The 144,179-nt window shown below is 45.6% G+C and overlaps 2 protein-coding genes across 3 annotated transcripts; both read right to left on the bottom strand.

The window, feature by feature from the left end:
• Window positions 1–55,226: 55,226 nt before the first annotated feature.
• On the bottom strand, window positions 55,227–116,484 carry LOC134402003 (protein-glutamine gamma-glutamyltransferase E-like). The gene is made up of 14 exons (XM_063131368.1): window positions 116,448–116,484; window positions 112,649–112,897; window positions 99,717–99,878; window positions 99,230–99,466; window positions 95,779–95,897; window positions 92,935–93,063; window positions 91,600–91,777; window positions 84,850–84,985; window positions 79,925–80,028; window positions 69,383–69,628; window positions 62,705–62,980; window positions 59,238–59,395; window positions 57,256–57,389; window positions 55,227–55,380 (listed from the first exon to the last, which is right to left on the bottom strand). Exons 1-14 carry the CDS (start codon window positions 116,482–116,484, stop codon window positions 55,227–55,229), a joined length of 2,319 nt encoding a protein of 772 aa, XP_062987438.1.
• Window positions 116,485–117,127: 643 nt separating this feature from the next.
• LOC134401189 (protein-glutamine gamma-glutamyltransferase E-like) lies at window positions 117,128–127,726 on the bottom strand. Of its 2 annotated transcripts, none has more exons than XM_063129930.1 (5): window positions 127,571–127,726; window positions 122,812–123,085; window positions 120,017–120,174; window positions 119,322–119,455; window positions 117,128–117,658 (listed from the first exon to the last, which is right to left on the bottom strand). In XM_063129930.1, the coding sequence occupies exons 2-5, from the start codon at window positions 123,041–123,043 to the stop codon at window positions 117,511–117,513; spliced, it is 672 nt and encodes a 223-aa protein (XP_062986000.1). In that variant the 5' UTR covers window positions 123,044–123,085; window positions 127,571–127,726; the 3' UTR covers window positions 117,128–117,510. The 2 variants fall into 2 exon arrangements, with proteins under 2 accessions (XP_062986000.1, XP_062985999.1); XM_063129929.1 differs by having other exon boundaries at window positions 127,579–127,726.
• Between the last annotated feature and the right edge of the window lie 16,453 nt (window positions 127,727–144,179).

The raw sequence follows: 144,179 nt of genomic DNA, 5'->3' as shown, positions 1-144,179 counted from the left end.
AGAAAAGGTCCTCTGGGAAACTGATGTCAGCCTAGTTTTAGCTGACTGAAGTAAGTTCACCCCAGAGGACCTGAGTGTGCGGGGCGGACTATATGGGAGAAGGCGATCCCGCAGGTAACCTGGACCCAAACCATTTAGGGCTTTAAAGGTGATGACCAACACTTTGTACTTTGCCCGGAAACTAATTGGCAGCCAGTGGAGTGATTTTAATGTTGGGGTAATATGCTCACCCCTAGATGTACCGGTGACCAACCTGGCTGCCATATTTTGAACTAGTTGAAGTTTCCGAACTAGGTACAATTGTAGCCCTATGCAGAGCGCATTGCAGAAGTCAAGCCTTGAGGTTACCAGTGCGTGCACTACTGTCTTTAGGTCTTCTGACTCTAAGAAGGGGCGCAGCTGGCGTATCAGCCGAAGCTCATAGTAGGCACTCTTGGCCGTCGCATCTATCTGGGCTGTCATTTGGAGCGACGGATCCAGGAGCACCCCCAAACTGCGAACACAGTCTTTCAGGGGGAGTGTAGCCCCCTCCAGAACTGGCTGACACACCTCCAAACCTAGGTCAGAGCCCTTGACAACAAGCACCTCTGTTTTGTCTGGATTCAGCTTCAGTTTGTTTTTCCTCATCCAGCCCATTACCGCCTCCAAGCATTCATTCAGAGGAGACTCACTATCCTTAGCTGACGCTGTTATTGAAGGCATAGAGAAATATATTGGGGTGTCATCAGCATACTGATAGCACCCCGCCCCATGCCTCCGGATGATCTCTCCCAGCGGTTTCATGTAGATGTTAAACAGCATTGGGGATAGGATGGCACCTTGTGGTACGCCATACAACGAATAGAACAATAGACTACATTTATAGTCTTTAAACATGACCCTGTGTTTAAAAATATACAACATAATTACATCAGCCATATGACTGTTTTGAGAGCTTCGGTTATTGGGCGATATAAAAATGCAACAAATAAATAAATAAATAAATAAACTGTTTAACAAAACTAAAAAAAAAATCTGAAGAAAGAGAAGCTCAAAATAACAAACTGCGTAAAACCGTAACATACTATATATTCAGACAGGTCAGGAATAAACAAACTTACTCAGACTGGGTTCACACATAGGTTATGACCTATAAAGCCCTATATGGCTCGGGTCCAGGTTATTTGAAAGAATGTATTATGAGCCTGCCTGTGTTTTGAGATCTTCTGGAGAAGCCCTTCTTTCAGTCCCACCATCTTCACAGGCGCGCTTGGTGGGAACATGGGAGAGGGCCTTCTTGGTGGCTGCTCCGGTGCTCTGGAACTCTCTTCCCAGGGAAGCTAGGCTGGCTCCCTCCTTGATGGGCTTTCGGAAGCAGGCTAAAACTTTTTTCTTCCAGCAGGCCTTTGGAGAATAATCTGGCCCTCCATCTATGTTAATGTCTTATAATTTTGTTGTGTATTTTAAACGTTTTTGTGTTCCCCCCCCCCAATGTATGTTTTAAACTTTGTAAGGCCGCCTGGAGGCCCAGCATTGGGCAAAAGGCGGGATACTACTACTACTACTACTACTACTACTACTAATAATAATAATAATAATAATAATGTGGGTTAATGTGTTGTCTGATTGTCTAAACGGGTTCTTAGCCTGGCATGGCTGCCCCATAGATACTAAAATGTGCCAGGTGAGCAATCTGTCTCTCTGCTAAATAGGCGGAAAATGCATTTAGAAAGTGGAGAAATGAACTTGCATGTGGAGTTAGACAGAAGACCCAAATTGCCTCCAAGCTGCTAATTAGACTGGTGGCAAAGGCAAATCAGAAAGGGTTTCTTGTAAAGAAAAGAAATAAAAAGCTGCCAATGTCCTAACCAAGAAATTCAAAGAGTAATTTCCATCTGCCCAAACTTTGCAAGTTTGCATGAATTGCGCTCCTTCTGAACCGCGCGGCTGTCTGTTCCGGTCTTTATTCTCTTTGCAAAGCTTTTCCAAGACAGAATGCCAAAGAAGTTTAGGCTGTAGAGGAATCAGTTTTTAAAAAGTACCCTCAACTTCTGCCTAATCACTTTCAGACAGGAAATTTGCATAATTTCTCCAGATGTGAGGCACTTTCTTGATGAAGGAAGAAAGGAAGCAGAGAAAGCTCAGTTAAACAAACAAACAAGAACTAATAAAGTCTCTGTGGCAGATCATGCGATGTGGCTGGTGACAAGCTTTATGATATCGTCTTGTGCCCCAGGATATACCTGCCTGGTATATCCTGGGTATTAAGGTATTAAGATACCTGCCCGGACCTTAAGATCATCCACAGGGGCCCTTCTCCGTGAGCCCCTGCCAAAGGAAGTGAGGCAGGTGGCTACTAGGAGGAGGGCCTTCTCTGCTGTGGCACCCCGGCTGTGGAATGAGCTCCCCAGAGAGGTCCGCCTGGTGCCTACACAGTACTCCTTTCGTCGCCAGCTGAAGACCTTTTTATTCTCTCAGTATTTTAACACTTAATTTTAACTTAAATTTAAATTTTACTAACTCTAACTCTGTATTTTAATCTTATATCAATTTTGCTGCGTGGTTTTTAATCTTGGTTGTGCTTTTGATACTGTATTTTGAATTTGTGCTTTTAACCTGTTGGTTGTTTTATTATGGTTTTAATTTTTGTGAACCACCCAGAGAGCTTCAGCTATTGAGCGGTATAAATATGTAATAAGCAAATAAATAAATAAATAAATAAATAAATATACACCACAATATAAAAACACACACAATATAAGTACAATCAGTATAAAACAGAGCAGCAATACAGAGATTTAAAATACAGTTTTAAATACAATGTTAAAACAGCAAAGTTAAAAGACTAAGATGATAAACTGTTAAAATACTGAGAAAATAAAAAGGTCTTTGCCTTGCATCGAAAAGAGTATAACGTAGGTGCCAGGCGAACTTCTCTAGGAAGCTCATTCCACAGCCGGGGTGCCACAGCAGAGAAGGCCCTCCTCCTGGTAGCCACCAGCCTCACTTCCTTTGGCAGGGGCTCACGGAGAAGGGCCCCTGTGGATGATCTTAGGGTCTAGTAGGTATATATGGGAGGAGGCATCCCTGCAAGATAAAGCTATCAATGGCTATGGCCCGGATGGCTACATGCTACCTCCAGTATCAGAGGCAGTATGCTGGGGAACATGATCAAGAAGGTGTTTTTGTCGATCATGTCCTGCTTGTGGGATTTCCATTGGGGTCTTTGGTTGGCCACTGTGTGAACAGAATGCCGGACTAGAGAGACCTTTGGTCTGATCCAGTATAAGGCAGCTTCCTATGTTACCTATACACTACAAAGTATCCACACTCCTGATTGGCCAAGTACATTTCAACCAGGTCCTATAGTCTGAGCCTCAAAAGGCCTGAATCCATCAAGAATAGTGGCTGAACTGGAATTTGTGATCCTGTGATCCAGTTGAGTGGCAGAATATAGCTGGTGGCTGGTGGCTTTTATTTTGATGGAACCACGAATCCATTCTGGGTTTCAGTGAGAACCAGCCAGAACTCTAAAGGAGCTATCAGAGGTGCTGAACCACAAACCCAAATTAAGTTTAGCACTTTGGACAGCTCCTTTAGAATTCTGGCTGGTTGTGACCGAAACTCAGAATGGATTCACCGCCCCACCAAAATCAGAGCCATCAGCCTCCGCTGCTCTAGTACACTCGTCGACTACATAGCCTATGTCACATTGCAACTGCACCCCCTTTGCAGATGCTCTGTGAAGAAAGAAGGTGGTGTAGCTGCAAAAAAAGGCAAATGCAATTTTAGGTTGCTGCAATAGAAGCATAGTTTTGAAATCCGGGGAAGTAATAGTTTCACTCTAGTGTGAGCTGGTCAGGCTTCACCTCGAATACTGCGTCCAACCCTGCACACCACACTTGAAGAAGGATTCAGATAAATTGGAATAAGTTCGGAGAAGGGCAACAAAGATGCCCAGAGGCTAGAAACTAAGCCCTACAAGGAAAGATTGAAGGAACTGGGTATGTTTAGCCTTGAGAAGAGAAGGCTGAGGCAGTGTGTGTGTGTGTGTGTGAGTGAGTGAGTGAGTGAGTGAGTGAGTGTGATATGATAGCACTTTTAAAATCCCTGAAGGGTTGTCATACAAAATAACACCACAACCTGTTCTCTATCTTCCTAGATTGTAAGGCACAAAATAACAGTCTTATGCTACAGGAAGGCAGATTTTGGTTGAACATCAGGAAAGGCTTCCCAATGGTGAGAGCAGTCAGATGATGGAACCAATTGCCTAGATAGGTGGTGGGCTCTCTGTCACTGGAGGGATTCAGGCAAAGACTGGACAATCAGTTGTCAGGGTTGCTTTGAACTGGATTCCTGCACTGAGCAGGGAGTTGGACTTAATGGCCTTGATGGCCCCTCCCAACCCTAGGATTCTAGGATTCTAAGAACAATCGTTGGTGGGTGCGTGGGGGGGGGGTTCAGCTTCAAGAGGTAGTGTGTATCTCCAGCTGTTTGCATCTATTTCACTTGCATATGCATTTCTTCCACTTTGAACAACTTTGCACTGGGCTCCTGATCAAGCGGAAGGGAAGGCTTGCTGGAATAACAGAGGTCTTCAAAGCCTGCTTAAAGACACTCAAAGAAGTCAGCAGGTGCATTTCAACCAGCAAGTCCTTCACAGCTGAGGGGCTGTGAAGGAAAAGGTCCTCTGGTGTGTGACTGCCCATTTCACCTTCAGCAGTTGTAGCAGATGACCCTCTGAGGACCTTAAATGGTGGGCTGGGACACAGAGGAGGTGCTCATTAAGGTACCTTGGTTTTAGACCATGTAGGGCTTTAAATATAAGAACCAACGCTTGATATTTTGCCTGGAAAGGAATTGGCAGCCAGTGTAAAGATTTTAAACCTGGTGTTATCTGGTCTCCATGGGATGTCCTGGAGACCAACCTGCTGCCATAAACTAGCCTAGGTCAGGAGTGAAGCCTACTCCTGTGAAGGTGTTGTGTGCAAGGGTTAGTATCATAGAATCATGAAACTGTTGAGTTGGAAGGAACCATAAGGATCCATAAGGAAAGTAATGCATAGCATTTCTTTATCCAGTGTTAGATGTTATATTGTTATAGGTTATAAGCTTTGCTGTTGGTTACTTAAAGCAACTGTGAATAGAGGCTTGAATCAAATGTATGCCAGAAATTGCGGAAAGCACAAACATGAGCAGGGGGTTGGATTCGATGGCCTTGTAGGTTCCTTCCAACTCTGCTATTCTATGATTCTAAAAAACCAAGATTATGGCAACCAGCTTGATTGATAACTGGCAAATAGAGGGAGAAAACGTGGAGGCAGTGACAGACTTTGTATTTCTGGGCGCAAAGATTACTGCAGACGCTGACTACAGCCAGGAAATCAGAAGACGTTGACTTCTTGGGAGGAGAGCAATGACAAATCTTGATAAAATAGTTAAGAGCAGAGACACCACACTGACAACAAAGGTCCGCATAGTTAAAGCAATGGTATTCCTCGTAGTAACCTATGGCTGCAAGAGCTGGACCATAAGGAAGGCTGAGCGAAGGAAGATAGATGCTTTTGAACTGTGGTGTTGGAGGAAAATTCTGAGAGTGCCGTGGACTGCAAGAAGATCAAACCAGTCCATACTCCAGGAAATAAAGCCAGACTGCTCACTTGAGGGAATGGTATTAAAGGCAAAACTGAAGTACTTTGGCCACAGAATGAGAAGACAGGATACCCTGGAGAAGAGGCTGATGCTAGGGAAAGTGGAAGGCCAAAGGAAGAGGGGCCGACCAAGGGCAAGATGGATGGATGATATTCTGGAGGTGACAGACTTGACCTTGGGGGAGCTAGGGGTGGCGACAGACGACAGAAAGCTCTGGCGTGGGCTGGTCCATGAAGTCACGAAGAGTCGGAAGTGACTGAATGAATAAACAACAACAACATGTCCAAAGAGATGCCAACATGGTTAAGTAGCTGAATCAAGGCTCTAAGAAAAATCATAGAACCATAGAATTGTGGAGTTGGTAGGGGCTACAAGGATCATCTACTCTAACCCTCTACAATGTGCAAAAGAACTAATTAAACCATCCGCGAGAGGGGGGTGTCCAGTTGCTCAAAAGCCTCCAGAGATGGAGAACCCAGAGATGTGAACCACCCAGAGAGCTTCGGCTATTGGGCGGTATAAAAATGTAATAAAATAAATAAATAAATAAATAAACCCACAATCTCTGTAGGTAGGCTGTTCCACTGTTGTACAGATCTTACTGTCAGGAAGTTTCCCCTTACATTTAATCAAAATCTAGATAGCTCACTTATACCCATTATTTCAGCTCCTAATTTCTGTGGCCATGGAAAATTGTTCTTGACCATCTTCCGTGTGGCACCCTTTTAACTTGTGGGAATGGGGTGTGGCAAATCCCCCCACCTTACGAGGCAGAGTTCACTTGTCTGTGAGTGATGGTGGTGGCAGCTCCACGTTGCTCCCAGCTGAGGGAAAAGAGTGCTTCTTACAAAAGCCTTGACACCATCTGCTAAGTGCAAACTCTCCAGCTTTAGCTGCTAATCTATATCTTTACCATTCTGTCTAATATATATGAACAGACCTCCCCTCGTCCTCTTTCTTACCTCTCAGATTCCTCTCGAGGACTTCAGCTATTATAGTTTTCCTTTGTAACCCTCATTGCCCATTATATATTTTTGCTCCAAAGCTTCCCCCGCCTTTTATTATGTTCAAATGATGACTACACAGATGCCCAGAGAAGATAGTCTAGAATTTGCTACATTAACAGCGTCCATCCTCTCTGTGTGCAAAAATATGATCCACATCTAAAGGCTGAAAACTCGTTGGCTTTTTTATCTTTTATCTCTCCCCCCCTCGTCCGTCCCCCCTGGAAAAAAATGAGCTATTGACAAGCCTGGAAAATTGATTTGTAAGAAATGATGGAGTTGGATGGGGAGAGAAAATACGGAGCATTTATTCATTGCTAACTAATAGCCCGTAGGCAGTGAATAACACTTCAAAGCGTTGGAGGACACAAGGAGGGTCTTAATGCTCCCCTTTCAGGCTCAAAATGCTGAGCAGGAAAACAGAGAAACAGATGAACAGAAGGGTGTTCTTGCACATACTTTCCATTGAGATTGCTTCCCAGTGATACTTCTCTTACCCACATAATGTTTTTTTTTTTCTTTTTCTCTCTTTGTTACCTGGAGAATCTATTTCTGGTGTCTTTGCAAGCCCTGCGGTCAGGGTGAGGCGATTAAAAATAATAATAATGTTTCACAGATAGAGTTTTCAGATTAAGTCCCCGCCCCCGGGGGGAGTTCCAAATGGAGTCATAAGGGATGGCGGTTCATGGAAAAGTCATAAGCATTTTATTTCTTTTGATGGTAGACTTCTGATGCTGCAGAGAGATGATGGACATACTGACCCGTTGAATTGCATGTGCTGTTGGTGCTCTAAGCAGACACACTGTTTGGGTTGAGAGGTGTGTGTGGCCATCTCTCTTTGTGAACTGGCACACCGCGCAAATCAGAGTGCACGCTCTGGTCCCTGTCTCCCTCCCTGTCATGTCTAAGCCTACCGCCCCTGTTTTGGGAGAAGTTTGGGACTGGGGAAGGTCAAAAGGGGGAGAGTGCAAAGTGGTTTTGGGGTACTGGTAGGTGTAATTGACCCCTGGGTGCCGTGTTGCCAACCCTGTTCCAAAGCCACTACAACAGGCTGGCTTTCAAGAATTCAGATCCAGTGTAGGTCAGCTCTGGCCTCATGCACTGAAACCCACCATGGCTTAAATAAGTTACGGTGAGTGTGTGAACCCAGTGGTGTGTCCCCGGCCCTAACCATCCACCACCACTGCTCTTGGCATGTGGGCCAGGAAGGGGAATCGGTCAGCAGGCAGGCTGGCCGATTACAGGACCCACGCCCTATCCTGCAGCCAAGCCTATTCAAGTGAGCCAGTGTGGTGTAGTGGCTAAGGTGTTGGACTGGGAGTTGGGAGATCAGGGTTCTAGTCCCCACTCGGCCATGGAAACCCACTGGGTGACTTTGGGCCACTCACAGACTCTCAGCCCAGCCTACCTCACAGGGTTGTTGTTGTGAGGATAAAATGAAGAGGAGGATGAGGATTATGTACGCTGCCTTGGGTTCCTTGGAGGAAAAAAGGCGGGATATAAATGAAATAATTAAATAAGTCAATAATGTTGTGGCCAATTTATTACCCAGTTATGCCTGTGTGTCTAATTTGTTCTCGTCCCTTCGCCAACCAGACCCAAGAAGCGCTGCTCACACAATTCTGTAGACATTTGACAGTCTGTTGAATTCATTGTTGTTTGCCTTTTCTTTCCTCACTTTGAATTGAGCAGAAGTGAATTGTGGAGTAAATGTTCACAATTGTCTTGCCACACACAATGGCGGAGGGTTTGGATGAGATTCCAGGAAGCGTTTTGGCACAATTTCTTTTTAAAACATCAGAAACATTCAACATCTCACAAGAAGCCTTCCGGCTGTAATGCTTGAAGCACTTCCTGGAGGAACTCATAATAAGAGAGTTGAGAAAAAGCCACATGGATTTCAGGAAAGCTTGCTTGCAATTATCTTCTTTCACAGAAACTGTAAATTTGAATTTGCATCTCTGATTTTAATGAACCTGGGCAGCTAGCAAACCTCAATTTTATTTTCACGTCAGAGTTTTGTTTATTGATTTTATTTCGGAAGGCAGGTTGAGTCTCTTTACTCATCCCGGCTCCCTTACCGGAGAGAGTGAGGATGGAGGGCTGAATGGGTTAGAACAGCCTTCCTCAACCTGGGGCGCTCCAGATGTGTTGGACTACAACTCCCAGAATGCCCCAGCCATGCAGTCCAACACATCTGGAGCGCCCCAGGTTGAGGAAGGCTGGGTTAGAAGGAAAGAAGAGATAGGCTCAGAATTTCACCCAATAAAAGAAAGTAAATGCATCATAAGCTGCCTGCTCCCTCCATGTTCAAATTGAGACAAGATTTCTCCCTCTCTCCGCCCTCCTTAACCGCCCCCCCCAAGTTTTCTACCAGCTCTTTCCCAAGGCGATGGCAACATCATCTGAGCCCAGAAACCATCGTGTGCCAAATGTTTTCCGTGTACTTTAACAGAAAGGGGAAATGAGATTTAACCCGGGTGCCCCCATGCGGAGAAAAGCCCTGGGTTTGCACAGAGCGAGTTCTGCCCGCACTAGCAAAGACGCATCCAGCTACATGACCACGTCTGCAAAAAAGAAAAAGAAAAACGGTGAAGGAGGGAAATTGGTGCAGGAAACGGGCTGGGGGATTGGAGTTCCTTTCAGTGAGATAGCGGAGAACAAGAGAATGATTGTAAAGGAAAAGAAAAACCTTATCTCCTTTCTGCCTGTTCCCCCACTGCCACTGGGATTATGCAAATCAACCATTCAAGTACATTTCCCTGGTAATTAAAAACTCTGCTCTTTTTAATTAAACTTTCCCTCCAGACTGATTTCCCCCCCACCCCACTCTGCCCCCAGGGAGACTAATCCTTCCCATGCTTCTTAAAAGATCCCTTCTCTCTCCCCCCCCCTTTCCTGACACCACTGTTTCTTCTACATTGACAAGTCCGGAGAGTCACAGTCTAACTTTCAGAAGGAAGTGCAACTCAGGCCATCGCTAGACCTAAGGTTTATCCCTGGATCGTCCTGGGGTCAAACCTGTTCATTTAAGTGCCACACAGGGCATCCAGCGCTCAGGCAGGGGCGAACCCTGGATGATCCTGGGATAAACCTTAGGTCTAACTGTGGCCTCAGTCCTATCGTGGACATTAAGAGCTTCTCTGCTTGAGGGATTAGTTGCACGTTCATGTTCGGCCACTCACAGAGGTTTGTGGGTCATTTGCATGATGCTGTCAGCCTCCGGGATGTCTCCCATGCCTTCCCCCTCTAATCTCACTTAAAACACACATACACAGAAATAATGGAGAATTTAAAATAATTGCAGGATTAATTCCGCCACTAGATGGCACTCTTTAGAACATAAGAAGAGCCCTGCTGGATCAGACCAAGGGTCCATCAAGTCCAGCACTCTGTTTTCATATTGGCCTACCAGCTGTTGACCAGGGGCCCACAATCAGGACATGGTGCAGGAGTCCCCCAAGTATGCAAAAAACAAACAAACAAACAAACAAACAAACAAAAAAACCCAAGGGTCCATCTAGTCCAGCACTCTGTTCACACAGTGGCCAACCAGCCATCGGCCAGGGACCAACAAGCCAGGACATGGTACAACAGCACCCTCCCACCCATGTTCCCCAGCAACTGGTGCACACAGGCTTACTGCCTCGGATACTGGAGATAGCACACAACCATCAGGGCTAGTAGACATTGATAACCTTCTCCTCCAGGAATTTATCCAACCCCCATTGAAAGCCATCCAAATGGGTGGCCATCGCTACCCATTTGGTAGTGAGTTCCAAAATTTAACTACGCGCTGTGTGAAGAAGTCCATCCTTTTATGTGTCCTGGATCTCCCACCAATCGGCTTCATGGGATGTCCCCATTGGGTTCTATTATTATCAGAGAGGGAGAAAAATGTCTCCCTATCTGCAATCTCCACGCCAGCCATCATTTTGTACACCTCCATCATGTCTCCCCTCAGCCTCCTCTTCTCCAAACTAAACATTGGTTGGTTAGCATGCGGCTGACTAGTTTTGTTTTTTAATCAAAGGGAATAAGTTGGACTTGCAAGAAAATATTCCAGTGTATCCTCCTCATCCCCTAACAGGAGTGCTCAATGGTTCCAGTCAACCAGCCAGGTTCACCTCCAAGATACTTATAAGCACCAAGAAGCTCTAGTAGACCACCCACCAACTTTTCATTTTTCTTCTCTGATTGTCACTCAACATTCTGTTGCTACGAAGCACACTCTCTTCTCATTGGACTGTTTGTCTATGGGGAGAGGAGCTGTTTCTCTTTTTTTACCCCCCCCCCTCTTCTTTGGTCTCTGCAAATGTCAGTGTTCCTTTGAGCAAAAGGATACCTCCCTCCTGTTTCTCAGTAGCCTCATTTTAGCTCCATTTCTGTCGGAACTCTTCACCTGAGTTTATTATTAAAGGGAGTGAAGGCGGTGATGTTCTTGTACATGAAGCACTTCAGTGCATTCATACATTGTTTTGCAGACATTAACTTATAACAACCGGTGACACGAAGCTGCATCACACCTACCCATTTGTCCTGGTTTCCCCTCGAATTATCCCATAGCGTATGAAATAGGGCTGTGCAGGACCCCCGATCCGCTTCGGATCCCGATCTGCAACTTCTGGATCGGGTCTGCTCCACTCCGCGCCGATCTGCCAATGGTCCACTTTGCTTCGCTGCGGAGCTCCGGATCCGAATCAGAGCTTTGCAGCAACGCCGGCGCTGGTGCCAGGTAAGGCCCCCTCCCTCCTCCCCCCTTACCTGCTGCTGCGGCCTGGTCTTCCGGTTTGAGTTCTCGGGCTCAGTTGAAGCTGCTGCCAGACCGCGGATGGATGCAGGTAAGACCCTGCCCCCCTGCCCCCTCACCTAGCTCTGCCACCACCATTGCATGGGCGGTGGCGGCAGGGCCAGGCAACCCCTCCCCATGCACACCACTTACCTGGTCCATCATGGCCTGTCACCCGCTTTACTAGAGCCTGTGGCTCAACCCGGAACTGTAGGCCCCGCTTGGGGCCTACACTTCTGGGTTGAGCCGCGGGTTCTAGTGAAGCCGGCGACGGGCCACGATGGACCAGGTAAGACACCCCCTCCCCCCTGCCCCCTTATCTGGCACTGCCGGCATCGTTGCACGAGCGGCGGCAGCGCCAGGTAAGGCCCCCTTACCTTTTTTCCGGAGCTCCAGATCAAGGCGAAGGATCCGCCTTCATCTCAATCCGCGACGCTCCGCTGCCCCCCGGATCCTCTTCGCCTCTGCCTTAAGGGGATTCCTGCAATGAGCAGGGGGTTGGACTCGATGGCCTTGTAGGCCCCTTCCAACTCTGCTATTCTATGATTCTATGATTCTATGATCCACTTCTGCTTCTCCGATCTGAAGCAAAGCGGAGCATAGCCCTAGTATGAAAGCTGTTGTTGTTGTTGAGATCCATCACACCAGCCTCTGTGCCTCCATGCCTCCGCCCTGCTCTGGCGTGCACCCTGGGAGGGCTGGGTCGGGGTCTGCAGTGCTCGCTTGGGGGCTGCCGAGGGAGGCCCTGCTCGTCTTCCTGCTCCAGCGCACGCCCAAGGAGGGCCGGTCCTGCTCCGGTCTCCATGGTGCTCACTTGGTGGCTGCCGAGGGACGTGACTCTGTTCCTTGTCATCCTTCCACTCCCCCAGTGGGGCAAAATATGTCATGGGGAAGAACAGCAATCACAGCAGGACACAGTGGACTTGCACCAAATTTCCCAATGTATCCTCATCCCCTATCATCCGAGTCCTTCGCTGTGATAGCAGACTAAAAGGTGAGCACCATGGGAGTCTTTTGCATGAAATTCGCCGTGAAAGCACACCATCAGCCTGGTGTGACGGAGCTCATAGGCTGGTTTCACTTACAATTCTGAGTGTGCCAATTGGCGAGTTTATGACAGAGGTGAGATTTTTGAACCTGAGTTAACTGCTCAGTTTATTAGCTCTCATTTGCCTGTCTTAATTTTTATTGTAGAATTGGGGACACTCATCATCCTTGAATCCAGAGAGAGCCACAAATTCACACAGCATCGATAAGGCGTAAATGTGCAGTATGCCAGAGTTTCACCCAGTATACCTGGTTGAAAGCACTGAGCCCATGATTATGTATGCAAGTCACTCAGATGACTTTTCACACAACTTACCTCTTAGGGGTTATGGTGAGGATAAAATGGAGAGGAGGAAGATCATGTAAGCCACCTTGGACATGTTATTGTTGATTCATTCAGTTCCGGCTCTTCGTGACTTCATGGACCAGCCCACGCCAGAGCTTTCTGTCGGCCGTCGCCACCCCCAGCTCCCCCAAGGTCAAGTCCGTCACCTCCAGAATATCATCCATCCATCTTGCCCTTGGTCAGCCCCTCTTCCTTTTGCCTTCCACTTTCCCTAGCATCAGCCTCTTCTCCAGGGTGTCCTGTCTTCTCATTATGTGGCCAAAGTACTTCAGTTTTGCCTTTAATATCATTCCCTCAAGTGAGCAGTCTGGCTTTATTTCCTGGAGTCTGGACTGGTTTGATCTTCTTGCAGTCCAAGGCACTCTCAGAATTTTCCTCCAACACCACAGTTCAAAAGCATCTCTCTTCCTTCGCTCAGCCTTCCTTATGGTCCGGCTCTCTCAGCCATAGGTTACTACGGGGAATACCATTGCTTTAACTCTGCGGACCTTTGTTGTCAGTGTGGTGTCTCCGCTCTTAACTATTTTATCAAGATTTGTCATTGCTCTCCTCCCAAGAAGTAAACGTCTTCTGATTTCCTGGCTGCGTCTGCAGTAATCTTTGCACCCAGAAAGACTGTGGGCTCTCCCACACTAGAGGCCTTCAAGAGGCAGCTGGACAGCCATCTGTCAGGGATGCTTTAGGGTGGATTCCTGCATTGAGCAGGGGGTTGGACTCGTTGGCCTTGTAGGCTCCTTCCAACTCTGCTATTTGATGATTCTATGATTCTATGAAATACTTGAATGGTTGTCACACAGAGGAGGGCCAGGATCTCTTCTTGATCCTCCCAGAGGATTCCAGCTGGACATCAGGAAAAATTCCTGACTGTTAGAGCAGTACGACAATGGAACCAGTTACCTAGGGAGGTTGTGGGCTCTCCTACACTAGAGGTCTTCAAGAGGCAGCTGGACAACCATCTGTCAGGGATGCTTTAGGGTGGATTCCTGCATTGAGCAGGGGGTTGGACTTAATGGCCTTTTAGGCCCCTTCCAACTCTGCTATTCTATGATTCTATGAAATACAAAGTCTGTCACTACCTCCACGTTTTCTCCCTCTATTTGCCAGTTATCAATCACCTTGGACAAAGGTGGGATATAAAAGTGGGATATAATAATAATAATAATAATAATAATAATAATAAAAATAAGAATAAGAACAACAACAAAATATTGTGCTGTCAGAAGCAATGTTTTAGAAGAAAAGTGTTTTTCAAAGCATAATTTTAACATCATTGTTTCCAACTTCCAAGAAAGAAAGAAAAACCTGGAAAGGAAGCAGATTATGGAGGCGGGATGCAATTGGCCTAACAGCTGTTGTCCTAAGATTGCCCAGCAGAGCAAGGGAAGGCACACAAATCAAACTCTGTTATTCTGAATTAAGTCATCCAGAATGATTAACACCCCCGGTTTACTACTTAATATCATTAGTGCAGATTAAAGTCAACAATCCACATATCAATGCGCAATGAAATGGTGAACGGAAGAACAATCTTTTAATCCACCCCCACCCACCCACCCGGTAAGACGAACAAACTATTCTGAGCAGCTGTTCTTATCACCTAGGCATCTGTTGTATCCAATAATAGAAAGAATTAAGATACAGAAAATTACTTCATTTTTTAACAATAACAACAAGGGCAGAACTCAGTAGCTCTGCTTAGGCCTGAGAAATTCCCCATTGCTAGTTTCAACTTCATTTTATATGCTGCCTTCTCATCTATCTTAAAGCATGTTGCCTACAAAACCATAGTGGTGCAAGAACAACTGAAATATGGCCAGATTCTGTGCACACAATTACAGGCCACCTTGCTTAATGTCTGGTTTAGGCAAGTGGGTAGAAAGATAAAATTATCACGCATATAGAACTGCCCAGAGAGCCGCCCAGAGAGCTTTGGCTATTGGGTGGTATAAAAATGTAATAAATATATAAATCAATATAGGAGGACAGGTCTTGCTGAAGAAGAACTAACATGGGCCACAGCTAGACCTAAGGTTTATCCTGGGATCATCCAGGGTTCGCCCCTGCCTGAGCACTGGATCCCCTGTGTGTCACCTAGATGAACAGGTTTGACCCCTGGATGATCCAAGGATAAATCTTAGGTCTAGCTATGGCCATGGTTTCCACAAAGGCAGCCATGTTGAACCTCTTTCAGCTCAAGGGCCAAATTCAATTTCAGAGAAGCACTCAGGGTTATGGTGCCCGTGTGAAAAGGAGGACAGGGCTCCTGTATCTTTAACAGTCACATAGAAAAGGGAATTTCAGCAAGTGTGATTTTTATATATGCAAAACATGGTGAAATTCCCTCTTCATCACTACAAAGCTGCAGGAGCTCTGCCCCCTTGACCAGATACAAAACAGGGCCAGGCTCCTGCAACTAACTGTTGTGATGAAGAGGGAATTTCACCAGGTTCTCCATATATACAAATGACACCTGCTGAAATTCCCTTTTCTATACAACTGTTAAAGGTACAAGAGCCCTGTCCTCCTTTTCATATGGTCACCCTACTAAGGGTCCACACTCCACTGGTGGGTGTGGCTAAAGCCCTATATGGCTTGGGTCCAGGTTATCTAAAAAACCGTATTCTCCCTTATGAGCCTGCTCATGCTTTGAGATCTTATTTATTTTTATTATTTATTTAGAATATTTATATACCGCTCCCCATTGAAAAATATCGGAGCGGTGTATAAGGTCAAATGAAAATAAAAACAGAATAAAACAGTTAAAATAAAATTTTAAAAGAAGCAAAAACAGAAATCCAAGGCTGCATGTTAAAGAAAGGCTTCTTGGAATAAAGATGTTTTCAGGAGGCGCCGAAAGGAGTACAAGGTTGGCGCCTGCCTGACCTCCAGAGGCAGGGAATTCCAGAGGAGTGGGGCCACCACGCTGAAGGCTCTTCCCCTGGTGGATTCCAATCGGAGGATGGATCTATGTGGAACCACCAGGAGCAGGCCCTCGGATGAACTCAGTGACCAGGCAGGTTGGTAAGGGAGAAGGCGCTCTCTCAGGTATCTTGGAGAAGATCTTCTGGAGAAGCCCTTCTTTTGGTCCCACCATCTTCACAGGCACGCTTGGTGGGAACATGGGAGAAGGCCTTCTCGGTGGCTGCTCCAGTGCTCTGCAACTCTCTTCCCGGGGAAGCTAGACTGGCTCCCTCATTGATGGACTTATGGAAGCAGGCTAAACCTTGTTTGTTCCAGAAGGCCTTTGGAGATTAATCTGGTCCTCCATGTTTTTTTCCCCGTACATTTCTTCTCCTAGGTTTTAAATGTATATGTTTTAAATTTTGTAAGGCCATCTTGAGGCCCCAGTATTGAGCAAAAGGCGGGATACAAATGAATATAATACTAATACTAATACTAATGGCAAAAGAGGGTGAGGCTCAAATACTATATATATATATATATATATATATATATATATATATATACACACACACACATACTGTACACACACTGTACACACACACACACACACACACACACACACACACACACACACATATTTTAGCTTAAATATCTTGGATTTGGCCCATAGGACTGACATTAGACAACCCTGTGCAAAGTTTTATCCTGGATCACTAAACTTTTGGAGTTCTTTGAGATTGTCAACAAGCATGAAGATAGGCCAGAGTGGTACCCAGGAGTAATCTACTACACGACAGATCTAGAAGAGGAAATGATAGAACACCACTGGTCATCAAAGCTCCCTGCTAAACCTACTCCAATGTATCAGCAATGTTCTACAGCCCATTCACTACCACAAGATGTAGTGATGACCACCAAAAAGGTCATCACCAAAGGGGGTTGGATAAATTCCTGGAGGAGAAGGTTATCAATGGCTACAAGCCTTGATGGCAGTGCTATCTCCAGTATTCGAGGCAGTAAGCCTGGGTGCACCAGTTGCTGGGGAACATGGGTTGGAGGGTGCTGTTGTACCATGTTCTGCTTTGTTGGTCCCCAGTCAACAGCTGGTTGGCCACTGTGTGAACAGAGTGCTGGACTAGATGGACCCTTGTTCTGATCCAGCATCAGGGCTCTTCTTATGTTCTCAGTATTCCTTTCCTGGCTTACCGACAGCTTCCCCGCCACAAACAACAGGCCATATTAAAGAGAAACACTGGCCAGGGCCACGGCCAGGGCCAACCCACAATGTATTCAGGAAACACTATTACAGGACACAATAGTATCATCAACACCATCAAAGTTCCATTCACCTGTTCATCTTCTAATGTGATACACATGCCATCTTCAGTCAGCAATGTCCTTCTGTGTTCTATATAGGCCAACTGGACCAGTTTCTCTAGGCAAATGAATAAATAGACACAAATCTGACATCAGGAATGGCAACATCCAGAAATCAGTAGGCGAACATTTCAGGTAGCCAGGACACTTTGCCCATAGCTAGACCTATGGTTTATCTAACCTGTCAAACCTGTTCATCTAGGTGACACACAGGGGATCCAGTGCTCAGGCAGAGGCAAACCCTGGATGATCCCAGGATAAACCTTCGGTCTAGCTGTGGCCTTTGTAATTGATTTTCATGTGGTCATCCCAAGGAAAGGAATTTCAGTGGGTGAATCTAGCCTGAAATGTTCAAATTAACACTTATTAAGAAGCTCAGTTTTAGCACCTGTGGCTTCAATAAAGGTTAGGAATCTCATCACACTACAGGTGTAAATTATGATGTTCATCAACGTTGTTTTGTGAATGGCCACTGTCATTATTTCATGTACATCTTAGCTTTAACATAATTATCACCGTCTGTATTACTTGCATTTCATTTCTTCGGAACTCATTGCCAACGTTTTTTTTTTTTCTTTTCCTTATACTCGTGTGTATATGCCCACCTACCAATTCAGGGTTGCATTCCATGCGTCTGATAAAGTGGACTCAGCTCCACAAAAGCTTAAGCCATTAAAGTGCCTAAAGGCTGTCTGTTGGTGTTGCTGCAACAGAGCTTTCTCACAGCAGCGTTATACTGTGCAATCACTGCGAATTGCATGCAAAGGACTCAGAAGTTTTCCACCTTATAATCTGCTTTGATTGTGAAGTACTCCCAGGCATCCTGCCTTAATTGTGCTATAAAGCCAAAAGATTCGCTGTATTTAGCCCCTACATTTTGAGCGTATCTTCCGAGTCGCCCCTGGGGGCGCAGGAGCAGGATTTTAAAGAAATGCTTATATCTGTGTAAGCTTTAAAGATAAAGACACCAAAATTGGCACAGTAATAGATATTAGGGAGAGCTTTAAGCATACCAAATTTGAATTGAATTGGGTCATCCGTTAAACTCCGTTCCCCCCTTAAACTCACTTTCCAGTATGCAAAGGATTGCTGTCGCCTGGTAGCAAAAACAACAACCACGAAAGCTTAGCGCCACGGGGATAATCCGAGGGAAGCAGGTACGTGGGATGAAGTTTACAGACTAATCCCTTTGAAAAAGCTGACAATATTGACTGTTTGGCGGGTAGGTGTTGGGAAAATCTTTGTGCATAGCCACTTAGATTAAGACACACAGATGAATAATCCTAAACAACATCACAGAAGTAGAATCTCTAGGTGGTTGTTCATTTACTTACATTTTTTTTTTAATATCTTGGGTGATTAGGGCAGAGATGTTGGTAGAGGTGTGTGTGTGTGTGCATGTGTGTGTGTGTGTTATTTCTGCCATGCCACTTTTCTGATCTGAATTGCCATATTTATGTCCCATGGAGGGAAATGTGAAGCCAACATATGGGTACCCATATACTTCCCTGTACAGGGCAAATGTTAGGGGCCAGTTCAGATTAGCAAAACAATGTGGGGGACAATGTGAAATCCCTCTCTGCAGTGCCGTGGCCCAAACCAAATTCTAGCCCACCCCACCCCGGGCATACTCACACAATACACAGCTGCTATTAAGACTTTTAAAAACACACACAGACATCATTTCTCATTTGTCTCGAAGAAATCTGCTTTACGATGATGAACATTTACCGTCTACTTCCATAAACATCCAATTCATTTTCCAAAAAGCATGGTACTGGTAAGTGATCCCTTTGCTGCGATTTTCACTATCCTCGCAGACGGAGAGGTCATAACTTCTGGTTATTTTCTGCACTGCTCTTCGTATGACAGTAACCACTGCCTCTCGGCTTCTTTTTATTTTGCAATTTTGTCAGCATTAAATAAAACAAATATAAAAATGTCTAGAGCATCTCCAAAAAAAGAGAACCAGCCGCTGCAGCTAAATGTAAGCAAGAACCATTAAAAGACAAAATCATATCAGCCAACCAGTGAGAAAAGCTTCTGAGATGGAAAGGTCTTTGCAGCTTTCTGAAAAGCTGATGAAATATGGGTTCAAATGCTTGATTATTAATTAGCTTGTGAGACACTCCTCTGCTTCTTAGAAAAGGCTCAGAGGCTCACAGAAACCCATTGGATCTTCTAAAATCTCAATAAGAAGACATGCGAACGACCGGAAACCCAGAAGTGGGCTTCTGAGGTTGAGATTACCCTCTTCTCTCTCTCTTCCCCGTCCTTTCTCTTCAGCTCCAAAATTCAGTCCAGCTGATGCTGGAAAGTGTAAATTAAGGGAGAAAGTTGCATCTTGGAGACACTGGGAGGGTTCAGACGAGACTTTAAGCGATGTTGGGGGAAATAGGCAATTCATTGTGCGTTATTTTGCCAGTATTCCTCACACAACATGCTTCCCCACCACCCACCGTGTGGCTGAAACTCCCGTCATCCTTCCAGCTGGCTGATCTGCCCTCCCTCCTCCCAGGGCTATCCCATCAGCCATTGCAAGTTCTGCCAGCTGTAGAGGTGCTTTCTGGGGTGCTTTCGGCTGCTCCTGCAGGAGAACTCTATGTTCTTCTGAAATAACGCACACAACGTGGGAAAATCAGCAATGGAGCCCACCACATGGCATAATAACCAACAGAGCTGGACAGCTGGACAACCATCTGTCAGGGATGCTTTAGGGTGGATTCCTGCATTGAGCAGGGGGTTGGACTCCATGGCCTTGTAGGCCCCTTCCAACTCTGCTATTCTATGATTCTATGACAATGGAGCCAGTTACCTAGGGAAGTGGTGGGCTCTCCCACACTGGAGGCCTTCAAGAGGCAGCTGGACAACCCTCTGTCAGGGATGCTTTAGGGTGGATTCCTGCATTGAGCAGGGGGTTGGACTCCATGGCCTTGTAGGCCCCTTCCATCTCTGCTATTCTATGATTCTATGACAATGGAGCCAGTTACCTAGGGAAGTGGTGGGCTCTCCCACACTGGAGGCCTTCAAGAGGCAGCTGGACAACCATCTGTCAGGGATGCTTTAGGGTGGATTCCTGCATTGAGCAGGGGGTTGGACTCGATGGCCTTGTAGGCCCCTTCCAACTCTGCTATTCTATGATTCTATTATTCTATGATGCACAGCATGTCCACTAGCACTCAGCTCATAGCTGCCCCCTTATGTCTACCTCTAGACATTTCCATAATGACTGAACAAGCTCAGAGGCCCACTGAGCTGAATCTTTTTGCTGCTCCTTCCAAAGAAGCGTTAACAACCCCAGTCTAAAAATACTGCACAGCGGGTTTGCATCTAAATGCTCAGCATCGTTAATGCACCAGAACCATGACTTAATCTCTGTATCTATCCGAGGGACCCTGATTTCCATAATATGAGCAAATGAGATAAGTGGAGGACAACTGAATATTCTTTCTGTCCCGGCTTTTTAAAACAACAACAACAACAACAACAACACACACACAAACTCACAGACACACACACACACAGACACACACACACACACACACACACATGCATAGAATAAGCTGGCAACGCGAGATTGCAGCACATTGCAACATAAGAATTGCCCTGCTGGACCAGACCATCCACCTTCAACTAGGGCTAAGCTGAAATTTGTGACGATGGTTTTTCCTGGAATATTTCTTGAGATTTTTCTTTTTCTTAACTGCCCCCTCCTGGGGGGGGGGGAATAGAAGAAAGCCACACTGGAGAATTTTCTAAGACTACTTTTTTTTTTTTAATTTTTCATTTACCAGAAATTAAAACATCATCCAAAAAAGAAACAACAACACAACATACTACATACATTTTAAATAAATGTTGAATGGAACCAGTTACCTAGGGAGGTTGTGGGCTCTCCCACACTAGAGGCATTGAAGAGAGGCAGCTGGACAACCATCTGTCAGGGATGCTTTAGGGTGGATTCCTGCACTGAGCAGGGGGTTGGACTCGATAACCTTGTAGGCCCCTTCCAACTCTGCTATTCTATGATTCTATGATTCTATTTCCCAACATTTTTTGTGGTGGCTTCCATTCACCTCCTCTCTCCTAATATAGTGCATTTTAAAATAATGTTATTTTCACTAATATACCTTTTTGTGTGTTCTCTCTCCTAATGTATGCACACTCCATCACAAATCTGGAGAAAAGTGAATTTTGAAAGATAACTGAGTTTCATTTTGCATTGGTTCAAAAGTGTGAAATCAGATAAGTTTACATTACAATATGAACTGAATTAATTTCTCCCCCATTTGTATGGAGAACTCATATTATCTGCTACAGTTGAAATTATGGTCAGTTTAACTGAATACTAATGTTCTGTATGGGAATTATAGAATCATAGAATAGTAGAGTTGGAAGGGGCCTCTAAGGCCATCGAGTCCAACCCCCTGCTCAATGCAGGAATCCACTTTAAAGCATTCCTGACAGATGGTTGTCCAGCTGCCTCTTGAAGGCCTCTAGTGTGGGAGAGCTCACAGCCTCCCTTGGTCATTGGTTGCATTGTCGTACTGCTCTAACAGTCAGGAAGTTTTCCTGATGTTCACCCGGAATCTTGCTTCCTGTAACTTGTGCCCATTATTCGATGTCCTGCACTCTGTGATGATTGAGAAGAGATCCTGGCCCTCCTCTGTGTGACAACCTTCCAAATTTTTGAAGAGTGACACTCCTTTCTAAAACCTGTACCATCTCTCTGAATCATCACATGCCTGTTTGGAAAACTACAAACCCCATGATCCCTGCCAGGGAAGGATGTTCTAAGGCATATGTTTTTGAGTAAGGGGGTGGGCAAGCATTTGCATTTTGAGAACCTCCCATTTGAAGCTTAATACCATCTGTACTTACAGTGAAATCTTGCTGTTTAGGGATAAAGCAATTATAATATTTGATTGGGTTTCAAACAGCAGCCAGCGTAATGATCCATTCAGTCCTGGATCTTAACAGAAAAAGAAGCCAGAAAGAGATGCCTGGATGGCCATGGGCCTGATAAGAGGGGTTTTGCAAGGTGGAACTCTTTGCCACAATGCAAAAAACATATTCCGGTCTGCTGTTTTCTTGCCTGAGCTGCCACTATGAATCACTCCTGCTTGTGAATGTTCAATTCACTCTCAAGACTCCTTTCTTCCATTTATTTATAAAGAGCTCAAGCTTAGAAACCAATATTTTACAAGGGGCTGATTGATCACCATGCATTTACCAGGTGTCACTTAAAATAACTCATAGAAAATAGGTGTTGTGTGTTTTCATAAAGCCGTAGGAATGACTTAGAGATGATTGCCTGGGTATAAGATACAAATGACAGACATTTAATGGAACAACGGCTTAAAATCTGTTAACCTTTTGTTTTATTTTATTACCTAGTGCTTTCAAGATTTTTTTTTTTAAAATATGGAGTGTTCAAACGGGGTGTTTTGTTTCGTTCTCAAAAGAAATTACCATGTTGCAAGAGAGCAAAGGTCCTTTAAAAGCAAAGACAATTTTGCCATTCTTACATGGCTTCCGATGTTGCCTCTTCACGGAAGAGTCTAGAACAGCAGTTCACTGTCGGTAGGGTACCTACCGGGACCTTAAGATGTACCTACCCGGACCTTAAGATCATCTACAGGGGGCCTTCTCCATGAGCCCCTGCCAAAGGAAGTGAGGCAGGTGGCTACTAGGAGGAGGGCTTTCTCCGCTGTGGCACCCGGTTGTGGAACGAGCTCCCCAGAGAGGTCCGCTTGGCGCCTACACTGTACTGCTTTCGTCGCCAGCTGAAGACCTTTTTATTCACTCAGTATTTTAACACTTAATTTTAACTTAAATTTAAATTTTACTGTTTTAACTCTGTATTTTAATCCTATATCAACTTTGCTGTGTGGTTTTATCCTGGTTGCGCTTTTTATACTGTATTTCGTAATTGTGTTTTAAACTGTTGGGTGTTTTACTGTGGTTTTAATTTTTGTGAACCGCCCAGAGAGCTTCGGCTATTGGGCGGTATAGAAATGTAATAAATAAATAAATAAATAAATAAATAAATAGGGTGACCGTATGAAAAGGAGGACAGGGCTCCTGTATATTTTACAGTTGCATAGAAAAGGGAATTTCAGCAGGTGTCATTTGTATATATGGAGAACCTGGTGAAATTCCCTCTTCATCACAACAGTTAAAGTGCAGGAGCTATACTAGAATGACCAGATTTAAAAGAGGGCAGGGCACCTGCAGCTTTAACTGTTGTGATGAAGAGGGAATTTCACCAGGTTCTCCATATATAAAAATGACACCTGCTGAAATTCCCTTTTCAATACAACTGTTAAAGATACAGGAGCCTTGTCCTCCTTTTCATATGGTCACCCTAACTATCGGGGTATTTCAGGCAAGGAGGGGGTAATTCTCAAACTATATGATGTTAAAGTATCATGTCTTTTTTTTTTAAAGGTGCCACATTAAAAAGAAAGTAGGAAGAGATCACACAAAATGGAGTCAAGGTAGGTCCTCACCAGATACAAAGCACATTTAACTTCTTTTATGGGTTGGATCCAGACATAGTCAAACTTAGAGTAGACCCAGTACAATCCATGGGGTTTAAGTTATTCTTGACTAAATTAGGTCTGGTTGATTTCAGTAGGTCTGCTCGAAGATGATGATAAAGCATCTGGATTATGATTAGGGTGACCCTATGAAAAGGAGGACAGGGCTCCTGTATCTTTAACTGTTGCATTGAAAGGGGAATTTCAGCAGGTGCCATTTGTATGCATGCAGCAGCTGGTGAAATACCCTCTTCATCACAACAGTTAAAGGTGCAGGAGCTATTCTAGGGTGACCATATGAAAAGAAGGACTGGGCTTCTCCAGCTTTAACTGTTCTGAGAAAGAGGGAATTTCAGCAGGTGCTGCATGCATTCAAAGGACACCTGCTGAAATTCCCTTTTCTATACAACTGTTAAAGATACAGGTCCTCCTTTTCATAGGGTCACCCTAACAGCCAGCCACTCTTGGAGTCTTGAAGGGAAGTGGCTGCTGATGATAGAAATACTACCCACTCCTTGCTAAGATGTTCGCTCTGTGACCATCCCAGGCATACACGCCTCACTATCATTCTCCAATACCTGTGCTGTTCTTCCTGGAACTGCTGTTTTTATCACTGCTGAGGCAGCACGATTTTGGGGTGACCATATGAAAAGGAGGACGGGGCTCCTGTATCTTTATTGAAAAGGGAATTTCAGCAGGTGTCATTTGTATATATGGAGAACCTGGTGAAATTCCCTCTTCATCACAACAGCTAAAGCTGCAGGTGCCCTGCCCTCTTTTAAATCTGGTCCCTCTAGTATAGCTCCTGCACTTTAACTGTTGTGATGAAGAGGGAATTTCACCAGGTTCTCCATATATACAAATGACACCTGCTAGAATTCCTGTTAAAGATACAGGAGCCCAGTCCTCCTTTTCCATATGGTCACCCTACAAAATTGCCTTGGCAGCAAGGAGAATATGTGCCAAAGCCCAAGCTGCTTGATTCTAATCCTGTTGGATATATGTATTTATGTATATATAAACCTGTGAGTGTATTGTACTGTTTGTCTTTTTATGTATATTGTGATGGCCTGTGGCTCTAAACAATAAAGTTACTATTACCAATAGAAACACAGCAAAGAAGTTATCTGAATGGGCGAAGGGCATAGAATGCAACTGACCCAAGGTGTCCTGAATAATACTGATAGTTATTCCTCAGATAACATTTATTTCAAGAGTCTCCTTTCCCTTATAGGGTCACTGAGAAGAGCCATCTTTTTGCTGATGACAGTGGAACACTCTTTCTTCTATATCCGCAGATCCTCCTTTGTCCCAAACAAGAGTCATTTGGAATGTCAGGAAAGCCTCCACCCCCTACTTCTCTCAGATCTCAACTTAGTTAGCAGGAATATTGCTAGTATTAGTATGGGCCCTCCAACAAAATGTTGCAGTATGGAGTGGCCCTGTGTAGAGTGCCAGCCAGCTATGGCATTCTTTCCAGGATATTCCATTCTATGCCCCTTTCTCGGTTTTCTGCTTCTTCCTCTCCAACAGCCACCCATCATTCTGTGACCACTGAGCACACTCAGTCCTCATTGAACTGTTTTTTGTTTTGTTTTTTGAGGGAGGGAGGATAGATTATTTTTTTCCTGAAGGTTTTTTTTAACAAACAATTGCAAACTTTGGGGCTCAACCAAGCCTACCATACAGTCCGCCCCGCACACTCAGGTCCTCTGGGGAGAACTTACTTCACTCAGCCAAGACTAGGCTGACATCATTTTCCCAGAGGACCTTTTCCTCTGTCACCCCTAGATTGTGGAACGGCCTGCCGGAGGAGGTTCATAAAATTAACTCTCTGTGTGATTTTAAGGCAGCTTTGAAGACTAGCCTTTTCCAGCAGGCCTACCCAGATTATTATTATTATTATTATTATTATTATTATTATTATTTATTTATTTATATTATTTATTTATATAGCACCATCAATGTACATGGTGCTGTACAGAGTAAAACAGTAAATAGCAAGACCCTGCCGCATAGGCTTACAATCTAATAAAATCATAGTAAAACAATAAGGAGGGGAAGAGAATGCAAACAGGTACAGGGTAGGGTAAGCAGGCACAGGGTAGGGAAAAACTAACAGTAGAAAGTAACAGTAGAAGTCTGCACAACATCAATGTAAAAGATCAATGTAAAATCATGAATTTTTAAGATGTGTTGATTCCTGTACTAATGTTGTTCCCTGCCTCGATCCAAAGGGAGAGGCGGGTAAGAAATAAATAAATATATTATTATTATTATTATTATTATTATTATTATTATTATTATTATTACCAATATCTCTTTCTTACTTGTGAGTTTTGGCTACAGAAGGACCCATATTCAGAGAATGAGTTTGCTATGAGTGCAAGATTATGGTAGTATAATGCATTGCTTCGGTAGAAACCATTGTATCGCACTGTTGTCCGGCTGCTACGGTTTCTGTTGACCCTCCTTCTTTGGAGACCTTCTCTCTGCTCCCCTCATCCATCTCCCCCCATGACCACTGCTGCTATTCAAGTTGGCTAAATGGCTTCTTGTCTGTAAGCTAGGGGGAGAAACGAAAGGTTATCTGCTGCCTTTGTAATCCAACACAGGCATTCTATATCTAAAATTTAGATATTCTTTAGATACAGGTTTCCAATAATTTCCCCCTAAATATAAGGGGAAATGTATTGTTTTCCCAAAATATAAGGAAAAACTTCCTTATGGTAAGATCAACATAACAGTGGAACAGTCCACCTATGGAGGTTGTGGGTTCTCCATCTCTGGAGGTTTTTAAGAAGAGGTTGGACAGTCACCACTCATGGATGGTTTAAGGTTTTCCTGAACATTGCAGAGGGTTGGACTAGATGCTCCTTGTGGTCCCTTCCAACTCCACAGTTCTATGAAGCTATGATTCTATGATATCCAAAATTTAGGTATGTGTGTACGAGACAGGGAGGGAGGAGTGTGTGTGCGTATGTATGTATGTGTGTGGGAGAGAGACAGTTGTATGTCATATGAATTGTATGTTGTATGAGTTCGATGTGAATCTACATGTGTGTGTGTGCATACACACGTGGGCCCCCTGCCCCCCCCCCCCAGCAGATACCCATTGTGGCCTTGGTGCCGAAAAGGTTGCACACTCTTGATCTAAATGTAGATAATCTGCTATTGGATTTCAATAGCAGTTTGGTCTTAGGCTTTTTTAAATTCTCCTCACCGCCACCAATTAGCTTCAGTTCTACTCATCAGCAAAAAAAACAAAACCACAGCTATTTTATTTCAACGGTGCCGGCAGCGTCTTCAGGAGCTGACGTTATTCTCTGAAACACAAGAGCTTGAGCAGAAGAGGCCGCTTGAAGGACAACTGTGGCCGACTGAATTCCACCTCAGCTAAGCATGAGGCTTTCTTCCGGGGCCTTTGGGGGGGAAGGATTAGCTTTCCTTTTGAGACTGCTCCTGGGGCGACGTCAAGGTTAGCTAATCTCCAGTTATGTCTTAATTCTTATTACTGATTTTGAAGGACAAAACATGTCCTGAGAAGAAATACATGCGAGCGAGAGAGAGAGAGAAGGTGTGTGCTTCAGCCACTAGGGGGCACTGCTTCTCCATCTGCGTAAAACGCTGCAGCCATTGACAAGCCAGGGGCTAAAGAAAATAAATAAGAAAATAGTGGGGTGGAGGCGTGGGGGGAATGAAGCACCAAACAGAAAATAACAAGCAAGAAAAGTCCGTGTGAGGCACAGGGAGTTTTGCTCCCGCCGAGTGTAGGAACAAAGCTGAACATGTATTTAAAATCTCGCCGTTTTGCTAAATCGGCAACTATCTGGCTTCCTATCTAGTCTGCTTTGCACTGCAAGCTCCTTTGTGCTTGCATGTACAATCCTCTGTGGTTTTGGTTTCCCTTGCCCCCGTCTATACGACAAAAGGATTGCTCCTCATTAAAGATAAACCTGAATTTTCGTTGATTCAAATCTAGGTAAAGAGTGCCACACTGCAGCAGCAACAGCAAAGTATTTCCTGATTTTTTTTAATAGTGCAGTTATAAATGCGCACGTGCGCATATACGCATTTACGATGCTACGGAATAGAGACGATGGAAGCTACACATTTTGTATGCAGAGCTCTGCAGATTCATATAACAGACAAACTGAGAGCGGGCGGGGGGAAGCAACGAGGCAGCAGAATCAGAGAATTCAAATTAAAAACGGCGCGAAGGAACGAGGCAGCCGATAGGTGGGAAATCAGGAAATCAGCCAATCACGTTGTCCCACCCTCAAAGCTCCGCCCACATGTCAAAATGCGATTTAACTCCCCCAAAGACACATAACCATAACGCGGTGCAAACACAGACGTGATAGAAAAGTCGAGGTAAATCACAAATGCGAAGATGCACATTATCGCGTTAAAAACCCAGCACTACGGCGAGTGGACGGCTGCGTCATGTGTCCTGAAATGTGAATATGCACATTTAGGTCGGGGTAAACAAACTGTATAGACAAGTCCCTTATCTCTGCCCCTCCTGTCCCTGTCTGATCTCCACCGCTACTGGCTTTAGCGTCTGCAAGCCTTCTCAGGGGAGGGGATGTGCCCTCCGGCTTCCGTTACATTACGAAGGGCCACGTAGATAAAGGGTGTGATATAAACAAATACATAACCCTCAGGACTAATTTTGCCGAGTCTCCTAATTATGGGTTTGGGATTCCAATTCCAAATATTACAGGGGGTGGTTGGGGGGTAATGAACACCTATATTCTGAGCTAGGCTCACGTTTCCTCCAGTCCAGTTCAGGTTATGATCCCAACCTGGAAAACAGCAAAGGAATGGGGTTCTGTTCTCTCGTGGGTCTCCCTCACTTCACCGGGTGTGGATGCCATTGCATTGTGGAGTTGGAAGGGTCCACAACGATCATCTAGTTCAACCCTCTGCAATGTGCAGGAAAACCAGTTAAACCATCCGTGAGAAGTGGCCGTCCAGCCTCTTGTTAAAATCGTTCATTGATGGAGAAACCACAACCTCATAGAAACATAGAATTGTGGAGTTGGAAGGGATCACAAGGATCAGCTAGTCCAACCCTTTGCAATTTGCAGGAAAAACCTTAAACCATCCATGAGAGGTGAACTCCTCCGTGGCGCCTTTCTGACCTTGGAGGGCCGGTTGGCTCTCCAAAAAGAAAATTGACTACTGCAAGGGAACAATGTGAATTTTAGGATGGGCTCGTCCCACACAGAACTTTGCTTTTTATTTAATTTCCAAACACATGCCCTCCTCCCTCCTTCCCTGCCCGGATCTCTGGAGAGCTTATATAGGGCTCCAAGCAATATGCAAGATGAGCCCTGCTAAGCATTAGCAGTAAAGCTTTGTCATGTGCTTTCAAATCATTATCCCTATCCCCCCCTCCCTTAGAAAGACCACATCCATTATTTGGGGGAGGGGGTATTGTGGGTCTAGAGCTGGTCAGGAGCTATTGTGGGAATAGCTCTAATAATAAATCAGTCTTCTTGGTTAATCTGGAAAAGGCCTTACCTATTCTGATGGAGGTTGGCTGTGTGATAAATAACTTGTGCGATGATTTACCCTGAGCTGGGACGATGTCTTATTTACTTTTGTTATTCTGCTTCACAGAATACAGCAGGCAAAACCTATCGGGGCTTGCCTCGAGAAGAATCGTTGGTTGTGGGTAAGGTGGAGCTTATAGGGCTAGTGGTGAGCACTGGGAACAGGGCTGGGGCTACCATAGAGGCCACTCAGGTGGCCGCTTAGAGCGCCAAGGAAAGGGTGGCATTGAACACTGCACCCGGAAGCCGCTCTCCCACAGCGGCTCTGAGAGGGCAGCTTCCGGGCGTGCCATTCCGAAGCCGCCCGCCTGCCCCAGCATCCTGGCTTCGTTTCAGCTGGGCGCCCACCCAGCTGAAGCGAAGCGAAGCCGCGCCCACCCCCACTCCAGCATCCTGGTTTTGCTTAGGCTGGGTGGGCGCCCAGCCGAAGTGGAGCCAGGACGCTGCGGCGGGCGGGTGGCTTTGGAATGGCGCGCCTGGAAGTCGCTCTCCCAGAGCGGCTTCCGTCCGGGCACTCTGTTCCGAAGCCGCCCGCCTGCCTGCCCCACCCACCCCAGCGTCCTGGCTTCACTTCGGCTGGGCAGGCAAGATGGCGCCCCACACTCAGGTACGCTGGGGTGGGTGGGTGGGTGAAAGCAGCTCACCTGCTTAGGGTGCAAAATAGTCTGGCACCGGCCCTGACTGGGAAGCAATACGCTCACCATGCCACGGCTCAGTCCTCTTTGAAGAGGTACGTGCATGTACGTTATGCTGTCACTTTAGCGTATGTTGAACAACTGTGCAATATGGGTTCCCTGGTGATCCTCCAAACCCTGAGCCTCAACAGGGACCCGCCTTACCAGCATTGCTTGGGCAGCTGCTTCCCCATTGCCTCTTTCGATGCCACTTCAAAATCAGAAGACCCACACGGATAGGGGCATTGCAGTATCTCCTTTTCACCTGCCTGTGTTGACGGGTCAGACTGGGTGGCAAGAAGCCAAGTCACTGGTTGTTAACTGCTCAAACTGGTCACATTGGGTGGCATGGAACCAAATCCCTGCCCCTGTGCTTCCTGCATCTCGGGCCTAATCTACACCAAGCAAGACATTGCACTATGAAAGTGGTTTATAAAAGGCAGGAGCCACACTACTGCTTTATAGCAGTATTGAAGTGCACTGACAACTGTTGGGGCTCATTGGCACAGACCATATACTGCTTTCATACTGCTATATCCTACTTGGTGTGGCTCCTGCCTTTTATATACCACTTTCATACCGCTTTCATAGTGCTATATCCTGCTTGGTGTAGATTAGGCCTCAGTCAGCCTCCCTCATCTGGGTGCCCTACAACTCTCATAATCCCCAGCCATCATGGGCATCTCTTCTCGATCCTCCCAGAGTGCAGGACACAGAATAACAGGCTCAAGTTAAAGGAAGCCAGATTCCAGCTGGACATCAGGAAAAACGTCTTGACAGTTAGAGCAGTACGACAATGGAACCAATGACCTAGGGAGGTGGTGGGCTCTCCCACCCTAAGATGTAGCTGGACAGCCATCTGTCAGATATGCGGTGGATTCCTGCACTGAGCAGGGGATTGGACTTTATGGCCTTATAAGTCCCTTCCAACTCTATTAGTCTATGATTCTAGGGTACCCAGTTGGGTTGCTTTAAATAATAGAGGGAGACCCAGCAAGTAAAGTGTATTCCCATCATGCCCTGCTTGTGAACTTCCTGGAAGCATCTGATTGGCTACTGTGAGAAACCAGAGGCTAGACAAAGTAGATATTTGGTCTGATCCAGCCACAAGACTCTACTTATGTTCTTATACTAATGTTGTAATATTGGTTTTTTTTAGCTGTCAGAAGGGTGCAAAAAATCTATTTGTGCTGCTGACCATGTGTTAATTTCCAGGAAGCAGGGAGATAATTTCAAAGAGCCTCTACAGTAAATATTAAGGAGTGTTCCAATACAAAATTTATCTATATAATGACCTCCTCCTCCCCAAAAGGAGCAACTACTGGGCATTGCCAAAACATATGCTTAAAAGAACCATTATCGGTGTTACACCTTACATCATTGGAAGGATAAACAGTCACATATAATGTAATGTATTTAATACCTTACAACAGTGGTCCCCAACCTTTTTGGCACCAGGAACCGGTTTCATGGAAGACAATTTTTCCACGGACTGGGGGGGGGGGTTTGAGGGGATGGTTTTGGGAAGCCCCCCCCCCCACTCCAGCATCCTGGCTTCCAGGCGAAGCGAAGCCAGGATGCTGGGGTGGGCGGCTTCAGAACGGCGTGCCCAGAAGTCGCTCTCCCAGAGCGGCTTCCAGCTGGCCGCGCCGTTCTGAAGCTGCCCACCCCCACCCCAGTGACCTGGCTTCACTTTGGCTGGGCAGGCGAGATGGCGCCCTGCGCCCAGGTACGCTGAGGTGGGTGGGTGGGTGAAAGTAGCTCACCTGTGTGGCCCAGTTCCTAACAGGCCATGGACCAGGGGCCTGGGGGTTGGGGACCCCTGCCTTACAATGCTTTCAATTAGAACTGGTGGTGTATAGACCCCACCTGCAAATAAATAGGGATTTGGTCTGCTTTTGTTGATGTTAATGTGTAGATCTTAGAAACCTGTATTTACATACACACACACTTCATATGTGGCATTGGAACTGATATGTTCAAGTCCACGTGGCCACAATTTCTTCTTTTTTCCCCTTTGTTAATTTTTTACAATAAAAAATAAATTTGAAAATAATAATCTTAAAATAATAATAATCTTATACTGGGGCACTGGAAAAAAGAAGTCATGGGTTGAAATGGAACTTTGGGAGAAAAAAAATAATCCATGGTTTCCTATACAGGAAGAATTCTCTCTCTCTCTCTCTCTCTCTCTCTCTCTCTCTCTCTCTCTCTCTCTCTCTCTCTCTCTCTCCCTCTCCCTCTCCCTCTCTCTCCCCTTCCCCAGTTACATTTCAATGAGGTTTACTTCCAGGTAAGTGGGTATAGGACTACAGCCTTATTTTCTAAATATTAACTGAGCCAGAATTTAGATACTGATCAACATGAGAATTTTAATTTAGGTGTTATTTGAAACCACACTAGCTGTGAGCATCTCAGTCTGTACGTGAGTCAACAATTATAAAATCAACGCCGAGGGGGAAATGAATAGGAACAGGCAAGACAGATGAGGAATTCTCTCCTCCTGTTGACAGGTGAGTATATCATGGGGGCTTGGATATAAGTGACATTCTTCATCCAGGGCTCTTCCAGGGTGCCTGGCTATCACTCCTAGATCTTGCTGTGATTATGTCCCGTTGGTGCATAAATCTGCTATGAACAAATAAAGGCACTGCTATTTCGAGAGCACATGAGGCCTGGCTGGTGGCATGTATGCTGGTTGTGAGGCGCCTTTAGCGTTGCAGGAGGGGCACTTGTTTACTTATTAAAAGGAGAGATAAATGGCTCTTCTGCCTCTCTGAAAGCCAATGGTTAGTGATAATAGGTAGGGGTGTGCACGGACCCCCCCGCTCCACTTCTCTTCCAGATCCACGATTTGTGGATCGGGCCACTTCGCTCCGCCCCCGCTCCGCCTATGTCCACTCCGCTCCGCTGCGGAGCTCCGGATCCGGATCGGAGTTCCGTTTCCCCCCCATAGGCTTGCATTAAGCTAAAAAAGTATACAACTTTTTTTCTGCTAAAGTTAGAAACCTCAAGTTTGGCACCATGATACCTGATGGAGGTATACACATGCACGCCCAGACTCAAGGCAATCCCATCATCCCCTGATTTTTGGGGAATTTATGAAAATCGGGCACCCCATTCACACCCCTTTCGATAGCTCTGTCATTGTGCACGTTAGAAACCTCAAACTCGCCACCATGATAGCTTATCCAGGGATACACATGCATGCCCAGACTCAAGGCAGTCCCATCATCCCCTGATTTTGGGGGAATTTATGAAAATCGGGCACCCCATTCACACCCCTTTCGATAGCTCCGTCAATGTGCACGTTAAAAACCTCAAACTCGCCACCATGATAGCTTATCCAGGCATACACATGCATGCCCAGACTCAAGGCAGTCCCATCATCCCCTGATTTTGGGGGAATTTATGAAAATCGGGCACCCCATTCACACCCCTTTTGATAGCTCTGTCAATGTGCATGTTAGAAACCTTAAACTCGTCACCATGACAGCTTATCCAGGGATATACATGCACGCCCAGACTCAAGGCAGTCCCATCATCCCCTGATTTTTGGGGAATTTATGAAAATCGGGCACCCCATTTGCAGACGTGGACTGTTCTCTGACATTTGGACAGATAAAAAAAGGGAAGTGGGCACACTCACAGATGCCATCTAGACCCACAATCATGTCAAGGTACAAGGCAATCCCATCATCCCCTGATTTTTGGCAGGGCTTAAACCTGCAGACAGCTCAGTGGGGCCATTTCAAAGGAAATCCCAACATGCCATGAATTGGGGAGTAGAGATCATTAACCTAATATGAATCTTCTTCCACACTTGAAAAATGGATTTGGAACTTCCAAAACTCTAAGTGAGCGCAGGAAGGACTTCTCCCCTGAGTCAAAGCCAGACACAAACCATCCCTGCGAGGCGGGCAGGGGAGGAGGGAGGGAAGGCAGGCAGGCAGCGGACATTTCTGGGGGCATAAGGAAGTGAGCCAAGGATAAGCCAGTAATGGATATAAAATGGAATAAATAAATAAATAAATAAATAAACAAACAAAGGAGGGGTGGAATTAAAAGCAGCAGTTGCTGAATAAACAACAAGAAGAACTTTTTTTAAAAAGGCTATATCTGTCTTTTACCAGTAATAAGGGGTGGACGTGCGCAGATGGGGAATCATCGGCCAATTTAACTGGTCCTGTCTAAGAACCAGTCTTTTAAGAAGCAAAGCTCTCACTTCAACTCATGATAGGCATTGCTCCACTGGGTTACTCTCTTTGGAGGGCTCTGATGGCCCTCCAAGTACAGGAGAGAGTGAGGGCATGTCCACATGCTCTAGGGGAGCTCATCCCCTTGCACCACATCTTTTCAGTTGTTCCCCAAAGTTAGGGTGGGTAGCACTGCTGTGTGCTTCCTATCTGTTATGATTTCAGGTTGTGTTTGTGCATTTGGTGGAGCTACTGTTTTAAAAAAACACTGGGAAAAGTCCGTTCAGACTAAGAAAGAGAAGTTCCCAGAATCCCAAGTTACCCGTTTTGCCTATCCCCTTCTCCAACTTTGGGATCATGTGATCATGACCGGGAGTTGACTCTGCCCCTCAGCAATCGAAAAGGTAATCTTTTCCCCCGCCTTTACCCTACTTTTTTAAAAATTCTAGCGTGCGACCCGCACCACGCAGAGTAGGCTCAAAATGACCCCCAGCCATGACTCTCTAAGCACAAGAAGTTTCAGAAAGATGGCTTCAAAAACAACAGAGTTATCCCCTTTTCTTTTCCGCAATGCAATCCTATGGGCGAAATGTTTCAAAATGGCGATCGGATCGGTCCGCGGAAAGAGAAGCGCTCCGAAAATGGCCGCTTCTCTTCGCCTTGCTTCTAGGAGTCCCCGGTCCGCTTCTACTCCACCTCTGGGCAAGGCGGAGCAGGCCAATTCGCTTCTGCTTCTACGCTTCTAATCGGAGCGGAGCACATCCCTAATAATAGGTATATAAAATTGTGAAACATCATCATAATAATAGCAACCTCCCATTCATGTTTCCCAGCTGCTAGAAAACATGGGCATACTGCCTCTGATACTGGAGGTAGCATGAAGCCGTTAGATCAAGCAGCCATGGATAGCTTCCATGAATTTGTCCAACCCCCTTTTAAAGCTATCCATCCAAATGGGTGGCCATCACAACATCTTGCAGTAGCAAATTCCGTAGTTGAACTCTGCACTGTGTGAAGAAATTGAGGGGAGACATGATAGCACTCTTCAAATACTTGAAAGGTTGTCACACAGAAGAGGGCCAGGATCTCTTCTTGATCCTCCCAGAGTGCAGGACACGGAATAACGGGCTCAAGTTAAAGGAAGCCAGATTCCAGCTGGACGTCAGGAAAAACTTCCTGACTGTTAGAGCAGTACGACAATGGAATCAGTTACCTAGGGAGGTGGTGGGCTCTCCCACACTAGAGGCCTTCAAGAGGCAGCTGGACAACCATCTGTCAGGGATGCTTTAGGGTGGATTCCTGCATTGAGCATTGGGTTGGACTTGATGGCCTTGTAGGCCCCTTCCAACTCTACTATTCTATGATTCTATGATTCTAAGAAGTCCTTCCCTATGTCTGTCCTGGATCTCCCACGAATCAGCTTCATGGGGTAACCCCATCAGGTTCTAGTATTATGGAAGAGGGAGAAAAATGTGTCTGCTTTCCCCACACAATGCATAAGTTTATGTATCTCCATCATGTCCCCTTTTGCTTGCCTTTTTTGTAAGCGAAACTCCCCAAAACTATGAGCGCCATCATGCCAGCGATTTATCGCACACTCGCCATGCCTGGTATGTAGTTTTTCAGCTCGGTACTCACATGAGAAGTACGACAATGGAACCAGTTACCTGGGGAGGTTGTGGGCTCTCCCACACTAGAGGCATTCAAGAGGCAGCTGGTCAACCATCTGTCAAGTATGGTGGATTCCTGCATTGAGCAGGGGGTTGGACTCAATGACCTTTTAGGCCCCTTCCAACTCTAGTATTCTATGACTCTATGATGTCATCCAGGTCCTGCACCCATTTCGCCTCTTCCCTTTCATGTTTGGTTTCTTTTTGGAGTGGGGAAAGTCTGGATTATTTTCCCTCTCTGTGAAATAAATATGCTTACCTTGCATGCTTACCTTGGAGTAAACCCCATTGAACAGAGAGAGAGAGACTTACTTCTGAGTAAATGGAAGTAAGACTTCAGAAGTAAGCATAGGGTTACGGAGCACTTCTTTCCAGTTTGGTGTTTTAGACTTTTACAAAAAAGCTTCTGAGTGACCACACTATTAAAAGTCAGTTCTATATGTGTTTACTCAGAAGTAAGTCTCTCTCTGTTCAATGGAGTTTACTCAAAGGTAAGCATGCATCTGGTTTTGGTATGACTTGGATGTAAATGCTCTTGAAATCAATGGGATTTACTCTTGAGTAAAGGAACAGCAGATCTGTATTTTATGAACTTGAAGATGCACAGCTTCGCATGATCAAAGGAATGGAAGATCAATCCTTCGCACTTGTGGACTACCAGGAAAATGGGTTTAAAAGGGAAATTTTAAAAAATCATTAAAAATCAAGAGATGAACTAATACGATTCAAACGTGGCATGCTGAAAGCCCTCCTTAAGAGCTATCATTGTGTCAATTTTGATCTCTTTATCTGTAAAACTTACACAGACCTAAGCATTTTGGTTACCTTGCAGCAAAGGAGGGGAACTGACCACCTTTACAAAAGAAATGTAAATGATTTTTCTTCTGCCCACCCTTTGAACCTAGCAAAACAAACCTTCACTCCTCCTCCCCTGTAGACCTTTCCCAAGGGGCGGGGCTTTAGATTTCACCAGCATAGTAGCTCTCCAGGTGAAAAGATACATGAGCTGAAAGAGTGCAACAATGCACAGACGTGAAAGTGCCCCAGTGCTCAACTCGCTAAGGAAATGAAGGGGGAAACCGCGGATGAAAACTGGATAAAAAAAGTAGGTGTGAAGAAGCCCAATTAATGTGAAGAGTTAAAGCGCCATCCGATGAGCGTTTTATTGCACTTTCGTTACTGGGCACTCACGGAGTTTGCTGAGGTCCTTTGCATGACATTGTCTGCCTCTCGCGCCCCTTCCACCCCTTCTGGCCTTCCTTTCGTGACAAAAAAACCCCCCTCTTTAAGTCTGATGTTTTTTTAAACACGGAATTGCTGCTCTCTCCTGCTGCGTGCAGGAGAAGCAGCGCCATTAGAACTGTGGACTCCATGGGCCTCGTGATCGGTATGTACTTCCTCTTTTGAAAAGAGGAAGTAACTGAGGAATGAAAACATTAAGGTAGGGAGCATGTTAACCCCCGGTGTGATGGAGCTTTTAGTCATGACTTAAATCTCATTAGAAGTGTGACTAACTTAGGCCAGATCTACACCAAACAGGATATTGCACTATGAAAATAGTATGAAAATGGTATACAAAAGGCAGGAGCCACACTACTGCTTTACAGTGGCATTGAAGTGCACGGACAGCTGTTGGGGCCCATTGACACATAACATGTACCGCTTTCATACCCCTATATCCTGCTTGGTGTGGCTCCTGCCTCTTATATACCACTTTTATACTGCTTTCATAGTGCAATATCCTGCTTGGTGTAGATGAAGCCTTAGTTTGGATTCAATCCGTTGTCTTTTATTTGGGGGCTCCAGTTTCTCCTTACAGCATCTAGCTGCACCATGCTAGTGTGCAGGAAGACAAGCGCATGGCATAACGCCCCTCGTCTTCCTGGGTTTTTCTTTTGTTTTGGGGGTCTTGTGTCAGTTTGGTTAATTAGCCGGACAAATGAATCCAGTGGAACCTAAGAAAGGTCAATGAGAGCTACAATTTCAGAGCAGAATTGGAAGGGGGTGATTAAAACAAAGAGCTGCATCAAAGGGTCTGTGACATTTGACAACGAAAAGAAGAAGAAAAAGGCAAAGGAAATGGAGGTTTAACCCAATGCTGGTAATGGCCACCAAGAACAAAGAACACTTTTTAAAGCCAAGGCCTTGAAATCACTTCTGTGATATATATACACACAGTCCCCAGGTGGACATCCACACCATCATTTCCTCTGTGTGATCTCACCTGGCCAAAAGACCACCATGGGTGATAGTGTAAGGACTAGCACAAGCATGCTGTGGAGACCTGGCTTTTAAAATAAAAGTCCTCATGTTCTTTTTTCCTTCCCTCTATAATTTCCGCTCAACTAGTCACACAATGGAAGGACTGGGTACCTCTGTGGCAAGGGACCTACCCAGAATGCAGAAGGCCCCAGGTCTAATCTTCAGCATCTTCAGTTATTCTAGAGGCCTTCAAGAGGCAGCTGGACAACCATCTGTCAGGGATGCTTTAGGGTGGATTCCTGCATTGAGCAGGGGGTTGGACTTGATGGCCTTAGAGGTCCCTTCCAACTCTGCTATTCTATGATTCTGTGATTCTATAAGGGTTTTTGTATAGCAGAGCTGTGGGAAACAGCTCTGCCTGAAACCTGAAGAACTTCTTCCAGTCAGGGAAGATGATGGTTTGACTCAGGTTCAAATGGTGAGACACTATTGCTTTTCATGCAGAAGGTCTCAGTTCAGTCCCCAGTTTTTGCAGTTAAAAGGGACAGGTATCAGGTGATGGGAAAGACCTGAGACCCTGGACAGCTCCTATCAGTCAGTGTGGACCAGCGGACTTCAATTGGTGCGTCGCAACCCAAAAGTGGGTTGGGAGACTCGTCCAGATGGGTCATGGCAAAGCTGTTGCCGCTGTGTTGGGCATGGAGAAAATTGTGAAAGTGGGTCCCTTGTGGCAGAGTCCGAGGTGGGTCTCATGTCTGGACCAGTTGGAGTCCACTGGAGTAGACACCACAGATGTACAGATATTGGTAAACCCGTTCAGGCACCTGTCGTTCTGTCATCAGGTCATTGAAAGAAGTGGATTTGTTTTAGGGATGGGCAAGAATTTTGTTCCACTTGAGCAAATGTGCATGCACAAGTGTTCATTTGTGGTAACGCACATTAGCACAAGTGTGAATTTGTGCACGGGCACACACACAGCCAAAATAATAATAAAAAAGACCCACAAGGCCATAGAGGTACTAAACTGTTTAGTAACTCTATGGCCACAAACTATGGTGGCCATAAAGGTACTAATCACTCAGAGATCCTGTGGTATCTTAAAATCACGCACAGCCTGGTTCTTCTCACATGTGCCGGCGGCGGTGGAAGCTGGCAGGAGTGAGGAGGAAGCGGTGGTGGTGATGGCAGCAGGTAAGGCCCGCCCATAGAATCATAGAATCATAGAATAGCAGAGTTGGAAGGGGCCTACAAGGCCATCGAGTCCAACCCCCTGCTCAATGCAGGAATCCACTCTAAAGCATCCCTGACAGATGGCTATCCAGCTTCCTCTTGAAAGCCTCCAGTGTGGGAGAGCCCACAACCTCCTGAGGTAACTGATTCCATTGTCATACTGCTCTAACAGTCAGGAAGTTTTTCCTGATGTCCAGCCGGAATCTGCCTTCCTTAAACTTGAGCCCGTTATTCCGTGTCCTGCACTCTGGAAGGATTGAGAAGAGATCCTGGCCCTCCTCTGTGGCACAACCTTTTAAGTATTTGAGGAGTGCTCTCATGTCTCCCTTCAATCTTCTCCTCTCCAGGCTAAACATGCCCAGTTCTTTCAGTCTCTCTTCATAGGGCTTTGTTTCCAGACCCCTGATCATCCTGGTTGCCCTCTTCTGAACACACTCCAGCTTGTCTGCATCCTTCTTGAATTGTGGAGCCCAGAACTGGACGCAGTACTCTAGATGAGGCCTAACCAGGGCCGAATGGAGAGAAACCAGTACATCACGTGATTTGGAAGCTATACTTCTATTAATGCAGCCCAAAATAGCATTTGCCTTTCTTGCAGCCATATTGCACTATTAGCTTATATTCAGCTTGCGATCTCCTTCTCGTTTGTAGTATTGCTGAGCCAACTATCCCCCATCTTGTAACTGTGCATTTGGTTTCTATTTCCTAAATGTAGAACTTGGCATTTATCCCTATTAAATTTCATTCTGTTGTTTTCAGCCCAGCACTCCAGCCTATCAAGATCACTTTGAAGTTTGTTTCTGTCTTTCAGGGTATTAGCTATCCCACCCAATTTTGTGTCATCTGCAAATTTGATAAGCGTTCCCTGCACCTCCTCGTCCAAATCATTAATAAAAATGTTGAAGAGCACTGGGCCCAGTGTTGCTCCGAAGTGGCCTGAGGCACTCCAAAGCTTCAGAGCCCATCAGCTTCGTGGCGCGTCGGGCTAAGCCAGAACTGTCTCAGAAGCGAGGTGAGGCGGGCCGAATCAGCCCACCTCAGCTCAGATTCGGGGCCTCAGCCCAAGGCAGGGCACAGCCTTAATTGATACATAGAATCATAGAATCATAGAATAGCAGTGTTGGAAGGGGCCTAACAAGGCCATCGAGTCCAACCCCCTGCTCAATGCCAACATCCCTTAACTGATGTGGGCATCAGAAAACAGTTCGATCCTTCTGGTTCTGCCCTTTTCAAAATGTTGCAATGCACTTCCCAGCTCTAAAAAAATGTACCCAAACGTGTACGAGAAATGTGTTTTCAACAAAATGCTCTAACATGCATATTTTATGATTGAATGCATATAGTAATGTATAGTATGCTGTAAAATGCATATAACATGCATATTTTATTAGAAAAGGCGCATGAAATATAGATATGATTTCATGTGGATTCCCCCCTCCCCTGTCCCCAAACCAAACCAAAATGAGATTAATGTAGAAATGAGATGATGAGGGAAAATGGATTTCGGAATGAACACACACAAAACTGTCGCGGACCAAGTATAGTCTCATCGCTCCATCTTCTTCGTCAGAGTAGCAAACGGAGGCAAGCCACAAGGGCAGCCCCCTTACCTACGTAGTTCCCTGTACTGCACAAGAGCACCCAAAGGTGCCTTGAACACTATTTCATTGGTGGAAAGGAGGGGGAATAAATTGAACAAATAAATAAGTAAGGAAGTTGCTCGCTCCTGGAATAAGAATGCTGGATTAGATGCGCCATCATTTAATGATGTGATCATTTAATGATCATTTAATGATCATTAAATTGATGGTGCTATATAAATAAATAATAATAATAATAATAATAATAATAATGATCATTTAATGTGCTTTTTATACTGTATTTTGTAAGTGTGCTTTTAACATGTTGGTTGTTTTATTATGGTTTTAATTTTTGTGAACTGCCCAGAGAGCTTTGGCTATTGGGCGGTATAGAAATGTAATAAATAAATAAATAAATAAATAAATCTCACAAGGGAATTCTTTGTGATGTTGTTAGGACTTGATGAAGTGGGCAGAGGCCTACTGCAAACCAGCCCTTAAAATGGCACGGCATTTCTTTTTGGTATCACAGACTCACACAGCTTCTCTTCTGGATTTTGCCTCTCGGCGAGAGCGGTGTGTGTTTTGAGCGCACCCACCTGCTGGTGCGTTCTACCGTACATGGCTGATTTTACCTTTTGTGAGTCATGGGAGAAATAGCAAATGCCTTTCTCACTGCTGGTCTTATCATAGAATAATAGAATAGTAGAGTTGGAAGGGGTGTCTAAGGCCATCTAGTCCAACCCCCTGCTTAAAACAACGTTGGCTTTAGCTAGACCTACCTGCTATCCCGCGATGGAGGAGGGAAGGTCTCACATTGTGTTTAATGCAAGATCCCTCCTCTGTCTACATGTGACACGCAATGACCTGAGCAGGAGAGGTATCGCGTCCGCCATTTTACATTTTTTTAAAGGACCACCAGCGCACAAACGTTTGTGTGCTAAAGGTAAGTCCTTTTTAAATTTAAATTATTTTCTCCACTCCCCCCACCCTACCCCTGATGGGCACAGCGCTCCTGAGGAGTACTGCTCCCCATGTGTGGCTCCTGGCTCCTCACAAGGAATTGCTCGGAGCCAGGTCAACCCGCTCAGCCCGGGACCATGGAAAAACCAGGGCCAAAGGGGAGGGTAAGATCCCAGGGCTTGGGAGGGATCATCCCTCCCTGATCCCGGGATCCCTTGTGCGTCATGTGGATGCACAGGGACGATCCCGGGTATCACCCCGGGATTTCGCCCGGTCTAGCTAAGGCCTCGGTCTTAAAACAATGGCGCCCAATTGCATCCCTCTCTGTGCTTGTGCTCAGGCGTGTAGGCATGAAGGAAAATCTTCTCTCTCTGGAGAGACAAAATAAAGAGGTAATTGTGTGACAACACATAAACAGAGATTGGTGTTGTAGGAAGAGCCGCTGGTTCTGTGAGTCACCCGTTTATCTCAAGGAGCAAGAGAGGTAAAGATGACAAATGCACCCAAACAAAGACTCCAATCTCTGTTGTGGAATTTTGCAACTGGAGACATTTAGCTCCCACTTTTCTCCACTAAAACAATCATAAAACTCACTTCAGGTAATGTATGGGTTGCCCATTAGGCATGAGGTGGGTAACTCTGAAAGAAAAAGACTACAAACTTTCAGACAACAACATTTAAAAGCTTCCTGAAGAAAAAAATGTGAATATCTTTGGTAACTTTTTTTTTTTTTAAAAAAAATTAAAATCAGAACAGACACACACACACACACACACACAATATACCCAAAGGCTTTGAAAAATTAAACAACACAGGATACGCATGTCCAGTTAATCTAATTAGACTCTGTCCCTATTTCATCCAGGTTTTAATCCAAGCAATACCTTACTTGCATAAATCCAACACTCTCTCAACCAGGGCCAGATCTACACCAATCAGGATATCACACTTTGAACACGTTTTGAGAACTGTATATGCAGTGTATCCTGGGCCCCAACAGTTGTCACTACTGTTATAAACCATTTTAAAGCAGTAGTGTAGATCCTGCTCTGTTCTCCAGTGCCAACTGCTCTGACAAACAAACTGCTCTGGAAACAAAGCCCTATGAAGAGAGATTGAAAGAACTGGGCCTGTTTAGCCTAGAGAAGAGAAGATTGAGGGGAGACATGATAGCCCTCTTCAAATACTTCAAAGGTTGTCACACAGAGGAGGGCCAGGATCTCTTCTCGATCATCGCAGAGTGCAGGACAGGGAATAACGGGCTTAAGTTACAGGAAGCCAGATTCCAGCTGGACATCAGGAAAAACTTCCTGACTGTTAGAGCAGTACCACAATGGAGGCCATAGCTAGACCTATGGTTTATCCCTGGATCGTCCAGGGGTCAAACCTGTTCATCTAGGTGACACACAGGGGATCCAGTGCTTAGGCAGGAGTGGACCCTGGATGATCCCAGGATAAACCTTAGGTCTAGCTGTGGCCGGAATCAGTTACCTAGGGAGGTTGTGGGCTCTCCCATACTAGTGTCATTCAAGAGGCAGCTGGACAATCATCTGTCAGGGATGCTTTAAGGTGGATTCCTGCATTGAGCAGGGGGTTGGACTCGATGGCCTTGTAGGCCCCTTCCAACTCTGCTATTCTATGGTTCTATGATTCTATGACTCTATTTTCCTCTAGGATTCTGGATGCCTCTTCTTCTCCCAGTTTCTCTCTCTCTCTTTCTCTATGGGCAGATCTACACCAAGCAGGATATTCCACTATGAAAGTGGTATGAAAGCAGTATATAAGAGGCAGGAGCCACACCACTGCTTTATAGCGGCATTGAAGTGCACTGACAACTGTTGGGTCCCGTGGACACCTACCATATACTGCTTTCATAGTGCTATCTTGCTTGGTGTAGATCTGGCCTATATTTTTGCCTTAGGCTTTTACATCTTAACATTCGTTATTTCACTTCCTCATTTCCAACCAGGATAGTTCGTTTTTGTAAGTTAAATTTCCCCATCCTTAGCTCTTCCTCTGACCTTCTGTTGAAACTCCTGGAAACCCTTACCACAAGATTTAGTGATGGCCACTAATTTGGATGGCTTTAAAAGGGGATTAGATAAATTCCTGGAATAGAAAGTTATCAAAGACTACTAGCCCTGATAACTATGTGCTACCTCTAGGGACAGAGGCGATAAGCCTATGTACACCAGTTGCTGGGGAACATGGGTGGAAGGGTGTCCTGTTTGTGGGTTCCTGGTCAACAGCTGGTTGGCCACCGTGTGGACAGATTGCTTGGCTAGATGGACCCTTGTTCTAATCCAGCATGTCTCCTCTTATGTTCTTATGTTCTTTTTTCTTCTTCTGCCTTTGACCTTCAGTTGAGCCTCTTGCAAACCACTGATTTTCTGAGCAAACATGCTAAATTTCCTATCTCAATATTTGACCACTTGGCTGAAACTGACCAATACACACAAACACACACACACACACAGAAGATTTAATTCCATAACACCCAAAACCCAAACTAAATACTGAGGAAAGTTCTGTTCCTTCACAACAATGTACCTCCATTATGTCTCTTCTCTTTTCTGTGGTGGGAAGAATCTGTGCTACTTTAATTGAGAGATCACCAGGTATCAAGCTGGAACCATACAACATATCTAGAGAATCATCACACAGGGGAAAATTGCATTTACTTACCATCGCTTTTCCACATGTGCGTTTGTCTCTCATTACTTCCTCTTTTGAAAGAGGAAGTAAACAATTTGCACGTGGCCCATTCAGTTGGCCATTTTGATCCAGCTGCTTCTCCTGCACACAGCAGGAGATAGCGGAAACTTCCATCTTTAAAAATAAGTCAGGCAGATTGGGGTGGGTTTTTTTTTGTCATGCGAAAAAAGCTAGAAAGGGTGGGAGGTGTGCAGGAGGCATACAATGTCATGAGAGGAACCAGCGAAAATCTGTGAGTCTGATGGAGCTCATAATATATTATAACAGAAGGCAGATCTACACTACCTCTTTAAAACAGGTTATAACAGTAGTGACAACTGTAGGGTGACAATATGAAAAGGAGGACAGGGCTCCTGAATCTTTAACAGTTGCATAGAAAAGGATATTTCAGCAGATGTCATTTGTATATATGGAGAACCTGGTGAAATTCCCTCTTCATCACAACCGTTAAAGCTGCAGATGCTATACTAGAGTGACCAGATTTAAAAGAGAGCAGTGATGAAGAGGGAATTTTACCAGGTTCCCCATATATATAAATGACAGCTGCTGAAATTTCCTTTTCAATACAACTGTTCAAGATACAGGAGCCCAGGAAGGGAATCTACACTAGTCAAGTTAGAATGTGTCGTACCGTTTTTAAGTGTGCGTTTGGTAGTATTTCGCCACATGACGATCAGTTTGTGATGTTTTATTGTTGTCTGTTCTCCGGTTTTATTTTGAACTTATTTGAAATAAGTCATTCTATTTGGTATGATGTGGCTGATTTCATTGTATTAAATGGGTTTCCTGTATTTCTTAATTAGCCAATCGCATTCCGGGCAGGCATGTTTATGTAATTTCCGTGCCCAAAGTTGGAGCTGTTTTTTTTTCTTTCAAGTCTCTTTTTTGCAGCCACTTCCAGTTTCACTTTTGGGTGGCTACTTGGTGGATTGTTTGTAGGTGGAGGATTGTCTCGGAGAGAAGAGGAAGTGGGAGGGGAAATTGGCAGACGGGGAAATAGAACAAACAGATTTCTTTTCTTAGTGTGGCCAAAAAGAATGCATTCCCACAGAAAGAGAAAACATAAGTAAACGTTTTAAAAACTGCTATGTTTTAAATCATTCAAAAACAAAACATTCAATGACTGTAAAAACAACGTTTCATATACTAGTGTAGATCCCCTCCTGTCCTCCTTTTCATATGGTCACCCTAGACAACTGCTGAGGCCTAGGGCATGCTCCATATTTAGTTTTCAAACTGTTTTCAAAGTGTCACATCCTGCTTGGTATAGATCTGGCCACAGAGTCTTCTTGGGGACAAGCTGGAGCGTGTTCAGAGGAGGGCAACCAGGATGATCAGGGGTCTGGAAATAAAGCCCTATGAAGAGAGACTGAAAGAACTGGGCATGTTTAGCCTGGAGAAGAGAAGACTGAGGGGAGACATGATAGCACTCTTCAAATACTTAAAAGGTTGTCACACAGAGGAGGGCTAGGATCTCTTCTCGATCATCCCAGAGTGCAGGACACGGAATAATGGGCTAAAGTTAAAGGAAGCCAGATTCCGGCTGGACATCAGGAAAAACTTCCTGACTGTTAGAGCAGTACGACAATGGAACCAGTTACCTAGGGAGGTTGTGGGCTCTCCCACACTAGAGGCCTTCAAGAGGCAGCTGGACAACCATCTGTCGGGGATGCTTTAGGGTGGATTCCTGCATTGAGCAGGGGGTTGGACTCGATGCCTTGTAGGCTCCTTCCAACTCTGCTATTCTATGATTCTGTGCTTCTATGATCCAGCCATTGTATTGCTTAAGTGCTGAGGAGGGAATGAATGGATTGGCAAAGTACAAAGCAAAGCATTCTGACAAGTGAAACGCACTTGAATGTTACCTCTACTCTCATCTCCATTATGTATTGTGCTATTTTTCTGTCCTCTTGTATAGATTTAGCTCTCTTACAATATATATATATAGAGATAGATATAGATATAGATAAAGTAAGGAGGTAGGGGAAGTGGCCAAGAGGCCAAGCAGGAGTTCTGCTGAATCATCTATCATGGTATGTGGCTTATTCTTACCGCCTGCAGGAGAGGCAAACCATTTAACCTTGCCTGAAGACAAGGCTATGCAAAACTCTTCTCTCTCTCTCTCTCTTTCATGGTGAATGGCAGCTATTATGAAGCCTCCCTAAGTGGGGGAAAGGAAGAGGATGACCAACAAGCTATTTAGTGCGAGGGCAAAATGATTTCAACGGATTATCCATGAACATTGAAGAAAACCTGCTCCTCTTCCCTGAACGCCACCCCACCCCTGATTCCGCTGGTTAAAGCATGGAGATTATTAGCCTTGAAACTTGTACTCTGCTGAACATCATGAGTGAGTCTTGCTCCTTGTGAGTAAGTTTAAGTTTCTGCTTTGAGATTTTCTACCTTAAGTTAGAGCAGTGGTTCCCAAACTTTTTCAAGTAATCGCCCCCTTGGTTCCACAAACTCATGCCCAGTGCCCCCTGCGCATGGCCCCTTTGAATGGGAAGCACCCGCCGCAGGCTTGCCGAGGGAGGGAGGGAAAAGAGAGCGAACACCTCTGTTTTGCTGCCAGCGTGGCGGGGCACACCAAGCAGGGTGTCTCTTCTTTAGCGTTTTGGTGCTTTTGAAACACTTCAATTCACCGATAACAGGACTCTTCTTAAACGGTATTAATACATGTGTGGATTCTTCCCCAATATGGCTTGGGACCAAACTACCTTCTCCCATAAAAATGTCCCTGGGTTTTAAGACCTTTTGGAGAGGGGCTTCTCAGAAAAGACCGCCTTGAGCGCTCCCTGCCACCCCTTTGCCTCTTAGTGCCCCCTGCCACCCCCTTGCTTCTTAACGCCCCCTATGTAATCCCACCACCTCCAAGGGGGCAGTACCGCCTACTTTGGGAACCACTGAGTTAGAGAGTAATTAGTTTTGTTTGTTTTCAGTGCTAGTAGTAAAAATGGTTTCCAACATTAAACTCTAAACCAGTCCCCTTCCCCCCCAAAAAAAGACAGGTGCCCTGCCCTCTTTGGAGACTAGAAGTCTGTGTTGGTCCAATGGAGTCACGTGACCCCTCTAGGAACACGTCATGCCACTGTGGACCAGTAGGAAGAGGTTTCAGAGCACTGACATGCAGAGGGATGGAAATGGCTATTTCCAACCCCTTCCCGGATTGGACTGGTGGGGTCACGTGACCCCTCTAGGAAATCATCACATCACAAGGGACCAATAGAAGAGTTTTTAGGGTCCTAATATGCAATTAGGTCTACCTTGAGGGGTTGTCGCAACCCTTGTGATATTTATTTTTTGTGATTCTTACAAAAAAGCTTACTCCCCTCCCCTTCAACTCTACCAACATATCTGTCATGTTTCCCAAGACTTCTTGCCTTCCTGGGAGACAATAACGAGGTCTGCTAAGTAATTCACAAAGCTTTATTCAAGCAATAAACATCTCTTCCCATCTGAAGGGAGTCTAATCTCTAGGAACTAAGTGAGACAATTGCCCTTTCAAGAAGAATGGAAAGGTCTTTCCGAAAACACATTAATTTCAGAGAGACTGGGTGTGAGGCAGCTTCTGACGAGATGCCAGCCGGGCTGACTTTCTCTCACCTTCCTTTAGCTCCACCTGTTTTAATCTGCAGTGTACTCTAGGATCGGCTAACCTCTCTGTGATCTCCCCTTCAGAAGAATACTGGCTTCTCACTGTGTGTTGTTTACCCTTGAGGAGATAAGCTCTGGAGAGGGTTCACTCCCACTTGGTGAAGAGCCCGTGAGAGCTTTCTCCCCCACTGGTACAGGCTGGCCTGTTTCTGGCGCCAACTCCTCTACTTCAGAGTCTGATTCTGATTGATCACCTGAAACATCTTCCTCCACGACTGGAGGAGGGCTAACGTTGTCCCTATCTTCAAAAAGGGCAAAAAGGAGGAACCTGGGAACTACAGACCAGTCAGCCTGACATCCATCCCTGGGAAAATTCTGGAGCAGATTATAAAGAAGTCAATCTGTAAACACCTTGAAATCAATGCAATGATTACTAGAAGCCAACATGGATTTGTCAGGAACAAATCCTGTCAGACTAATTTGATCTCATTTTTTGATAGGATAACCTCCCTTGTGGACTGTGGGAATGCTGTGGATGTCATATATCTTGACTTCAGCAAAGCTTTTGACAAAGTACCACATGACATTCTGATTAACAAACTAGCTAAAAGTGGGCTAGATGGAACAACTATTAGGTGGATCCACAGTTGGCTACAGAATCGGACTCAAAGAGTACTTATCAATGGAACCTTCTCAAACTGGGGAGAGGCAACGAGTGGGGTGCCGCAGGGCTCAGTCCTGGGCCCAGTGCTCTTCAACATTTTTATTAATGATTTGGACGAGGAGGTGCAGGGAACGCTGATCAAATTTGCAGATGACACCAAATTGGGTGGGATAGCTAATACCCTGGAAGACAGAAACAAACTTCAAAGTGATCTTGATAGGCTGGAGTGCTGGGCTGAAAACAACAGAATGAAATTTAATAGGGATAAATGCCAAGTTCTACATTTAGGGAATAGAAACCAAATGCACAGTTACAAGATGGGGGACACTTGGCTCAGCAATACTACAAATGAGAAAGATCTTGGAATTGTTGTAGATCACAAGCTGAATATGAGCCAACAGTGCGATATGGCTGCAAGAAAGGCAAATGCTATTTTGGGCTGCATTAATAGAAGTATAGCTTCCAAATCACGTGAGGTACTGGTTCCTCTCTATTCGGCCCTGGTTAGGCCTCATCTAGAGTATTGCGTCCAGTTCTGGGCTCCACAATTCAAGAGGGACGCAGACAAGCTGGAGCGTGTTCAGAAGAGGGCAACGAGGATGATCAGAGGTCTAGAAACAAAGCCCTATGAAGAGAGACTGAAAGAACTGGGCATGTTTAGCCTGGAGAAGAGAAGATTGAGGGGAGACATGATAGCACTCTTCAAATACTTAAAAGGTTGTCACACAGAGGAGGGCCAGGATCTCTTCTCGATTCTCCCAGAGTGCAGGACACGGAATAACGGGCTCAAGTTAAAGGAAGCCAGATTCCGGCTGGACATCAGGAAAAACTTCCTGACTGTTAGAGCAGTGCGACAGTGGAATCAGCTACCTAGGGAGGTTGTGGGCTCTCCCACACTAGAGGCATTCAAGAGGCAGCTGGACAACCATCTGTCAGGGATGCTTTAGGGTGGATTCCTGCATTGAGCAGGGGGTTGGACTCGATGGCCTTGTAGGCCCCTTCCAACTCTGCTATTCTATGATTCTATGATTCTATGAACCTAAGGGGAGCAGGGCTAGACATGGCAATATCCACACACCTGTCCTGTATAGGATTTCCATTATCCACAGTTTTAGGTTTGCCCACAGAAGAAGATTCTGCAGAAGGCTGTTAATCATCAAGGTCAGCCACCTGGACTTTGGCAGGGCATTTAGTGGGGTGACTTGATTGCCAATTATTGGCTAAATTGGTTGTACAGATAATCTGTTGTGTATATATATATGTCCAGTGCATGAATGTATTTTACTTCTCTCCTATATATGCTGTTATACTGTAAGTATTGTGTTATGTGCCACGTATGCTGTAAATATTTTTTTATCAAACTAAGTTAAGCCTTAGTAAATGTTATTGAAGAACTCAAGTGTTCTGTGGTTTCTGCTTATCTTCGCTGTCTTTGGCTGTGTCTCTGCACACTAAAATCTTCCAGCTGTCTTCTCTCTAACAAGAGAAACTTAGCTACCTCGACAACACCTCCGTCCCAGGCAGCCATGAGTAAAGTTGACAGACTTAAGGCATAGCTACTGGAGATACATATAAAAATTAGGCATGTGCTCCGCTCCGATTAGGAGCGGAGAAGCAGTAGCGGATTGGCCTGCTCCACCTTACCCAGAGGCGGAGTAGAAGCGGACCGCGGACCCCTAGAAGCAAGGCGAAGAGAAGCGGCCATTTTTCGGAGCTCCTAGTTCAGGCGGAGCGCTCCGATCGCCATCTTGAAACATTTCGCCCATAGGATTGCATTGAGGAAAACAATCGGGGATAACTGGGTTGATTTTTAAGCTATCATTCTGAAAATTCTTGTGCCCAGAGAGTCGTGGATGGGGGTCATTTTGAGACTACTCTCACCTCTCTGCGTGGTGTGGGTTGCGTGCTAGAATTTTTTTAAAAATCAGCGGGAAAAATACCTTTTTCAAAGGGCTGAGGGGCAGAGTCAGCTCCCGGTCATGATCATATGATCCCAAAGTTAGAGGAGGGCATAGGCAAAACGGGTAACTTGGGATTCTGGGAAACTTCTCTTTCTTAATCTGAACGGACTTTTCCCAGTGTTTTTTAACACAGTAGCCCCACCAAATGCACAAACACAACCTGAAATCATATACTAAGCCAAGAATAAGAGAGCACTGCTACCCACCCTAACTTTGGGGAACAACTGAAAAGATGTGGTGCATGGGGATGAGCTCCCCTAGGGCATCTCATCGTGGACGTGCCCCCACTCTCTCCTGTACTGGAAGGCCATCAGAGCCTTCCAAAGAGAGTAAAACGGTGGAGCAATGCCTATCATGAGTCGAAGTTAGCGTTTACTTCTTAGTGGTGGAGCGATGCCTATTATGAGTTGAAGTGAGCGTTTACTTCTTAGAGCTCTCGTGGTGAAGCAATGGCTTTCTTGAGCTGAACTGGCAGCTGCTTCCCTCTCCCCCGGGCACGTCCCCCTATTGCTGGTAAAAGACAGATATAGCCTTTTTTAAAAAATTCTTCTTGCTGTTTATTCAGCAACACTGCTGCTTTTAATTCCACCCCTCCTTCGTTTATTTATTTGTTTATTTATTCCATTTTATATGCATTACTGGCTTATCCTTGGCTCACTTTCTTATGCCCCCAGAAATGCCAGCTGCATGCCTGCCTGCCTTCCCTCCCTCCTCCCCTGCCCACCTCGCAGGGATGTTGTGTGTGTGTGGCTTTGACTCAGGGGAGAAGTCCTTCCTGCGCTCACTTGGAGTTTTGGAAGTTCCAAATTTTGCAGGTTTAAGCCCCGCCAAAAAACAGGGGATGATGGGACTGCCTTGAGTCTTGGCGTGCGGCATATGTATCCCTGGATAAGCTGTCATGGTGGTGAGTTTGAGGGTTTTTTTTAATGTGCAAATTGACGGAGCTATTGGAAAGGGGTGTGAATGGGTGTTGGATTTTCATAAATTCCCCAAAAATCAGGGGGTGATGGGACTGCCTTGAGTCTCAGTGTGCATATGTATCCCTGGATAAGCTTTCATGGTGGCGAGTTTGAGGTTTCTAACGTGCAAATTGACGGAGCTATCGAAAGGGGTGTGAATGGGGTGCCCGATTTTCAAAAATTCCCCAAAAATCAGGGGATGATGGGATTGCCTTGAAACTTGGCATCCATATGGACACATGGATAAGCTATCATGGTGCCGCGTTTGAGCTTTCTAACGTGCAAATTGATGGAGCTATTGAAAGGGGTGTGAATGGGGTGCCCAATTTTCAAAAATTCCCCAAAAATGAGGGGATGATGGGATTCCCTTGAAACTTGGCGTGCGTGTGTATACCCCCATGAGGTGTCATGGTGCCAAACATGAGGTTTCTAACTTGAACAGAAAAAAAGTTGTTTACTTTTTTAGCTTTCAATGCAAGCCTATGGGGGGGAAAACGGAGCTCCGATCCGGATCCGGAGCTCCGAGCGGAGCGGAGCGGAAGTGGGCGGAGTGGGGGCGGGGTGAAGCGGCCCGCTCCAAAAATGGTGGATCTGCAAGTGAAGCGGAGCGGGGGGTCCATGCACACCCCTAATAAAAATGCCAACATCCACCCAGTCTTAATTTGAATCTCCAAGCACCAATTGGCTTCTTTTGTGTTTGCAAAATTAGTAAACAAATAATAATATATGAATAATTGTCATGTGCAAGAGTGTATGTGAAATCTCATAACAACCTTTTGTGCATTTTTATTTTTTCTATGCATGTTAGCATTTCATCCATGGCTTACACAGGACCTTGCAATGTGGAGAAAATGTGACAGCGTAAAGGGGCTAAATTCGTAATAATGGTGATCTCCAAAAAAAGAAAAGAAAAGAAAAGGACTTCTAAAAAGAGAGTGTCGCTAAGTAAAGCTAATGTAAAACACTCTTATCAACGAAGGGGGAACCTGTTTTCTGTCTGCTCAGGCTTGGCTCCTTTTAGTTCCGTGTGCGCCCATCACTTGATCTCTGTGTGCCTTTTACATCTCAAGATGGGGTTTAATGATACAAAGTTATACGTTTTGGAAAACCCTAGCAGCATTTAAACTAGTGTGTCTAGGGTGAAGAAGGGCCAGATTACAGGTAAGCTTGTAGTATATTTTAAAATAGGTTTTAAACATAAAAAGTGCTCTGCACGGCAATTGAGCTTAGACAAAAATATTTCCAATTGTGCCATAGTGGAAGCTTTTTCTATGCATAACTGCATGGGGTGGAGACGATCTACCTCCAGCAATGAAGGGGAAGGGAGAGAAAGGGGTGAGGGTGGGGGTAGAAGTGGGGGGGGGAGGAACAGAGGAGGAGCTTGATATCCCATCAGCCATTGCTGCAAAAAAAAAAAAAAACCAATTCCAGCAGCTCTCCTAGAGTGGCACTCACTCCTTTCGCTAGGGAACTCTGTAGCCAGTGGGAAAAGTCAACTAAACACAATGGAAAACTTCACTGAGCCCACCACGCAACACACCACACAACGGTTGTGCAGGAACTCTCCTCTGCACAGCGTGGATATTCAATGTGGAGTGTTTTTCAAAAAACCTCAACCGTTGCTTGGAGTTTTCCCGCCAGACAACACATTTCTCAACGGTGGTGTAAAAACTCCATCGTGGAGTTCTAAAACCACTATTGAGAAACGTGACGTCTGAACTGAGCCAAAGAGCTTCATCCCATGTACCCGTTTCCCTCGAATTATCCCCTACAGCGTAATGTTGTCATTGTTGTTATTGTTGCTAGCTAAATCACACCCCGGGCGGTGGCGCTCCTAAAATCCTTTGCATTCCAGGAAAGGGGTTAAGGGGAGAAATGTAAAAAATCATTAAAAAAATCAACGGATGACCTAATCTGATTCAAATTTGGTATGCTTAAAGCTCTCTTTAATATCTATTACTGTGCCAATTTTGATGTCTTTATCTTTAAAACTTAAACAGATGTAAGCATTTGTTTACTTTTTAGTTTAAACATATCAAATCCTCCTCCTGCACTCCCAATGGCCACTCGGAGAACAACAAAAGATTCGCTCTTAAGAGGTAGTAAAATACGTTGGGTCTTTTGGCTAAGAAGCACAATTAAAGCAGGATGCCTGGGAGTGCTTCACAGTAAAAGCAGATTATAAACTGGAAAACTTCGGAATCCTTTGCACGCAATTCGCAGTGATTGCGCAGTATAATGCTGGTGTGATGAAGCTAAACGTGTTATATGCTGCTTGATGTGGATCTGGCCAAGATGTTGAAACAGGCCTATCCAGTAGAATTTTAGGATGTTTTTAAACAGTGTATACCATGTTTTTAATCAGTATTTTATGCTTGATGTTGTTTTCTGCCTCGATCCAATCGGAGTGGCGGGTAAGAAATAAATTCTTCTTCTTCTTCTTCTTCTTCTTCTTCTTCTTCTTCTTCTTCTTCTTCTTCTTCTTCTTCTTCTTCTTCTTCTTCTTCTTCTTCTCCTCCTTCTTCTTCTCCTCCTCCTCCTCCTCCTCCTCCTCCTCCTCCTCCTCCTCCTCCTCCTCCTCCTCATGGCACTCTTCTGTCCTGAATGCTCCATCGAGTTACAGGGAGTTGTCAAATAAATATGACAAAGAAATATCAGCCCTCACCACTGGGACAGAGGAAGAAAATGTGTTTTGCAGCGATGCCACTCGGACACAATTGCTCATGGACTGTGCATGGTTACTTTTAATTTATGGCTGCGTTTAGGATGCAGCTTGAACTGTTTGAATGCCGATTTCAATGCACAATGAGACCACCTAATCTCACCGTGCTGAGAAAACTCTTGGTTTGTGCATAGCTGGTTGTTTTAAGGAGTTGAATTGTTCTTACAGAATGCATTTAGGAAGCTTTATTAAACAGAAATAGAAATCTCACACTCACACAGAAGTAACATGAAAGAAAAATTAATGACAGTCTTACAAAATTCTCCAAGCTTGATGAATTGTACCCGCTAGGAATGCTGACTTGTGTTCCCTGGATTTCTAGGTATCAAAAATGAAGCCTTCTGATCTTAACTATATAATTGATTAGTAATCTCTCAACATGGATTCAAGCCAATTTGGTCATGTTGTGCATTTGGACTGTGGATTGGTTGTTGCACACAGATAGATCATCTCCTTCCAAATGGTTCTCATCTTCAACCTACATCAGGTGTTTTACCCCATTTCCAGATAAGATGAGTTTCCATCAAAACCCTCCTGATTTCTACCTGGGTTATTTGTATCTATTCAGCTCTAACAGCAAAAACTGGAAATTCCCTGTTTTCGTACTTGGTTAAGTAAATTTGCTGAGGATTTCTAAGCACTCTGCACTTATGCTAAGCAATCTAATTGATGTAACTTTCCTTTAGGTAAGCTATTCTATGAGACCTTGGGTAGACCAATATAATCTATGCCTGTGAATATATGTGATTATGTATGATAAACTAGCATAACTATAGGTAAACATATGCCAATGTAATCCTGCCCCCCAGCTGCATATTAAACACACAGCACCAGCTGTTATGGACTCCCTCCATCTGTTCGGGCAGACATCGCATGGATGGCCAAATCCTGGCCTTCAGAAACAGTTGTGTACCTCAATGGTCCCAAAAGCTTTGATGTTATAAAATTTGTCACAGGAGAAATGGATTAGCAGATGTTTGGTCCCAACCCTGCTGGGGGTGATATCTAAGTTGATTCGGAAGGTCTCCTTGGCCTTCAGTGGTGGCACTCTGCAGAGAAGGAGCAAAGCAGCTGGTTAGATGAGACCTGGGAAGAGCTTTAGGCATGACAAATGCTCAGGAGCCCCAGTGGCTGGGGAGGAGCTTGGCTTTCCTGCCTGTCACTGCCCTGAGAAGCTCCAACAGAAGTATCCAGGCCAACAAGCTCAGCTTTATGTAACAGGAGTGATGCAGACTCCAGCCAATTTCTGTGATGTTGGTTTATCATACATAGGGCACGGATTGAAGGGAGGCAGTGACCTCGATTGTATTATCACGGAGGGGGGAATAAGCCATGATGACTCATTTGCACTGTGTTCCCTTTGAAGTGCTAATATTGTCCTGAGATGCACTTTCACTATCTCCTTTATTTCTGAAGGACATTTGTGGTTGAGGTTTAACTTTAAAAATTTCCTAAAAATCAGAGCATGATCCAATTTGCTTCAAAATTGGCACAACTAAAGATCTATTTAGAAGCTATCATGGTGCCCAGTTACATGACTGTATCTTGAAAAATGACAGAGATAAATGCAGTTTTGTAAATTGGGGGAATGGTTGAGGGTTAAATCGTTAAAAAATCACTAAAAATCAGGGCATGATCTGATTTTCTTCAAAGTGGCCATGCCTAAGGTCCTATGTGGAAGTTATCATGGTGACCAGTTGCATGTGTGTAGCTTAAAAAATAACAGAGATAACTGCATTTCTGTAAATGGGTGGGAAATCTTTAACCCCCCCTAAATCAGGAGATGATCTGATTTCCTTCAAAGTGGCCATGCCTAAGGTTCTACATGGATGCTCTCATGGTGCCCAGTTACATGTGTGTATCTTAAAAAAAATGGAGATTACTTCATTTCTATAAATGGGGAAATATTTTTAACAATTCCCCCCAAAATCAGGGCATGATCTGATTTCCTTCAAAGTGGCCATGCCTAAGGTCCTATGTGGAAGCTATCATGGTGCCCACTTACATGTGTGTATCTTGAAAAACAACAGCGATAACTGCAGTTCTGTAAATGGGGGGAAATCTTTTTAAAATTCCCCCAAAATCAGGGGATGATCCCATCTCCTTCAAAGTGGCCATGACTAAGGATCTATTTAGAGTCTATCATGGTGCCCATTTTCATGTTTCTAACTTGAAAACTAAAAAAGTTATAGACATTTTACATTTGCAATGCAAGTCTATGGGGGGGGGAACGGAGCTCTAAATCCGGATCCGCAGTGGAGGCGGATCAACCCAAAGCAGAGTGGACCCAATCTGAAAGGAGCGGATCCAGATCCGGAGTGGATCGGGGGTCCTTGCACAGCCGTAATAATTACCCCCAGCTGCACAACCTGCCATATCATGTGAACTTGGTCAGGGTGGCCTCTTGCATGGTAACAAGCCACTCCGAACCCATAAGCTTAATAGAGGTCAGCAAATAGGACTGATGATATAAATCTTTATAATAAATAAATTTTAGTCACATACATTGTGAGGACAAGGGGATGTTAGGCTGACCTTATGGGTGGGCAGGGTCATATTATGGATGCATGTTCCCAGATCCTTATGCAGCGGCAATCCCATTGGAGTGCAGAATTTGCTTTGTAAGTGCAGCTCAAAGAATCATAGAATAGTAGAGTTGGAAGGGGCATATAAGGCCTTTGAGTCCAACCCCCTGCTCAATGCAGGAATCCACCCTAAAGCATCCCTGACAGGTGGTTGTCCAGCTGCCTCTTGAAGGCTTCTAGTGTGGGAGAGCCCACAACCTCCCCAGGCAACTGATTCCATTGTCGTACTGCTCTAACAGTCAGGAAGTTTTTCCTGATGTCACAAAGCCAAATTATTATGCTCTTTCCTTCTCTGTCAAAGGCATGTTGCCTGCCTGCTCTGGGGCTTTTGGTACTTACTTTATCTTGAGTTTGTCCATCACCAAATCACTTCCTTCCACCCGCAGCACACAGTTGTTCAGCTCCTCCTCCAGGGGGTTGGTGAAGGACACTTCAATTTGCACCTCCTGGCCCACTTTCACTTCACCTAGGACCTGCCCAGAACAAAGTCTCAGTTTGTTTATTTATTCATTTATTTATTCATTACATTTTTATACCGCCCAATAGCCGAAGCTCTCTGGGCGGTTCACAAAAATTAAAACCATAATAAAACAACCAACAGGTTAAAAGCACAAATACAAAATACAGTATAAAAAGCACAACCGGGATAAAACCACACAGCAAAATTGACATAAGATTAAAATACAGAGTTAGAACAGTAAAATTTAAATTTAAGTTAAAATTAAGTGTTAAAATACTGAGAGAATAGAAACGTCTTCAGCTGGCGACAAAAGGAGTACAGTGTAGGCACCAGGCGGATCTCTCTGGGGAGCTCATTCCACAACCGGGGTGCCACAGCGGAGAAGGTCCTTCTTCAGTTGAAGGAGCCAAGCCTCTCAAAGGGTTCCCTGAGACGGCCAAGCAGAACCAACTCAATCCTCCCTATTTTACCCAATCAATTCCTCCTTGGCAAACAGTTCTCTCTCTCTCTCTCTCTCTCTCTCTCTCTCTCTCTCCACTCAGAGACTAGTCAATGATGGGTTAAACAGTCAGCAATTGGTTACTGTGTCATCCGTCGGGACTTTTTCACACCATGGTTGGTCATTCGTTCAAAATAACCAATGCAAATAACTAACGCTGTGCAGAGTCAGTAACCATTGGTTATTGTGTCACGTGTCGGGCAATGTTCACTATTTTGTTGCACATAGTTGGTTATTTTCATTGACTACGGAGTCCCCGGCAAGAGCGGCCAAAGCAGTGGCTGCTGCTCTAGTCCAGCCAGGAGAATTCATAATGGCTGATGGGATACCAGCAGGAGGACTGAGGTGGGAGATAGTAGATGTGTCAATCAAACACTCTGCTGACTTATAGTTAACTCAATGCTGGCCTTAATCCACAGCACAGTTGATTATAACAATGTTATGTAGCTAGTAATAAGATAAGAAGATTAGTGCCCTGCTGGATCAGACCAAGGGTCCATCTAGTTCAGCACTCTGTCCACACAGTGGCCAACCAGCCATTGGCCAGGGATGAACAGGCAGGCCCTGGGTGCAACAGCACTCTCCCACCCATGTTCTCCAGCAACTGGTGCACACAGGCTCACTGCCTCAAATACTGGAGATAGCACACAACCATCAGGGCTAGTAGCCATGGATAGCCTTTGCCTCCAGAAATGAATCCAACCCCCTTTTAAAGCCATCCACATGTTTGGCCATCACTACATCTTGTAGTAGTGAATTCCATAACTTAACTTTGTGCTGTGTGAAGAAGTCCTTCATAGAATCATAGAATCATAGAATAGCAGAGTTGGAAGGGGGCTACAAGGCCATTGAGTCCAACCCCCTGCTCAATGCAGGAATCCACGTTAAAGCATCCCTGACAGATGGTTGTCCAGCTGCCTCTTGAAGGCCTATAGGGTGGGAGAGCCCACAACCTCCCTTGGTAACTGATTCCTTCCTCATATTTGTTCTGAATCTCCCACCAATCAGCTTCATGGGATGACCCCGCTGGGTTCTAATATTTTGAGAGAGGGAGGAAAATCTCCCTATCCACATTCTCCAAACCGTCATTTTATACACCTCTATCAGGTCTCCCCTTAGCTTCCTTTTTCCCCAAGCTAAACAACCCCAGCTGTTATGCCCCCTCAGTTGATTGACTATTAACCCACCCTTGACTGTTGTGTTGTCCGAATGCAGAGAGTTGCAGTTTGAGACTGCTAGACTGCAGCGACGCTCAAGGCCTTTTCACACAAGGCACTTCAAATTGCATTTCAGCCTCCCTGACGCTCAATGGACAGACGGGAGCTGTGCTATGCAAGAGAGCAGCTGAGCAGGGGCATTTACCTTCATGAAGACAACGGGGTTGTCTAGGACAATGACTCTTTGCACCAGAGCAAGGCTCCCATCTGGTGAGCAGCATAAGGCAGTAGCTTGAATCATATTGTCTGGAGTCAGGAGTCGCTTGTAGTCAGAATACGAGATCTGGACAGGAAATGCTTGCTCTGAAAAGAAAGGGATAGAGAAGGGTCTGTCCCATAAGACGTCTCCACCCAAGCCTGGTCAAACGCTCAGTGAGTTGCCCATTGTAGTTGGGCAAGGGACACCCCCACGGCTTGTGGGCTACACCGGGCTCTTGGACAGTGCATTCTGTGGAGCCGTGAGGATCCTGCCCAGAATTACTCGTCTTAGTGTTAACATTATGTCTGGCAAGCCAAATCCTTCCCTTATCACAGATTTCGTTTGAGAGTTCAAGGATAAGGGAAGTGTTTCCTGTGCTAGCTCAGGGAACCCTAGGCAGTCCCTCGCCGGCTCTAGTACGAGCAAGGGAAGTCCTTGCCGTGTTCCTATCATTGGTCTGTTAGGAGACAACTGCTTTCTTTGATAACACTCATAGAATCATAGAATCATAGAATAGCAGAGTTGGAAGGGGCCTACAAGGCCATCGAGTCCAACCCCCTGCTCAATGCAGGAGGAGGATGTGTGTTGGCAGTGAGGTGTGTATGTGTATGCGTGTGGTAGATGCATGACAGTTGTGTGCATCAGTGTATGTGAGTGTGAGTGTGTGAATGTCTGGGGTTGTGTGAATAAGCATGTGAATGTGTGTTTAGGTATGTTTGCCCATTCATACTCATTTGCATATGTGTGTGTGAAAATATGTGGCCCTAGCAGGGGCCCTCAGTGGAGGAAGGATTGTGTACCCTTGTAATAGGGAAAGGCAGTGCTACCCCTTTCCTGCTGCCATTTCTAACTCCTTATCTGTAGAACATCAGGCTTCTTAGAGTTTCATCACACCAGCGTTATACTGTGCAATCACTGCGAATTGCGTGCAAAGGATTCCGTAGTTTTCCAGTTTATAATATGCTTTGACTGTGAAGTACGCCCATGCATCCTGCTTTAATTGTGCTATAAAGCCAAAAGACCCATCCTATTTTGATACCCCTTTAATAGCGAATCATTTGTTGTTTTCCGAGTGGCCACTGGGGGCGCAGGAGGAGGATTTGATAGATTTAAACTACCATTTAAACAAATGCTTACATCTGTGTAAGTTTTAAAGATCAAGACATCAAAATTGGAACAGTAATAGATATTAAATAGACCTGTAAGCATAACAAATTTGAATCAGATTGGGTCATTTGTTGATTTTTTTTAATGATTTTTTACATTTCTCCCCCTTAACCCCTTTCCTGGAATGCAAAGGATCTTAGGAACGCTGCCGCCTGGGGTGTGATTTAGCTAGCAACAACAACAGCGTTATGCTGTAGGGAATAATTCGAGGTAAAAAGGTAGGTGGGATGAAGCTATTAGTGGAGTCAAGTTATACCCAGCCTGAGTGGAGTCAAGTTACATGTTTGCAAGGTAGCCTTGCTGAAGCCATTGGTGGCAGCAGAGGATGGCAGAGTGTTACTTCTGGCTCCCGGAAGATAAATGAGCCCTTTACCAGCATGATGGGGAGACGGAAGGAGGGTCTGGAGCCATCAAGCTGAGCTGTGGGGCATTCTCGCACCCATTTGTTGAGCACCTTATGGCTCTGGGAGCACCTGGCAGCCCCCTGCCCCCTTAGTGAGATGCCATTTTCCGGGAAGGTGATGTTACATAAACTAGGGTGACCATATTTTGGAAACCAAAAAGGAGGACAACATGGTTGCCCCCAAGGGGGCGTGTCCAATAACAAGGGGGCGTGCCCACCCAAACATAGCCTTGGTCACATGTCTGATTTTACAGCACACATTTCAGACAAATCTGTTCTACATAACATCTTAATGTTAAAATCACTGAAATAAAGAACAAGTGAGAGAGTCAATGTATCTGAAATCAACTTCACTCACTCCTACTTTTGTAGGTTTTGCTGTACTTTGAAGCTTCTGCTCTACTCTGTGTGTTACATTCTCCCCTTCCCTCAAATATCTTTTCTGACTGTATCTTCACTCATCGCAAGCTGCTGTTGTTGTTAACAGGGTTTGCTACTGCCCCCAGATCTGTTTCAAATTTGGTACTTCTAAAGCTCTACCTAAAAGCTATCATGGTGCCAACTTTCAGCTCTTTATCTTTAAAAATGACAGTTTAAAAATAATAATTTTAAAACCTAATTTTTAAAAAATTTCCTAAAAAATCAATGGATGAATGGATCTGTTTCAAATTTGTTGTGGCTAAAGCTCTACCTAAATTCTATCATGGTGCAAAGTTTCATCTCTTTATCTTTAAAAGTGACAATTTTAAAAATAATAATTTTAAAATCTCCATTTTTAAAAAAATCCTAAAAAATCAATGGACAAATGGATCTGTTTCAAATTTGAAGTGGCTAAAGCCCTTCCTAAGAGCTACCATTGTGCTAATTTCATGTCTTTATCTTAAAAAATGATGGAGTTATAAGCATTTTTGTTAATTCCCATTAGAGCTGCTCTTTGAAAAAAAAATCCGGATTTCCCCTCCCCCTCCCGGATTTGCCATCAAAAACCCAGACAAATCCGGCCAAATCTGGTCATATGGTCACCCTACATAAACAGCAGCCATAAAAGGCCCATTTGAGCAACGTTACCAGCACGAATGGAGCACTCACACCTCTATTATTTTCCAGGAAACCCCCAAGCCACAATTGTTGCACAAAATCGCTGCTGACTAAGAGGACGGCCAACCCCGCAGCTTTGCTGGGCGCTTGCTGGGCCTGGAAGGGAGATTGCCTTCCCTCCTCCCTGACTACTGACAGGACTGTAATAAATATTCATGGATCTGGCGATTTAGGGAGTAAGTGCAGGAAAATCAGATCTCTTTTCCGAGGGGCTTAGTTTTCCAAGGGCTGTCTTCCCGGCACCAAGTGGGCGCTGTTCCGCCACCACACACCGTGGTTTTGCTGCTGCAAGGTGGCGGCACGTTATCCAGATGGAGGGAGGCAGTGCAGTCTTTCTGGTGGCTTCTTCCTCCTCTTGTGGCTTGTGGCAACCAATGGCAGGTCGCCTTCTGCCCGGGAACACCCCCCAGAGCAGCCCCAGAGCAAGGACAGACAGGGAAGAGCTGCACTGACCTCGCTCGGGCAGGAACCCCTGCCTTTCCAGCTCCGAATCGTCAGCTCTTTGCACCAGGGTGGCTCTGAATTAGCGGCTGAGTCATATAACTGCCACAGTGCAGATTCAGAGCCACTCTGGGGCAAAGACAACATATAGACAGCCCCTGAAACTCAACTGGGGTGTGTGTGAAGAGGGAGGCTCAGGCAGGTCACTGCAGTGGAAGGTTTTGCTGCTTTCAGGCAATGGCTCAGATCCGGGTGGGGTAGGGGTGGTGGTGGTGGTGGCTTGGCTTAAGTATGGAATGATTACCTTCATCATGGCCAAGAGTCACCGGGAATGATTTTTTCCAGATCACGTGGCTTGCCCTCCTGTTGTAGACGATGGACGAAATGGTCATTTGAACGTTAAGTCTCTGGTATTGGGAAGCAAAGCTTCTCAGCACCAAGAATAAGTTGACGTCCTTGCCAACCTCTGGGGGACTCGCCACCTTGAACTTCCCTGTGACGTTGGCCTTTACAGGTTCTGTCTTTTTCTGTTTCAGCTTGGCTTGAGCCTTTTTGAACACTTCTCTTTCTTTGGCAGAGCCTGAAAGACACAGAACAGGTTAGCAAAGTGCAGAGGGCCATGTGACCCAAACAATCTCAGTTCCTTTGCTCTCTCTCTCTCTCCCTCTCTCTCTCTCTCTCTCTCTCTCTCTCTCTGTGTGTGTGTGTGTGTGTGTGTTTTGTGTGTTTGTGTCTTCCCCCAAAGTACCAAACACGGGACTCTTTGGGCTTTATTTATTTATTTATTTATTTATTTATTACACTTCTATACCGCCCAATAGCCGAAGCTCTCTGGGCGGTTCACAAAAATTAAAATCATAGTAAGACATAGTAAGTCTGCTTGGCAATTTTAGCAGGGCAAGTTCTGGCTTAAAGGAAGTCCGGGCCACTGAGGCCCGGCAGGCACATCTGCTAACTTCTCAGGCCTGGCTCAGATGTAAGGCCTGATCCCAATCCCTTGCTCCCACTGGCTGGCCTTGCAGATGCTTTCTACCCTTAGTGCCAAGCTGAGACAAGTTACAAGGAGGCAGCTTGAAAACTGACACTGACTATAAGTACTCCCGTTATATGAAAATTTTGTTTTTTGCTTCCTTTTTGAAAGAAGAGGGGATTCCTTACTCTGGCCATGCTCTACCTTCAGTGCTTGAAATGTCTCCTGGCCATCTTTTCTGAGTTAGGGCCTTGCTAGACCTACCAGATAATCTGGTGGGGAGTCGGGGCGAGGCTGCGCTGCAACTAGCACGCGTCGTCGCCCCTAGCTAGATGTAAACACGCGACGGGGTAAAGGAAAGCCCCGTTGCGTACTCCAGGTTTTCTCCGCTTAAAGGGCCATGTGTGCAGAAGCGCACCAACGAAAAAGGTAAGTGTTTTTTAAAACAAATAAAGGGTTCCCCGCTCCCTTGATTCCCCCCACGATGTCTGATGCCTCCCTGCCCTCTCGCCCGCCCGTCCTCCCCCGGCCCCGATCTCCCCCCCACTGTGATTCTCCCCCGCCTGCCCGATGGGCACAGCGGGCAGCCGGGAAAAGCCACGGACCCTGCTAGACCTTCAGCAGCCCGGTCTCAGCCCGAGGCTGCGGAAAAGCCAGGCCATAACCGCATCCGGTTATCCCAGGTCAAAGGAGGACTTCGCCCGGCCTGACCCCGGGATCCCCTGTGCGTCATCTGGATGCACAGCAGGGAGACCGGGCCTTACACTGGCCTCCAGTTTGCTTCCAGGCACAATTCAAAGTGCTGGTTATGCCCTATAAAGGCCTATATGGCTCGGGTCCAGGTTATCTGAAAGACTGTATTCTCCTTTACGAGCCTGCCCATGCTTTAAGATCTTCAGGGGAGCCCTTCTCTCAGTCCCAACACCCTCACAGGCGTGCCTTTGTGGGAATGGGGGATAGGGCCTTCTTGGTGGCTGCTGCAGTGCGCTGGAACTCTCTTCCCAGGGCAGCTAGACTGGCTCCCTCTTTGATGTGCTTTAGGAGGCAGGCAAATACTTTTTTGTTAGCCCTCCTCTGGTTGTCTGGCACCTCACCCGTCTTCCATGATTTCACAAAGATAATAGACAGTACTTCTGAGAGTTCTTTGGCCAGCTTCTTCATTACTCTAGGATGCAGATCATTGGACCCTGGGGATTTGAACTTGTTCAAAGGAATTAGGTGCTCTTTGACCATTTGTTTATTAATCTCAAACTGCAATCCTGCCCTTTCAGCTTGTGTTTCACCTTTTCAAGGGGAGTCATAGACCCATTGTTGGGAGAAGACTGAGCCAAACTAGGAATTGAGCACTTTGGCCTTTTCTTTGTCATCTGTTATCAATTTTTCACCTTCATTAAGTAGTTGAACCACCATTTCTTTCCTCTGTCTTTTACTACTCACGTATCTGAAGAAAGCCTTTTTATTTCTTTTAGCATCCCTCACTAACTTCAGCTCATTCTCAGCTTTAGCCTTCCTGATGCCATTTTGACACTTCTGTGCTACCTGTCTGTACTCTTCTTTTGTAGCCTGGCCTTCCTTCCACTTCCTATATGTATCCTTTTTTGTTTTCAGGTCAGCTCTAAGCTTTTTGTGGAGCCACATTTGTTTCTTCTGTTGTCTTCTATCTTTTTTCCTTGTTCAAATTGTTTGTAATTGTGCCTTTAAAATTTCCTTTTTTAAATACTCCCACCCATCTTGCACTCCTTTTCTCATTAGGCTCACTTGCCATGGGGCCTTACGTATCATAGTTCTGAGTTTATTAAAATCAGCTTTCCTAAAATCCAGAGTATGTGTATGGCTATACGCAGCTTTTGTTTCCTTTAAAATCAAGAATTCAAGTATAATGTGGTCACTTTTCCCCAGACTTCCTGCAACTGCTGCTTTATCTACTAAGACATCCCCATTGGTCAATATCAAGTCAAGGATCGATGATCCTCTAGTTCCTTCCTCCACTTTCTGTAGGAGAAAGTTATCACCCACACATGTCAGGCGGGATATAAATATTTTAAATAAATAAAAATAAATAAATTTCTTGGAAGGGCCGCTTTTGGCAGTATTTGTCTCCCAACAGATATCGGGGTAATTGAAGTCCTCCATCACTACTACATCACACTTCCTTGAAACACTGGCAATTTGTTTCTCAAAAGTTTCATTCTCGTCTTCTCTTTGATTGGTCGGTTGGTAGTAGACTCTGATTATCATGTTCTTTTTATTCCTTGCCCCTTTAATTTTAATCCAGATGCCCTCTGTGGGGCTCCCAGGCTCATCCACCTGTATTTCTGTGCAGGGATAGGTATTTTTAACATATAGTGCAACTCCACCTCTCTTTCTATTTCTTTTGGTCTATTTGAACAAGTCATATCCTTCAATTGCTATATTCCAGTCATGGGAGTCATCCCACCAAGTTTCAGTTATACCTATCAAGTCGTATTTGCCTTCATCTATTAAGAGTTCAAGTTTGTTCTGTTTGTTTCCCATACTCTGGGCATTAGTATAGTATATAGACATCGAAGACGATGTGCTTTGTAGTCTGACTTCATTCCTACAGTGTTGTGAACACTATTTTAAGGCGCTATTGGAGCTGTTCTCTGTGTTATGGTGCATGGACCTTCATCCATTGTTGCCTTGACGTTTACGTCTCCTGCCCCCTTATAGGTTTTAAATGTATATGTTTTAAATTTTTGCAGTGCTGCCTTGAGGCCCAGCATTGGACAAAAGGTGGGATATAAATAAATAAATAAATAAATAATAATAATAATAATAATAATTTGCATGTCGTAACCATTGCAATACAAGTTCCTCTGCCTTGCGGTTTTACATCCGTATTGTCTCTGCAGACATTACATGTTTCACCTTTTACTTTTGCATGTAGTATTCTTTTGCATTTATTCTTCTTGATAAACTATTTACAGTTATTATCTTTTCATATTAAATTTGTTGTGTGACATGCCTTCAGTTTTCATAAATTGAAATGCATTCACTGTTTCCTGCTTGAATTTTAAATAAATCTATCAAATCTATTTAACTTTTGAATACCATTGGGTTATCTCTGGTTACACTGTCTTGCAAAGTAAGAATCTCATTTTAATCCTCTATCATCATCAACTCATTTTTTTTTATTAACAGCAGAAGTCTATTTGAATTTACTCAAAAGTCTATACTACTAGGTTCAATGGTGTTTGCTTTCAGGTAAGTTGCAGAGGATTTCAGGCTTAAAGTACAACGTTATAGAAGGCGAGTTAGAAAAAGCTCCCATTGACTTACTCTCAGGTAGGTGTATAGAATTACAGCATAAGGGCAGAGTCCTATGGGATTGCTGCATTATAGATGGAAGCCTCCAAGCTTCTGAGAAACCTCCATCCTGTTGTGCTGTTGCCGACAGCATTGGAACAGAATGGAGGTGATTTTGCCTCCAGTTCCTCCTTGTGGGAATGTGGAGTGTGGGAAATAATGAGGCGGACACAAAGGCCACAGCTAGACCTAAGGTTTATCCTGGGATCATCCAGGGTTCGCCCCTGCCTGAGCACTGGATTCCCTGTGTGTCACCTAGATGAACAGGTTTGACCCCTGGACGATCCAGGGATAAACCTTAGGTCTAGCTATGGCCAAAGTTAAGATTTAAACAAGGCCACATTTATTAATAGATCTGCAGAAAGTGTAAACTGAAGTGGGCACCTTTTCTAATCTGGCCTCATTATTATTATTATTATTATTATTATTATTATTATTATTATTATTATTTGCATTTTTATACCGCCCCATAGCTGAAGCTCCCTGGGCAGTTCACAAAAAGGTTCACCTGGCGCCAACGCTGTTATCTTTCAGGGGCTAAGTTAAGACTTTTCTCTTCTCCCAGGCATTTAACAGCACTTAACAACGCTAAGTTTGTTTTTTAACGGACCCCAGAATTGTCATTTTTAAATGGATACTGTTTTTTTTATGTTGTTGTTTTTATGTTTTTGATGATTCTTAAATTGTGTATACTTTTTTTTTTAATGTTTACTGTTTTTAACTATTGAAAACTGCCCAGAGAGCTTTGGCTTTGGGGCAGTATATAAATGTAATAAGTAAATAAATAAATGAAACCATTCAAAGTATAAAACAAGCAGTATAAAAACATGATATAAAATACACATTAAAAACTGATTAAGAATATACCATACATGATTAAAACATCTTTAAAACATTCTTAAAACATCCTGAAAACATTCTAAAATTTCATTGGATAGGCCTGCTGGAATAGATCAGTCTTTATTGCTTTTTTAAAATAAAACTCATGCCGTGGTTTTATTGGGCGAGACATTCACGGCCTGAGAGTGGTGCCTCAAAGTTCGCCATCTCCCAGGCTTCCCCTATTGGGGTAGGGAGGACTTCCGTGTCAAGTGCCCCACATGCCACGGGGATCTGAGTCAGTGAGGAAGGTGGCTTCAAAGGTAACCCTTATGACTGCCAGCTGGGCCACGGGGCTCACAGCTGGGGAGCCTCAGGCATTATCAATCACTGCAACAGTGCCACTGAATGCTCACTGGCCCTTACCCCGATCAAGATGCCCACATATAGCTGCCTATCAGCAAATGTGTCAGCTTCAAAGAGGAGGGGAGGGTCGAGAGCCAATACATGGGCTCGGATTCCCCCTCCCCTCTCCGGTGGCACTACAAGGAGGCCACCTATGGCGTGCCTCCCCACCTCATCTCCCACCCCACACGCAATAGCCTCCCCATGCCAGGCTGCGCCAGGCGTGGAAGTAAGGCACTTCTCAAAACAGCTAGATGGCCTCTGAGCTGACTTCCTGCTCACTAAGAAAAGAATGAACAATGGAGACTCCTGGCCTCTCCTCTCCTCTCTCTTCCCTTCCCAACCACCAGAATATCAATTTCTGATGTCTACAAGGTTGTTGGAAAGCATATGGCATGGTTCTTTTCATGATGGCTGCAAGAGGGTGGGCTGGGGGAGGAATCTGATGCCAGCTCCCCTCCTAAGGTCACAGAAGTGTCTATGGGCTCAGGAGGGGGAATCCTGGGCAGGATCTACACTACTGCTTAAAAGCACTTTATAACAGTTCTGACAACTGTTGGGGCCCAGGACACACTGCATATACAGTTTTCAAAACGTTTTCAAAGTGCTTTAAAGCGCTTTAAAAGCAATAATGTAGATCCCCTGTTAGATTCTCCCAGGGGGCATTGAAATGCTCTATAAATCCTATCTCTAAACAACTTCCCTTCCTTTAGGTTACTGCAAGGCATGCAGAAAACACAACAGAAAAATAGAGTTGGGCTGAAATGATAAAGTCACTCAGGGCAGTGCTATGACTTCTGCCCTCAATGCTCAGGAGCTTCCAAAGCATGCAGTGCAGAGTTGGGTGTGTGGTTGAGGTGGTCATTGCCTCCTTTGCTTTTCCTACTCTGCATTGAGTGGGGATTGAGGGGAGACATGAGAGCGCTCTTCAAATACTCCAAAGGTTGTCACACAGAGGAGGGCCAGGATCTCTTCTCGATCCTCCCAGAGTGCAGGACAGGGAATAACGGGCTCAAGTTAAAGGAAGCCAGATTCCGGCTGGACATCAGGAAAAACTTCCTGACTGTTAGAGCAGTACAACAATGGAATCAGTTACCTAGAGAGGTTGTGGGCTCTCCCACACTAGAGGCCTTCAAGAGGCAACTGAACAACCATCTGTCAGGGATGCTATAGGGTGGATTCCTGCATTGAGCAGGGGGTTGGACTCGATGGCCTTGTAAGCCCCTTCCAACTCTGCTATTCTATGATTCTATGATTCTATGATTTGTTCTGGATGGGCTTTGTGGCCTGTATGCCTGGGACACTGGAGAGGAGGGAAGGATTCTGGAGGTATCTTGGGGTAGCTCATATCCTGGCCTCTCCACGCTCATCCCTTGCCATCTACCAGAATACCCCCTTTACCTCCTCTCTGAGATCAAGTTCCTACTTAAAGAGAAAGCTCACTCAATTCTTTTGCCTTACCTTCTGGATATTTGTAATTGTCAGTGACATCCAGGCGGTTATCGCTGCCCACGGCCTTCATACTGAGGGCACGGCCAATGTAGTTTTCGTGAGCAATCTTTTTCTTTTTCTCCCCTGTGGTTTCGTTATGCACCCAATAGACAACATCAGCATTGACCTCTGCAAAGATGTAGGGAGTATCATGGCTCAGGTCCACCTCCCCCTCTTTGATGGCTTTCAGTGAAGCTGGACCACACTGACATATGCCTAGAAGGAGTAGAAGACAAAGAAAGAGGTCGGCAATGCAGTGGGTGAGGAAAAATAAAAAGTCATGTATGTTGCATGCTGGAAGGGTCAGGCAGAACTGCCAAGTGTCATGGGGATAAATCAAGTTAGTTTTGAACAGGACTAGACACTTTTCTGGAAGACTGAGTTGTCAGACTAATTTGATCTCATTTTTTGATAGGATAACATCCCTTGTGGACTGTGGGAATGCTGTGGACGTCATATATCTTGACTTCAGCAAAGCTTTTGACAAAGTGCCCCATGACATTCTGATCAGCAAACTAGCTAAAAGTGGGCTAGATGGAACAACTATTAGGTGGATTAACAGATGGCTACAGAATCGGACTCAAAGAGTACTTATCAATGGAACCTTCTCAAACTGGGGAGAGGCAATGAGTGGGGTACCGCAGGGCTCAGTCCTGGGCCCAGTGCTCTTCAACATTTTTATTAATGATTTGGACGAGGAGGTGCAGGGAACGCTGATCAATTTTGCAGATGACACAAAATTGGGTGGGATAGCTAATACCCTGGAAGACAGAAACAAACTTCAAAGTGATCTTGATAGGCTGGAGTGCTGGGCTGAAAACAACAGAATGAAATTTAATAGGGATAAATGCCAAGTTCTACATCTAGGAAATAGAAAAGAAATGCACAGTTACAAGATGGAGGATACCTGGCTCAGCAATACTACAAACGAGAAGGATCTTGGAATTATTGTAAGTCACAAGCTGAATATGAGCCAACAGTGCGATATGGCTGCAAGAAAGGCAAATGCTATTTTGGGCTGCATTAATAGAAGTATAGCTTCCAAATCACGTGAGGTACTGGTTCCTCTCTATCCGGCCCTGGTTAGGCCTCATCTAGAGTATTGCATCCAGTTCTGGGCTCCACAATTCAAGAAGGACTCAGACAAGCTGGAGCGTGTTCAGAGGAGGGCAACCAGGATGATCAGGGGTCTGGAAACAAAGCCCTATGAAGAGAGAGACTGAAAGAACTGGGCAGGTTTAGCCTGGAGAAGAGAAGATTGAGGGGAGACATGATAGCACTCTTCAAATACTTGAAAGGTTGTCACACAGAGGAGGGCCAGGATCTCTTCTCGATCCTCCCAGAGTACAGGACATGGAATAATGGGCTCAAGTTAAAGGAAACCAGATTCCTGTTGGACATCAGAAAAAACTTCCTGACTGTTAGAGCAGTACGACAATGGAATCAGTTGGCTGGTGAGGTTGTGGCCTCTCCCACACTAGAGGCCTTCAAGAGGCAGCTGGACAACCATCTGTCAGGGATGCTTTAGGGTGGATTCCTGCATTGAGCAGGGAGTTGGACTCGATGGCCTTGTAGGCCCCTTCCAACTCTGCTATTCTATGATTCTATGATTCTATGACTGGAGTGATTCCCTATACCAACATGGGCTCTGTATAAAACAGAACGCACTTTTGCACTTTTTTGGAGAACATTATTTATTTATTTATTTATTTAGCACCATCAATGCACATGGTGCTGTACAGAGTAAAACAGTAAATAGCAAGACCCTGCCGCATAGGCTTACATTCTAATAAAATCATAGTAAAGCAATAAGGAGGGGAAGAGAATGCAAACAGGCACTGGGTAGGGTAAACAGGCACAGGGTAGGGTAAAACTAACAGTATAACAGTATAACTAACAGTCTAAAGTCCGGGCAACATCAAGTTTTAAAAGCTTTAGGAAAAAGAAAAGTTTTTAGCTGAGCTTTAAAAGCTGCAATTGAACTTGTAGTTCTCAAATGTTCTGGAAGAGCGTTCCAGGCGTAAGGGGCAGCAGAAGAAAATGGACAAAGCCGAGCAAGGGAAGTAGAGACTAGGGGTGTGCACGGACCCCCCGCTCCGCTTCACTTCCAGATCCACGATTTTCAGATCGGGCTGCTTCGCCCTGCCCCCGCTCCGCCCATTTCTGCTCCGCTCCGCTCGGAGCTCCGGATCCGGATCGGAGCTCCGTTTTCCCCCCCATAGGGTTGCATTGAAAGCTAAAAAAGTAAACAACTTTTTTTCTGTTCAAGTTAGAAACCTCACATTTGGCACCATGACACCTCATGGATGTATACACACGCACGCCAAGTTTCAAGGCAATCCCAACATCCCTTGATTTTTGGGGAATTTATGAAAATCAGGCACCCCATTCAGACCCCTTGGGATAGCTCCGTCAATTTGCATGTTAGAAACCTCAAACTCAGCACCATGACAGCTTATCCATGTGTCCACATGGACGCCCAGACTCAAGGCAGTCCCATCATCCCCTGATTTTTGGCGCGGCTCTAACCTCTAACGTACCACCCATAACCCTAATTCACATCCCTTTCGATAGCTCTGTCAATTTGCACGTTAGAAACCTCAAACTCGGCACCATGATAGCTTATCCATGTGTCCATTTATAAGAATATAATAATATGTTTAAGAATATTACTAAATTTAGGGAAATGGGACAAGAAGTGTGTGTATGCTTTCCCCAAAATGCTCAATCTGTGGCTGTTGCACTTCACAAAAGCAGTGTACACAATCAGGCTTTAAGAGAGGGGAGGGGGGAAATGAACCAACCAAACAAACACACACTCCAAAATTTAAAAATAAAGTTTATATTAAATCAAAGTAAGGGAAAAACACAGAGCAAACTAAGCAAAAAGTCAGAAAGAAGCAAACAAACACATGCGCCAAGCTAAAATCCTAATCTGTCTCCAAAGTACACAGCAGCAGCTAGCTAAGTAGACCCTCTCCCAACGAACGCCAAACCCACAAGACGCTGAGAGCTCAAAGATCTCAGGATGACTCTGCCTTAGTCCCCCCCCCCTCGAACGCTGGGATTGGAGGATGCTTCATGAGGAGATCAATTCTCATCACGATTGGGAGTTGAATGTGCCTGTCATCGCTTCAAATAAACCCCGCCGCGCCGCAGCCGGTTTACCCTATCATTTGTATTGTAAATGTACCCGATTTTTTTTAAAAAATATTGCACGTGAATCACAGGACGCAGAAAGTTGAGAGTAGTCTCAAAATGACCCCCATCCACGACTCTCTGAGCACAAGAATTTTCAGAACGATAGCTTAAAAAACAACCCAGTTATCCCCGATTCTTTTCCGCAATGCAATCCTATGGGCGAAAACCACCGTTTGACCCGCGCTGTCCCTGTTTGTAATGTTTGTTTACCTGATTTTTTAAAAAAATTCTAGCATGCGACCCGCACGACACAGAGAGGTGAGAGTAGTCTCAAAATGACCCCCATCCACGACTCTCTGAGCACAAGAATTTTCAGAACGATAGCTTAAAAAACAACCCAGTTATCCCCGATTGTTTTCCGCAATGCAATCCTATGGGCGAAATGTTTCAAGATGTCGACCGGAGTGGTCCACCTGAACTAGGAGCTCCGAAAAATGGCCGCTTCTCTTCGCCTTGCTTCTAGGGGTCCGCGGTCCGCTTCTACTCCGCCTCTGGGCAAGGCGGAGCAGGCCAATTCGCTACTGCTTCTACGCTTCTAATCAGAGCGGAGCACATGCCTAGTAGAGACCCTTGGGCAGGTGAGAAACATGGCATTAGAGGAGCGAAGAGCATGAGTGGGGCAATAGTGTGAGATGAGAGAGGAAAGATAGGAAGGAGCTAGACAGTGAAAAGCTTTGAAGGTCAACAGGAGAAGTTTATATTGGATTCTGAAGTGAATTGGAAGCCAATGAAGAGATTTCAGAAGTGGAGTAACATGGTCAGAGCGGCGAGCCAAGAAGATGATCTTAGCGGCAGCGTGGTGGACAGAAACCAACGGACTGATGTGAGAAGAAGGAAGGCCAGAGAGAAGAAGGCTGCAGTAGTCCAACCGAGAAATAACCAGTGCATGAACAAGCGTTTGGCAGAAGAGACAGACAGAAATGATCGAATCCTGGCAATATTATACAGGAAAAAGCGACAGGATTTAGCTACTGCCTCAATAGGGTTTATTTTACTTCTAGATGGATCAATTCAGTATAAAAACTGTGGCTCTGCACGGACCACCCGATCCGCTCTGGATCTCGATCTGCTACTTCCGGATCGGTTCCGCTCTGCTCTGCTGCGGAGCTCCGGATCCGGATCGGAACTCCTTTTTTCCGCATAGACTTGCATTGCCAACGTAAAAAGCCTATAACTTTTTTAGTTTTCAAGTTAGAAACATCAAAATGGGCACCATGATAGCTTCTAAATAGATCCTTAGTCGTGCCCATTTTGAAGGAAATCAGATCATGCCCTGATTTTGGGGGAATTTTTAAAAGTTTTCCCCCATTTACAAAAATGCAGTTATCTTGGTCATTTTTGCAGATACACACATACAACTGGTCACCAGGAGAGCTTATAAATCTATCCTGATTCACGCCCATTTTGAAGGGAATCCGAGCATGCCCTGATTTTTAGCAAATTTTAAAAATATTTTCCCCCATGTACAGAAATGCATGTATGTCCATCATTTTTCAAGTTAGAAACATCAAAATGGGCACCCCAGGATAGCTTCTAAATAGATCCTTAGTCATGGCCATTTTGAAGGAAATCACGTCATGACCTGAATTTTGGGGAATATTTAAAAGATTAATTAATTAATTAATTAATTATTGCATTTTTATACCGCCCAATAGCCAAAGCTTCCTGGGCGGTTCCTCCCATTTACAGAAATGCAGTCATCTCCATCATTTTTCCAGATACACATATGCAACTGGGTACCAGGAGAGCTTAGATCCGTCATGGCCACTTTGAAAGAAATCGGATCATGCCCTGATTTTTGGTGAATTTTTAAAGTTAAACCTAAATCAGAAACTTCTTCTCAGGTAACCACTTCAAAAATGAACACAGGGAACTTCAAGATAGGCCATTATTAAACTGGGTGAGCATACAGCACATAGCTGTTCATGGGATAAACAACTCAGAGTTTGCATTGCCACACTTGGGTCTCAATACTTCTAAAAACTTTTTTTCTTTCATGCCATCCACTCATTCCAAAGTGCTATAACATGTTGTATCCCTTTTTGCTTATTCCCCCTTCCAACATTGGGATTGGAGAATGCTTCACATGGGCTGATCACTTTTCACGATTGGGAGATGAACCTGTCTATCAACGCTGGGAAAAAAAGGTTCCCCCCTCCCCCTTTTACCCAGTCAATAAAAATTAATTGCAAGCAAACCGCACAATGAAAAATTCTGAAAATCAACACAAATGACCCCCAGTGATCAAGCTCTAAGCACAGTAAGTTTCAGGGATCTAGCTTTAAAAACAAAGACATTATAGGCATTTTTTTGCCCAATGCAATCCTATGGGGGAAATTTCCGAAATGGTGGACGGAGCACTGAAAAGACGCGGAGCACTCCGCAAATGAGCAAACTGCTCCAGGTCGCTTCACTGCCCCCGACCCACTTCATGCCTGCTTTTACGACCCAAAACGGAGCAGAGAAAAGCCCTAATAAAAACACAGTGATTTCCTCGTAGCAGGGAGTTCCATAACCCAGCTGTCCTCAGATTAAGTACAGACATTGACTCTTGAGGTAGCATGAATAATAGAATCATAGAATCATAGAATAGCAGAGTTGGAAGGGGCCTACAAGGCCATCGAGTCCAACCCCCTGCTCAATGCAGGAATCCACCCTAAAGCATCCCTGACAAAGGGTTGTCCAGCTGCCTTTTGAATGCCTCCAGGGTGGGAGAGCCCACAACCTCCCTAGGTAACTGATTCCATTGTCGTACTGCTCTAACAGTCAGGAAGTTTTTCCTGATGTCCAGCTGGAATCTGGCTTCCTTTAACTTGAGCCCGTTATTCCATGTCCTGCACTCTGGGAGGATCGAGAAGAGATCCTGGCCCTCCTCTGTGTGACAATCTTTTAAGTATTTGAAGAGTGCTATCATGTCTCCCCTCCATCTTCTCTTCTCCAGGCTAAACATGCCCAGTTCTTTCAGTCTCTCTGGTGTGCATGTTTAAACACTACTGTGTAGGTTCTGCCTGGAGGAAAAAACTTCTAGACTCTTCTGAAGAAAAGGGATAAAGTTTATTGATAGTTCATCTTTATTTCCAAGAAATTACTGCTTCTCTGGAGGACAGAGGCAGTTTCAGATTCCTTCTGACAAGTAAGATAGTGTAAATAGCTTGAGCCTACATACTCTAACCATCCTTTCCAATGTGTAACCAGCCACACTCACTCATTCCATTCTATTCCCTCTGACATCTTGAGATTTTGGCCATGTAAACCCTATAGTCCAGTGGTTCCCATGATGGTGCTGTGGCACCTGTTAGCACTTCTCATGGCAGCCATGAAAGGGTCACCAATATCTGCAAAGGAAAGGAAAGGAACCTCTCGTGCAAGCACTGAGTCATTACTGACTGGAGGGACGCCAGCTTTCGCTGACGTTTTCTTGGCAGGCCTTATAGCGGGATGGTTTGCTGTTGCCTTCCCCGGCCGTGATTCCCTTTCCCCCAGCTAACTGGGTACTCATTTTACCGACCTCGGGAGGATGGAAGGCTGAATCGACCTGAGCTGGCTGCCTGAGAACCAGCTTCCTCTGGGATCGAACTCAGGCCGTGGGGAGAGTTTCAGCTGCAGAAACTGCTGCTTTACCGCTCTGCGCCACCTACACTGAATTCTTTTCCTCCCTGTTTTTGTTAACATACGTGCATGGATTTGTATATATCCACAGCAATGAATGCAGATGAAATGCATTCAGCTTTCAAGTTGAAAGTAATTATTCTTAGGCTTCAACAAAAACAGATCAAATATCCCAATAATTATCCATTTGAAGGTGGTATCTATATGCCGCCCATTCAAATATTGGAAGTGTTGTAAGGTCCACCAAGTCATTGCATATTGGGAGGGGAGAGTTTATCCTTCCAATGTTGTAATATCTTTTAGCTGTCAAAGGAGAACAAAGAATCCATTTATACTTATTATTTGTTAATTTCTGTGAAGCAGTTAAATAATTTAAAGGAGTGCACAGAAGTGAATATTAAAGAATGTTCCAGGACAAAATATTTCTGTGTAATAACTCCCTCCCCAAAAGAAGCAATTACTGTGCATTACGGCTGTCTGCTGTCTTGGGTCCCAAATCTGGATCCCAAACCGAAGCAGGTCCAGATTGGGGCCTGAAGCACTTTCCAGAAATGACCCTTTATGTTTATTATTTATTTATTTATTTATTTATTTATTTATTTATTACATTTCTATACCGCCCAGTAGCCGGAGCTCTCTGGGCGGTTCACTGTATTTTGAACATTAGAGCTAGGAAATGACAGAGGTGCCAACTTCCTTAAAAGTACCCAAAACATCCAATCCTCTTCATATGTCCAGACCTCACTTTGGATCCAGAACCCAAGTTAATTGGATCACTTCGGAGCTGGAGCTTGAAGCAGCCCAAGGCAGATTAAGGCCGTTGCTAGACGAGGGTTTAGCCCAGGCTTAAACCCGGGCTCACCCCTGTGCATGCAGATGATGCATAGGGGATCCCGGGGTCAGGCCAGGCTAAACCCTCCCTTGACCCAGGATAACTGGATCCACTTGTGGCCCGGTTTTTCCACAGCCCCGGGCTGATAAAAGAGGCATTGTGGTATCCAATAGACCCCAATGTTTTTTGCTGAGTAAGGTCCATAGACACGACAGAAATAGACACCAAAGTAGTGAACCACTTCCCCCCCTCAAAAAACCCCCATACAAATACTTTATACTTCTTCTGACACCCTTAAGCACTGAGTGTTCACTGCAGAAGATACAGTGCCTGTGCCTGAACTAATGTTTTAAGGAAGGGAGTCTGAGGAACTGTGGCAAATAGTGGTGAGAAAAGATGAAGTTCTGAACCAAAAGAAGTAGTTCTCAGGCTTACTGACAGATTGAAAGGAAATAAATCACTAGGCCCGGATGGTATCCATCCTAGAGTTCTCAAAGAACTGAAATATGAAATTGCGGACCTCCTCACAAAAATGTGCAACATGTCCCTAAGCTCAGCCTCTGTACCAGAGGATTGGGAAATAGCCAATGTAACACCAATTTTCAAAAAGGGATCCAGGGGGAATCTGGGAAATTATAGGCTGGTTAGCTTGACATCTGTTCCAGCTAAATTGGTTGAAAGCATTATTAAAGACAAAATTAGTAAGCATATCGAAGGGCAGGTCCTGCAGAAGAAGAATCAACACGGCTTCTGCAAAGGCAAGTTCTGTCTCACTAATGCATTAGAATTCTTTGAGAGTTTCAACAAACATGTCAACAGGGGTGATCTGGTGGACATTGTTTACTTGGACTTCCAAAAGACTTTTGATGAAGTCCGTCATCAAAGACTCCTGAGCAAACTTAGCCGTCATGGAATAAGAGCAGAGGTCTTCTTATGGATCAGTAACTGGCAACAGAACAGAAAGCAGGGAGTAGGAATAAATGGTAAATTCTCCCAATGGAGGGAAGTAAATAGTGGGGTCCCACAGGGATCAGTATTGGGACCAATTCTTTTCAACTTGTTCATAAATGATCTGGAATTAGGAGTGAGCAGTGAAGTGGCCAAGTTTGCTGATGAGACTGAATTATTTAAGATTGTTAAAACACAAAGGGATCTCTCCAAGCTGGGAGAGTGGGCATTCAAATGGCAGATGCAGTTCAATGTAAGCAAGTGTAAGGTGATGCACGTTGGAGCAAAAAAAACCAACTTCAAGTATAAACTAATGGGATCTGAGCTGGCGGTGACCATACAAGAAAGAGATCTTGGGATTGTGGTGGACAGCTCGATGAAAATGTCCACCCAGTGTGCGGCCGCTATAAAGAAGGAGATTGGATGAATATCTGTCAGGCCATGCAGCATTGCAAGGTCTGCATTGAGCAGGGTGTTGGACCAGATTCTACTCAATTGATTCCATGTACTGCACTCTGGGATGATTGAGAGGAGGGCCAGGATCTCTTCTCGATCCTCCCAGAGTGCAGGACACGGAATAATGGGCTCAAGTTAAAGGAAGCCAGATTCCAGCTGGACATCAGGAAAAACTTCCTGACTATTAGAGCAGTACGACAATGGAACCAGTTACCTAGGGAGGTTGTGGGCTTTTTCACACTAGAAGCCTTCAAGAGGCAGCTGGACAACCATCTGTCAGGTATGCTTGGGCATGGTAATGGACTGGATGAGGGCTAACAAACTGAGACTCAATCCAGACAAGACGGAGGTACTGTTAGTGGATGGTTCATCTGTCTGGGAAGGTGATGTTTGCCCTGTCCTGGACGGGGTTGCACTCTCCCTAAAGGATTGGGTCCGTAGTTTGGGGGTGCTCTTGGATCCAGAACTGTCACTTGAGGCACAGGTGAACTCAGTGGCAAAGAGCACCTTTTATCAGCTTAGGTTGATATACCAACTATGCCCTTATCTGGACAGAGATAGCCTAGCTACAGTTATCCATGCTCTGATAACCTCTCGTTTGGATTACTGCAATACGGTCCAGAAACTTCAGCTGGTACAAAACAAGGCAGCCCGTTTACTAACAGGGACTGGCCAGTGAGATCACATCATACCAGTCCTTTTACAACTTCATTGGCTGCCATTCCAGGTCCGGGCCCGATTCAAAGTGCTGGTACTAACATACAAAGCCCTAAACAGCTTGGAGCCAGGTTATTTGAAGGAACGCCTCCTCCCATATGTACCTGCCCGGACCTTAAGATCATCTACGGGGGCCCTTCTCCGTGAGCCCCTGCCAAAGGAAGTGAGGCAGGTGGCTACTAGGAGGACGGCTCTCTCCGCTGTGGCACCCCGGCTGTGGAACAAGCTCCCCAGAGAGGTTCGCTTGGTGCCTACACTTTATTCTTTTTGTCTCCAGCTGAAGACCTTTTTATTTTCTCAGTATTTTAACATCTAAATTTAAACTTTGCTGTTTTAATTCTTTATTTTAATCCTATATCAATTTCTGCTGTGTGGTTTTATCCTGGTTGTGCTTTTTATATTGTATTTTGTATTTGTGTTTTTAGACAGTTGTTTCTTTTATTATGTTCTTAATGGTTTTAATTTTTGTGAACTGCTCAGAGAGCTTCGGCTACTGGGCAGTATGAAAATGTAATAAATAAATAAATAAATAAATAATAAAATGTTTTAGGGTGGATTCCTGCATTGAGCAGAGGGTTGGACTCTATGGCCTTATAGGCCCCTTCCAACTCTATTATTCTATGATGATCCCTGAGGACTCTTTCAAATGTAATGTAATAAATAAAAAAATAAAGATTCCAACTCTTAACCCTCTGTGATTGAAGCAAAGAACAAACCAACTCCTGTAGCTCTTATCTGATCTGTTGTACCTTCACTTTCCTTTTGCGGAGTTCCATCCAAAATTTGCCACCCATCGTATGTGGAGCCAAGGTCTGGTCGGGTGAACCAGCTTTCATTCCACACATGGTAGTTCCTGCAACCAAGGACACATAAGTAAGTCATGAAGGAGGAGCGATGGAGAGGCTGAGCTGCCTTTCAGACATATATACAATCTCCAAGGCCACAACTAGGAAAGGAAAGAAACCTCTCGTGCAAGCACTGAGTCATTACTGACTCTTGGAGGGATGCCAGCTTTCGCTGATGTTTTCTTGGCAGGCCTTATAGTGGGGTGGTTTTGCCGTTGCCTTCCCCGGCCGTTATTACCTTTCCCCCAGCTAACTGGGTACTCATTTTACCAACCTCGGGAGGATGGAAGACTGAGTCGACCCGAGCCGGCTGCCTGAAACCAGCTTCCGCTGGGATCGAATTCAGGCCGTGGGGAGAGTTTTAGCTGCAGAAACTGCTGCTTTACCGCCCTGCGCCACACAAGGCTCTAGCTAGACCTAAGGTTTATCCCTGGATCATTCAGGGGGTCAACCCTGTTCATCTAGGTGACACACAGGGGATCCAGTGCTCAGGCAGGGGCGAACCCTGGATGATCCCAGGATAAACCTTAGGTCTAGCTGTGGCCCAAATCTTCATATAAGTGGCAGTGACGAAGCCATTCCTTCAGAGGAAAGACACATTTTACCATGAAGGGAATGAATGAGTTTGCCTCCATGTGAACACGGGGAATTCTGGCATCTACCTAAATAACTTGCGTGTTTGTCACATTTATGCATATGACTCAAAGAGCCTGTTCAGAAGACACCTTAAATGCTGCCGGTTAAGGTTTTTGGGTAAGCAGCAGGGTTTAAGGTGTCTTGTGCGGGGGTTGGATAAATTCCTGGAGGCAAAGGCTATCAATGGCTACTAGCCCTGATGGTTGTGCTGTCTCTAGTATTCAAGGCAGTAAGCCTGTGTGCACCAGTTGCTGGGGAACATGGGTGGGAGGGTGCTGTTGCACCATGTCCTGCTTGTTCATCCCTGGCCGATGGCTGGTTGGCCACTGTGTGAACAGAGTGCTGGACTAGATGGACCCTTGGTCTGATCCAGCATCAGGGGTCTTCTTATGTTCTTATGTGCAATGCTTTTGGCTAAACTCTGCTTGCTCACTAACCCCAGTCGGACTGTCTGCAGCAGGGTTGGTGGCTCTAGCCCTGGCTTCAAGTGTTGTGTGTGACAGCATGGCTTCTGGTTAGTGCTAACCCCAGAGAACCACGTTTTCATTAACCACAGAGCCTGAAGCGTTGTCTGAACAGGCCCAAAATGAATAATGGGATAAGCAATTCAATCGAACCACAATTGATTTCTTGATAAACCTAAACTCACTGCAGCAGATGTACTCCCCCCCCCCGCCATCCCCACCCCTACTTTGGAAATGCCACATCACCGATGACCAAGGTGTGTTCAGAGAAGGGCAACCAGGATGATCAGGGGTCTGGAAACAAAGCCCTATGAGGAGAGACTGAAAGAACTGGGCATGTTTAGCCCGAAGAAGAGAGGATTGAGGGGAGACATGATAGCACTCTTCAAATACTTAAAAGGTTGTCACTCAGAGGAGGGCCAGGATTTCTTCTCGATCCTCCCAGAGTGCAGGACACGGAATAACGGGGCTCAAGTTACAGGAAGCCAGATTCCAGCTGGACATTAGGGAAAACTTCCTGACTGTTAGAGCAGTACGACAATGGAATCAGTTGGCTGGTGAGGTGGTGGGCTCTCCCACACTAGAGGCCTTCAAGAGGCAGCTGGACAACCATCTGTCAGGGATGCTTTAGGTTGGATTCCTGCATTGAGCAGGGGGTTGGACTCGATGGCCTTGTAGGCCCCTTCCAACTCTGCTATTCTATGATTCTATGAAGGCAATAAAGAAAAAGCTGTGCAAACTATGCCTGGACAGTCCCTTCAGGAAAGAGGGGTAGCACTGGAGGTTACAGAATCAGCAGGAAAAGACAACTGAGGGAGGGGTTTGTGGTAGGGATGGCTGAACGTCCTCCCCCACCCTTGCCCTTGTCCATGCTGCTTTCAGCTTGCTGGAACCACAGTGATTGACCAACCCTGCTTGGCGCATGCGGCAACTCACCAGAGAGTCAGTGGGGCACCCATGACTGGCGTGCGGCGTCCTGCTTCTCTGACTAGCTGCCATTCTGCACAAAATGGCTGTCTGTCCTCTTCCATAAAGGATGATTTGATGTAAGTGGTGCCTACAAAGAGGCCCATTTACACCTGTAACGTTGCGCAAATGGCCTCTTTACAGCTGCCATTTACGTAAAATCAGCCTTTATGGAAAAAAGCCAAGCTGCCATTTTGTGCAGAATGGTGGCTCAGCAAAGGAGTGGGGGCATGCACCAAGTCAGTCAAGTGCAGAGATCTGTGGAGGTAATCTACCGACCTTGCGCCCCACCAGGACTCCTTCACCACCCCTGATTTTGTGTAGAAAGAGAAGTGTGAGGGTGCAATTGTACCCTTACTTATGGGCTTCCCACTGGCATCTGGAAGGTGTGAACAGAATGCTGGAATAGATAAACTAGAGAGGCCTGATCTACCATGCCTCATCTTACATTTTTATTCTCTTACTAGAAGTCATTATGAGTAATTAACCAATCATCAGGGGTGACCGCTCCAGGGAGATGAGGAAGAAGTGGAGGGAGGACTACATTTGGGAATGGGACAGGAAGGAAAGGGAGGATTCAAAGAGGCCTTATGCTTGCCATGAGCTCCTGAATGCTGAGTCAAGGGGTGTGTCCTGAGTGTTGCTGTAGGGCCTGAAGGGGTGGGGCCTGATTGCTCTCAGCTGCTGAGTGGGCGGGGAGTCTCATTCTGTTTCCTGACTCGAAGCTGAGCAGAAGGAAAGAAGAGGAGCTGCCCCAGCTTGACTAGAAGCTACAAAAGGAAGCTAGGTCCCAGAGAGTGAGCAATCAGAGTGAGCGAACAGGGGGAGCAAACAGGAGTTTGTCAGGGGGAGTGTACTGGAAGAGGAGACCAAAGAAAGGAGGAGAGAGGCCTTGAGTAAACCCAGGAGGCTGCCTATTCAAAGAGACCATGTGCTTGCCAGGTAGATTCCTGCACTGAGCAGGGGGTTGGACTTGATGGCTTTGTAGGCCCCTTCCAACTCTACTATTCTATGATTCTATGATTCTTGGGTCATATATGCCTGCCTAGTAAGAGGAAGCTCATTGTAGGCATTGCCAAGAGCAGTGGAGAAGTGTAGCATTGAAAAGGACATGGAGATCAATTCTTGCTCAGGAGAGGGGTTATGGTGTCAATCTGCCCCTGCTCCACTCTGCTGTGGAGATCCAAATCCGGAGCTCCATTTCCCCCCCATAGACTTGCATTGCAAAGGTGAAATGCCTATAACTTTTTTAGTTTTCAAGTTAGAAACATCAAAATGGACACCATGATAGCTTCTAAATAGATCCTTAGTCATGGCCACTTTGAAGGAAATTGTATCATGCCCTGATTTGGGGGGAATATTGTTCCCTGCCTCGATCCAATTGGAGAGGTGGTTAAGAAATAAATTATTATTATTATTATTATTATTATTATTATTATTCCCCCATTTACAGAAATGCAGTTATCTATGTTATTTTTAAGCTACACACATGGAACTGGGCACCAAGATAGCTTCCACATAGGACCTTAGGCATAGCCACTTTGAAGGAAATTTGATCATACCCTGATTTTTAGTGATTTTTTAACGTTTTAACCCTCAACTATTCCCCCAATTTACAAAACTGCATGCATCTCTGTCATTTTTCAAGATACAGACATGTAACTGGGTACCATGATAACTTCTAAATAGATACTTATTCATGCCAATTTTGAAGGAAATCAGATCATGCCCTGATTTTTGGGTAATATTTAAAATATTTCCCCCCCTCATTTGCAGAAATGCAGTTATCTCCATTATTTTTTAAGCTACACACATAGAATCATAGAACAGCAGAGTTGAAAGGGGCCTACAAGGCCATCGAGTCCAACCCCCTGCTCAATGCAGGAATCCACCCTAAAGCATCCCTGACAGATGGCGGTCCAGCTGCCTCTTGAAGGCCTCTAGTGTGGGAGAGCCCACAACCTCCCTAGGTAACTCATTCCATTGTCATACTGCTCTAACAACCAGGATAGCTTTCACATAGGACATTAGGCATAGCCACTTTTAAGGAAATCAGATCATGTCCTGATGTTTTGGGAATTTTTAAAAATACTTCCAACGAACTCCTTCAAACACAGCTCCAGAAAATTTCACTCCACCAAAGTCCTAAACCATAAAGACAGAGAAAGAAAAGTGCCTCTTGGTGCCTCTGGCTTAGTCCCCCCCCTCCAACATTGGGATGCTTCATGGGGTGATCACTTATCATCATAACTGGTAGATGAAGCTGTCTATCAATGCTGAAAAAAGCTTTCCCCCTCCCGCTTTTTACCCATTCAATAAAAAATAATTGCAAGCAAACCGCACAATGTATATTTTTGAAAATCTACACAAATGACCCCCAATCATCAATCTCTAAGCACAGTAATCTTCAGGGATCTAGCTTTAAAACAAAGAAGATATAGGCATTTCTTCGCCCAATGCAATCCTATGGAAAAAAACTCTCCAAAATGGCGATCGGAGCTCCGGATCGAGGCGAAGCGCTCTGCAACTGAGCGAATAGCTTCACGTAGATCCGCTGCCCCCTGACCTGATTTGGAACCGCCTTTGACAGAGGCGGATTGGGTCGCTCTGCTCCCGCTTCGACGATCTGAAATGGAGCGGAGCACAGCCCTAGTTATGTACTTTTAGCAGTGCTGCCTTCTCCTTTTTTGACCCTGCCTTTGTATGCAGAAACTCAGCTGATTTCAGTGTTTAGCAGAAGAGGGGAGAGTCAGGATGCATTACCAGAAGTGGTCTTCTACCATTCCCGGTTGCTTTCCGGAGATGTCAATGTATTTATCCAGAATGAGGTTTCCATCTGAGTCATGGGCAGACACGAAGTTGGTTATTATGCGAGTGGGAATCCCTAGACATCGGAGGACTAAAAGAGAGAGAGAGAGAGAGAATGGAGACAGAGAGAATGTGGAAATGGTTTGAGTCATCAACAATTGCATGCAACAATGTGACTCCGAGTTCCATGTTCCTTAGCCAGCACTTCCCTCTAGGACTCGTGCAGTAGCGAAAGCGTGGAGCACACCACACCTTGTCAGGATTCAACCGCGTCAGCCACCTGTCATGCTTGCCTCTCAAGCCCACAGCCATTTGGTAAAGGTTGCCATTTACACTCCCTCCCCCACCCCCAACACACACACTGTTATGACTGCTGAGACAGACTTGTACATGGGCCAGCAAGCATGCTAGAAGCATGCGTGGAGATGCATCAGGTCCATCAAAGGTATCAGTGAAAGGAAGGAAGCCCAGCTGTAGCCTAGCCTGCTACCACTATTCCTAGTTGTTCCTAGCCTCTCTGACAAACTGGTTCAAGCGGCTCACATCATAAATAAGTGAGATGTCAGGAATGTCATCAGTACATAGCTGGCTATCATGCCACATCACTGCAACTGACTCATAACCAGCGCATGCCTTGAACTGGAAAATGGAAATGAAGAAGGGCCAAGAGGAGCCAGGAGAAAGTGGCACTTTGTGGCAATAGGAGATGGCCCATAAGGGTGACTTCAGAATCAGGGGTTCCGGAGAAGAGGCAAGACATGAGAGCACCCTTCAAATACTTAAAAGGTTGTCACACAGAGGAGGGCCAGGATCTCTTCTCGATCCTCCCAGAGTGCAGGACACGGAATAACGGGCTCAGATTCCAACTGGACATCAGGAAAAACTTCCTGACTGTTAGAGCAGTACGACAATAGAATCAGTGACCTAGGGAGGTTGTGGGCTCTCCCACACTAGAGGCCTTCAAGACGCAGCTGGACAACCATCTGTCAGGGATGCTTTAGGGTGGATTCCTGCATTGAGCAGGGGGTTGGACTCGATGGCCTTGTAGGTCCCTTCCAACTCTGCTATTCTATGATTCTATGATATACCCTCATTGGTTACACCACTTCTTCTTCTTCTTCTTCTTCTTCTTCTTCTTCTTCTTCTTCTTCTTCTTCTTCTTCTTCTTTGTAGTAGTAGTAGTAGTAGTAGTAGTATTCCGCCTTTTGCCCAATGCTGGGCCTCAAGGCAGCCTTACAGAGTTTAAAACATACATTGGGGGGGGGCATAGTTAAAATACACAACAAAATTATAAGACATTAACATAGATGGAGGGCCAGGTTATTCTCCAAAGGCCTGCTGGAACAAAAAAGTTTTAGCCTGCTTCTGAAAGCCCATCAAGGAGGGAGCCAGCCTAGCTTCCCTGGGAAGAGAGTTGCAGAGCACTGGAGCAGCCACCGAGAAGGCCCTCTCCCACGTTCCCACCAAGCATGCCTGTGATGATGGTGGGACTAAAAGAAGGGCTTCTCCAAAAGATCTCAGAGCACGGGCAGGCTCATAAGGGAGAATACGGTCTTTCAGATAACCTGGACCCGAGCCGTAAAGGGCTTTATAGGTCATAACCAGCAGTTTGAATTGTGCCCAGAAACAGACTGGAAGCCAGTGGAGCTGTTTTAACAGGGGAGTTCTCTGCTCCCTGTAACCAGCCCCAGTCAACAATCTGGCTGCAGCTCTTTGAACCAGCTGGAGTTTCTAAATACTCTTTAAAGGCAGCCCCACGTAGAATGCATTACAGTAATCCAATCAGGATGTAACTAAGGCATGTGTCATTGTGGCCAGGTCCGACATCTCTAGGAACGGGCGCAGCTGGTGCACGTAGCTCCAGACACTCCACAATCACAGTTAGGGGACTGAAAAGAGGAATTGTGACGAGCCTTGGCCAAAGCCCAGGTCATAAACCCTACTAAGCTGGAGGAACCACAAACCAAAGTACTCTCCAACTGACGGAAGAGGTGGGCCAGCAGATCTGGCCAGCTAGAAGACCTGTCTCTTGCTGCCTGGTGGTTGCCATAGTAGCACATCCTTCTATCAACCTCTAGGTCATGTATAGTGGTAACTTGTACGCAGAACACATCATGTGACATGCTGGGCTTGACGAATCGAAGGCTGGAGTTAAAATCGCAGGAAGAAACATTAGCAATCTCAGATATGCAGATGATACCACTTTGATGGCTGAAAGCTAGGAGGAGCTGAGGAGCCTTATGATGAAGGTGAAAGAAGAAAGTGCAAAAGCTGGGTTGCAGTTAAACCTCAAAAAAAAAAAAACAAAAAAAAAAAAAAAAAAAACCAAGATAGGTCCGCATGGTTAAAGCAATGGTATTCCCCGGAGTAACCTATGGCTGCGAGAGCTGGACCATAAGGAAAGCTGAGCGAAGGAAGATTGATGCTTTTGAACTGTGGTGTTGGAGGAAAATTCTGAGGGTGCCTTGGACTGCAAGAAGATCAAACCAGTCCGTACTCCAGGAAATAAAGCCAGACTGCTCACTTGAGGGAATGGTATTAAAGGCAAAACTGAAGTACTTTGGCCACATAATGAGAAGACAGGATACCCTGGAGAAGAGGCTGATGCTAGGGAAAGTGGAAGGCAAAAGGAAGAGGGGCTGACCAAGGGCAAGATGGATGGATGATATTCTGCAGGTGACAGACTTGACCTTGGGGGAGCTAGGGGTGGCGACGGCCGACAGAAAGCTCTGGCGTGGGCTGGTCCATGAAGTCACTAAGAGTCGGAAGCGACTGAACAAATAAACAACACGAACTCCTTGGCTCCCTCCTGCTTTTGCTGTTTCAGCAGCCATGCCACAGGCCAGCTCCTTGCCCTGCTGGACAGCTCCTGAGCTTTACCAGTAAAGTGGGGAATCCATCTCATGCCGAAGTGGTAGCTGGAGAAAGACATGGGTTAGTTGGTGCCTTGTCAAGTTTGATGGAAATATCTGCCAACCTCCACTCTGGTTCCTGATCAAAAGCAGGCAGATATGTGGAGGGAATGTATCATACTTGACACAGCGTCCCCATCCCTCACCATTATTAGGGATGTGCATGGACCCCCTGATCCTCTTCGCCTCGATTCGTCTAGGGTCCGCTCTGCTCCGCTGCAGAGCTCCGGCTCCGAATCGGAGCTCCGCAGCAGCGTGGAATGGCACCAGGTAAGGCCCCCTCCCTCCTCCCCCTTACCTGTGTCCGTCCCGTCCCGTCCCAGCTTCAGTAGAGCCCGCAGCGCAACCAGGAACTGTAGGCCCCACTTGTGGCCTGCACTTCCTGGTTGAGCTGCGGGCTCTAATGAAGCTAGCGACAGGCCGCGATGGACACAGGTAAGACCCCCCTCCCCCTTACCTGGCTCTTTATTTCCATAATTTATTTCCATGCTCTTTATTTCCATACATGGGCGGCGGTGGCAGGGCCAGGTAACCCCCTCCCTCCTCCCCCTTACCTGCATCCGTCCGCAAACCCATGGCTGCTTCAACTGAGCCCGCGGGCTCAGTTGAAGCAGCCGCGGGACCGCAGACAGATTCAGGTAAGATCCCCCTCCCCCTTGCCCCCTTACCTGGCTCTGCCGCTGTCGCCGCATGGGCGGCATTGGCAGCAGGGCCAGGTAAACCCCCCTCCCTCCTCTCCCTTACCTGCATCCGTCTGCGGACCCATGGCTGCTTCAACTGAGCCCGAGGACTCAAACAGTTGCGACCTAGTCTTCCTGTTGGAGTCCTCGGGCTCAGTTGAAGCAGCCGTGGGACCACGGACAGATGCAGGTAAGACTCCCCTACCCCTACCTGGCTCTGCTGCCGTCGCCGCATGGGCGGCAGCAACAGCAGCAGGGCCAAGTAACCCCCCCTTATCTTTTTTGCGGAGCTCCGTATCGAGGCGAAGGATCTGCCTTCACCTCGATCCGCTCTGCAACACTCCGCTGCTCCCCCGATCCTCTTCGCCTCCACCTTAAGGGGAGGTGAAGCCCCCCGATCTGCTTCTGCTTCTCTGGTCCGAGGAGAAGAGGAGGACATCCCTTATTATTATTATTGTTATTTATTTATATAGCACCATCAATATACATGGTGCTGTACATAGTAAAAGAATAAAATAGCAAAACCCTGCCACATAGGCTTACATTCTAATAAAATCATAATAAAACAATAAGAGGGGGAAAAGAACGCACCAAATGGGCACAGGGGACAATAAAACTAACAGTGTAACTGTAGAAAAAAGAAAAGTTTTCAATTGAGCTTCAAAAACAGTCATTGAACTTGTGATCCGCAAATGCTCCAGAAGAGAATTCCAGGCATAAGGGGCAGCGAGAGAAAATGGTGACCCAGCAGGTCCCCAAGGACAGATCTACACGTCGTTGTGAAGGCGCTTCCGTGCGCCTTTTTTTAAAGACATACCTAAAAGAAGCGCCTCTTTCTTTACTGTGTGTACTGTGAGCTAGGCAGCGCCGCCTGCCGAAGAATCTCTACCCCAGTCAAAGACGCTGCTCGGGCTGCTTCCCCCTCGTGTGTTCTTCCATTCGAATAATCCCCCCTCCCACCCGGTGGCTCTTCTGGCGTGTCCCGGCGGCGGCGGCTCCTCCTGCAAAACACTTTTCTCCCTCGGTGTGTTTGTATTTGCATTTGCGTGTGCGTGTGCGAGCACACACCGAAGAGAGTCCCGTGGAGATGACACCACGGGGGAGAGCGAGAGGCAGGAGCTGAACTCGTCTGCCGCGCACACGCAAACGCAAATACAAACACACCGAGGGAGAAAAGTATTTTGCAGGAGGAGCCGCCGCCGCCGGGATGCGCCAGAAGAGCCGTTGGGTGGGAGGGGGGGTTATTCAAATGGAAGAACACGCGAGGGGGAAGCAGCCAGAGCAGAGCAGCGTCTTTGAATGGGGTAGAGATTCTTCCGCAGGCGGCACTGCCTAGCTCACAGTACACACAATAAAGAAAGAGGCGCTTCTTTTAGGTAAGTCTTTTAAAAAGGCGCACGGAAGCGCCTTCACAACGACGTGTAGATCTGGCCCAAGACCTTCATTCCCCTCCTTTCTGCCTTGTCTCTACCCTGACTATCTAGTGGTTTCAGGCAGCAGCACCAGCTGTGTCAACTGAATCTCTGGGGTGTGTGTGTGTGCCTCTTGTGGCATGAACAGGCCAGGCTAGGAAGCCGTTGGAGGAGGCTCTGTGATCCTTCTGTTCACTGGGTGCCCTGAACATAGTGGCGATGGGTGAATGAATAGTTTATTTGTTTGTAGCACAAAGACCATTACAAAATACAGAATTGCTCACATATAGCAACACACATTATTTGAAATATTCAAAATATTCGAGGTACAATCCTTTCTCAACCAAGGAGTCAGTCAGTGGGTCGCTCTAGGGGTGCTTCAATTATCTGCAGCACCCACCCTTTGCTATCAGGATGGTGACATACATGCCAATGTCAAAAGGTTAATTTCAGTGATTACATTATAACCTAAAATACTAGCAGTCAATATCTGGCACTATCAGATCGGTGGGATCTCTGATGATAGTTTATACAAAACTATTAAATCAAACGGTCCCCCTTACAATCTACGCAGACTTTGTTTAGAAAGTTATTTCTGATTTTTTGGGCTGCAGCCGCAAACTTTGCTACCTTGATTGTGATTACTTTACTATGGTCCGCCAGCAGGTCGCAGATAATGTCTCTAGTGTGCCAACCTGCTCTTGCTAACAATAGTACCTTTAGAAAACGCTCCCTGATTTCTTTGTACAGAGGGCAACGCAGAAGATAATGCGCTAGGTCTTCGATCTCCCCCGAGCCACAAAAACAGATCCACTGGGCATGGGGGACTTTTTTATACTTCCCCTCCAAGAAAGAAGAGGGCATTGTCTGAAAACGAAGGGCAGTAAAGCCCTTTCTTAGGGCAGGAAACAATAGGTCAAGCAAATATTTTGAAAAGCACTGTTCTTTCTTAATAAGACTAAACCATGTAGAGAAGGCCTGTAATTGACTAGCTATTGCGTTTCCTCGGGCATCAGCCTCATAGATTCTATCTCCAATACTCCTTTTGTTATTAGCTAGCAGTTCCTGCACCTCCTTGGCATAAAGCTGGGGCAAAGTTAACCAGTTATGTGCCCATTAGTGGGGATGGGTAGGAGGAAGGTATATGAGAAGCTTGTTGGGACCAGGAAACAGAAGTTCCAGAGTGCCCTTCATAGCCATCCATCCATCCTTCTATTCTATGCATCCATTTTTCCCATGGTGCATATCCAATATCTGTGGTCTGGCTGTTAACTAGATGCCACAAAGCCTGCAAGCCTCACATGATCTTGCCTTCCACTATGGCTAGGGTGACGCTATGAAAAGGAGGACAGGGCTCCTGTATCTTTAACAGTTGCATAGAAAAGGGGATTTCAGCAGGTGTCATTTGGATATATGGTGAAATTCCCTCTTCATCACAACCGTTAAAGCTGCAAGAGCTATACTAGAGTGACCAGATTTAAAAGAGGGCAGGGCACCTGCAGCTTTAATGGTTGTGATGAAGAGGAAATTTCACCAGGTTCTCCATATATACAAATGACACCTGCTGAATTACCCTTTTCAATACAACTGTTAAAGATAGAGGAGCCCTGTCCTCCTTTTCATATGGTCACCCTAACTATGGCCCAAACATCTTTTCCCAGTGCCATGTCGTGCAGTCCAGTTGCCCCTGCATTTCCATACCTGTAGTCAGGACTCCAGCAAAGACCCAGCATTGCCCAAATAGGACTGGGTTGAATCCAGACTGCTTCCATTTCCGCAATATGGCCACACTTCCTGTCCAGCTGGTTGGATTTTTCCCACCTCTGTAATCCCCATCCCAGTTCCCCGCCACCACTCCATCGTCATCTGCGTCGTTGACCTGGGGGAAAACCAAGACATGCAAAGCTGACCTGAGGGCATGGGTGGGTCACCTTTCCAGACTATTTCCTTATTTAAAACATTTCTTAGCTAGGGAACATTTCCTTAGCTAGGCTGCAAGAAAGGCAAATGCTATTTTGGGCTGCATTAATAGAAGTATAGCTTCCAAATCATGTGAGGTACTGGTTCCTCTCTATTCGGCCCTGGTTAGGCCTCATCTAGAGTATTGCATCCAGTTCTGGGCTCCACAATTCAAGAAGGACGCAGACAAGCTGGAGCGTGTTCAGAGGAGGGCAACCAGGATGATCAGGGGTCTGGAAACAAAGCCCTAGGAAGAGAGACTGAAAGAACTGGGCATGTTTAGCCTGGAGAAGAGAAGATTGAGGGGAAACATGATAGCACTCTTCAAATACTTAAAAGGTTGTCACACAGAGGAGGGCCAGGATCTCTTCTCGATCCTCCCAGAGTGCAGGACACGGAATAACGGGCTCAAGTTAAAGGAAGCCAGATTCCAGCTGGACATCAGGAAAACTTCCTTACTGTTAGAGCAGTACGACAATGGAATCAGTTATCTAGGGAGGTTGTGGGCTGTCCCACACTAGAGGCCTTCAAGAGGCAGCTGGACAACCATCTGTCAGGGATGCTTTAGGGTGGATTCCTGCATTGAGCAGGGGGTTGGACTCGATGGCCTTGTAGGGCCCTTCCAACTCTGCTATTCTATGATTCTATGAATTTGTGTTTTTAAAAGATCAATTTCCTTTTTAATTTTTGCGCTCCACTCCCCAGGACCGTCAGCAAGATTTCCTAAAGTTTTGGGCCAGCGGGGTAAGCTGGGAGGGGGCCGAAATTGATTAGGCCACAAGCAGTTTGCATTTTCTAGTATTGCATTTTACTGCCTTGTTGACTTGTATAGGCCTTGGGGAAGTCACTGCAATCTTAAAAAGGCTCCTCCCACCTGTAGTGAGTGCCACCCCCTCCCTATGGTAGCATACCCAGCATTCATTACTCTTGTACAGTTCTTAAGTGACCATTTCTGGATCAGGACTGGCGCTAGAGAGGCAGCACAGAGGGCAGGAGTTGCTCTTGCAATGCTACACAGGAATGCTCTCTTTTATGAGCTTAGAGTGAGAAGAGGGAATAATGCGAGCCTTTCCTTACCATGGCACTGAGGACCCGTCCAATGTAACCAGGGTCATTTCTGAGCTGCAAGTCCTTAATTGGGGCCTTACGGTAGTTTACGCTCCGGTCCAGCATGGAAAGGCAGATATTCAAAATGTCATCTCGAAACTGTTGGCAGAGGAAGACATTGGACAAGGTTTAGGAAGGGATCTACACTAGTCAAGTTAGAACGTGTCTTACCGTTTTTAAGTGTGCGTTTGGTAGTATTTCGCCACATGACGTTCAGTTTGTGACGTGTTATTGTTGTCTGTTCTCTGGTTTTATTTTGAACTTCTCTGAAATAAGTCGTTCTATTTGGTATGACATGGCCAATTTCATTGTATTAAATGGGTTTCCTGTAGTTCTTAATTAGCCAATTGCATTACTGGGGAAGGGGACATGTTTATGTAATTTCCGCGCCCAAAGTTGGAGCCTTTTTTTTTTCCTTTCAAGCCTCTTTTTTGCAGACACTTCCAGTTTCACTTTTGGGAGGCTGCTTGCTGGATTGTTAGTAGGTGGAGGATTGTCTCGGAGAGAAGAGGAAGTGGGAGGGGGAATTGGCAGAATAGAACAAATGAATTTCTTTTCTTAGCGTGGCCAAAAGGGATGCATTCCCACGGAAAGAGAAAAGTAAGTAAACATTTTAAAAACTGCTACGTATTAAATCATTCAAAAACAAAACGTTAAATGACTGTAAAAACAACATTTACTATACTAGTGTAGATCCCCTCTAGGTCTCCTCATTCTGGCAGCAGCATGGTCATGGCCACCGGATTCTTGGCCCAGAGAGCACTTTCTAAACTGCCCAGAGAGCTTCGGCTATTGGGCGGTATATTATTATTATTATTATTATTATTATTATTATTATTATTATTATTTATTTATTTATTTATATAGCACCATCAATGTACATGGTGCTGTACAGAGTAAAACAGTAAATAGCAAGACCCTGCCGCATAGGCTTACAATCTAATAAAATCATAGTAAAACAATAAGGAGGGGAAGAGAATGCAAACAGGTACAGGGAAGGGTAAGCAGGCACAGGGTAGGGAAAAACTAACAGTAGAAAGTAACAGTAGAAGTCTGCACAACATCAAGTTTTAAAAGCTTTAGGAAAAAGAAAAGTTTTTAGTTGAGCTTTAAAAGCTGTGGTTGAACTTGTAGTTCTCAAATGTTCTGGAAGAGCGTTCTAGGCGTAAGGGGCAGCAGACGAAAATGGACGAAGCCGAGCAAGGGAAGTAGAGGCCCTTGGGCAGGCGAGAAACATGGCATCAGAGGAGCGAAGAGCACGAGCGGGGCAATAGTGTGAGATGAGAGAGGAGAGATAGGAAGGAGCTAGACCGTGAAAAGCTTTGAAGGTTAACAGGAGAAGTTTATATTGGATTCTGAAGTGAATTGGAAGCCAATGAAGAGATTTCAGAAGCGGAGTAACATGGTCGGAGCGGCGAGCTAAGAAGATGATCTTTGCGGCAGAGTGGTGAACAGAAACCAACGGACTGATGTGAGAAGAAGGAAGGCCAGAGAGAAGAAGGTTGCAGTAGTCCAACCATGAAATAACCAGTGCATGAACAAGCGTCTTGGCAGAAGAGACAGACAAAAATGATCGAACCCTGGCAATATTATACAGGAAAAATCGACAAGATTTAGCTACTGCCTCAATATGAGGAATAAAGGAGAGTGAGGAGTCGAAGATAAAGCCAAGGCTACGAGCTTCCTTGACCGGAGTAAGCGTAACATCATTGACAGTAAGAGAGAATGAGAGATGAGGAGAAGGTTTAGGAGGAAAAACAAGCAATTCAGTCTTTGCCATGTTAAGCTTCAAGCGACGATGAAGCAGCCAAGCTGAGATATCTGAAAGACATGCCGAGATACGATCGTGAACATCAGGAGAAAGTTCCGGAGATGACAGATATAGTTGTGTATTTATTGGTATAGAAATCCAATAAATAAATAAATAAATAAATAATACAATTCTGGATTTCCAGCTTTCCCAAGCGAAATGTTATTTTCTGGGCTGGATGAGTGACACCTGTTGATCTTGATTCTTTTTTCTTTAGTGCTTCTCCATTATTATTTTTTAATTAGCTTTACCAGGGAATTCCTCAAAGCTTGATAAGACCTAGATGGTGGGAGGGAAAACCCTCCCCCATTATTAACACTGTTCTCTGGCAATTTCCCATGTCTCACCTCGCAGAAATGAACAGGAACTCAAGAAATTATGTGTGTGTCCCCCCCCCCCGGGTCAATGAGTTAAGAGATTTTTGTTTTGTACTATTTTCCAGCAACCTATATTTCTTGAAGTCACATTAGCAGACGAGGGGTAGTTTAGAAGTGTAGTCAGCTTTATGCAATTTTACCTCTCCTTCTCCCCACAACTTGGGAAATATAAGGAAATATGGGGAATCAGGGTATGGGAGGACGGAGGCTGGCGTATGAGGGGGTGAGGTGGGGCGGGGCTCTGCAAAGCCATCATTGGAGGGGGCATGTGTGGGGCTCAGCTTGCAATAGACTGAGGGTTTCTGAATGGAGATTTCTGTCTTCTGAAATCCACCTACCAATCACTCAAAGTCTTCTCCATCCTTGTTTGAAAGCCCTGCCCAGTGTGGTATAATGGCAAAGGTGTTGGACTGGGAGTCAGGAGATCTGGGTTCTAGTCCGCACTTGGCCATGGAAGCTCACTGGGTGACTTTGGGCCAGTCCCAGACTCTCAGCCCAACCGACCTCACAGGGTTGTTGTTGTGAGGATAAAATGGAGAGGAGGAGGAGGATTATGTATGCTGCCTTGGGTTCCTTGGAGAAAAAAAGGCGGGATATAAATGCAACAAGTAAATAAATAATATTTACCTGTCCATAGTTCCATGGAAATGGAGAGATACGGTTGACGTCTCCCACGAATATAACTCCAAACTCCGAGAGGACATATTCCTCACGCTCTGCATCATTAGGCAGGAACACATCATCCTCTGAAAGATCAAGTGAAAGGCAAAATGCTGTGATGGCACTTTGACTGGTGGATCTGAGGAGTTTCTTTGGGACTTGCTGCCCAACATGCCTCAAGCCCATAGATGTCTCTACTGTGGAGCAAGATATGGGGAACAAGCACAGGAGTGCAGGGGAGCTGGGGGCAAGGAGATAAATGAGATTGGAATGAATTTGGGTCAGCCTTCCTGAACCTAATGCTCTCCAGACATGTTGGACTGTAAGGCGACCATATGGAAAGGAGGACAGGTCTCCTGTCGCTTTCAATAATGGCTTAGAAAAGGGAATTTCATCAGATGTTCATCAGTTCGTGGGCAGATCCCACAAATCCCATTAGCTAATGTAGCCTCTCTGTATTGGGGGAAGAGCCTGGGTTACTGCTGGATCTTTCAAAACACTTCCTTACTTAGTGACAGGATCAGGCCTCTTCTACCTAGTATGGGGAAAGAGTCTTCAGGGCCTGAATCAGGCTCAGAATCTGAAACTGAAGCAGAAGAAGAAGAAGAAGAAGAAGAGGAAGAGGAAGAGGAAGAGGAAGAGGAAGAGGAAGAGGAAGAGGAAGAGGAAGAAGAAGAAGAAGAAGAAGAAGAAGAAGAAGAAGAAGAAGAAGAAGAAGAAGAAGAACCACCACCACCAGCAGCAGCAGCTGCTAGGGAGAAGCCAGGGAGAAGAAGAAGAAACTAGGGAGATTATGGGCTCTCGCACACTAGAGGCCTTCAAGAGGCAGCTGGACAACCATCTGTCAGGGATGCTTTAGGGTGGATTCCTGCATTGAGCAGGGGGTTGGACTCGATGGCCTTGTAGGCCCCTTCCAACTCTGCTATTCTATGATTCGAAGAAGAAGAAGAAGAAGAAGAAGAAGAAGAAGAAGAAGAAGAAGAAGAAGAAGAAGAAGAAGAAGAAGAAGAAGCCACCGCCACCGCCACCGCCACCGCCATCTCTGGTTGATGGGCTGGTTGGCTACTGCGTGAACAGAGTACTGGACTAGATGGACCCTTGGTCTGATCCAGGATGGCACTTCTTTTGTTCTTATGTTCTGAAGGAGGAGGAGGAGGAGCAGAAATATACTAGCCAACACAGGCAGTGGAGGAAGAGATTCTCCAAAACTCTTAAGGAGTCAAGGATGAATCTGCCCAGCAGCTTATCAGACTAGGGTGACCCTTTGAAAAGGAGGACAGGACTCTTGCATCTTTAACAGTTGCATAGAAAAGGGAATTTCAGCAGGTGTCATTTGTATATATGAAGAACCTGGTGAAATTCCCTCTTCATCACCACAGTTAAAGCTGCAGGAGCTATACTAGAGTGATCAGATTTAAAAGAGGGCAGGGCACCTGCAGCTTTAACTGCGGTGATGAAGAGGAAATTTCACCAGGATCCCCATATATACAAAGGACACCTGCAGAAATCCCCTTTCCAATACAACTGTTAAAGATACAGGAGCCCTGTCCTCCTTTTCATAGGGTCACCCTATATCAGACAGGATGCTGAAAGCTCAGAGACCATCCTCCCCTCCCCCCTGGGAACTCAGCCACTGCTGTAAGGGAAGACATTGAAGATGACAGATCCCAGAGTCTGCCAGGAGGAGGTGGGAGGTGGTCCCTTACAGTAGCCCCTCACGAGAGGCTTCTCCAAAAAGACCCTCCCTGAAGTAACTTGCTTGTTGGACTGCAGGGAAACTGTCCATTTTATTTGAAAGGAAACTGCCTGTCTTTGTTAAGCTAATTAAAAAATTAGCTTATTAATTTGTTAATAACTTGTTAACAAATTAGCAAATTAATTTCTAATTAATTAGAAAAGAGCTCCTAGCATTCACACTCTATCAGGTATGAAGAGTTGTTTATTTGCTGAATAAAGCTTCGTGGATTACGTGGTGGATCTCTTTATTGTCTCACATCTTGGCGGGACATCTTATAATCATGACGCTTCGCCAATTATTATTATTATTATTTATTTATATAGCACCATCAATGTACATGGTGCTGTACAGAGTAAAACAGTAAATAGCAAGACCCTGCCGCATAGGCTTACATTCTAATAAAATCATAGTAAAGCGATAAGGAGGGGAAGAGAATGCAAACAGGCACCGGGTATTTTGCCCTCTCTTGCTCCTGCTGCTGCTCTGGAGCGTTTGCTTTACGCTTTCCCCTCCAAAGTCCTTTTCTTGTTCATAGAATCATAGAATAGCAGAGTTGGAAGGGGCCTACAAGGCCATCGAGTCCAACCCCCTGTTCAATGCAGGAATCCACCCTAAAGCATCCCTGACAGGTAGTTGTCCAGCTGCCTCTTGAAGGCCTCTAGTGTGGGAGAGCCCACAACCTCCCTAGGTAACTGATTCCACCGTCACACTGCTCTAACAGTCAGGAAGTTTTTCCTGATGTCCAGCTGGAATCTGGCTTCCTGTAACTTGAGCCCATTATTCTGTATCCTGCACTCTGGGAGGATTGAGAAGAGATCCTGGCCCTCCTCTGTGTGACAACCTTTCAAGTATTCGAAGAGTGCTATCATGTCTCCCCTCAACCTTCTCTTCTCCAGGCTAAACATGCCCAGTTCTTTCAGTCTCTCTTCATAGGGCTTTGTTTCCAGACCCCTGATCATCCTGGTTGCACTCCTCTGGACACGCTCCAGCTTGTCTGTGTCCTTCTTTAATTGTGGAGCCCAGAACTTGACGCAATACTCTAGATGAGGCCTAACCGGGACCGAATAGAGAGGAACCAGTACCTCACGTGATTTGGAAGCTATACTTCTATTAATGCAGCCCCAAATAGCATTTGCCTTTTTTGCAGCCATATCACACTATTGGCTCCTATTCAGCTTGTGATCTACAACAATTCCATGATCCTTCTCGTTTGTAGTATTGCTGAGCCAAGTATCCCCCATCTTGTAACTGTGCATTTGGTTAATGTAGAACTTAGCATTTATCCTATTCAATTTCATTCTGTTGTTTTCAGCCCAGCACTCCAGCCTATCAAGATCATTTTGAAGTTTGTTTCTGTCTCCCAGGGTATTAGCTATCCCACCCAATTTTGTGTCATCTGCATATTTGATAAGCGTTCCCTGCACCTCCTCATGTAAATCATTAATAAAAATGTGGAAGAGCACTGGGCCAAGGACTGAGCTCTGCAGTACCCCACTCGTTGCCTCTCCCCAGTTCAGAGAAGCCCTGCAGTTGAGAGCACATGACCACAAGGGGAGGAGCTTTCTTGCCCCCAATGCTGCTCTCTCCAGTGCTCTCCTACCCCCAGGATCCCTCCCCTGCCCTACAGGAGAGCACATTTGGAACTGCTAGAGTGACAGAGCTTATGGGACATGGTTTTACCTGGAAGCCAAGGATTAAAGATCAACACAAAAGCACCAAGGTTGGAGGGGGACGCGCTGCTGGTGCTCTTCATGCCTAGCTGGTAGCGTCCAATGGCGGCATTCGGTGGGCTCGAAATGGAGACGCCCAAGGAGCAAGATGTCACAGAGGTCTGGACTGCACCCCAAGAGCAGGAGCTTCGCTGGGTGGAGATGCCAAACTCCACTCGTGTCCTTTCCCGCAGAGCAGAGGTCGACCCTGGGAAGAAGGAGAAGGTTTTCTCCGCATGTAGAGCAGCCCACACACTGTTAAGATGGCCAAATGTGTCAGGATGCTCTCATTGCACGGAGCTCAGCGGGGTCAGTCAGGCATGCCTCAGTGCATATTGTAGGATTTTGGTGGAAGGGAAGAGTAAGGAGGTCAGTGTGAAGCATGGTCAGTCCCGCCCTCCAGAAGGGCAACCCATTCTCCTTTGGAAGGAAGATACAAAGGAAGAAGATGCATTTACCTGTTTCTACGGTAAACGTTAGGCTTCTAAGTTGTGGTTGAGGAACGTCGACGTTAATTGCAAACTGTTGTCCTCGCCGAACCACCAGCACTGAGCTAGGATATTGATCAGTGTGGTGACTGCTAGTGTTCTCATGCAGTTTCCAATCAATCCTGGGCAAAACTGTAGAAGAATGAGGGGGGAAATACAACCACAGAGAACATGGGAAGTGGCAGCTAAGTGCAATTCCTCACCTGCAGCCCTCCTCGGACTGGTGCTAATCTCCCCCTCCCCCTCATGACATCCACTGTGGTCCAGAAGGCATCGCTACATCATGTAATGCTCTCTTTCCCCCCGTTTACACGTGAATCTGGAACAACTGAGACCAAGAGCCGAGCGATGAAGGCTTTTCCTCCTGTCCCTGCCCAGAAAATAAGTGGGATCTTGCTGAGCCTCCGACCCAAGAAAGTCCAGAATAGCAGAGGGGAGAGAGAAGAAAATAAGGAATGGTGACTGGAAATGGAGGAAACAGAGGAAGAATCCCTCAGTCCAAGTGGCTTGTTCAGAGGGGGAGTAACTCAAAAGAATTTGGTGTGTGTGTGTGGAGGGTGCTGGAGGGCAGCAGAAATAGGGTGACCATATGACTGGATTTGCCCGGATTTGTCTGGTTTTTTGGTGACAAATCCGGGAGGCGGAGGGGAAATCCGGATTTTTCCAATCTCCCCCAGCCAAAGAGCAGCTCTAATGGGAATTAACAAAAATGCTTATAACTCCGTCCTTTTTAAAGATAAAGACATGTTGTCCTCCTTTTTGGTTTCCAAAATATGGTCAACCTAAGCAGAAACCTTAATTAACTTCACGAGATGAAGTGGCTGGCCTTTATTTTCCTGCTTTGTTAAATGTTAAAACTTGTTCAAAAGCTCTGCTTATGCTTACAGTCCCAGCATGCACAGCATCCACAGCACTTATGGAACATGAGCTCACATAGTGATGACCCTCATTTGTTATACTCTGCTGTCTGCTGCTCTATGGGAGAAGCTAAAGAAGGAAAGGGGAAAAATAAGTTTGTCCAAACTAATTAAGTCCTTTGCTGTGCTGAAGTCAGGCAGCTTCTGCAGAAGCCAAAAGTTCAACATTGGGGCAGAAAATCAGACGTTGCATAAAGTACCAGCCTTTCACACAGACGTTTTTCCTGACCTCCCCATTTCTCTTCCAACTTTCATTGCAAACAAGCTGCCAGCAGTGGGGAAGTTAGGAGCAATGTGTAGTTAACAACAACAACAACAACAACAACAACAACAATGCAACTGATTTTATATTTAACCCCAAGTATCTTACATGGAATGCGTAAAGAGGAAAAAATAAAATACACAGTAGAATAATACGTTTTGCCAGTTCCTTCGTTTGCCCCAAAGATAAATGTAAAAGTTATATGAAAGAAAGACCTAAGGCAGAGTTGTGCATTGGCTATTTTAGAATCATCAGCTGTGCCACATGTGTATCATTTCAGGGGAGACATGATAGCACTCTTCAAATACTTAAAAGGTTGCCACACAGAGGAGGGCCAGGATCTCTTCTCGATCCTCCCAGAGTGCAGGACACGGAATAACGGGCTCAAGTTATAGGAAGCCAGATTCTGGCTGGACATCAGGAAAAGCTTCCTGACTGTTAGAGCAGTACGACAATGGAATCAGTTACCTAGGGAGGTTGTGGGCTCTCCCACACTAGAGACCTTCAAGAGGCAGCTGCACAACCATCTGTCAGGGATGCTTTAGGGTGGATTCCTGCATTGAGCAGGAGGTTGGACTCAATGGCCTTGTAGGCCCCTTCCAACTCCGCTATTCTATGATTCTATTATTCCCTCTGGCTGATTTAGCCTGCCTGTGCTTGATGTGCCATCCTCAAATGTCAATTTGGGGGTTCAAGCAGGGCCTGTTTGCATCTTTTGTGAGCAAAAACAAAATTCTCGTACATCCCTGGTCAGGGATGATGGAAACTTCAGGCCACACATGGGAACCGATATAGAAATAGTATCAGCTAAGCAGAGATTTGCAAAGTCTCTCTTGAGACATCACATATAGACTATTACAATGTAATTTACATGATGTGAGCCCTGAAGAGTGTCTGGAAGCTGCAATTGGAGCAAAATGCAGCACCAAGTCTGCCAACTCATGCACTGTATTGGGGCCCATATTACACCTTTTCTGAAAGTCCAACCGTGGTTGTCAGTACTTTCCCAGGCATTATTCACAGTGTTGGTTTCAACCTTCAACATCTCAAATAGCTTAGGACCTGGCTATCTAACGAATCCTCTGTCTTGCCATAAACCTTCTTCAAGGTATTTTATACTTTATACAATGCATTTTAATGGTTTATAATTTTAGTCAAACGTCCAGAGAGCTTCAACTATGGGACAGATTCTTATAGAATAATATGTTAGCGTAAGGCTTATTAGTCGGGATCTAAGAAACCGATTTTCCTCATTTTAGTTTTAGACTGGAACATGAGCAGTTTAGTTTAATCACCCACGTGTTTAGTTTTTTTTAACGGTTTTTAATGCTTTATGCGTGTATGTTCTGTGTTTTAGAATTTTAAATCTTGTATACTCATTTTTATCTCAACTTTAGAATTTCAGTAAACCGCCCAGAGAGCTCTGGCTATGGGGGCGGTATATAAGTGTGATAAATAAATAAATAAATAAATAAAGATCTTGAGAGATAACACAACTGCTGAGGACCATGCATACTTACATGCTTCCAGATTCCACCCAGAACCCACAATGAAATCTATTGCCTACAATCAAGCCCTAAGACGCAACCACATCTGTTCAGATCTGTTGGACTCACAACCTGAAGATTTAAATCAGGCAGACTACAATACCCACTCAACAAATTGACAGAACAGACTAACAAGCCCTGACAGGTATCCAGGAAGACAGCCGGACCCTGCAAAAAACCAAGATGCCACCTCTATCCCCATATCTTCTCTAGGACCTAATAATGAAACACCCAACATTAGGGGTTCATTCATTGCTCATCTTCCAACATAGAAGGTTCCATGGAAGATAGCCAGACCCTGCAAGAAACTTCTATGACAGGCATTCATGATCTTCCCATGTGATATATGCCATTGTCTGTGAGGCGTGCCCTTCTGTATGGGGCATTTGGGGCAGTCTCCATACAAAAGAACACAGCTGCCTGTTGATTTTGCTGCACCAGACGAACACAGCTAAGTCCTCAGAAAATTATAAAATGATAGTTAACCATTCTAATTCTTCACAGCCATCTTCAGTCCTTCCCCAAACTTTTGCAGCCCACTCACTGCCTGCTGGTTCTACTCACAAGCCATGATCTCTTGCTTTGCTGGTCTTTGGGTCATGAACAATTCTGGACAGCTGATTGTGATTGCAAGAAACTCTAGAGGGTTTAGGAAGCCTCTTATATAGAGCCGAAAGGTGTCCCCTCCTCCTGTCCAAGGAGTTGGCTGAGGCGCACAGGCCAAACCAAAATTGGCGCCCACCTTTTTTGGCAGGCTGCTGTCTTGTCAGGTCTGCTCTTACGCACGAGGAGAACCAAAGTGCACCTGGGAGGTTCTTCACCCCACAGAGGCTGATGACAGATTCCAAGAAAATTTACAAGCAGGTTCTTGCTTCTATAAAAGAAGGAATTGTACCAATAAGGAAGTTTCAGGTTTACAAGCAGGTTCACAATGAATTCTGGGTAACCGGCATAAAAATAATGGTCAAGTTGACCTGGATGGTATCCAAAGAGAAAGTGCTGATTTGAAGCTCTATCACATGGACTAAAACGTTATTTGAGTGATGTGTAATGAATACATGTGAGGCTGTATTATTGCAGGTCAAAAGTATATGATTTTCCTAATCAATTAATGAGCACCAAATATAGTGTAAGATATACTAAATGATATTAAAGACAAAACTGAAGTACTTTGGCCACATAATGAGAAGACAGGATACCCTGGAGAAGATGCTGATGCTAGGGAAAGTGGAAGGCAAAAGGAAGACCAAGGGCAAGATGGAGGGATGATATTCTGGAGCTGACGGACTCGACTTTGGGGGAGCTGGGGGTGGCAACTGCCGACAGAAAGCTCTGGCGTGGGCTGGTCCATGAAGTCACAAAGAGTCGGAAGTGACTGAACAAATAAACAACAAAACACATGTTAAAATTTTTGATACAAAGATGTCAAGATTATTATTTTTTTAGACTTGAATTAACAAATTTAGAGTAAGATTCAAATTAGCAGATTTTGAATAATGTGAACCAATGTGGCGTAGTGGCTAGTGCTGGACTGAGAGTTGGGGGATCCGGGTTCTAGTCCCCACTCGGCCATAGAAGCCCACTGGGTGACTTTGGGCCAGTCACAGACTCTCAGCCCAGCCTACCTCACAGGGTTGTTGTTAGGATAAAATGGAGGAGGATTATGTATGCTGCCTTGGGTTCCTTGGAGGAAAAAAGGCGGGATCTAATGTAATAATTAAATAATAATAATAATAATAATAATAATAATAATAATAATAATATCTTTATTTGTTACCCGCCTCTCCCTCTGGTTCGAGGCGGGGTACAACACAAATGCAAACACCATAAAATACGTATAACTAATTAAAACATTTAAAACTAATACACTATTAAAAGCAGCACATTATTTAAAAGGCATTAATAATATATTATTATGCTAATAAGCTTCTCAAAGGAATAATTCAAAATTGTTCTTATTCAGCCTGAAAGGTGCTCTTGTAAGCCTTCTATGTATGTTCTAATTTTTTTAAAGAATGTTTAAGAACAGTCAAATAATTAAGACCGAGCCCTAATTTATGGGACAGTAGATGATATTAGTTCTGAGGTAATTTCTACACAAAAAAAGGTGTAAATATGTGCTGATTTTAGAATGCAGGAGATTCTTTTTAGGACCTCACCAGGCTTGTGCACCTTCAGCTGAATAGCCTATTTAGCATTGAATAGTGAACTCAATACCTAGAATGAGATCACACCTTTTTAAGCTAATAGGACTATAAGTTTAAAAACAAGAAATGGTTAAGGAATTCCATTTCTTGTTAAACTATTAATATCTAAAAAACACTACCCCATAATACATAATAATACATACTAAACAAATTAATAAACATATATTTTAACTTAATTCCATTTAATATAATCATTGATTAACATTAATGTGCTCTCCCAACCTTGGGATCTTATTCTGATTTCCAAAATCTCATTAATTCCTCTGGAGGTGTTTCCCTCTCCCCTTTAATAATGCAAAGTCTAAAAACTGTTTCCATAAAAACGAATGATTTTGAAGTAATATGGAAACAGTTTTTAGACTTTGTATTATTAAAGGGGAGGGGGGAAACACCTCCAGAAGAATTAATGAGATTTTGGAAATCAGAATAAGATTTCCTCCGGGTGCCTACTCCGAGAGAGGGTCGGAGTGTGGTAACGAGGGACGGGGCCTTTTCGGTGGTGGCCCCCAGACTATGGAACGATCTCCCTGCCGAGGCTCGCCTGGCACCAACGCTGCTATCTTTCCAGTGCCAGGTTAAGATTTTCCTCTTTGCCAAGGCGTATGGTGGCACATCTTAATCACCCACATGTTTAGTTTTTTGGGTTTTTTTAACAGTTTTTAATGCTTTATGTGTGTATGTTCTGTGTTTTAGAATTTTAAATTTTGTATACTCGTTTTTATCTTAATTTTAGAATTTCTGTAAACCGCCCAGAGAGCCCTGGCTATGGGAGCGGTATATAAGTACAATAAACAAATAAATAAATAAATAAATAAATAATTTTTTTAAAAAGAAAAGATCTAAGAATCTTTTGCGAAGCTCTAACTTCAGGAGGTATTTTCATTTGAAAGTAGTTATATTTTGATGTGATGTTACATGTATAATTCTAATAAAAGAACAACGGGTATTTTCATTTAATATACCCGGGTGGGTAATCAAGCCCAGTCAAAATAGACAAACATGTCCTCAGTCAAACATCAGCTCACTGAATACAAGGAGCCCAACCCAGTGATAAAGCGTCAATGTAAAACATGTTGATAAGCACACATATGAGTTAAATACCCATAAAGGTGAGGCCAGGTGAGTCTGTTCCTTCCCATCATCTTCTAGTAAATAACTTAATTCTTTGGGTAAAGAAACCCAAAATAACAATAAAAATTGAAAGCTAGCAGGTTTATGAGAAATATCCTGTGTGTTGCATTGAGTGTCACAGGATTGATTGTCTTCCAGCTGGACAGGAATTACGGGTGTGCGCTCACCATAATGCATTTCATTCCCTTTCCTTTAAGGAAAGATCTGTTATTTGGAGAAGCTGAGAGGCGGAAAGGTTATTTGGACAAGACCTTTGGGGAGCTGATAGCGATGACCCAGTTATGGGATTGCAACTCCTCTGCAGTCATGGAAGATGGGGGATTTGAGGAAGGAGGGCATCATTCTGAGGTGGAAGGAAATGATCCCTTAGAATGGACCCATTCTTTGGTATACAAATATCTCCTTAGATTTCCCCCTTTGGGCAGGGGCACATGGTGATGGAGAATTCGATCATTAGAAACATAGAGAGTTGGGTTTGTGATACACGTGTAGACTGCATGCTAAACTGCTTCTCTGATGCAAAGGTAGTAGATACCACAACTATCTAGGGTGACCATATGACAAGGAGGACAGGGTTCCTGTATCTTTAACAGTTGCATAAAAAAGGGAATTTCAACAGGTGTCATTTGTATATATGGAAAACCTGGTGAAATTCCCTCTTCATCACACCTGCAGGAGCTATACTAGAGTGCAGGAAAGCTGCAGGAGCTATACTAGAGTGACCAGATTTAAAAGAAGGCAGGGCACCTGCAGCTTTAACTGTTGTGATGAAGAGGGAATTTCACCAGGTTCTCCATATATACAAATGACACCTGCTAAAATTCCCTTTTCAATACAACTGTTAAAGATACAGGAGGCCCTGTCCTCCTTTTCATCTGGTCACCCTAATACTATCTAAACAGCTTTGTATATAGTGCTGGGATGGAATTGGTGGTCATGGTACGTGTTGGTACCAATGGCGTGGAGAAATGTAGTTGTGAGGTCCTCTTGCCTACAACCAAGCCCTAAGATACAACCACATCTGTTCCAATCTGTTGGATTCACAACCTGAGGGTTTAAATCAGGCATTCCTCAGACTACAATACCCACCCATCAAATTGACAAAAGAAGGCCAGAGAAGTATCAAGGAAGATTTCTGGACCCTGCAAAAACCTGAGATGCCACCACTATCACCATATCTGCTCTAGAAATTCTGTGAAAAGACCTAGTAATAAAGCACCCAACGTTAAAGGTTCATTCATTGCTCATCTTCCCACGTGATCCTCTGTCTCTTCTCCTACATATGGCATTCAGGCTGGTTCCTATGCAAAAAATAATAATGAAGGAATAGCACCGTTCTGTTGGTTTTGCTTCAAAAGACGAACACAATTACTGCTCAGGAAATTATGAAATGATGCTGAACCGCTCTAATTCTTCACAGTCACTCATCTCCAGTCCTTCCTGAAACACTTGCAGCCAACTCAGCTAAGTGCTGGATGAATCATAGAATAGTAGAGTTGGAAGGGGCCTACAAGGCCATCAAGTCCAACTCCCTGCTCAATGCAAGAATCCACCTTAAAGCATCCCTGACAGATGGTTGTCCAGCTGCCTCTTGAAGGCCTCTAGGGTGGGAGAGCCCACAACCTCCCTAGGTAACTGATTCCATTGTTGTACTGGCCTAACAGTCAGGAGGTTTTTCCTGATGTCCAGCCAGAATCTGGCTTCCTGTAACTTGAGCCCATTATTCCATGTCCTGCACTCTGGGAGGATCGAGAAGAGATCCTGGCCCTCCTCTTTGTGACAACCTTTCAAGTATTTGAAGAGTGCTCTCATGTCTCCCCTCAATCTTCTCTTCTCCAGACTAAACATGCCCAGTTCTTTCAGTCTCTCTTCATAGCGTTTTGTTTCCAGACCCCTGATCATCCTCCTTGTCCCCCTCTGAACACGCTCCAGCTTGTCTGCATCCTTCTTGAAGTGTGGTGCCCAGAACTGGATGCAATACTCAAGATGAGGCCTAACTTGATGCTTGTACTGACAAGCCACGATGCCTTGCTCTGATGCTGTTTGGATTGGAAACTCTCTAGACAGCCATTCAGATTGGAAAAAAAGTCTAGAGCATTTGGGAGCCCCTTAAATAGAGTGAAAAAGAGTCTCCTCCTCCTTTCTAAGCTCAAGGAAGTGGGTGAAACCACACCAACGTTGCGACAATATTTTCCGACCAGCTCCTGTTTTGCCTTTTCTGCCCTTATGCAAGAGGAAAGCAAATAGCCAAGAGTAAAACAAAACAAAACATGACAGCACATAAAACCAGGTCAAACACAGCAGCAAAACAGAAGTGTGCTAAGATCTTGATATCCCCGGGAGGATAAAAGATTTTCCCTTGGCACTGCAAAGAACACAATATTGTAGGTTCCAGGTGAACGTCTCAGGGAAGGGCATGCCATGGATGGGGAGACGTCCCTGAAAAGGTCTTCTCTCTCTTAGCCAACAGTCTCACCCTATTCGTTTTGGGGCACCTGGAGGGGGGGGGCACAGGCAATGACCTTAGGTCCAGGTAGATAGAGATGAAAGTAGATGCTCCTTCAGATAATCTTTATTTCATGTAATCCAGTTAAACTGAGGCATTTGAGCAACATTGTAGACCACATGATAAATTGCTTGACTGATGCAAAGGCTATGGATACCACAAGCTATCTAGATAACTTTGTATTATTATTATTATTATTATTATTTATTTATTTATTTATTTATTTATTTATATAGCACCATCAGTGTACATGGTGCTGTACAGAGTAAAACAGTAAATAGCAAGACCCTGCCGCATAGGCTTACAATCTAATAAAATCATAGTAAAACAATAAGGAGGGGAAGAGAATGCAAACAGGTACAGGGTAGGGTAAGCAGGCACAGGGTAGGGTAAAACTAACAGTAGAAAGTAACAGTAGAAGTCTGCACAACATCAAGTTTTAAAAGCTTTAGGAAAAAGAAAAGTTTTTAGTTGAGCTTTAAAAGCTGCGGTTGAACTTGTAGTTCTCAAATGTTCTGGAAGAGCGTTCCAGGCGTAAGGGGCAGCAGAAGAGAATGGACGAAGCCGAGCAAGGGAAGTAGAGGCCCTTGGGCAGGCGAGAAACATGGCATCAGAGGAGCGAAGAGCACGAGCGGGGCAATAGTGTGAGATGAGAGAGGAGAGATAGGAAGGAGCTAGACCGTGAAAAGCTTTGAAGGTTAACAGGAGAAGTTTATATTGGATTCTGTAGTGAATTGGAAGCCAATGAAGAGATTTCAAAAGCGGAGTAACATGGTCGGAGCGGCGAGCCAAGAAGATGATCTTTGCGGCAGAGTGGTGAACAGAAACCAACGGACTGATGTGAGAAGAAGGAAGGCCAGAGAGAAGAAGGTTATGGTGCATGTCATTATCAATGTAGGTTGGAAGGACCTGGAAGCCAATTTTAGGATGCTACGTAGGAGACTGAAAGCCAAGACAACCAAGGCAACTTCCTCTGAAATGCTACCTGTTCTAAGTGGAGTACTCACTAGACAGGCAAAGCTGAGGAGTTTGAGTGTGTGGATGAGATAGGAGACATTTTGGGACCAGCTTGGCCTGTTTAAGTAGGGTGACCATATGAAACGGAGGACGGGGCTCCTGTATCTGTAACAGTTGTATTGAAAAGGAAATTTCAGCAGGTGTCATTAGTATATATGGGGAACCTGGTGAAATTCCCTCTTCTTCACAACAGTTAAAGAAATGTAGAAATGGCCATAGTTTCAGATATTCCAACCAGAAGCAGAATCATAACGTCCAGCAATATAATCCAATACAGGGTCCCTAGCGCTAGGATTCAAGGCATGCAATTGTTCAGGTTCAAGAGTAGTCTAAGCAAAGAAAGGACCAGAACCAGCGACATTGCACCCAGAAACCTCCCCCTCCCTTCCCGCCTGAGTATCAGCATTTATGCAGGCATGTGGTGGATAGAGTTCTTCACTTGCCAATCCAGCACTACAGGAAAACCTAGCCTGGAGTCGGGAACTCCACCTAATTTTTCCTCTTGCCTTTTCAACCGTCAACATTGCTGGGAGGCAGCCTTGGGCTTGGCCCCTACTTGCAGGTTACAAGGAGTGTGTTCCTCAGGCTGTGTCATTCCAGCTGTCCCTCCCAGGCTAGCTTTGGCTGCAGTTCAGAAGGAATCGCTTCCTCCCCCTTGACTGAATTATTCAGTGCAACCAGGCAGAAACGAATTCCGAGCATGTTCACATTCCACACCTTAGCAAGGCCCTAAATCAGAGTCTTCTCTCTCTGACTCCAATTCCTCCTCTGAGATCGTAGCATCAGGGAAAAGCATGGCAATAGGCTCCACTTGAACCTGAGTGAAAGCAGGCTGCTGGCTCTTGACATAAAAAAGATGGCAGAGCAGCTTTTAAATGGAACCCGGGGGGGGGGGGGGAGAGTCGACAGAAACTGGAGAGCTAGGTCTGCTTTGCATCATCCTTAATGGATCTAGGAGAACATGTTTTTGATTGCCTTAATTGGGACAAGAGAGGCCATGAACATATGGTGAAACGTGACTGCCAGTCATAGAGGCCGAAGGGCCATCGCAGAAGATTCACAGGTCAGAGACATCTGGAAAGAGACACAATGCATAGCCATTTCTATGCTAGTGCTAGAAGCCTCTTAGCCAAGATGGTGCAGTGTCTGGTTTTAATCCTTAAAGACAGCTTCACCCTTTGCGTCCCTGCCCAGCGGTTGTGGTCCTCAGCAGGAACACTTCCGACTGTGTCGCATGCTTCAGGTGTTTGTCCCTGGAGTGCCTGAATAGAGCGGTGTTTCAACCCTCATCCTCTGCAATGTGCTCTCTGGTGACATTACCCCATCTTTACATATCCTCCCAGAGTGCAGAACACGGAATAACGGGCTCAAGTTAAAGGAAGCCAGATTCCAGCTGGACATCAGGAAAAACTTCCTGACTGTTAGAGCAGTACGACAATGAAATCAGTGACCTAGGGAGGTTGTGGGCTCTCCCACACTAGAGGCATTCAAGAGGCATTTGGACAACCATCTGTCAGGGATGCTTTAGGGTGGATTCCTGCACTGAGCAGGGGGTTGGACTCGATGGCCTCGTAGGCCCCTTCCAACTCTGCTATTCTACGATTCTATATCTGCTCAGTACCTTCCTCTTTGTATAGGCTTTTCTTGACGGGTGACCCAGCCATTACGGTTATAGTAAACCTGGAATAATTTTATTGATCTTTTATTGTGATATTTGTTCGTTTTTATCATTCCTGTTAACCACTTTGATAGTTTACTGTAATTTATGTGATCAATCAATAAAAGGGCATGCAGAGATAGAGGGCTCATCTACACCAAGCAGATATTCCACTATGAAAGTGGTATGAAAGTGGTATATAGAAGGCAGGAGCCACACGACTGCTTTATAGTGGCATTGATGACTTTTGGGACCCATGACCCATACCATATACTGCTTTCATAGTATTATAGCCTGCTTGGTGTGCTATAAATATTGTGGAATACGAACCAATTGAGCCCAATAAAAAAAAACATCCGGATGCAGGTTTTCAAAAGGGAAGTTTATTTCCACCTCAGGTACCAAAAATCTCTTTGTACAAAGGTCCCTCTCCTTTGTCAATGTAAGGGAAAGAAGTTTTACTTTTCATTTTATACAGGGGGGAAACATTGTATGCAAATAATTGGTTGCTTGCTCAGATCATCACAGCTGATCCTCTTCCCTGTTTTCTTGACATGCCCAGATGGGTGAGAGACCCTTTTGACTTTGCAAACTTCATTATCACATGAATCCCTTAGTAATGAATCTGGGACCTTCCTGTCACATATTCCATTGTCTTTAACTAATCCCTGTTCACCACTCCCTCCCTGGTTCCCCTCCTCGCAATGTCCCCTGGGACATTCCTGTCCCACCTTGCCTACGTGTCAGAAACCTTCCTGCTTCACCCTCCCTTGACGCCTGACATTCCTTTCGATGGGCAAGCCTCCCAGCTCTTATTTCTCTCCCTGATTTCCCACTGAGCTTTGGAAGGAAAGGAAATAAGAGGTGTGTGTGTATGTCAAGCATCTGGTGATTTAACCACCGGCTAGGGCTCGTCCTTACCCCTGAGTAAGCGAACTTACCCAAATAGGTAAATGGGACTTTTCTCTCCTACCTGGGAGTAGGGGGTCTATTCTACTCATCTAAATCACTTAGAAATCTCCTAAGGGTGGCATTTTGGGAAAGGGAAATGAGGGATCTTGAAAGAAGGAATGGGCGAGCAGAGACAGGAGAAGGGAGTAGTGGGAAATCAGTTATTTTTCCATAACAGGTGTAGATGTATCAATGGGCCCCAACAGTTGTCAGCGCACTTCAATATCACTATAAAGCAGTCGTGTGGCTCCTGCCTTTTATATACCGCTTTTGTACCACTTCCATAGTGGAATATCCTGCTTGGTGTAGATGGGCCCAGAGACTCACGCTAGGACTGCCTGTAGCCTATCTACACTCTTTAAGATGGTTGTGAGAATCAGCACTGTCCAGTTATTCTCCTTCTGTGTAAGCTCTACACATGAGGAGTGGCAGCAAGGAAGACCTTGCTAGCACACTTGTCTGTGTCTCCTACGTACAGTATTTCTTTTTCATAGTTATTATCATTATTCACAGGGCCGGCGCCAGACTATATTGCACCCTAGGCAGGTGCGTTCTGAAGCCACCCACCCCACTGCTCGCTCGCTCGCTCACTGCTCCCCCCCGCCCGCTCGCCCGCCCACTCCATCCCGCTCCCGGCTTTGAAGCCAGGATGCTGGATTTGGGGGGCAGGGCAGAGGCTTTGAAGCGGCGTGCCTGGGTCGCGGAGCCAGAGCGTGTAGCGGGCGAGAGCTGGGCCGGGGCGAGGTGGGGCAGGATGGGAGCCAAGGTGCGGCAGCGACGCCAACGCCACAGGGTGGGGACGACGACGATGCGGGCCGGCCCACCAACCCCCTCACAGCCGCCGCTGCCGCCACCTCCGGGATGTGAGGAGCCGCTGCTGCTGCTGAGGGGCCGCTGAGGCCGCCCCCCCGCCCGGCTGCCCCTGCTGCTGCTGCTCCCCCCCGCGGGCCGGTCAGCTGGTTAAAAAAAGAAAAAAAATGAAGCAGCATGCCTGGAAGTACTGAAGCCTCCACCTCCAACCCCAGCATCCTGGCTTCGAAGGAGCCAGGACGCTGGGGTTGGGCGGAGGCTGGGGCGGCGGCTTTGGAACAGCACACCCGGAAGCCGCTCTAGGGGAGCAGCTTCCGGGTACGCTGTTCGGCGCCCTCGTTTGCTTGGCGCTCTAGGAGGCCGCCTGAGTTGCCTCTATGGCAGCACCGGGCCTGATTATTCATACATTGAGCATTCCAGTACAGTTCCTCAGTATTCTGACAGGGAGTAGTTAACATCAGGATTGGCTACATCGCAAAGAGAGGAAGCAAACGGCACCAGTTGACTTCCCAGCTTGCTTCTTCGGGGTTTCAAACAAACCGTCAATTTAATTATACTGGCACAGCAGTTTTCCCATTGCAAATATTAAACTTTTCTCTCTTTTTTTGCTGAGGTCTATGGATTAGGATGCGAGAGAAACTAGAGAGCTGAGAAGTGTTGCATAAATTGAGATTTGTCAATAGCCAGGCTAAATTTAACTGAGATTAGCTCAGGGCTTTAAAAGAAGCAGCAGCAGCTGTTAAGTGGACCAGTCCATTCAGGTCCATGGGATCTTTGTATCATTACACAAGTCAGGTGTTCTGACAATAGAGGAGAGGTAGCAGAAAACTGTCAACTTAGGCCAGTGTGAGAGTGTCACTCTGACTGACAGATGGAGAACTGAAGAAGTGAGCGAGGGAAGGGGAAAAAAAGTAGTCTGCTGTAATCCTGCACAGGCTTACTCAGAAGTAAGGACAGAAAAAAAGGAGAGAAACAGGTTCTCAGGATCCTTAGAACTTTAAGCATCCTGAGAATCTGTTTCTCTCCTTCTTTCTGTCCTGACTTGGATGCTCTCCTAGGGTGACCATATGAAAAGGAAGACAGGGCTCCTGCATCTTTAACAGTTGTATTGAAAAGGGAATTTCAGCAGGTGTCATTTGTATATATGGAGAACCTGGTGAAATTACCTGCTCATCGCCACAGTTAAAGCTGCAGGTGCCCTGCCCGCTTTTGAATCTGGTCACTCTAGTATAGCTCCTGCAGCTTTAACTGTTGTGATGAAGAGGGAATTTCACCAGGTTCTCCATATATACAAATGACACCTGCTGAAATTCCCTTTTCTATGCAACTGTTAAAGATTCAGGAGCCCTGTCCTCCTTTCCAAATGGTCACCCTAGCTCTCCTCCTTTTGCCCCCCCCGAAGTAAGTGTTTCTGAACAAAGAAAGACATTTATACACATGTACTCAGCTAATGGTGTGTGTGTGTGTGTGTGTGTGTGTGTGTGTGTGTGTGTGTGTGTATTTCAGAACCATTTTGCAAGCTGAAAATACTGCAGGGCTATTATATTAGTATTGCACCAGTACAAAGACTTGTAACAAACTGTGGTAAAGTGAATGAAAAAGACTCTGTTAAATGAAGAGTTAATATCTCTATGGGCTCATCTTCCTCCTAGCAGTAGTGTGGAAAGCAGAGCCGCTCTTAGTTATTCTTGGTCTAGGCAGTTACTGTTAAAGTGAATGTTTGTAGTAAAGACACTCTAGACATCTGCTGTGTTTTATACTCACATGAATAGCTGAAGGGCACAATCCTATGAACGTTTAGACAGGGGGTGCAGAATACCTTACAATTCCCATCATTTCCCAGGGAGTGAGTTGTAGGACTTCCTACTTTCTGCACATTTATAAGATTGCACCCTAAGTTAATTCCCATGATGCTCTGCCTATTATGAGTGGAAGCCAGGGGACACCATTGGATCCTGAGCCCCAATGATTGGCATGCGTAGGGTGACCGTATGAAAAGGAGGACCGGGCTCCTGTATCTTTAACAGTTGCATTGAAAAGGAAAGTTCAGCAGGTGTCATTTGTATAGATGCATGAAATTCCCTCTTCATCACACCAGTTAAAGCTGCAGGAGCTATACAAGAGTGACCAGATTAAAAAGAGGGCAGGGCTCCTGCAGCTTTAACTGGTGTGATGAAGAGGGAATTTCACCAGGTTCTCCATATATACAAATGACACCTGCTGAAATTCCCTTTTCAATACAACTGTTAAAGATACAGGAGCCCTGTCCTCCTTTTCATAGGGTCACCCTAGACTTTCTACTTTCTGAACATTTATAAGATTGCACCCTAAGCCAGGGGACACCATTCGATCCTGAGCCCCAATGATTGGCATGATAGATGTGCAAACAAGGAGCATTTTGATTTCTTTTAGTCTTTCTCCTATCCCATTCTGTGACTGGGGAAGGCCATGGCAAACCACCCTGCTACAAAGTCTGCCAAGAAAACGTCAGCGAAAGCAGGCATCCCTCTAGGAGTCAGCAATGACTCAAGTGCTTGCACGAGAGGTTCCTTTCCTTTCCTTTCCTTTCCCATTCCATCTTACTTATGCTTCTCAGAGAAGGGATGAAAGATGGAACTCTGCCTGCTGAGCTTCTGCCTGGTTTTGCACTGGTACACACCATGCCACTTTGGGCAACGAAATTTATATTTCTCTTTTTTTTGCTATTAGGCACCACCTATACACAATAAATTAAGTTCTCCTGCATGTGACGTGTTTCCCATCAGTGGATAGCCACTGGTCTGTTGGCATCTAGTAGAGTATGCCAGTAGCTGCAAAATGCATAGCTTTTGTTGGGTCAAGAACTGCATCTGTGGCTCCATCACACCAGTGATTTAGCGCCCTCTCGCCATGCCTGGTGTGTGGATTTGCAGCACGGTACCCACATGACGCCGTGCCTGTCCTGCTGACACCCCGCCTCTTCCCCAGCCTTTTCCGTCTTTTCCTAGAACGCCTAAAGTCTGGATTATTTTCCCTAAGCGTGTTTTCCTTCGTTGGGGGCATGTGCTGTGACAGGAGTCTTGCTGTTGGCTTGAATGGATTGCATCAGGTCCTGTCAGGGAAAAGCGATCTCTCCCAGCAGCTGGCTCCAAACCTAAATATAAAAACCAAACCTTCCATCCCAGGCTCGAAAGGTTTTTTCTAAAAAATTGTACAATTCCCAAATCTCTGCAGAGACAGTATTGTACTTCCTCGATGCCCCCAAACAGCCAGACAAAAGGGGTCATTCCACTTTTGCTGGGCAGAAAGGCAGTCTGGTTGAACTACTAATCTGACAGGACCTGCTTGTATATGTCTTGTTAAAAAAAGGGGGGGGGAGGAGCAAGCAATGAACTGGAGGAAGAAAAAGAAGGGGCGGCGTGGAGTAGAAGAGCAAACAAGTGAAAGAGCAGCGTATTCAGGTGAAAGGGATCATAAGCTTGTTGCGCTTATGCATCGGAGGTAAAAAAACGCGGAGGCAAAGCAGGAGGAAAAATCATGAGTGATTGTGTTCCTGAACGGTAGAAGAGCTACAGAGATGAGAATATAAGAATGCCCTTGTATATGTGAAAAGTGCCTTTCCTTTAAACAATGACAGGAGTCCAGCAATGGGGGAGGAAGTTGGGTGGTGAGAACCTTGTTTGGGGAGGCGCTTGTCCCCCTGCTCCTACTCCTCACATGTTTCTGTCGCCCTGTACTCATGGAAGGCACTCATGGTCTGAAGAGGAGAGCCTCCTGTATCTGTAGATTTTCTCCATGTGAACCAGAACCCTGTTCTTCCAGAGAGCTCCTCTTCTCACATGTTAATTCATTCACACATTGAGTGCTTGAATCGGGCTCTCATTTCCACTGAACCTCCTGGAATTTTATTTATTTATCGAACCTCTATACCACCCAATAAACGAAGCACTCTGGGCGGTTCACAAAAATTAAAACCACAAGGTACAGCATAAAATATGAAACACGGAAGCTTAAAACCACAGTATAAAAGTACAACCAGAGTATTTTTGTGCGTGCAGCTCTAACTGCACAAACAGGCACATCGCTATTCTTGTACTTTGCTGGGTAATTCTTCTGGGAGACGTGATAGCACTCTTCAAATACTTAAAAGGTTGTCACACAGAGGAGGGCCAGGATCTCTTCTCCATCCTCCCAGAGTGCAGGACACGGAATAACGGGCTCAAATTAAAGGAAGCCAGATTCCAGCTGGACATCAGGAAAAACTTGAGCAGTTTTTCCTGATGAGTACGACAGTGGAATCAGTTACGACAATGGAATCAGTTACCTAGGGAGGTTGTGGGCTCTCCCACACTAAAGGCCTTCAAGAGGTAGCTGGACAACCACCTGTCAGGGATGCTTTAGGGTGGATTCCTGCATTGAACAGGGGGTTGGACTTGATGGCCTTGTAGGACCCTTCCAACTCTGCTATTCTATGATTCTATGATTCTGTTGTGAAATTTCAAGCACCATTTCACCATTGCGCTTGAGCTAAGCAATCTAACTGACCTAACTTCCCTCTAGCTGAGTAACTCTATGATAGCTTAGGTAGGCCAAAGTAACCTTTAAATCATGTGAATGGATCGAGGTGCTTATTCACGATTAACAAGAATTTCGGTAAATAAATATTTGCCAATTTAATGCTCCCACAGCATTGTGTGAAACCTTTGGTCCTAGCTGCCATGGCCTTGTTCTGTCTTTTGGGACAAGCATCGCCTGGAGGACCACAGCTTGCGCTTCAGAATCATTCGTCCACTATAATGGTCTCAAAGGCATTGATGTGTTGAAATTTGTCACAGGAGAAATTGACGACCAGATGTTTGGTCCCGCTCTTGCTGGGAGTGATTGGAAGGTGGACGCAGGAGCTCTTCTTCGCCTTCACTGATGGCATCCTGTGGAGAAGGAACAAAACAGCTGGTCAGCAAAGAGCTTTCAGTATGCCAGAAGAGGTCAAACAAGAGGTATGGACAACATCATCACTGAACATGGGGCACATGGCATAAAGTGTGCTTGCTTACAACTTACCAAGGAGAAGTGTGGGTGCATGGAGGGTAAATTACATGCCCCGTGTTGTCCTGATCCCTTAGTTTGGGACACCCCTAGTTCGGGGCATCTCACAAGTGAGACATGGACAAGACACAACAGCTGAATCAGCCATTGCTGGCCTGGGCATATGTTTACGTGAAGGCTACTGGCCACAGAGTGGTCCTTTGCATGTCTTGGAAGCCATCCTGGACAGCTTCCAAGATTTATTTATGCCACAGTGTGGCATAAACCAATACAAAGTATAAATAACCTACATGCACTGTGAGGATCATAGAACCATAGAATAGTTGAGTTAGAAGGGGCCTCTAAGGCCACTGAGTTCAACCCCCTGCTCAATGCAGGAATCCATCTTAAAGCACCCTTGACAGATGGCTATCCAGCTACCTCTTGAAGGCCTCTAGGGTGGGAGAGCCCACGACCTCCCTAGGTAATGGGTTCCATTGTCATACTGCTCTAACAGTCAGGAAGTTCTTCCTGATGTCCAGCTGGAATCTGGCTTCCTGTAACTTGAGCCCATTAGTCCACATTTTGCACTATGGGCTGATGGAGAAGAGATCCTGACCCTCCTTTGTGTGACACCCTTTCAAGTTAAAGGAAGCCAGATTCCAGCTGGACGTCAGGAAAAACTTCCTGACTGTTAGAGCAGTACGACAATGGAATCAGTTACCTAGGGAGGTTGTGGCCTCTCCCACACTAGAGGCCTTCAAGAGGCAGCTGGACAACCATCTGTCAGGGATGCTTTAGGGTGGATTCCTGCATTGAGCAGGGGGTTGGACTCGATGGCCTTGTAGGCCCCTTCCAACTCTGCTATTCTATGATTCTATGAAGTCCTTGAAGAATGGTCTCATGTCTCCCCTCAGTCTTCTCTTCCCCAGGCTAAACATGCCCAGTTCTCTCAGGCCACAGCTAGACCTAAGGTTTATCCTGGGATCATCCAGGGTTCACCCCTGCCTGAGCACTGGATTCCCTGTGTGTCACCTAGATGAACAGCTTTGACCCCTGGACGATCCAGGGATAAGCCTTAGGTCTAGCTATGGCCTTAGTCTCTCCTCATATGCCTTTGTTTCCAGACCTCTGATCATCCTGGTTGCCCTCCTCTGAACACGCTCCAGCTTGTCTGCATCCTTCTTGTATTGTGGAACCCAGAACTGGACACAATATTCAAGATGAGGCCTAACCGGGGCCGAACAGAGGGGAACCAGTACCTCACGTGATTTTTAAGCTATACTTTCTTTTCTTTTCTTTTTTGCAGCCACGTCACTCTATTGGACAAGAGAACGTTGGGCTGACCTCACAGGAGAAGGAGTTCTGTTACGGATGCATGATGTTTCCAGACCCCCTACTGTTGAGAGACTACTCTCTCCACACCCCACTGGAGAGAGACTTTGCTTCATCTGCAATAGTGGCTGAGCAATCCAAAACCCAAACTCCAATATCAAGAGCCACATAGCGCTTCCCTTCTCTGTTAGTGGCATGCTGTTCACCAGCCCAGGGACACTTGGTACTTACTTTATTTTGCATACGTCCACCATCAAACCACTGCCTTCCGCCCGCAGCACACAGTCCTTCAGCTCCTCCTCCAGGGGGTTGGTGAACATCACTTCCACTTTCACTTCCTCACCCACTTTCGCTTGGCCCAGCACCTGCCCAGAGGAAAGTTTCGGTTGAGCAGAGCAACTCCAATCATTTTCCTGGGCTGCCCTAGACCTGTGTTAGGAGGAGAGGCCCAGGAGGCAGGCCAGGGAAGGAGGGGAACCAGCCTCCAAGGGTCTTTCCAGGCATGGGGCTACCTGGCACAGCCAAGCAGACACAGCTCACCCCTCCCTGACAACCATCTGTCAGGGATGCTTTAGGGTGGATTCCTGCATTGAGCAGGAGGTTGGACTCGATGGCCTTGTAGGCACTTTCCAAGTCTTCTATTCTATGATTCTATGATTCCACTCATGTAACTCCTCCATGGGAGCAGTGGGTTGGACTCGATGGCCTTATAGGCCCCTTCCAACTCTACTGTTCTATGATTTTCTGCTCTTGCTGGTCCCGCTGTCTGTCTGCACTCAAGAGCTTTTACTTACGGTTTCTGGATAGCAGCGGTTCTCACGGCCTTTTCATATTAGCCACGTCAAAGTTCATTTTAGCTTCCCTGACCTTGGGTGGACAGGAGGGGCCTGGCCTGGGCAAGTGAGCAGCTGAGCAGGGACATTTACCTTCATGAGCACAGGAGGGTTGTCTAGAACGATGACTCTTTCCACCAGAGCTTGGCTCCCATCTTCTACTTGGCATAAAGCAGTCGCTTGAATCATATTGTCTGAGGTCAGGTGGTCCCTGTACTCAGCATAAGAGATCTTGAGAGGAAATGCTTTCTCTGAAAGAGAAGCGATAGAGAACAGATTGTCTCCATGCAAGCCTGGCCAGGCTCTGAACAGGTTGTTCCTTCCTTGTAGTAGGGCAGGGGCTCATGGAGCTGTTGTGACCTGCCCAGCGGTAATGCTAATTTGTGGATGCCTGGGACATTCTTGCCAGTGCTAGAAATTAGTGAAGGAAGTCCTGCTCGTCTCTGATTTCTCGTCTCTGATCAGAGGCACTAAGAGGGCTGCAGCAGGAGAAGGATTTGCCAGCTTCAGTTCAGACGCGCATGTTGGAGGGAGGGGGTTCATTTAAATGGGACATGAGGATTTGGGGGCTGGGTCAAACATCTAGTGGAAAAAGAAGGGTTTTAATGGATAAATGGTAACTGCTACCAGGGCCGGTGCTACCATAGAGGCCACTCAGGCGGCCGCCTAGAGCGCCAAGGTAAGGGGGCGCACCGAACGCCGCACCAGAAGCCGCTCTCCCACAGCGGTTCTGAGAGGGCGGCTTCCGGGCGCACCATTCCAAAGCCGCCCGCCCGCTCTAGCGTCCTGGCTTTGCTTCAGCTGGGCGCCCCCCTAGACAAAACGAAGCCACGCCTGTCCCCTCCCCACTCCAGCATCCTGGCTTCGCTTCGGCTGGGGCGGGCGGGCGGCTTTGGAATGGCGTGCCCGGAAGTCGCTCTCCCAGAGCAGCTTCCGGCCAGGCGTGCCGTCCTGGCGTTGCTTCGGCTGGGTGGGCGTGCAGCTGAAGCGAAGCCATAACGCGGGTGGGGGGTGGGGCTGGGTGGCGGCTTTGGAACAGCCGCCTGGAAGTCGCTCTCCCAGAGCGGCTTCCGGCCGGGCGCGCCATTCCGAAACCACCCACCCCACCCAGTGTCCTGGCTTTGCTTCGCCTGGGTGGGCAAGATGGCACCCTGCACCCAGGTACGCTGGGGTGGGGTGGGGGTGAAAGCAGCTCACCTGCCTAGGGCGCAAAATAGTCTGGCACCGGCCCTGACTGCTACATTTGGCTCCCAGCTTCTGACCCTCCTATTACTTATTCCCTGGAGGCGGGGGCATGTGTGTGTGTGTGTGTGTCCTTTTCCAGAAACCTTTGCTGATAAATGCATGAACTGGTTGTTGGTCATCAACTGTTTAACTGGCAGAAGAACCCTCCTAACAACGAAGGAGCAAGCAAGCACTAGTTTGGGGTTTGTCAAGCTGGGACTTCCCTAGGATGACGCTCGGGGAAGTAGGGTTGGGAAAGACATTCTTTGTTCCCCCACCAGCTCTCCCCCCTCTGAATCATAACGAGACTCATACTCCACTCTGAGCTCCATGAAGGAAGGCTAAGATACGGGTGCGTCTCTGGAAGTCTGGAGCCAGTGAAAGAGCTGTAAGAACATATCTGAATGTTATCCCTTGGTACTCTGCATGGAAAATCATACACTTGCCTCACTGCCAAAAGCGGGGTGCAAACGAAGATGCGTGGTCTCCACGCGGGGCTCTAAACAGGATCGCTCCAGTCAGCATGCAAAGAAGAGTTCAGGGGCTTCAATCTCTGCTGAATCCTAATGAGCAGGGCCTTTGCTGCACTCGAAAAATTGAGACCATAAGAGCCTTGAAGCTGGAGCAGACCAAGGGCTTATCATGTCTAGCTTCACTAGCCAAGCAGAGGTGTCTGGGAAGTGTACTGGAGGCCATGATTTATTGATTTATTTATTATTGCATTTATATCCCACCATTTTTTCTGCAAGGAACCCAAGGCAGCATACAGAATAATCCTCCTCCTCTTCTCCATTTTATCCTCACAACAACAACCCTGTGAGGTAGGCTGGGCTGAGAGTCTGTGACTGGCCCAAAGTCACCCAGTGGGTTTCCATGGCCGAGTGGGGACTAGAACCCGGCTCTCCCGACTCCCAGTCTGACACTCTAGCCACTACACCACACTGGCTCTCATTTACAGTCTGACAGGTCAAAGTGTATTTGGATACATATTCTAATTTGATCAATTTGTTATGTAGAAAAGGCTATAATTTAACAGTCCGCATTTCATGAATCCACAGTCTATGGTTACGTTAGGTTCTTCATGGTTTCTTCCAGCTTCTCGTTGTTTACTCCAAAGAATTCATGCACCTTTTCATTATTCTTGTAGAACTGGAATGTTGGCATGCACTTCACATCACAGTATATGCCAATCTCCACATACTGTGGCAATTATATCAACCTTCCAGGGGTGCAATTTAGGATTCACACACCCCTCCCTTTCCTCTGTGTTTCAGACCTTGGCCTCATCTACACCAAACGGGATATTGCACTATGAAAGCGGTATATAAAAGGCAGGAGACACACCAAGCAGGATATAGCACTATGATGGTGCTATATGGCATGCGTCAATGGGCCCCAACAGTTGTGAGTGCACTTCCATACCACTATAAAGCAGTAGTGTGGCTCCTGCCTCTTATATACTGCTTTCATAGTGCAATATCTTGCTTGGTGTAGATTAGGACCTTGCGTGATCAGCTCCAGGAATGCCCTCCTCTCTGGCTGATGCACCAAGTGACCAACATCGCTTCCAACCCATGCAAGTTCTATGACTTAACTGTCATCTGCCTCTTGTCTGGCCATGAGGTGGCCAACTCTTGGGATTTGGGCTTCTACAAAAGGATTACCTTCTTTAGGGCCAAGAATCACTGGGAGGGAGCTGTTCCAGACCTTTCGGACACGGTTCCCAGTGTAGATGATGGTCGAAGCCATCACATTAGCCGTCAAGCTCTTGATTTCAGATGTATGGTTTCTCAACCTCAAGATTAATTTGACATCCTCGCCGACTTGCGGGGGGCTCTCCACGTTGAACTCCCCTGAGATGTTGGCATTTCCAGCTTCTGGCTGTCTGGCAAACATGGCTTCTGATGTTTTCAAATACTTCCCTTTCCTTGGCAGAGCCTGGAAGAGACAGAGCAGGGAGGCAATGTTCAGAGGGTCACAAAGGATGCAGGCTGCTCAGAAGCCACTGGGGGCAGAAGCTCTCTGTGGATTTCCCTAAACATGACAAAATGGTGGACTCTTTGGCAGGGCCAGTGCCAGACTATTTTGTGCCCTAGGCAAGGTGAGCTACTTTTACCACCCCCCCCCCCAAAAAAGCCAACTTTGATTTTTAAGAACAGATGTTTCCTGGAAAAAATAAGAAGCACAAAACTTGAAACTGCTAAATTTATTCTAAAGTGCAAGAAATACGTCATGCCAATTATAGCAAACAAATTGGAAAGGATGTCTATGGGTCTAAAATGCATTATTTAATAGGAATGTCATCTCCAAATCATCCCCCCCAACTCACACATGCGTGCGCACACACACACTCAGCATCACTCACTCCAAACAAACACACGCATGAGCACATGCATTCATTCAAAGACCCCCTGCACCCCATTCACCCATACATTATCTCTCTCTCTCTCTCTCTCTCTTCCGGGCGCGTTCCAGAAGTCCGAACGTGGAGCCGCCCCACCCCCACCCCAGCGTCCCTGGCTTTGCTTTGGCTGGGCGGGTGCGGGGCGCCATCTCGCCCACCCATGTCCAGCTGAATCATCAGGCCGGGCCAGCTCACAGCCAACGCGCATGAGTGCTGCGCTGTGCCCGGCGCCCCTCTTAGCTTGGCGCTCTAGGCAGCCGCCTGAGTGGCCTCTATGGTAGCACCGGCCCTGCTCTTTGGGCTTAACTCCTACCAGTGCAATTTCTGGCATAAAGGAAGTCTGGGCCATTGAGGGCTGGCAGGCACGTCTGCTCACTGCCCTGGCCTGTCTCAGATGGGAGGCATGGATTCCGATCCCTTGCTTTTATTGGATGCCCTTCTGCCCTCACTGTCCCAGCTTAGCTATCAGGGCAAATAAAAAGGCTGAAAACTCTTGTAGTTGCCCATGAGTCTATTTGCTTTGGTCTCCTTATGTTGGTCTCCTTATGCCTGGCATTCAATTATGCTCTACTAAATGTTTAGCCATAGCTGCAGTCACTCCAGTGGAAGGGCTCCAGTGCTGCATCAAGGCTGTGATGGGCCCTGGGGCTAGTAGTATATAAATTATGTAAGAGTCACCAAACATGACCAAGCAATAACCTGCAATAAGCAATATCCCAAGCCACAAGTGTGCAGCCTAGCTGGACCATTGGGAGACTTTGGGGGAGAGAAAGAGAGAGAGATTGTTTGAGGCTGGAGGCTTTGGTTTGTCTGCAATGACTTAGAGTGAGAGACAACAGAGGTTGCACAGACAATCCAGAGACATCTATTGTAACTTAGCCCCATGGTGCTGGCATGAAACACAGGGCATTAGGAAGAGGGTCTCAGAGTCGCATGTTTGTGCAGGAAGGAGACAGGAGTTCAAAGTCTGGATGTGCCAAGTGGTTCCAACACACAAGCCTTGAGAAGCTAATGTATATAAGTGAGAAGGGTGGATGGGCAAAGTAGTGTTCACTGCCACAACACCCACCCTAATGTTAGAGTAGAGAAACTTGTGACAATTAGACACAAGCTTTTTTAAAAAATTGAAATTAAAAAAAGCCAGCCATCCGGCCGGACAGTAGCAAGACCTTGTTAACAACAACAGCAGCTTGCATTGAGTGAAGAAACAGTCAGAAAAGATATTTGAGGGAAGGGGAGAATGTAACACACAGAGTAGAGCAAAAGCTTCAAAGCACAGCAAAACCTACAAAAGTAGGAGTGAGTGAAGTTAAATTCAGATACATTGAATCTCTCACTCGTTCTTTATTTCAGTGATTTTAACATTAAGATGCTATGTAGAACAGATTTGTCTTAAATGTGTGCTGTAAAATCAGACATGTGACCAAGGCTATGTTCGGGTGGGCACGCCCCCTTGGTGCTGGACACGCCCCCTTGGTGCTGGACATGCCCCCTTGGAGGCCGACCATGTTGTCCTCCTTTTTGGTTGCCAAAATATGGTCACCCTAATATAATAACCCCCCTCCTCTGCCCATAACGATGAACTCAACATGTGTGCATGCACACACACAGGCATAGAAAAAGACAGCTCTCTGAGCACAAGGTGCCCCAGTGACGAAGCACCTCAGCCCCAGTGACAAAATGTCAGCAAACAAGTGACTCAGGCAACTAAGAACTTAAGAAGAGCCCTGCTGGATCAGACCAAGGGTCCATCTAGTCCAGCACTCTGTTCACACAGTGGCCAATCGACTGTTGACCAGGGACCCACAAGCAGGACACAATGCAACAGCACCCTCTCACCCATGTTCCCCAGCAAGTGGTGCACGCAGGCTTACTGCCTCTGAAACTGGAGGTAGCACATAGCCATCAGGACTAGTAGAAGGAATAACAGTCAGGAGACCTTTCATTCACGGCCAAAAGGCAAAGCACATATGTAATAAATAAAAATAAAACTTTCAAATGTATTGAACTTTTTGAATAGCCTTGGGTCACCTCTTTCATCCATTGAAATAAAGTAAGAAACTAACGTTCAGCTTCCATTTCTGCATGGCCATCAATTAAAAAAAAAGTTGAACAGTACAGCCCTATACATGTCCATTCAGAAGTAAATCAGCGGGTCCATCACTCAGTGGCATGGGGAGACGGACGGACAGTGCGATGGCAGAGCACATACTTGGCATGCAGAAAGTGGCAGCTTCAGTCCCCAACCTCTCTAGCCAGGGTTGGAACTATTCCTGCCTGAAACACTGGAGAGTTGCTGCCAGTCTGTGTTGACAATATTGGGCTAGATGGACCAAGTGCTTGACTTGTTGTAAGCCAACTTCCTACGTTCCCAAGGACTGCCCGTCTATTCTGAACGCTCCAACAGGCTACAAGGATTTGTTGAACATTTGTTGACTCCCTGGATTAAGTGTTGCTTTTTCCCAGGTGAGTATGTACAGGATCGGAGCCTTCCAGCACAATCCTATGTATGCCTACTTAAAGAAAACTCCCACTGTGTTCAATAAGGCTTACTCTCAGGTAAGTGTGCACAGACTGACAGCCTAAATCAGTGGTTTCCCAATTAGCTAAGTACTGTGGACCCCTTGTTTTTCAAATGCCAAGCCATGGACCCCCTACTTCTGAAAAATTTATCTCTATGGTAGTTACCTGTGCGAAGCAATTTTTTTGGAGAAAAGGGGTAGCCCCTAATAAGCAAAGGATTTTAGGTATACTAAAAAGCAGACCATAAAATTTGTGATATTTGTGATATTACCATGCAAAACTGATAATGATTTAGTTAGGAATATAAAGACGAATTTAATTTTACTAATGTCTACTTTACAATTGAACAAATTATTACTTTTCTAGCAGCTACTAAACCTAAATGTGATGGGAGAAATCCTGCCTCTTTTTGTCCCGAACAATCCCTTCCACATCCGGTTCAATATTTCCTACTTTTAATCTCAAATCTGGATCAACATCGAGCCGATTTCTATGCTTGTTCTTCATATAACAAAATGTCAAAAATGTTTGTTCACAGAGATATGTGGAAGGAAAGGGAACGAGATGTTTCACAGCCTTTTCACCTAAACTTCTTATAATCAGGAAAACCTGTCACCCAGAATTGGTCCAGTCTATATTCTTTGAAAAATGATTTCAATGAACCATCACAAGTCACGTCAACAAGTGCATCTTGCTCTTCCACAGAGAGAGTTGTTAGTTTGTACATCACCGCATTCAAAAGGATTCCTTCCCCGTGAGTTTTCAGGATTAGGTGCAGGGAAGGAATCTCTGAAGCGAGTCGCTAAATCATGCAGGTGCTCAGTGATGTTAGATTTTACTTCTGGTAGGAATTCGTCATCAGTGGACTCCAGAAATGAATGGTGAATATGTGAATAGTGCCACGGACCCCCCTGGGTGAGTTACGTGGACCCCCTGGGGTAGGGTGACCATATTTGGGAAACCAAAAAAGAGGACACCTAGTGTGTGTGTGGGGAAGCAGCTTTCTGAGTCCTGCAGAAAGTAAGTTATTCCCCCGCCACCTTAAAGAACCCGATTGGAGTGGAGGAGGGGAAAGGATTTCATTCCACTCCAATTAGGGCCTTTTCTATAATGTCCACGAATGACCCACTTTCCCCTTTAAGACCTCAATTGGAGCTCAGGGTGGGGGAATGATGTGCCTCAAGAAAGCATGTCATTCCCTCCTGCCATGCTAATAGCAGCCTTAAAGAGGAAGGTGTGTCATTCCAGGACATTATTGAAAATTATAGAAAATCCCCCCTGACACCATGGGAAGAACAAAAACCAGGACAAATCCGGGGAAATCCTGACAGTTGGTCACCCTACCCTGGGGTCCACAGACCCCCAATTGGGAACCACTGGCCTAAATCATGTTTCTTCATTGCCTCCCCCCTCCCAGTTTCCTTCTGGTTACCATAAGGGGGCAAAAACAACTCAATGGATCAAGAAACATAGGCTGAAATGCAAAGCCTACTTACTTACTAACCAGGGATTTAGTGTGTTGCTGTTCTCCTGTTGCAATGGGTGGGAGAGCGTCTGGGGAAGGGGCAAACCCTCACCAACAGCTGAAGCAGGGAAAAACTTGCAAAGGTTCCTCATTTCAAATCCCCCAAATGCAGCATTGCACACACAGCTTCCTGGTAAGGGATGGTAAATTTGAAGGGCCAATCAGAGACCCAGACTGGTTGTCAGTACTGGGAGGAGGTACTGGGAGTGCTGGAGGGTGCCCTTAAGGTAGAGCAGTTAAGGTGGAACAGCTGGGCTCAGAGAGAAGAAACAGAAAGTTTTTAAAAAAGAACACCCCTAACTTCTATATGCAGATAGGGGACTGCAGTTGAATAAGGAAGAGGATTTTTAAAATGTAGAAATGCATTATTATTATAATTTTAAACGCTTCTTTTGCATGAAGTAAGATTGGAGCTTGAAAGAACATGCACTTCTATCATTCCTGTTTGTTATTGGGAAGGCTTATCCGCATAGAGACGCAGAAACGGGCTCAAGTTAAAGGAAGCCAGATTCCAGCTGGACATCAGGAAAAACTTCCTGACTGTTAGAGCAGTACGACAATGGAATCAGTTACCTAGGGAGGTTGTGGGCTCTCCCACACTAGAGGCCTTCAAGAGGCAGCTGGACAGCCATCTGTCAGGAATGCTTGAAGGTGGATTCCTGCATTGAGCAGGGGGTTGGACTCGATGGCCTTATAGGCCCCTTCCAACTCTGCTATTCTATGATTCTATGAAAATCCAGAAAATGCTTTGCTTTGCTTCTAGTTTGTAGGTTTGGCAAGGACCCACAGATCCAGTTGGTCTCCCTTCAGGTTATTTCCACCATTGAGAACTTTTGTGCAAGGGACTGAGCCGAGGAACAACTGAAGAGTTAATTCCAAACTTTGGGCCGTAGAACCTGTCCAGAAAAAAAAAAAAAAAAAAACAGTGGAGAGAGAAGGCAGGTTTTACCACTAGCCCTAAGGAAAATACAAGCTGACTCACAGGTCCTTGAAGTGCAAAGAAAGCAAAGAGTTCTCTCCTTCGGGACCTGGCGCCCATTTTGATGGTGCCGTGAGGCAGCACTTGCGTTCTTTCCTGGCATCTGCATGGGAAGAAACGCAAGTGCGAACTTCCTAGCTCTGTAAAAGTAAAAAAAAAAAATTGGGTGGGGGGGAGAGGAATGGGGTCATTCCTCCACCCCTTTTTTACTTTATTGTCTGTATCTGAGCAGCTAATAAAAATAAAAAAGAACCATGGGGTGTGGGGATGGAACGAGGGACTCTGGGCAAACCACCTCTCCTTCCTTTGGCTGCCCATTCCTCCTCCCATTTCTTTTTTTATTATTATTATCTGTATCTGTGCAGCTGAACAGCTGCAGATAATAAAATTTAAAAATGCGGGAGGAATAGCCCTGTTTCTCTACCCCCATTTTATTTTTTCTTACTTTTACAGAGGCGTGGGGCCACGCCTTCCCTGTCCAGCCCATGGCGACCAATCAGGGTGCGCCATGGGCTGTGACAAGCTTCCACTGCTAAAAATGTTGGGATAAGTGCCCAACCTTTTTGGAGCGGAGTTTCTGGGGTCTGCCCCCGGATGGCTTAGCAGTGGTTATTTATTTTTTATTTTTTTATTTATTACATTTATATACCACCCCACAACCGAAGCTCTCTGGGCGGTTTACAACAGTTAAAATTGGTAAACATTAAAAAGTATACAAATTTAAAAACCATCAAAAACATAAACACAAGAGTATAAAAACAACAGTATCCATTTAAAAACAACAATTCTGGGGTCCATTAAAAACAAACTTAACGTTGTTAAATGCGGTTAAAATGCCTGGGAGAAGAGAAAAGTCTTGACCTGGCACCGAAAAGATAACAGTGTTGGCGCCAGGCGAGCCTCATCGGGGAGATCATTCCACAGTTGGGGGGCCACCACTGAAAAGGCCCTCTCTCTTGTTGCCATCCTCCGAGCTTCCCTCAGAGTAGGCACTCAGAGGAGGACCTTAGATGTTGAGCGCAGTGTACGGGTAGGTTCATGTCGGGAGACATGCCACTACTGCAAAGTCACCCCGGGGCAAACCCTTTGTGTAGATGTGCCCCTGTTAATCCAAAGGCCTCGATTCCTCTGACCAGTTGTGACAGCCTCAGGGATTGGCAGGGGACACTCCACTACCACTAAGCCAGCACTTCAGACTGCAGTCTCCAGCTGGATGGACAAGCCTTGAGCATGCCCTGGCCCAGGTTTTCACCCTCTTGATACCACCACCTGATACAGGTGAGATGAGGCCTTTTTATCCCCCCTTGGACTTAGCCTTGGGCAGTTCCCTCCTTTGCACTTGACTTTTGCTGGGCGGGGTCATTTAGCAAACCCAGGAGCATCTTAAAATCACCTTCCTGGGCAGACCTTGTGAGCTGAAGGGGCTGGAACTAAAGGTGAAAAGGAGGCAGGTGACCCTTCCTCACTCCCTAGTTACTTATTATTTGGGTCCAGATAGCTTATTGACCAATCACAGTCACAACACAGTTCTGCATTTCTCAGTTGTTTTCTATGAATAGTAATCACTGTCCATCCAAGAAACCATGTCTACTGCAGTCTCATGGCACCTCAAAGACTAACAAATATATTGTGGCATAGGCTGTATTTATTTATTACATTTCTATACCGTCCAATAGCCAAAGCTTTATGGGAGGTTCAGATCAATTAAAACCACAAAGGGCATCGTAAAACAGAGGGTGCTCAACCTGTTCTGGATGGGGTTGTGCTCCCCTTGAAGGAGCAGGTTTGTAGCATGGGGTTTCTCCTGGACCCATCCCTGTCACTTGAGGCCCAGGTGGCATCAGTGACTCGGAGTGGCTTCTACCAGCTTCGGCTGGTGGCCCAGCTATACCCCTATCAGAGGCACCAATCCTGCATACACCAGTTACTGGGGGACATGGGTAGGAGCAGGGCCGATGCCAGACTATTTTGTGCCCTAGGTAGGTGACCTGCTTTCACCCACCCACCCCCACCCCAGCATACCTGGGAGCAGGGCACCATCTTGCCCGCCCAGCCGAAGCGAAGCCAGGATGCTGGGATGGGTGGGGCCGGCGGGCCGGCGGCTTCGGAACGGCACGCCTGGCCGGAAGCTGCTATGGGAGAGTGACTTCCAGGCGCACCGTTCCGAAGCTGCCTGCCCACCCCAGCATCCTGGAGAAGCGAAGCCAGAATGCTAGAGTAGGGTGGGTGGGTGTGGCTTCGCTTCGGCTGGGTGGGCGCCCAGCCGAAGCGAAGCCAGGATGCTGGGGTGGGTGGGCGGCTTCGGAACGGCGCACCCGGAAGCTGCCCTCTCAGAGCCGCTGTGGGAGAACGGCTTCTGGGAGCGGCGTTCAGCGCCCCCCTTACCTAGGCACTCTGGGCAGCTGCCTGAGTGGCCTTTATGGTAGCGCCAGCCCTGGGTAGGTGTTATATGGTTGAACCTTCTGGTTCCCGAAATCAATCTGGCCGCTGCATTTTGCACGAGCTGCAGCTTCCGAACCATCTTCAAAGGCGGCCCTACGTAGAGTGCATTTCAGTAATCTAACTTGGAGGTTACCAGAGCCTGGACAACTGAAGCCAGATAGGGGCGTAGCTGGGCCACCAACCGGAGTTTGCAGAAGGCACTCTGTGCCACCGAGGCCACCTGAGCCTCAAGTGACAATGATGGATCTAAAAGAACCCCCAAGCTACGAACCTGCTCCTTCAGGGTGAGTGCAATCCCATCCAGAACCGGTAGAACACACCCCATGTACCGGTAGAACACCTTATGTTCTTATACCTCCTCTAAATCCTAGCTCTATATTGCTCTTGGGACTATGGCCCTTTCTACAACTACGGGGTTATCTCAGGAAAATGGAGGGATCGTCCCTGTCTGCTCCTGGGATCCCCTGTGTGTCATTTGCATGCACAGGGATGATCCGGGGGGGGGGGGGGGAAGGCAGGTGTAGAAATGGCTTATGTCTTGGAACCATACTTCACCACAGTGGTTGACCTCAGCTTCTCCTTCAGAACATGGTCTAGGCAGGGTACCACTCCCTTCATCTGGGAGATGTTTCATCTTTTGAAATTAAGTATGAGTGTGTTGGTCTTCTTCCCAACACACGGTTGTCACTATTTCCAATCAATTCAGCAACACTCATTTCACACTAGGTCCTGGGCACCACTTAGGATTAAATCTTGGATCATGTCCCCTCTGGTCAGTTTCATGACCGACTGTTCTAGGCACTGTTGTTCTTGTGGTTCCTTTATTTATTTATTTATTTATTTATTTATTTATAACATTTTTATATCGCCGCCTCACCGTTTCTGGCATCGAGGCGCTTTACAATAACATATAAAACAATTCCATTAAAACCCTCAACCCGCATTAAGACAGTTCCATTAAAACCATCACCCTCAAACCATTAAAAGCCCTCAACCCCAATTTAAACCACCCCCTCCCCAAACTCTTGTGAAAATAAAAACGCCTTACAAAGGCGTTTGAAGCAATTGAGAGTGGGAGCCTGTCTATTTATTTTATTTATTATTTATTAATTACATTTCTATACTGCCCAATAGCCGGAGCTCTTTGGGCAGTTCACAAAAATCAAAAACATTCAAAGTATAAAACAACAGTATAAAACCATAATATAAAATACAATATAAAAGCTCAACCAGATAAAAACAGCAGCAATGCAAAATTACAAATTTAAAACACCAAGTTAAAATTTATTTATAGACTGTTAAAATGCTGGGAGAATAAAAAGGTCTTCACCTGGCGTCTAAAAGCATATAATGTAGGTGCCAAGCGAACCTCCTTAGGGAGCTCATTCCACAGCCGGGGTGCCACAGCAGAGAAGGCCCTCCTCCTGGTAGCCACCTTCCTCTCTTCCTTTGGCAGGGGCTCACGGAGAAGGACCCCTGAGGATGACCTTAGGGTCAAGGCAGGTACATACGGGAGGAGGCGTTCCTTCAGATAGCATGGCCCCAAGCCATTTAGGGCTTTAAATGTTAATACCAGCACTTTGAATCGGGCCCGGACCTGGACTGGCAGCCAATGAAGCTGGAAAAGGACTGGCGTAATGTGATCTCGCCGGCCAGTCCCTGTAAGTAAACGGGCTGCCCTGTTTTGTACCAGTTGAAGTTTCCGGCCCGTTTTCAAAGGCAGCCCCACGTATAACGCATTGCAATAATCCAAACGAGAGGTTATCAGAGCATGGATAACTGCAGCTAGGCTATCTCTGTCCAGATAAAGGCGCAGTTGGTATATCAGCCTAAGCTGATAAAAGGTGCTAATCTCCAGTGGCACATTATTCCATAACCGGGGGCCAGCCACTGAAAAAGCCCTGGCCCCCGCATATTCCAATTCCTGCTCCTGAGAGCAAGTCTGCCAATGGTGAGACACAGGAGAAAGGCGAGCGCTCAGGTATCCAGGACCCAAGCAATGCAGGGCTTTATACATGGTCAACAAGACCTTGTAGTGCACCCTAGCAGCCACTGGCAGCCAATGGAGCTCTTGAAGCACCAAAGTGATAGAAGACCACTTCGGGAGCCCCTTTGAACACAGCAAGGGTGTCAGAAGCTGTCGAGTCTCCACTGATTTGTTACAGCGAGGCAATCAAATCAGTAGATTGCTCGTGATCCAATATTCAAGATGCACTTCAATTCAGTAGCGATAGCGGTGACAAAATACAATCTTCCAGCATAAATATATGACTATTTCAATTTAAGTATGTTTTAGCATTCTAACTGCTTGGTCCCATAAGCTTGCAAGAAGTTATAGCTGCTTGGAATTCCATAGTACCCATGGAAGACTTAATAAAACTGTCTCGGAGACTAATGAATTATTTAAAGACTGCATAAAGAAAATGTAACCTATGCATTTAAAGTAGGAAAATCCACTTTAACTCATCATTTCTGCTGTCTTTATCAATCTCGCCCAAGGTGGTGTGCGTGCGTGTGTGTGTTTCTTTTTTAAAGAAAAAAGAATTCATATATCAGTATTTTGTTTGTCCAAACTGAATGAATTTAGAATGGAAAGTATTGTCATTTAATTTAGCCCAATCCTTTGGTATGCATGAATTTATATTGATCAAAAGAGATACATTATGCATTCTGTATTGCTTTAGTAAGACATGAAGCGATCTGGAAAAAAAGCATGCATTTGGCAGATTCTCTCTGTGTAAACAGATTGTGATGGGATCTGTGAAGGATAAAAAGGACATTCCCCCCTGCAAGTGATGACCTTCAACATGATTGATTAGCAAATGTTTTCCCTGCCCCCCCCCATAGCAACAGATAATAAAATGTTATTTATTTATTGATATTTGTAAAGTTTAATATAATAGCTCACGCCCTGTGAACTGTATGTCCTTGACAAGCAACATATGGACCATCAGCTTCTCCCAGAGCTGATGTCCCTGTAAACACATGGGAGCAAAAATCTAAATTAAATTAAGTGAGGCCAAAAAAGGATGTTGCAGAGGGAGCACACCCACCAGTAGAGATACTTGATGATGTCATTCAACCTGAATTTTGAAGCAAAGTGACCCAATATGAGCCTCCCGGACTAATGTGTAGATTGGAAAACAGTTATGCTTTGGATATTGCACTTCTCCAAAATCTGAAATGCAGTTCTTGGCTCAAAAACCAAATAAGCCAAATTGCACAAGAAAATGAATATTTTAGGATAAAATGTGCATGCAGCTCAATACAGAAAAGGGATTGAATTAGCTAATGAATTAATATGTGTGAAACTGACACAGATTAGCAATAGGGTGATCCTTCCATCGCTATCCACAAGTGACTCTAAGAGTGTCATCAGAGAGGGGGGAAATCGTGCTTCCTTACCGTTGGTTCTCTGACCCCACTCCTGTCCCATGATACTTTGTCTTTCTTCCCGGAGGGGAAAGAGGAAGTAAACAAAGACCACATGGCCTATTCAGGAGACATTTTTATTGTGCTGCTTTTCCTACACTCAGCAGGAAATGGCGGCACATTCTATCTCCTACTAAAAAAGTCAGATTAAAAGGGGACCATTTTCTTACGGGAAAAAGGCAAGGAGGAACAGGAGGGATGTCGTTGTGTCAAGGCCGTGCGGAAAATCGTGAGTGAGAAGTAGCGACCATGCGATAAAATGCTTGTCTGATGAACCCCTAAGAGTACATTTTTGCCCCCCCAGGGGGAGTAAAAATGAGAAGATTTTGAGCCAACAGTGCGATATGGCTGCAAGAAAGGCAAATGCTATTTTGGGCTGCATTAATAGAAGTATAGTTTCCAAATCACGGGAGGTACTGGTTCCTCTCTATTCAGCCTTGGTTAGGCCTCATATAGAGTATTGCAACCAGTTCTGGGCTCCACAATTCAAGAAGGACGCAGACAAGCTGGAGCGTGTTCAGAGGAGGGCAACCAGGATGTTCAGGGGTCTGGAAACAAAGCCCTATGAAGAGAGACTGAAACACCTCAGCATGTTTAGCCAGGAGAAGATAAGATTGAGGGGAGACATGAGAGCACTCTTCAAATACTTAAAAGGTTGTCACACAGAGGAGGGCCAGGAGCTCTTCTCAATCCTCCCAGAGTGCAGGACACGGAATAATGGGCTCAAGTTACAGGAAGCCAGATTCTGGCTGGAGATCAGGGAAAACTTCCTGACTGTTAGAGCAGTACGACAAAGGAACCAGTTACCTAGGGAGGTGGTGGGCTCTCCCACACTGGAGGCCTTCAAGAGGCAGCTGGATAGCTATCTGTTAGGGATGTTTGAAGGTGGATTCCTGCATTGAGCAGGGGTTGGACTCAATGGCCTTATAGGCGCCTTCCAACTCTACTATTCTATGAATCTATGGTCAGAGAATTTAGGAGTTGTAGTCGAAAGGATCTAGAGGGCGTCAAGTTAGGGGAAATCCACTGTAGTCCCTGACTTCATGAAAAGATGCTCTAGACCCTCATGCTGTGAGCCAGATGGGGAAAGGCTAGTAGCAGCTGAGCCTGAATCAGGAACATCCTTCTTTGGATCTCATCACTGCTACGAACACATGCAATGGCCTTCAGCAATCCAATCTCTCTTTCACAACCTCTTTCCCCCATGTGTGATATGCGGATAACTTCTGAATTGGGAGGCAGGAGAAAGTACAACTCCCATGAATCCCAGGAGAAAATTATGTTCTTGAACCTGCTTAGAAGTGCCTCTGAATGAGGTCTACAATTGCCTCTCCTGTTGGTACTGAACCCTCTCTTAGCCCTTTGCAAGAATAAGTTTCCATAGGAAGCTGTCTTTGGGGTAGGGACTAGTGTAGCAGTGGAAACAATCTAGGGGTGTGCATGGACTCCCCAATCCGGATCCGGCCCGATCCTCTTCACGCTGCTCCACCCGTCTCCTGCTCCGCTGCGCGGAGCAAGATCCAGCTTCGCCGCATCGCTACATGGACGGCGGCAGTGGCGGCGGCGCAAGATAAGCCACCCCCACCCCCTTACCTGTGTCTGTCATTGCAGGCTTCAATTGAGGCCCTGGCTTGAAGCTGGAAGAGGCCTTCACTTCCAGCTTCAACCGGGGCCTCAATTGACGCCCGTGACGGACGCAGGTAAGTGTCCCTCCTCCCTGCTCGTTTACCTGGCAGCGCTGGGGCTGCATGGATGGCAGCACCAGCAGCACTAGGTAGGCCAGCCCCCCCACCCCCTTACCTGCAACCATCACGGGCTTCAATTGAGGCCCCGGTTGAAGCCGGAAGAGGCCTCAGCCTTCACTTCCGCCTTCAACCGAGGCCTCAATTGAAGCCCGCAACGGATGCAGTTAAGCGTCCCTCCTCCCTGCTCAGCAGCGCCAGATGAGTCCCCCTCCCCCTCACTTACCTGCAGGCGAAGCTCCGGATTGAGGTGATCCTCTTTGCCTCGATCCGCAGCCCCCCGGACTCTCTTCACCTCTGCTTTTTCCGGAGGCGAATTAGGCCGCCTCGCTCCTTCTTCTCTGAACCGAAGAGAAGCGGAGCACATCCCTAAAACAAACCCTATTATGAACCAGTTCTAAGTTCAGAGGGATTTGGACTTAGCTCGTAATGTGGCATGGAATTTACAACTCCAGTTCCGATTCATTTCTATTCCAATGCTTTCTGTTCGTTTCCTTTTTCTGTGGTTTCATTTAGAAACTGTTGATGACTGACAATATATAATTTGGCCTTTCTGAAGACCTAGCAAGAACATGCATAATGCGAATTAGTTACCTTTGCATTGCACAGTTCACACTTGGACTTTACCCACCAGGGATCCACGTCCAGTCTCCCAGGATATCAACATTCATAAGCATCAACCATTTCATAGAAATGGCTTCCAATATCCATTTTTCTTTCTATCCACAAAATTTCAATTTAGCAATAAAAAGAGGAATGATATATGTGTTTTTCTCACTATGCAAGAGCTTGAACGGATCCCAATTATATAATGAACTCATCAAAGGCGTAACACTAGGCATCAGTAATCCAAGCTATAAAACGTATTGCCATAAAATATGATAAGCACTTACAGTGGGGACTAAATTAGCCAAAGTGCTGTAAACTGCCCAAGCAACGTTTTCTGTTTTTAACCTGACTTGGCAATGGGATATAAATTTAATTTCCAATTTAAACACACTAGATATCTGTAATTCATTTTCAATTTTCTTTGAACTGAACAAAAGACACATTACATACCAGCTACTTCTGTTTGTAAGGGGGCAGGAGAGAAGCTGAGTGGAGGCTGAAGGCTACTTCTTGTAATATGGGGAGATGAATATAAGATTTTGGCACAGCAGTAGGCTCACCTCTTCCATGAATCATAGAATCATAGAATCATAGAATAGCAGAGTTGGAAGGGGCCTACAAGGCCATCGAGTCCAACCCCCTGCTCAATGCAAGAATCCACCCTAAAGCATCCCTGACAGATGGTTGTCCAGCTGCCTCTTGAAGGCCTCTAGGGTGGGAGAGCCCACAGGCTCCCTAGGTAACTGATTCCATTGTCATACTGCTCTAACAGTCAGGAAGTTTTTCCTGATGTCCAGCCGGAATCTGGCTTCCTTTAACTTGAGCCCATTATTCCGTGTCCTGCACTCTGGGAGGATCGAGAAGAAATCCTGGCCCTCCTCTGTGTGACAACCTTTTCAGTATTTGAAAAGTGCTCTCATGTCTCCCCTCCATCTTCTCTTCTCCAGGCTAAACATGGCCAGTTCTTTCAGTCTCTCTTCATAGGGCTTTGTTTCCAGACCCCTGATCATCCTGGTTGCCCTCCTCTGAACACACTCCAGCTTGTCTGCATCCTTCTTGAATTATGGAGCCCCCTCGCATCTGTTACAGGGATTGTGGAATTGTGATGCTGAATGCTACACTGTTCCCCCTCACATCTGTTACAGGGCTAGCAGGGAAGAAGTAGTATGATCAACACCTGCATTGGAGACAAGGAGCATCGTCAGACGTGTGGATTTCCGCGTTTCTCTACTGTCGCTATGGCCTCCCGCTGCTGTCCCACAATAGCAATGGTCTCTTTACACGGGGAGAGAAAGAGGAAGCAGCAATGACCATGTGGTCCATTCAGGGGTCGTTTATATCGACCCACCAGGAAATGGCAGCACATTCCATTTTTTAAAAAAAGCAAACCTATGGATTAAAAGGGGTCTGTTTTGCAACGGAAAAACGAGAGGAAAGAGAGCTAGGTGTGTGGGAGGCAGACGTCATCTAAAGGATGCATGAACATCCATAAGTGGGCAGTAGTGAATCTGATGATGCTCATGTATCCACAATCACCCCTCTGAAATTTAACGTTGGAAAGACCCTGGGGAAGGTCGTGAACCACGAAGAATGACAACTAGAGCTGAGTTAAAATGTCTCAGAAGACACCTTTCTCACAAAAGTCCTGTGATATTTTTTTTTGTCTTATACCCCTAGAAATAAAAAAGGTCACTTCATAATTTTTTCTCCAAATTGCTTCCCCAGTTTGGGTGGGGTTTGAGTGTCTCCCCCCCCCCCAATGCCCCAGAATGAGGGTAGGTATGAGGTATTATGGAGAATGCAAAATGGTGTGTGTGTGTGGGGTGGTGGTAGGCTGTCCATACAGCTGCTGTTGTTACATTTGCAGCAGTAGTGCAACCCCCCCAAAAAAACCCTTAGGAAAGAAAGAAGCTGTGATACAACCTTTGTCACTGGGGATCTGTGAGTAATTGTTGGAGAATTACTCCTTCTCATGGGGAAATTTGGTGAAATGGCCCCCAATAAGCTTGTTAAAATTCCAAGACAACATTTGTGCACAGTTCTAATAGATATAGGCCTTTGCTACACCTACCTGTTATCCCGTGACAGAGGAGGGAAGATCTCGCATTGTGTTTAACGTGAGATCCCTCCTCTGTTTACACGCGATGCGTGACAACCTCAGGAAAGGCGTCACGCCCGCCATTTTTTATTTTTAAAGGGGGCAGCAGCACACGAACGCTCGTGCACAAAAGGTAGGTAATTTTTAAAATTTAAATTATTTTCCCTGCTCCCCCCAAACTATCCCCGATGGGCGCAGTGCTCCTGAGGAGCGCTGTGCCCCGTGCATGGCTCCTGGCTCCTCGCGAGGAATCACACAGAGCCGGGTAAACCTGCAGCACCCGGCCACACGTTCCACGGTCTCTGGCTCAGCCCAGGACCACGGAAGAACCAGGCCCAAAGGGGAGGGCGAAATCCCGGGGCAAGGGAGGGATCATCCCTCCCTGATCCCCTGATCCCCTGTGCATCATGTGGATGCACAGGGATGATCCTGGGGTTTGTACCGGGATAAAGTCTCATCTAGCTATGGCCATAGAGGTCCATCAGATGAGAGTTTTATTGCACACTCATTTCTCACGGATTTTCGCAGGTCCGTCTCACAACGACGTCTGCTTCCTGCATGCCTCCCACCTCTTCTAGCCTTCTTCACATGACAAAATAACACCCCAATAAGTCTGACTTATTTTTAAAGATGGAAGTTGCTGCTATCTCCTCCTGTGTGCAGGAGAAGCAGCAGGAGAAGCAACGGCCTACTGAACGGGCCACGTGCAGGTTGTTTACACCCTTTTCCAAAAGAGGAAGTAATGAGGGACAAACGCGCAGGCGGAGAAGCGACGGTAAGCAAACATGATTTCCCGCCGTGTGAAGGTGGTCATAACCAAAGAAAAAACTACTGCACAAACCAACATTAGCAACTTGCTACTGTGGCCCTGAATGTAGCTCATTTTTTGAACTATGTTGGAAATCTATTGGGATTAGCAGTACACCTTCCCTTGGGGTAGAAATTCCTAACCTTCTACCAGATTACCGACAGAAAGGCATGTGGTATTTGAAGCTGTGAACTTATCCCTTCAATGGATCACATGATCATTACTTCTGCATGTGGTTAATAAGAGAATCATAGAATCATAGAACAGCAGAGTTGGAAGGTGCCTACAAGGCCATCGAGTCCAACCCCCTGCTCAATGCAGGAATCCACCCTAAAGCATCCCTGACAGAAGGTTGTCCAGCTGCCTCTTGAAGGCCTCTAGTGTTGGAGAGCTCACAACCTCCCTAGGTAACTGATTCCATTGTCATACTGCTCTAACAGTCAGGAAGTTTTTTCTAATGTCCAGCTGGAATCTGGCTTCCTTTAACTTGAGCCCGTTATTCCGTGTCCAATAGTTTGATAAGTTCACAGATGAGAGTTGCAATGAACAGTCTGCCAAGACTTATGGTTAAGGTGAAAAAGAAAATGGTGAAAGCTTTATTCCAAGTAAAAAAAGCACATAGTCATCTCAGCTTCTGGAGATAAAAAGAAATAAAACCACATTGCAGAGCAAGGAGGAGAGTGCTAAGCAAGGGAGGAGGCGAGATTAGAAGGGAAGTGATCAAGATATAGGAGCGGAAGAAAGGGGAGAAGCAATTAAACCATAAAGCCAAATAAAGGAAGGTTAATCAAGTTAACCCGTGAGATCAAGATTTACCAGTGAGAGGATTAATCAAGAAGAATACAAAGACTGCAGCCGTAGCTAGACCTAAGGTTTATCCCAGGATTGTCCTGGGGTCAAACCTGTAAGTGCCACACAGGGCATCCAGTGCTCAGGCAGGGACGAACCCGGGATGATCCTGGGATAAACCTTAGGTCTAGCTACGGCCTGCTTTAATCACCACCTCCCACTATCCCAACCAACCAACCAGCATTGTTGCCCATTTCCAACGCTCCTTCTCAAACCCGCTTGGTCAAGTCCACAAGGTTCATCTTCTCTGGCAGAAGCTGAAACTTGTCCCTGAAACAGGTCCTAGAAACTGGCCTCTAGCAAGTGACTTAGTGAGAACATCTGCAATCATCTCTTTTGTTAGACAATAGTTCATGCCGCCTTGACCTAGTATTGGGAAAAAGGCAAAATACAAATAATAATAATAATAATAATAATAATAATAATAATAATAATAATAATATCAGCCACCACTACCACCACTGGCCATGGAAGTCAAAGAACTATGGCAACAGGAAAAGGTCACATTTATTCTGTTAGTCACATCAGTCACTGGCACCACATCAAAAAACTATACAGAAAACCTTCAGAAACTGGGCCTACCAAAATACATCCACACCAACATCCAGAAAACAGTAGGGTGACCGTATGAAAAGGAGGACTGGGCTCCTGTATCTTTAACAGTTGTATTGAAAAGGGAATTTCAGCAGGTGTCATTTGTATATATGGAGAACCTGGTGAAATTTCCTCTTAGTCGCAACAGTTAAAGCTGCAGGTGCCCTGCCCTCTTTCAAATCTGGTCATTCTAGTATAGCTCCTGCACTTTAACTGTTATGATGAAGAGGGAATTTCACCAGGTTCTCCATATATACAAATGACACCTGCTGAAATTCCCTTTTCTATGCAACTGTTAAAGATACAGGAGCCCTGTCCTCCTTTTCATATGGTCACCCTAGAAAACAGTCATACTTAAAACATGCTCAATTGTTAGGAAATTCCTGAATCTGTAAAAGACAGCATGACCTGGCAAAACCCGTCATGTCTGTTTAGAAAAAACTGCATGAGCAAGAAAGAGGAATAACAACAACAACGACACCAACAACAACGCCAACAACAACGGGCCAGTGTGGTGTAGTGGCTAAGGTGTTCGACTGGGAGTCGGGAGATCTGGTTTCTAGTCCCCACTCAGCCCTGGAAACCCACTTGGTGACTTTGGGCCAGTCACAGACTCTCAGCCCAACCTACTTCACAGGGTGGTTGTTGTGAGGATAAAATGGAGAGGAGGAGGCTTATGTATGGTGGTTTGGGTTCCTTGGAGGAAAAAAGGTGGGATATAAATGTAATAAATAATAATAATAATAATAATAATAATAATAATAATAATAATAATAATAATAATGCTCTAATACCTGGGGATAAATTAACAATTTCTACTGAGTGAAAGTTGTTAATTTATCCCCTCTTCTTGATCATCCCAGAGTGCAGGACACGGAATAAAAGGCTCAAGTTACAGGAAGTCAGATTCCAGCTAGACATCAGGAAAAGCTTCCTGACTGTTAGAGCAGTATGACAATGGAATCAGTTGCCTAGGGAGGTTGTGGGCTCTCCCACCCTAGAGGCCTTCAAGAGGCAGCTGGACTACCACCTGTCAGGGATGCTTTAAGGTGGATTCCTGCATTGAGCAGGGGGTTGGACTCGATGGCCTTGTAGGCCCCTTCCAACTCTACTATTCTATGATTCTATGATACTGATGAAGTGTGAATGGGGTGCCAGTTCAGGCATGCTCAGGGCCATAATTTTCATGTTATGCAGGTGCCAATTATCCTTTGCAAAGATAGGATTTCTTTGCTGGTGACAAGGGGAAATGGGAGACGAAAGGGATGCTATGCAATTTTTTAAAAAAGTATTTTTTAAAGTCTTTGATTCAAATGCCTGAAAAAAACTTTTCAGATTTTACGTTTTTTAAAAAAAGTTCTATCAGTACCATCAGAAATCCCAAAGGGTTGTTGAGATGAGTCACAATGGGTGTCGCTCATCACTTTCTCTAGATCCCCTTGATCTGTTAGTGGGCATAGAATGGGTGTCTGTCTTTTCATTCTCCTTGCCAGCATCTTTCCCCCATTTTTATTCCAGGCTGATAGCCATAAATTACACAAAAGCTATACTTAATCATCGTAGCCGTCACCATTTACGGCAAAGGCCATCAAATGTTTGTACATTGTAAAGATGGCATAACGGCATGTTGTCCTCCTTTAATCATATCAGACAAACGATTTGCTACTAAGTGCCATAATGGATTTTTAATTAATATGATTATCGCCATCTCTGCCTACAGCTCTTGACCCTGCAGATATATTGCAAAGGTTGAATGCGATGGGAAGTCCTCCAACTATGGCAATTCAGGGGTTGAGAAAGGAGAAATCTTCAGGTGGGAAGGACCGCGGGATCCAAAACCAATGCCTGATGCATTACTAGAGGAAACAAATCAGAAGGATCAAGGATAGGGCTGTTAAGGGCACTGATTCACCAAGAGTGGGCCAGTAGCTCCCAGAGGAACATCCTAAGGCTGAGGATTCCGAAGTAGGCACAACTTTCCTCCCCCTACCAGCGAAGAACTGGATGGATTACGCAACATTATTGGTGGCCAGCAGAGTCGAATCATTGCCAACAACCCCTAATGTTAGGACTAGCCTACTGCTTAGGGCGACCATACAGAAAGGAGGCTGGGGCTCCTGAATCTTTAAGAGTTGCGTAGAAAAGGGAATTTCAGCAGCTGTCCTTTGTATGCATGCAGCACCTGGTGAAATTCCCTCTTCACCACAACAGTTAAAGCTGCAGGAGCTTTAACTGTTGTGGTGAAGAGGGAATTTCACCAGGTGCTGCATGCATACAAAGGACAGCTGCTGAAATTCCCTTTTCTATACAGCTGTTAAAGATACAAGAGCCCTGTCCTCCTTTCCCTATGGTCACCCTATTTCTGAGGTGCTGTGAACTGTACACAGTATTTCAAGTGTCTTTACAAAATTATTTATATAAGTTCATTACGGGCAGTTCATTTTCAATTCCTTTTGTAATGATTCCCAACATAGAATTTGTATTTTTTTCCAAGCAGGCCACACTCTGGGTTAATATTTACATCAAGCTACCCACCACAACGCAGGATCCCTTTTCATCACCCCATCAGTGTATATATGAAGTTAGGTTTGCCTTGGCCCAATTTGCATCACATTACACTATCTTATATGGAACCACATTTGATATTTTAATGGAAGATTTAATGACCATTTCCCCTGTTTGCTGGGATTTTTATAGAGCTTCATCCCACCTACCTGTTTCCCTCGAATTATCCCCTACAGCGCTAAGCTGTCACCGTTGTTGTTGATGATGCTATCGAGATCCTATGCATACCAGGAAATGGGTTTAAGGGGGGAAATGTAAAAAAATCATAAAAAATCAATGGATGACCCAATTAGATTCAAATTTGGTATGCTTAAAGCTCTCCTTAATATCTATTACTGTGCCAATTTTGATGTCTTTATCTTTAAAGCTTAAGCGGATGTAAGCATTTGTTTAATTTTTCTTCAAATCCTGCTCCTGCACCCCAGTGGCCACTCGGAAAACAACAAATGATACACTCGAAAA

This window comes from Elgaria multicarinata, chromosome 7, assembly GCF_023053635.1.
Source record: "Elgaria multicarinata webbii isolate HBS135686 ecotype San Diego chromosome 7, rElgMul1.1.pri, whole genome shotgun sequence".
NCBI classification, from domain to species: domain Eukaryota; kingdom Metazoa; phylum Chordata; class Lepidosauria; order Squamata; family Anguidae; genus Elgaria; species Elgaria multicarinata.
Note: the sequence above shows the minus strand (reverse complement) of the source record. Positions and strands in the feature narration are given on the sequence as shown.

Bases quoted from the DNA above. Each gene is read 5' to 3' on its own strand.
- LOC134402003 (XM_063131368.1), bottom strand. From the start codon at position 116,484: ATGAGTGCCTTCCATGAGTACAGGGCGACAGAAACAT. The intron at 99,879-112,648 runs GCTCCGCGACCC...ATTCTTCTACAG, and splicing joins CTCGCCCGCTACACGCTCTG to TTTTGCCCAGGATTGATTGG. The intron at 84,986-91,599 runs GTATGGAAATGC...TCTCTCTTTTAG, and splicing joins TGCTGGAGTCCTGACTACAG to TCCTCCGATGTCTAGGGATT.
- LOC134401189 (XM_063129930.1), bottom strand. From the start codon at position 123,043: ATGTTTGCCAGACAGCCAGAAGCTGGAAATGCCAACATCTCAGGGGAG. The intron at 119,456-120,016 runs GTAAATGTCCCT...TCCTCTGGGCAG, and splicing joins ACCCTCCTGTGCTCATGAAG to GTGCTGGGCCAAGCGAAAGT. The intron at 117,659-119,321 runs GTAAGTACCAAG...CCTTCTCCACAG, and splicing joins GTGGACGTATGCAAAATAAA to GATGCCATCAGTGAAGGCGA.